The sequence below is a fragment of the Peromyscus maniculatus genome, chromosome 1 (assembly GCF_049852395.1).
Source record: "Peromyscus maniculatus bairdii isolate BWxNUB_F1_BW_parent chromosome 1, HU_Pman_BW_mat_3.1, whole genome shotgun sequence".
Lineage (NCBI taxonomy): Eukaryota > Metazoa > Chordata > Mammalia > Rodentia > Cricetidae > Peromyscus > Peromyscus maniculatus.
Window position 1 is genome coordinate 135385891 of NC_134852.1, and position 142718 is coordinate 135528608.

At 49.2% G+C, this 142718-nt stretch overlaps 2 protein-coding genes and 2 long non-coding RNA genes across 10 annotated transcripts; 1 reads left to right on the forward strand and 3 right to left on the reverse strand.

Annotated features, from left to right (window-relative positions):
- Nucleotides 1-31329: 31329 nt before the first annotated feature.
- On the reverse strand, nt 31330-52297 carry LOC143268678 (uncharacterized). Its single transcript, XR_013044757.1, has 3 exons — nt 51885-52297; nt 32741-32832; nt 31330-31677 (listed from the first exon to the last, which is right to left on the reverse strand). It is a non-coding gene; the product is annotated as an uncharacterized LOC143268678 (long non-coding RNA).
- On the reverse strand, nt 49468-50681 carry LOC143268679 (uncharacterized). The gene is made up of 2 exons (XR_013044758.1): nt 49989-50681; nt 49468-49747 (listed from the first exon to the last, which is right to left on the reverse strand). It is a non-coding gene; the product is annotated as an uncharacterized LOC143268679 (long non-coding RNA).
- An 11719-nt stretch (nt 52298-64016) lies between the features above and the next one.
- Kdm8 (lysine demethylase 8) lies at nt 64017-88637 on the forward strand. 5 transcript variants are annotated; one of them, XM_006980365.4, is made up of 9 exons: nt 64018-64173; nt 70453-70585; nt 74942-75451; nt 78147-78313; nt 80060-80192; nt 80531-80575; nt 83342-83491; nt 84362-84454; nt 84532-88637. In XM_006980365.4, the coding sequence occupies exons 3-9, from the start codon at nt 74951-74953 to the stop codon at nt 84694-84696; spliced, it is 1254 nt and encodes a 417-aa protein (XP_006980427.1). In that variant the 5' UTR covers nt 64018-64173; nt 70453-70585; nt 74942-74950; the 3' UTR covers nt 84697-88637. The 5 variants fall into 5 exon arrangements, with proteins under 5 accessions (XP_015854374.1, XP_006980427.1, XP_076408044.1 ...); XM_076551929.1 differs by having other exon boundaries at nt 88513-88637; XM_015998888.3 differs by lacking the exon at nt 84362-84454 and having other exon boundaries at nt 64017-64173.
- Nucleotides 88638-89184: 547 nt separating this feature from the next.
- Nsmce1 (NSE1 component of SMC5/6 complex) lies at nt 89185-119837 on the reverse strand. Of its 3 annotated transcripts, none has more exons than XM_006980366.4 (8): nt 119674-119837; nt 112910-113056; nt 95778-95899; nt 95538-95615; nt 94516-94662; nt 90667-90783; nt 89859-89979; nt 89185-89409 (listed from the first exon to the last, which is right to left on the reverse strand). In XM_006980366.4, exons 2-8 carry the CDS (start codon nt 113043-113045, stop codon nt 89330-89332), a joined length of 801 nt encoding a protein of 266 aa, XP_006980428.1. In that variant the 5' UTR covers nt 113046-113056; nt 119674-119837; the 3' UTR covers nt 89185-89329. The 3 variants fall into 3 exon arrangements, with proteins under 3 accessions (XP_006980428.1, XP_015854379.1, XP_076408061.1); XM_015998893.3 differs by having other exon boundaries at nt 119511-119683; XM_076551946.1 differs by lacking the exon at nt 119674-119837 and adding an exon at nt 119551-119654.
- Between the last annotated feature and the right edge of the window lie 22881 nt (nt 119838-142718).

Genomic DNA, 142718 nt, shown 5'->3' on the forward strand with positions numbered 1-142718 from the left:
GGTCCCCACATGGCTCCTCCAAACAAAACTTGAAAATGGCAAAGCAGTGTATAACATAAGGAAGAGAATTTAGAGCATTTAATATATTTCATCATACTGTAAAGCTGAACATAATTAAAGCAGAATTTCCTCCAGAAAAGCAAAACAAGGTCCCCACCTAAGGGAAGGGATTTGGGTAGCTATGCGTTGTTCATAGACTTGGCAGTACCTCTGTGGTGTCTACACGCTAACACATTCTAATTTCTTCCTAATAGCTAGACACACTCCCTTGTTATTCAACCTGAATCCTTTGAAAATGTTGCCAATGGCCCAATTAAACATTGAGTTAAGCATATGAATGGTAGTTTGTCCCTAATGAGAGTCACAGAAAGTGCCTCTCTGGGATCTGGGTGAACCTTGTTGGTGGCGTGCCCCCCTTGATCACATCCCTAAGAAACCAAGATGCCACTGCTAAAGCCAGGAGTCCAGGAGCTGCCCAAGTGGAACAATCAGTCTTAGTCTCCATTATGTTGACACACAAAATGCTATAGGTTGGTCAGTTGGCTTCAACAGTTTCTTTTCTTACACACTCCTGGGGCTGGGAGTTCAAGATCAAAGTGCCACAGACTCTGTGTCTTGTGAAGACTCTCCCTGGCTTGCAGATGGCCTCCTTCCTGTGGTGGCCTCAGGGGCCTTTCATCTGTATACCAGTAGGAAGAGTGCTCCCTAAGATCCTGAGTGCTCCCTGGGATTCCACACCTTTTCAGGATGATGCCCATCCTACCCAGCCTCGTGAACTGATTTAACTTGAGTTAGCTCCATCTCCAGGCATGTTGACAGTTAAGACTTCAACATATAAATGCAGAATGGATACAGAATATTTGAAGACTAAGGATTCAAAGATGCCCCAAGCTGGAGCAGGCAAAGAAGCAAAGAGGATCTTGGCTCCCTCTGCTTGTGTGGCATCAGGGCTGGCCCCCACTGGGCTTGGCTGTCACGGCCCCAGGCCCACACAGATAATGCTCATTTGGCCCTATGCCAGCAGGAGCAAGGTGCTATTGCTGGAGGCATGCTTCCTAACCTTGGAGTAAAGTTCACTGACCCAAAGTGCCTGACACCAGAACTCATCTGTGTCCCCAGCCTGAGAACGCTTCTCTATGAAAACAATGTGGAAACTAAGACCCAAAACTTGACTATGGTTTTTTCCAAGTGAGATAAAGTAGGAATGGAATAACGTGTCCAGAGCAGTGGGGACAGAATCTATGCAAAGCTGCTGAGCTAAAAGAACAAGGGAAAAGGGGAAGACAGCAAGCTCACCAGCTCTGAGCTCCAGCCTTCCTGTCCTTCTGCAGCCTCAGGGCACCACGGGCTCCTGCCCAGAGGTCAAGCCCTGGCAATTGCTGAAGTTTTCACTGACCAAAGCCTCAGACTTTGTCTTCTGACATTCTCTCTGGCCCTGAGGGGTGCTCAGTGTCTCTCACTTAAGGAGGCAAGTGGAGTCTCACCAGGCAAGAACCTCAAAGCCACTTCCAAACCATCTGCCTAGGGGGCCAGGCATGGTTACGTGGTTGGCTTTGGTGAAGCCAGTAAGAAGCGTCACTCCTGAGTTGCCCTCACCTTCAGCCAGAACTCTGGAGTGCAGAACTCATGGTGGCCCCCATGCCACGAGGTCAGTTCATAAGGAAACCAGCACCTGAGCCAAAAGGACCCACACCTGCATCCCGGCGCTGCCTTTCCTAGCCTGGACTCCAAGGGAAAATCAGTCACCTCTTTGAACCTCGATTTCCCTCTATGAAATGGAAACTCATCCTACAAGTATCTATTGGCACCTTCTGTGTGTCAGGTGCCATGATGGAGACAACAGAGAGCCCACTGCCCACACACATCCCTTCCAGCTGAACAAACAGATGATGAGAAAACATGACCAAGTCACATGCACAGCAGAGCAGGATAGCAAGAACTAGGCCCCCTTTACAAAGAGTATCAGAAAGGCGTCTCTGAGGTGACCTATGATAAGATCAAAGGATGGAAAACAACAGTAACTCCCAGAATGTTCGTGAGAACCAAACAAAGCAATGTCCACAAAGGCACAGGTCTGCTTGTAAGATTATGCCTGGATCATGAACAGAGCTTCAGAAATGAATTATCATGATGATGGAAGTAGTCACCTCAGTCTGTAACACACCACCATAGACCAGGTAAGAAACAGAGGTTTATCTGGGCTCAGGGTTCTGGTCCAAGGTCAAAGGGCTACATTTGCTGATGGCTAAGGATAAGGAATATGAGAAGACCCAGTCAAACTGGTTTTTGTAGCAGACCCACTCTCAAGACAATGCACTAATCCATTCCTCAGTGTGAACATGAGGGCAGAGGCCTAACCACCTCTTGAAGTTCCCTCCTCTCAATACCCAATAATTCCGATTAGATTTCAATGTGAGTATCATGGGAAGAAGTGGGTGGGGCGGGGACATAGTCAACACAATAATGGCATCAGTAAGAATAACATTTGAGTCTTAAATGTCCGCCACAGGTTTATGTGTTGAACCCTGGTTCCCAGTTGGTGGTGCTGTTTGGGGAGGCGTGGAAGCTTTAGGAGACGGGTTGTAGTCTTTGAAAGTCATCCCACATCTCCAGCTCCTCCTTCCTCACTATTCTTCCTGTCTACCCTCATGGGATCAGCCTCTCTCACAAGCTCCCTCTCCCAGGAAGCTCTCTTCCCACAGGCCCAGGATCACAAGTGACCACGGTCTAAAGCACGGTCTAAAGCAAATCCTCCCTCCCTCCGGGTGCTTTGCTCAGGTGACTTGCTCACGGTGACAGAGACATAAAGCTAGCTGACTCGACTTGTTGCCTGTACTGGGCACACAGAGGTGGTAAGATTGGCGGTAAGGGAGAGAGGATGAGCACATGGGCTCACAGCCTCTGGAAGGCATGTTCACAGCTGGCTGCCCCTCCCTGGGTGGTAGAGGCCTGTTTGCTCCTCACACAGACATCTCTAGTCCAGGAAATACTCCCAGGGGAAATGGCGGCATAGAACTAAACTAGGTAAAAGCCGTTGTGGTTGTTGTTTTAAGAGTTTTTATTTGTGTGTGTACACTTGTGTGCACTGGTTGGTGCACATGCCCGTCTGCATGTAAGTGCAGAGGCCAGAGGTCACCACCAATGTCTCCTACCTCTCCCCACCCTGTTTCTTGAGACCAGGTCTGCCACTAAGCTTACTGATTCTGCTATGCTGGCTGGCCAGCAGGCCCCAGGGACGCTGTCTCCCTCCCCCCAGCCCTGGGATTACATACACTCCCCGCTGGGCCCAGCTCTTTACATGGATGCCTATGATAGGAACGCATGCTTACCCCAAGAGTGCTTTACTGACCAAGCTGTCTCCCCAACTCCTGAGATAAAAGTTCTCATCAAAAATTCCAGTTGGCAGAGAAAATGCTTTTAACACATTTAACTGTCAAAAAATTAATGTCAATCAACAAGAAGAATCAAAACAACAAATAGTAATAGCAAAATAGAGCATGTCATCAACCAACCAGTTCTAAGGGCCAACTAATCCACGAAAGGATCGTGGAGCAGAAACAAAGCAGGGGGAAAGACTTTGGCCTATCAGGTGGGCAAACACCACGTGACTGGAACCATCCTGGTTAGTGGGCATACGTAGAAACTCCCACCCTTGCCTCTAGAAGTGGTCAGGGGGAAGAGCTTGAAATGAGGACACCTTTTTACCCACAGCTAAGGATATCCTGGAAAAAATGTTCATGGAGGCAGATTCTGGACACACACAGAAATCCTCCAGTCAAACACCCCAAAAGCCAGTGTCAACAGTGGGGAGAAAACATGCTCTGTGGCCCAGGCACTGGCTACTCAGCTGTCCATGGACTTGACCTCGGGATGAGAGTTTCCCCTGGATCTTAGTTCAAATCCCATGAGAAGCTGGTTAGCTGAGCCCATCATTGCAAGCCAGACCACACAAGCAATAGATAGATGGTAGGACAGCCTGTAAGGCAGCTGTCTTCACATCATGTGATCACTGCTGCTCCAATCAGTCATGGTTATGAAGAGAAGGGGTGGAGCCCCTGCCACAGATGATAGTGGTCTAAGGAGTCAAACGTGTTAGAGAAGGAAGGGTCCCACAGAAAGGTGCATGGCTGTTGGTAATTAGCATCTCCAGGCCCAATGTCAGGAATGCGGCAGTCAGAACGAGCGTCCCTTTGAACACCCGTGACCAGATGCAAGAACACGGTAACTAAGAATGCAGCCGCTGCACAAGATCAGGCTGTCAGCAGTCCATCACCGGTGGGGGAGGGGCTCGGGAAGCCCCACCCCTAACTAAGGAGTTATGGGTAGTTAATGGCTGCTGTGGGAAAATGGCTCCTTTCCTTCCGGGGCATAGTCACTGGTGAGCTGTGAACAACCCTCCATGGGCAGTCATTCAATCAGCCCTCATTAAACAACTCAGCGGATCACAAAAACAACAACCTAGGAAAATAGGAAGGCACTGTTGGGGAAAGGAGGCCGAGTGAGAGTGGACGTACGTAAGAGATGGTAGTGAGGGAGGAATAAGGTCAAAATGCATTATATCCGTGTATAAAACAAGATGCGGGCCACAAAGACGGGAAACAACAGGATCTGCTTCTGCCACTGAACAGCTCTGTGTCCTTGGACAAGTCATTCAGTCCCTCTGAGTATGTCCTCGGGTGCACCAGTTAATTAATGTTCCGCAGCTTCGGGTCTCTGTAACAAAATACCAGAGATGAGGAATTTCCTAAGAGGGAAGGCTTCTTTGGGCTCCTGGATTTAGATATGTCATTCGGTGATTAAGTAGTTGCTTGTTTGGGTTGGGTTGGGTTGGGTTGGGCTGGGCTGGGCTGGGCTGGGCTTGGCTTGGCTTGGTCTGGTTTGGTTTGGTTTGGTCTGGTCTGGTCTGGTTTGGTTTGGTTTGGTTTGGTTTGGTTCGTTTTTCTGTGCCTGTGATGAGCAGAATGGCAAAGCACATGGTAGAGAAAAACCACTCATTTCTGGAAATCCAAAGAGAGAACAGTAAGGAGCCAGGATCCCTTCAAAGTCACATCCTGAAATGACCTAACTTCCTTTTACCACATTCTACCTCTTGATGGTTCTACCACCTCCCAGTAGTGCCATGTGCCAGGGACCAAACCTCCGGCACAAGTCCCTTTGAGGACATTTCTGACCGCAGCTACAGCCCAGCCCAACAGGGAAGTCCCTGGGGAGACACACAGTATCACAACCCATGCTCCAGGCCAGAGGAAAACAGATGGCACCTACACCTTCCGAGCAAGCACCAGGACAAGGGATATGAATGGGGGCACACTGTGGGAGGAGCATGGCGTGGGAGTGATTACAAGCAATAGTGAGTCTAGAAATGGGGATGTGGGGAGGAGTGAGAAGCTGGTCGAGTCATGAGGGTCATTCAGAAATATTCTATTCTTCTCCATATGCAGTGAGATTCCTTCTCTTTTACATTATATGTGACCACATGATGTGCCTGAGCAGCAATGTGTCAAAAGAAATGGCATATGTCACTTCTGTTACGGGCAACATGCTGGCATCGGCTGTGTGCCCCAGGACCCCTGAGGGAGAAAGAGTTGAGCGGAAACCCATCAGACTTCTAAGGAACATGGATACGCCACTGGGAGTGAGATGGGGGCTTGTGTGTTACTGCAGCATAACACGGTGCCCTGACAGATACAGTCAGCGTTCAGGGGAGAGCTGAGATGGGGCTCACCGATAGCCTTGTTTCTGTTTCCAAAACGGCAGGGTAGGGGGCAGTGAGTGTACTTGGCCAGGATGGGGAAGGACTAAGATAATATTTCCTTCCTTTACCGTTTGGCCAAAGCTTGGCCCTGACGTCAAAGCCGCCACATCCATCCAGACTGCTGTCACCAAGGGAGAATGACAGTCAACTACAGCAGCCACTTTAGCCTTTATTCTAGAAATTTCACTTGATTTTCCTGGAAGGGGCCATGGGAACTTTCTCTTCACCACATTCCGAGGCTTCTTCTTTCCCTCTGTGCAGACTGCATTTATCCTCAGCTCTCTGGGCTCCACTGAGCAACCACAAACCAGGAGCAGTTGGAAAGAGAGTTTATAGAGAACATCAAAGCAGGTGCTGGGGTGGGTTGGGGGGATGACAGTGAGAATGGAGCCTCCAGGAAGAGATCTACTACCCTCTCCCCCAGCAGGCTCTAGGGGCTTCAGACCCCCCAGGGGGCAAAACATGTCAGCCCTACCTCCTAAGTCCCCAAGGACCATATCTCAGCAAATCTCCAATATGTCATCGATGGAAAGGTCATCTTTATGCTCAGCTAAGAAAGAAAAACTGTTGTCAATTAGACCACAGCACCATGCTTTGTTAACACTTAGGAATTTTATTTTGTATGTATCAAAAGAACTTTCTTAAACTTAGTTAGACATGGATTTTTGGTCATGTATTATACATATAGAAAGTGGAAAATACCCACGAAACTATTTAACCAGAATGTCCTCAGACATCTTTAGACTGACTCTGCGACTCGCCTTCAGCTTGGAGTCACTGATATTTTTGTGTGTTCACTGGTTACTCTCATCTAGGGAGTCGAGAGGTGATAGAGCATCCCGTAAGAGTTTTCCAGCACTGGCTCTCATCTAGTTCTGCCGCTGGCACAGCCTTAGCTGTTGCTCCCCAGGTGCTGGCCACCGTGGGGTTTTGTTTGGTTTTGTTTGCTTCTTTATGTTTATAAGGGTTTTGCCTGCATGCATGTCTGCACACCATATGCATGCAGTGCCTAGAGCATTGTCCAAGAAGGACAGAAGAGAGAGTGCTCCATCCCCTGGAACTGGAGTTATGGAAGGTTGTAAGTGAAGAGAGAGTGCTCCATCCCCTGGAACTGGAGTTACAGAAGGTTGTAAGTCACAGTGTGTGCTGAGAACCAACCCCATGTCCTCTGGAAGAGCAGCCGGTGCTCCGCACTGAGACAGCCCTGCAGCCCCTCCACCTTGGGACCTGGAGCTTGCTAATTAGGCTAAAACTATGTAGCCAATGAGCTTCCAGGGATCCACCTGTCTCCACTTCCCCAGTCCTGGGATTACAAGCACAAACCACCATGTCTAGTTTTTTGTGTGTTTTTTTAACATGCGTCAAGAGACTCAAACTAGTTGCTTCAGCTTGCAAGGCAAGCTCTTGACTAATTGAGCAATCTTCCCAGCCTCTGGTACTGACACTTTTAAAAATCAGATAAAGAGAATTGCGTCACACTTCCAACAAAGACTATGAGATGCCATTGATTGTAATGTGAAAACTAACTTCAAAGTGTGGCAATGTGCAGAGAAAAATTGAATCAATTGCCATTAAATCAACTGCCCTCCACACCTTCCCTGATTCTACATCTGGGGCAAAGGAAAATAGCCCAAGTTCAGAAAGGGTTAAACCCCAGTTCCAGCCACACCTCTCCCTAGCTGTGTATTATAGCAGTCAGAGTGGGCTGGGAGCTGCTACAATAACAAACAGTCCCCAGAGCTCAGTGGCTCAACAGGATAGAGATGTCTGTCTGTATGCACACGTCTCCTGCAGGTCAGGTCAAGCAACAGGACAGAGAGCTGTCCTCCAGGTTCAAATCACTGTTCCCACCAATAACGGGAGGAAAGAGAGCCTAGGTAACCACGGAGGACGTTTCCTGTTTCAAGCTGAAATGATGTACCACTCCCACCCACATTTCCTTTGGCCAAAATGAAACACATGGACTTCCCTAACTGAAAATAGCTGGAAAATGAGAAAATGTACTCGGGAAGGAGAAAAGAACAAAATATACCAATGGTGTCATCTAGCACAGTGACCTCATGGAATTCATTAAGCCTCCCCAAGCCTTGGTTGGTCCTGGTAGAAAAGATGGCTGCACTGGACCTGTTCCACTATGCTTGGGATGCTGGGGACCACTTTGAAATGTGTGTGTCACGGAGCCACAGCTTAAAAACACTGGCTGGGATGCACACTTGTTCCTTCCCACCTGGAATTGACCCTGTAACGCCCCCTTGGTCCACCTCCATCACCTCTTGGGTCAAATGGTCTCCATGTATTTTTCCTGGTGCTCACTAAATGACCCCGGACCCAAAAACCTCCTACTTCCCTCCCAAGAGAGTAGAAGTCTTCTCCGGAATCAGTCTTGACCGGAAAGGCCTCCAGACAGCTACAGGGCCTGGCCCTGGAATTCTCTGTAGACTGAAGGATCAGATCCACTAGCGACCATGTGGGAGGCTTTGAGCCAAAGAAGTCCTCACAGCAAAACTAGCAGGAAAAATAAAATAAAATAAAATAAAAATCTAGGCCAAGCCTCTAGAGGCTGACCCAGGCTCTACCCCCACTGTCCCAACACCAGAGAGGACCCCCAAATAGATAGGCTTCGAGCTTAGAAGGAGATGCTGTTCCCTCGGGGGTGTGGCCAGGACAGGGCATCCCAGAGCACAGGCAGGGTGGTTGCTGCTGGCCTGGAGGTGGAGACGCTGAGACCAGAGCTGAGCCGGAGGATCCTCGCTGAGGCTGGGACAGGACAGAGGGCAGCGCTAAGTCTGAATCCCATGCAAATGCCTGTTTTCCCTCGCACTCCTTGGCAACAATCAAAAACATTTCCAGCCTCTCGGGGGACGGAGGGAGGAATCCCAAAATTCAAAATTTTGTTTGTGGTGCTGGGCGTGGACGCCAGGATCTCCTGCTTGCTAGGCAAGTGCTCTACCACCTAACTACCCACCCTGGCGCTCCGCATTGTTTTAAAGCTTCCTGGATATTTTATACACAGCTGGAATGCGGATCCAGGGAGGGACGGAGCTTCCCCTATACACGGGAGGCCTCCATCTCACAGCCTCACGCAGCCGCGGAGACTGATCTGGGGTGCAGACAAGCTGACCTCTCTGGTCGAGTCAGCTGGCAGAAACTCTGAAGTTATTCAGGCCAAATCCAGAACCCAGAAGCGAGAGAGGAAAGGGAGAGAGCAAAAGGGGCGGGGGAAAGGGGGAAGGAAGAGTGCTTGGGAGGAGGGGAACATGGGTAGGTGGAAGACACTGTGAAAGAATGAGCGGCAGGAATGGAGGAAAGAACTGGGGAGAAAAGGAAGGAGGGAGGGAGGAAGGGAAGGAGAGAGGAAGAGGAGCTACGCATAGGTTTGAAGAAGAAATGGAACAGGTACGATGGGAGGGAGGAGGGAGGAGCGCGAGCCGCCGCGCTGGGCTTGCTAGGGTCAAAGGAAGCCACTGCCGAGCGCGGGGTCGGGTGGGAGGCTTCGCAGGCTTCAGCACCATTGCTGCTCTGGCCCTGGCAGCCACGGGACCCGGGTGCCCCCTAGCGACCACACGCGGCGGTGCGGCGGCACCTTGCGCTCTCCCCAGGGACCCACGCGCTACACCCGAGTTCTTTCCCATTCCTGCTTAAAAGCCACTTCCCTGCTTCGCTCGCTGCAAACTCGAGCATCTCCTGGCCTGGCATCCTCTGGAGAGCAGAAAAATAGGCTCTTCCTGAAGCTTTTTCCTGAAAAGGCTTTCTATTCCCTCCTCCGTGAAAAAGGATCAGTAAAGGGGGGAGCGGTTTGGAGAAAATAGTTTAAGTTAATTTAAACTGTGTCTGCCGCAGGCAGCAATCCAAAAAAGGTTTTCTACTTTTTTTTTTTTTTTAAGTCCTGTTGGAAGCGTCAAGGGAAGCTCTTTGCTGCAGCCCAGCGGCCAGATGGAGCCAGGCTAGTCCAATGTAGATGCTCCTGGAAAGAAGTCTCAGGCAGCCAGGAAACCCAGGCCTGGTAGTGCCAGAGTCCCTAGGTCCGGGTCAGACCTTCTGAAGGGCTGCTGAGAGTGATAGTACTCATTCTCGCTTGCAATCCCAGCATTCAGAAAGCAAAATCAGGAGGTCAACCACAAGTTTAAGGTCAGCCAGATCTCAGGACACAGCAGTACCCATTGAGCATGTCCTCTCCCAGCCTGTTTGAACAGGCCAGCTCATTTCATGGGAAGAAGCTCTGAAGTTGGTACTATGTATCTCAAGTCACAAAGAGGAACCGGAGACCTACAGGAGATAAGGGCACCCAAGCCAACCAGTGGCTGCACTGGATGCTCAGCTACCGGGTCCTTGTAGAACTGCAAATGTCAGTTCTACACCACAGCCAAAGCATGCAGGAAGTGTCTGGAGACCCTCTCTCCAAAGCGGCCCCAGCTTCAGTCCCTTCCAGTTAGTACCCAGGGGTGATGACGTCACAGCCCCTCCTATCTGCGTGGTCTACCTCTGTGCTCCACATCACGAGGCAGACATCATGTAATGGGCCTGGAGCCCCCGGCTCCTTCATCCCTTCAGCAGAGAATTCACAGACTGTCTCCTCGGTGCCAGGCACTGTGCTAGAGAGCCAGGGGACAGCGGCCAACACTGCTGAGCTGTAACTACCTGCACTAAACAGATCGGCCAGCAAATGCACAGCATGGCTGCATATTTGCAAGGGGCGAAGATGACGCACTCAAAGACGGCCTGGGCTCGGGGCACTGATGCCCATGCTCCTGTTGGAAGCCGCCTCTGCAGTTGTACCCACAGCCCTTGAGGGTTTGCAGCTCCACGGTGGGCCTCCCTTCCTAGGGCATACCGGCAACACGGATGAACCACTGGAAAGAAGTCTCAAGAAGTGCTGAGCCTCTGCCAGGTACTACTGGACCAGGTGGACAATCCCACAGGATGCTGGAAAGGAAAGGACAGAAGTGGCCAGAAGTGAAATGGGATCAGACAAATCACAGAGGAAGCTCCTGGGGCTGACTTGGTGATAGAGCACCTGCCTGACACACACAAAGTTCTAGGTTTAATCCCAGCATCCCTCCAAAAGAAAATAATAATAATAATAATAATAATAATAATAATAAAATCCCTTTCTATCTGGAGCCACCCAGTGAGGGAAGGGACCACCTTGGGAGTAAGTGAAGTCTCCGTTTCAACAGGAGGGTGTCAGGGTATGTAGAGGTGACTCCTACCCAGGGAGACAGTTCTGTTAGATAAAACAGTGGTCATTTTAGGCTTAATAGACTTTGAGCTGGCAATCAAGACCCCATGTGAGTGATTTAATCAGTCTGGGACTTACTTAGCTGAATATGCACATGAAGGAAGAAGAGAGGAAGTCAGGGGAGGGTGAAGAGAGAGGGAGGAAGAGGAAAGGGAGGAGGAAAACAGAAGAGAAGGGGAAGGGAGAGAAGATGGGGGAGGAAGAGACAGGAGGAGGAAGAGAGAAGGGGGGAGTTAGGGAGAAGACAATAAAGCCCCAGCTGGGAAGGGAATGTGATTCTGGAGGTCGATTCTTCAAAGATGGTCCCAGTGCTCCTTGGTTTATGGTGGACTCATGTCCCAATAAACCATCCTAGGTTGAAAATTTCTAAGTCAAAACTGCCCCGGTGTCCCTCACCTGCCAAACTCCAGCCTCAACTCCCCAAAATGTGCCCAAAGCCTAGGTTAACCTCCAGTAGGGCAAAACCATCAAACACAAAGTCTACTCTAGAAAAGGGTGCTGCTTCCTGTCATGCACACACGCAGGTGGGCATTTTGTAGACTTTAGAGTATCTAGTGAGAAGCCAAGGTTCAATGTCTGAAGAGTGCTGGAAACAGAGAATACCACAGAGTATCCTACGCTCAGCCAACAGCCTGTGTGGTTCACTGTAAATGCCTGGCATGTAAGACCGACCCACTACACCTCTCTAATCTGGGGAAAGATCACAATTCCAAACCAGATGTTATGATTTCTATTGATCAAATACCACTTTGGCTAGATGGAACTAGAAAAAAAATCATCCTGAGTGAGGTAACCCAGACCCAGAAAGACAAACATGATTGGTGCCTGGGCCAATTGTCATCGAAGAGGCTTCATCCAGCAACTGATGGAAACAGATGCAGAGACTCACAATCAAACATTAGGTGGAGCTGAGGGAATCCTGCCGAAGAGGGGGAGAGAGGATTGTAAGAGCCAGAGGGGTCAAGGACACTGAAAAAAAAAAAGAAAAAAAAAACACAGAATCAACTAACTTGGGCTCATTGGGTCTCACAGAGACTGGACCGGACAATCAGGGAGCCTGTGTGGGACTGACCTAGGCCCTCTGCTTATATGTTACAGTTGTGTAGCTTGGTCCTCTTGTGGGACTCCTAACAGTGGGAGCAGGGGCTGTTTCTGAGTCTTTTGCCAGCTTTTGGGACCCTAGTCCTCATACTGGGCTGCCCTGTCCAGCCTTAATACAAGGGGAGGAGCTTAGTCTTACTGCAACTTGATATGTCATGTTTTGTTGATATCCATGGAAGGCCTGCCCTTTTCTGAAAGAAACAGAGGAGGAGTTGATGGGGCAGGGATGGAGGTGGGGCTTCAGGGGGGAGTAGGGGAGGGGCTGGGAGGAAAGGAGGCAAGGGAAACTGTGGTCGGGATACAAAATAAATAAAAAGTATCACTTGGGCACCATAATGAAATCAAAGGACTGTAAGCCTGACCATCCCAAGCTAGAGACCCTCTGTTTCCCCTCAGTGGCCCACATGCCACAGTCAGAATCACGTAAGTTCTGCTGCTGCAACAAACAAACCTCAGCACCTCGACACAGTGAGCTTATTTCTCATTCACAGCAGAGTTAGGAGGATACCCCTGGGGCCTGCTATCTGGACTATGTGACCTTCACACAAGAGGGTCAGGTGCACCAGCAGCTGGAGAGCGCTGATGTTTCCCTACCTCACAGGTGGGCTCATAATGGAACACACGATGATTTTAGATGGTATTGCAGATATTTTGCATTGAAAGTGAATAAGTCAGTGAAAAACATTAATTGCAAAATGAGCAAATTACTCACAGACCACTTATCTCAAAGGCCTTGTAAGGATGAGGAAGTCTCTTCTTGGTGATCACATGCCTTAGCATCTCCCTCATGCTAATGTCACTAATCAGTATCCATGACATGATATGACATGAAAGCCGGCCTCAGACTCCAGCTTTCAAGAGAGGGCATCTTACTGGGTTTTTCTCTTATTTTTTAATGTGTGTCTTTGTGTTTACACATGTGTGTGGTCTGTGTGGATACACATGTGTGCAGAGGTGACAGCCTTGGATATCAACCTCAAGAATACCATCTACCTCGTTTTTTTTTAAATATATATGTTTATTTATTTTTATGTGTGTTGGTATTTTGCCTGCATGTATGTCAGTGTGAGGTTACCAGAGTCCCAGGAACTGGCATTATAGACAGTTGTGAGCTGCCATGTGGGTGCCAGGAATTGAATCAGAGTGCTCTGGAAGAGTACCAGTGCCCTTAACCACTGAGCCATCTCTCCAGCCCCATTCACCCTCTCAGGGACTCTCACTGGTCTAGCATTCCCCAGTGAGCCTGGCTGGGCGCCTCAGATACCTGCCTGTCTCTGCTTCCCCGAGCTAGGATTGCAAGGGTGTGCCTTCAGGTCTGGCTTTTTGTGTGGATTCTGGGGAACAAACTCAGGCCCTCATGCTTGCAAGGCAAGCCTTTTACAGCGCCATCTCCTCAGCCCACGTTGACTTTCTTGATTTCCTCCTACTTACAGCAAATGACAGTTTCCTCTGTAGGGTGAGAGTCAAATTTTCTTTTTGTTATCGTTGGGGGGTTTTGTTGTTGTTGTTGTTGTTATTGTTGAGGGTTTGTGTTGTTGATGATGATGACTTGTTTTTGGCACAGGTGAGACAGGATCTTAGCCTGGGCTGGGCCAGAACTCAATATGCAGACCAGGCTGGCTTCAAACCCACAGAAATCTGCCTGCCTCTGCCTCCGGAGTGCTGGGATTAAACGCATGTGCTATCACACCAGGCTTCCTTTTAAATGCATGCATGTGTTTATTTTCTCATTTGCTCATCATTCATTCATTCATTTACATTGCATCTCCTATTTTGAGAAGAATATTAACAATGGCAGAGATGGTGCATAAGTTTGACAAACTGTGCTGAAGACAGAGTGTGAATAATTAAAGCCTAGCAAAGATGCTCCAAGTCAGGCCCCACTGCTTGTCGTAAATATTCAACTGACAGAAAGACTGGGGGTCCAGGTACACACTGTGATGACTCAATACACACACCCAGTGTATAATGATAACCACAGTCAGCCAAATGCTCCCAACACAGCCATGCTGTCCCTCGGATCTTCATAGCCACTCTTCTTAGAAAGGGAGGTCCCCCTCTTGGACCAACACCCCCCCATGTCACCCAACCCCTCACTAGCTTCTTCTACCTAGTCTATATTTAGATCCCACACAAAAGTGAGGTCACAGGGCAGGCAAGATGGCTCAGTGAGTAAAGGCACTTGCCATCAAGCTGGATGGCCTGGGTTCAATCCCTGGGACCCACACAGTGGAAGGAGACAACTGACTCCTACATGCTGTTATCACACACACACACACATAAACACACACACACACACACACCACCACCACCACCACAACAACAACAACAAAAACAAAAACAAACAAACAAATAAATAAATAAAACACATCTTAAAAATTAATATCGTCTGAAGCTGGTCTTCCTGTCTCTGGCTTGTTTCTCTCAGCAAAGTGTCTTCCAGCTGTAACCATGTTATCACAGACAGCAAAACTTCCTTCTTTTTCCCAGACAGGGTTTCTCTGTGTAGCTTTGGTGCCTGTCCTGGATCTCACTCTGTAGACCAGGCTGGCCTCAAACTCACAGAGATCCATCTGGCTCTGCCTCCCGAGTGCTGGGATTAAAGGCGTGCACCACCACCGCCTGGCAGAACTTCCTTCTTTTGATGGCAGAATAATATTCACTGTGAACAAGGGTCGGTGAGTCTTTTATCATCCCAGCTTCAAGAGACTGACACAAGAGAATCATTTGTGCCTAGGAGTTCAAGGCCAACTTGAGCAATGTACTAAAACCCTAGCTCAGAAAAATGGAGAGCTCAGTATGGCTCAGTCAGTGGCAGCACACTTACCCAGCATGCAACAGGCCTTGGGTTCCCTAGAACCTGCAAGAACCGTTTGTCAGTGTGTGGGGGTCTATGTGTGTGTGGACTGTATGTACGTAAGTGTGGAGCATGGGTATCCCATTTTCTTTATCCATCAGTGTACTCAAAAAATGCTGTTTCTGTATCATGGCATTGGATAAGGGAGGCTGGGCTGGGAGGATCACAGGTTTAAGGCCAGCCTGAGGCTCCACTGAGAGTCTCTCTCAAAAGGAGAAAGCAAAAATAAACCCCACTTGGTGGCTGTGTTCTTAACTGACTGAGGCCCCTGTGCACTGTTTTGCATGGTGTCAGTACTGGCTCCCATGCAGCCAGGAGTGGGCAATCATGTTCTCTACACTCTTGCCCACTGCCTGTCACCTCTTGTTTGTTTGAGAAGAGCCAGGTGTGAGGTGACAGCTCCTGGCAGCTTTGATTGTCACTTCTCTGATGATCAATGACGTTGAGGACTTTTGCGTTTATATACCTTTAATGCTCACTGGGGTGCTTTGTCTCTTTCCTTAACTGTATTGCTTTTAGTTATTCACATGCCGGAGTGTGTGCACGCATGTGCCACCGCATGCATGTAGAGGTCAGAGGACAACTTGCAGAAGTTGGTTCTCTCCATCTGCCACGTGGGTGCCAGGGATCAAACTCTTGTGAGCAAACATCATTTCCCATTGAGCCTTCTCACCCACCCCCTTTACCTCTCCTTAATAAGGTTTGTTTGTGTTTGGCTTTTTGTTTGCTGTTTGCTTGCTTGTCTTTTGCTGCTGAGCTGTGAGTTTCTGACATGTTTGTTGTTTTTTTGTTTTGTTTTGTTTGTTTTTGTTTTTTTTGTTTGTTTGTTTTGTATTAACCCCTCCTTATCAGACATCTGGCTCTTCAATATTTTCTCCCTTTTCATGGCCTTGCCTTCTTTCTTGCTCTGCTGGCTGTACCCTGGGAAGAAGCTTGCTGGCGGAGCGTGCTTTCACATACTTGACTTTATCTTCTTCTCTGCATTTTAATGTCGAATCTGAGAGGTCTCTGTACCAAGGAGTTCTTCCCCTGAGTTTTTTTCCAGCTGTTTGTTTGTTTGTTTGTTTGTTTGTTTGTTTGTTTTAGGTATTCTCATCGGCTTCTGTCTTTTTTGCTTGGCTAGTGGGTCAGCTGTCTGATCTGCCTGTTTTGAGAGTCTCACTGTGTAGCCCAGGCTGGTCTCAAACTCCCAATCCAACAGGCGACCTTGTCAAGGTGTCAAATAAATGGTTTCGCTGTCACTACTTTTGAGTCTCGGGACTCTTATTATGAAGTGAGGATCATTGTTTCTCCTGTCACACAATCTCCTCGGCAGCCCAGGGCAGGAGGCGTGGCTGGGGTGGAAACTGCTACCTAGGGTCCCACTGAGGCTGTGCAGGCTCCTGTGCCCTTAATCTGAGCCTCTCCCGCCCTTCCTCTCTGTCCCCTCCCCCTCCCTCCTTTCTCTCCTCTCCCCTCCTGACCCCACCCCACCTAATTAGGACCAGAATTAGATCAACACCAGGTGAGATTTTTGAGACAAGATCTCTCTGTAACCCCAGAGCTTGATGGTTTGACTACACTGGCCAGCAAGCCCCAGAGATCACCTTTCTCCACTTCCCCAGCACCAAAGTCACAGGTTCACATCCCTGCATCTGGTTCTGTATACAAGCGCTGTGGATACAGGCTCAGGTCCTTAGGCCTGCATTGCAAACACTTCAATCAGCTGAGTCATCTCCTTAGCCCTGGTTCAACATTTGTGAGGTATTTGGTACAGTGGCTGGCATCAGGCTTAGCAAATGCATGCTAATAATGGAATCGGTCACCCTGCTTCATGTTAGGGCCATGTGCACATCTGCTCCTTTAAGAAGCACACTAGTTCTCCAATTGCTCTGGGGTAGGTGAGGGAACAGCCCTGCTATACTTGCCCATGCTCACACAGTCAGGCAGGGAGTGGCGGGGTGCTCTCCCATGCTCTTTGAAATGCCTGTGCCTTTGACCAGGGTCCCCTTCTAGCTCTGGCGATCTTGGCCAGTTTCCCAGCATGTTACCACTGTTCAGTCATCTGTGAGCTGTTAGTTCTATAATGTTATTCATTAATTTTCATGCTTATCTTTTCTGCTTGTGGCGAGTGAAACTGTTCCTCGAATTTATTAAATAAAAACAAAATGCTCTTTTTTCATTAAGAAAGATGGCAGTCACCATGATGACTGAAAACTGTTTGCTGCTCTCCCCTGGAATTGGGTGGGTACACACTCCTGCCTGATTGACATCGAGCTCGGCTCTATGGCCTGTCTCAGCCAAGTTTTAAGGGTAGGCACATTGTTCCCAGAGTCTGCCTCCTTCCCTCCAGAGATGCTCAGAGAGAGCCTGGGTTCTGGGGTGACATGACTAAATAGAGCCACAGTCAACACACAACGACCACAAAATACAGGGGGGAAACCAGACCTTTCTCTCGTGAGGCGCAGAGGTCTGAGTAACATTTGTCGTAACAGCATAGCCTAGCCTGTCCTGGCTAATGCAAACAGTTGGCAGGTGGCACTGGGAAACAGCAAAAGCACAAAGATAGGACTGGAGTGAATGTGGGGGTCTGAGAACCTAGACCCACAAACAAGAAGATGGGATGCTGCCATAATTCTGCTCTCATATACCCCCACTGCGCTCACGGTTCCCGGGCAGATATGGGCTCATCTGGTCCACCCTGGAGCAGAGAGAAGGAACAGGAACTCTCAGCACTTGTCATGCAGACGCCTGTGTTCAGTTGACACAGAGGATGCTCTGTCCTTGGGTCCCGGGAGTCTACAAAGCACCAAGGGGCAGAGTGGGCACTGCACCTTGAGCTGACTCCCATAGCTGCACACGAGTCACATAAAGCGGTGTCATAGGAACAGAAAGCAGCAGACCTAGGGGGCTGCCTAGGCAGGAGGAGTCTCGTCCATGCACTCACATTCACACAGCTGAAGGACCCTGGGTTTTGTACATCGGGTGTCTCAGGACTCTCTGGGCTAAAGCACTACAGAACACCCTGCTCTAGAGGTGCAGGAACAGAGCCCAGCTGTCCCAGACAATCCTTCATTCTCTCAGAAACTGTGCCCCACAGCCCATGGCAACAGTTAATCTTGAGAACTGTATAGAAATGGAGAGAGAGCAGGCTTACCCCAAGGCCTCCATCGGGCAGCCCAGCAAGTGGAAAAGGTAGTTCTTACCTCTACATCTCCAAAATAGCTGCCACCTTAGAGTCTGCCTCTCGGTCCTCTGCACCATCTTCTTGGGGCAGGGGCAGATGCTTGGGGTCGGAGCAGATGCTTGGGGTCTTCCAAAGCTTAAGGAATGGAGAGTGGACCCCAGTGAGAGTGCTAGAGCAGGCAGCTAGCTTATGCCAGGGAAGGAGCATCAGTACATTTGGAAGATGTCTTAGTCAGGTTTCTATTGCTGTGACGAGACACCATGACCACAGCAACTCTTCTAAAGGAAAGCGTTAAATTGGGGCTGGCTTACAGTTCAGAGGTTTAGTCCGTTATCATCATGGCAGCATGCAAGCAGACATGGTGCTGGAGAAGGAGCTGAGAGTTCTACATCTGGGTCCACAGGCAGCAGGGAGAGGCTGCTACATTGGGCCTAAGTTTGTGCATGAGACCTCAAAGCCTGCTCCCATGATACACTTCCTCCAACAAGGCCACACCTCCTATTAGTGCCACTCCCTAGGAGCCTATGGGGACCATTTTCTTTGAAACCACCACAGAAGCCCTGTCTCTGTGCTTGCCCACCTGTGGCCTTGGGGACTGGCTCTCACAGCTGTAAGCCAGGGAGGCTCAGGCTGGCAGGTGCAATCTCCGTGTGGAAGGAGATGGCTCAGATGTCAGAGGAGCTTCTCTGTGTCTTCTCTCGGGCTCCTGTGGCTAGGAATGTCACCTGTGTTGTTGGACAATACAGCCAGCATCTAGAAACTGGTGCTCAGTGAGTTTTGTGTCTCAGTCCAAAAAACAACATCTAGATTGGGGTATTCGTCAGACAGGGAACTCACTCACTTTAGCCCCAGACCTTGTAGTTTTCCCAAGCCAAGTCCATGTCCCTGTGGAAGCAAGCTAAGGGTGGGCGGTCACAACTGACTGGCCCCTTGTGATGGTTAATCTTATCAACTTGACAGGATTTAAAATCACCATGGAAACATGTCTTTGGACATGTCTGCCAGTGGTTATTTAGATTAAGTTAACAGAGACAAGGAGACGAACCCTGAGTATATCAGCATTCCTCTCCCTCTCTCTCCCTCTCCCTCTCCCTCTCCCTCTCCCTCTCCCTCTCCCTCTCCCTCCCCTTCCCCCTCCCCCTCCCCCCCTCTCTCTCTCCTGACATCAGATACAATGCAGCCAACTGCCTCATGCTCCTGCCATCAGGACTTCCCCACCGGGATAGACCCACAATACACCTGACCCTTAACTTGTTTTTACAGGATGCTTCGTCACCAAATCTCGACGGGTAACTAGTACCACTCTCTCCCTCCTCTCTGCCTGCTCAGTTGGGAAACAATACTCCCTGCCTCAGGAGCCTGCCCAGGAGGAGCCTGCCCCAGGAGGACACTGCCCCAGGAGGAGCCTGCCTCAGGAGGAGCCTGCCCCAGGAGGAGCCTGCCCAGGAGGAGCCTGCCCAGGAGGACCCTGACCCCAGGAGGAGCCTGACCCCAGGAGGAGCCTGCCCCAGGAGGACCCTGACCCCAGGAGGAGCCTGCCCAGGAGGACCCTGACCCCAGGAGGACCCTGACCCCAGGAGGAGCCTGCCCCAGGAGGAGCCTGCCCCAGGAGGAGCCTGCCCCAGGAGGAGCCTGCCCCAGGAGGAGCCTGCCCCAGGAGGAGCCTGCCCCAGGAGGAGCCTGCCTCAGGAGGAGCCTGCCCCAGGAGGAGCCTGCCCAGGAGGAGCCTGCCCCAGGAGGAGCCTGCCTCAGGAGGAGCCTGCCTCAGGAGGAGCCTGCCCCAGGAGCCTGCCTCAGGAGCCTGCCTCAGGAGGAGGCTGCCCCAGGAGGAGCCTGCCTCAGGAGGAGCCTGCCCCAGGAGCCTGCCTCAGGAGCCTGCCTCAGGAGGAGCCTGCCTCAGGAGGAGCCTGCCTCAGGAGGAGCCTGCCTCAGGAGGAGCCTGCCTCAGGAGGAGCCTGCCCCAGGAGGAGCCTGCCCCAGGAGGAGCCTGCCTCAGGAGGAGGCTGCCTCAGGAGCGGAAGTGCCCTGGCATCACCTGTCCACCTGCTGGAAGTGACAGCATCAACACCTGTATCTAGGTCCCTGTCACTAGAGCTGGTAACTGTACCACCTCCCTATCCTCCAGGAGCCCTGTTCCCAGAAGGGAAAGGACCCAGTCAGGACTCCTCACCCCCAAATGAACCTGGTAACTGACCTAGTGACTTTCTTCTGAAGGAGCCATGTCTCTGGACCCAACATGTCCACCCAAGGTCTCCCAGGACTTACCTTTCTCCCTTCCCACTTCATTTTCACCCCCTATGAAGTCCTCTACGTCCCCCCACTTCATTCCCCCTGGATGGATCTCACCTTCCCTCTCTGCCCAGCTACTTTGCAACACTGCCAACTTCCCTGGGCACTCACTCCAAAAGTACTGTGCTCAGCAAACTCATTTGTCCCTGACACGGACGTAAGATGAAATTCCCCACGAATTCAAATGTAATTGCAAGTTATTTTCTGCCAGGCGGTGGTGGCGCACTCCTTTGATCCCAGCACTTGGGAGGCAGAGGCAGGCGGATCTCTATGAGTTCGAGGTCAGCCTGATCTACAGAGTGAGCTACAGGACAGCCAGGATTACACAGGGAAACTCTGTTTTGAAAAACAAACAAACAAAAAAGTGACTTTCCAGTGTCTAATTTGCCTTTTGTTTATTTCAGAAAGGGAGCATCCCAACCAAATCACGACAGTTGTTTACAGTGCCAGACTCAGCCACGGTGGGAAACTACACACCCCAGACAGGGATGTTACCAATTCAGAAAGTAATTACGGCATTGAACACAGCCCTAAATAAAAGTAGAAATGCGGCAGACAGGAAGGAAAGCAAAAATAGAAACTGGGAACATGCTGTTTCCCCCAATGCTCTGAAAAATCCATGTCTGCCTGGCGCTGGCGCCCTGCCTGGCTGTGGAGACTCGAGCGGAGGAGCTCCCATCCTGGATGGAGCGGCAGCCCTGCCCTGAGATGAGCAGAAGGAAGACCAGTGATTAGAGATTAGTCTACCTTGGATAGGATGGGTCCCGAAAGCCAAGGCACTCTCCGGAGGGAGGTGGCGTTGTCAGAAGCAGTTGGTTTTAAGCTCATCAATGGTGACAACCCCTGATGGGCTCATGATGTGACGGCATTATGAGAGCTGGTAAATGACCCCGTTAGTTCTTTAAAGTGAAGCCACCTCACAGGTTTGGTCTCTCATGCACATGACTATTTCCCTTCCCGTTTCTCTGCCCTGCTGTGGTGTAGTCAGGACCCTCATCAGAATCCAAACAGACGTGGAGCCTGGTTGGAGGAAATAGGCGGGCTGGGGGCGTGTCCCAGACAGGTAGACCTCGTCTTCAGTCTTTTCCTCTCTCTGCTTCCTGCCAGCTATGAGGTGAGCATCTCTCTTCCATCACACCCTTCACCACAATGCTTCTTCTGCCTCGCCATCGACCTCAAAGCAGTGGAGCCTGCTGGCCAAGGACTCTGACCTCTGAAACCATGAACCAGAGCAAACCTTCCTTCTTGAAGTTCTCTTCCTCTGGTATGCTGTCTTCGTGCCAAAGGGCAACTAACAGACGACATCTGTTGGCCTGCCAGCCTTTCTAATTAACATCTTCCTCTACATAAGAACCCTCTTTTACTGGTCTGGGCATAAGAGTTATGATGACAAATGACCCCTGTTAGTTCTTCCGAGGGTGGGTCACAATAAAGTGAGGCCACCTCTCGGCCATGCTGTGAAGTAGTCAGGAGACCCTCACCAGAGTCCAGATAGATCAGGCCATTTGTTTGGACTTTCAGCCTCCAAAACCATGACCTAAATAAACCCCTTTTCTTTGTAAAGCATCCAGCCTGGGTTATTTTGTTGTAGGGATAGAAAATGGACAAACACTTGCCCAAAGTTCTGTCACAGTGAAACAAGGGCCAGAACTCAGACATCCTGTTCTCCGCCTAGTGCTTCCATGTTCAAAGCCTTTTCAGTCTTAAAGATAAGAGGAAATGGTGGGTAAACTCGTGTTTGTTGAGCATATATTATACCCCAGTACAATGTTTAGCACTTATACAAAGGTGACTCGTTAATCCTCCCCGCTGTCCTCCCTCCAGCCCTGTAAGACCTAATGTTCTTGCTCCGTTTTTTTTTTCTGACACAGGGTTTCTCTGTGTAACAGTCCTGGCTGTCCTGGAACTCGCTCTGTAGACCAGGCTGGCCTCAAACTCACAGAGATCTGCCTGTCTCAGCCTCCCAAGCACTGGGATTAAAGGCATACATCATCACCGCCCGGCCTCCATTTTAATGACATAAATGGAAACACACAAAAGGTGAAGTGTCTTTCCCTGGGTCACAGCTCCCGCTGGGTTCTCTGGAGGGAGTCGGCACACAGAGAAATATTTACACTCCACAGCAGAAGGGAGCTCCCTGCTCAGCAGGCTGCGAGAGTCTCTGCCTTGCCCCAACCCTCCTGAGATGTCCCTGGGCCCACCCTTACCTTCCCAGGAGACGGGCTCCAGGGATCTCACAGGGCTCTAGACACCTGGGTCCATCCAGGAGATGTCTAGTCTGAAAGTGTAATGGCAGTTCTAGGGAGAAGGATCAGTTGGCAAAGTTGTGCAAGCATAAGAACCAGGGTTCAGTCCCCAGAACCCCCATGACATGCTGGATGTGGTGGTGCATGCTTGGAATCTCAGGGCGGAGGAGGAAATAGGTGGATCCCTGGGGCTTGTTGAGCAACATTGCCTATTTAGTGAGTTCCAGGTCAATGAGACGTTCTGCATCAAAAACCAAAATGATAGATAATACCTCATACTGAGCAATTCAGCGGCTGAAAGGAAGGAGGAAGGGAGGGAAGGAGGAAAAGAACGAGACCAGGACTAAGAGAGAAAGGGAAGAGGATGAATTGGGGAGGAGAGAGGACGGGGAAAGGGCAGAGGAAGCCAGAAGGAAGAAGGGGAGTCAGACAGAAGGCGGCAATGTGAGCTACACAGGACAGGGGATTGAAGAGTCTTTATTAAACATGCCAGCTCCTCGCAAGATGACTGTGACACCGTAGGTGAGAGGCTGTGCCAGGGGGCACAAGCCTGCCCTGACCAGGCAAAGCCAGACTCCCTGAAACACCAGAAATGCTTACGGAGCTGTGGAGGGCCCAAGCCCCGGGAGCAGCTTCCTGTGTGGACCAGGGCTGGAAGGAACAGCCAGGTATTTCCAAGGTGCTCATTAAAGGAAGCGTCAGAGGTAAGGCAGCCTGTCTGACATGGGGATTCGATTTGATCTTGAGGACCATAAAGCTGTCATTAAAAACCCTGGCAATCTTCGACTTATGTGGAGAGATTTCTGAGCTGTCAGTAAGAATCTATTGAGTTCAGTTGTTTACCACACCTTACCCTATTCCAGGCCGTTGCTCTGGAAACCAGCATGGAGGTCTCAAAATGTTGGTGCCTGCAGTCACTCTGGATTGTCCTGAGGCAAGGGGAAGGCTAGAGGGATGTAGTTAGGACCGATGAAAGCTCCCTGGCTCATGGGTTGCCGGAAGAAAAAGACCGAATGGAGTCCCCAGCCCAGCCAAGGCGGGATGCACTGTTGAGCCAGGCCAGCTGTGCTGGGGCAATAATTCATCCTGGCTAAGTGGCAATGTGCCTCCAGCAAGACAACATCATCTATCACATTAAATAAATAATGCTAATTTGAATTTTAGCACTTTTATTTACTTCGTTTCTAATTTGTTTCAGTCTGATAGTTCTTTATGAACTTCTCTTGTCCTTGATTCTAAACCATAATTTTTCTCGTGCTCTGGCTCTGAAAGTGGCATGCATCTAACATCTGCAGCCTCTAGCCATCACCTGCAGCTCTTTTGCTCACTTAATGTCTCGCTCCAGCCTCTGTAGATCAGGCCATCATGTGCTGCATGAGCCATTCCTCGTTTTGTTGGTAAATATCTATCTACCGAACACTAAAATTAACCATGTTTCAGTCAGTGCGGAGAGTGTGTCCCGGGAAACATTCCTCAGCTATTATACACCTAAATTTTGGGTGCCATTGATGTTCCTGAGGCAAAGAAGTCTTCCTCACAGAGAAAACATAGTCAAGTGTCCCTATAAGAAGACACTCCAGCATTGACCGAAATACAGAGAGCCATTTTGCAGCAAATTGAGTGAAGATTGTAAGGATCGAACCCAAGGAAGATGGAGAAGATGAAGGCAAGGCCTGTTAGTGACATGAGATAGGGGAGGGGTGAGGAAGAGGGTGGTAACCAGAGCAGGGGATGTGATATAGTGGCAATGACAGGTGGTGATGTCATGATGGTGATAATGATGATAGTGATGATGCTGACGGTGATGGGCATGGTGGTGGTGACAGATATAACGGATATGGTCATGGCAGAGGCATGGTGATGCAGTAGTAGTAATAAACCCGCTTGATTAAAAAAATCGTGGCAATGGTAGTGGTGATGATTGTGGCCATCATGATGGTGGAGGTGGTAGTATTAATGGTGGTGGTGATAGTAAAGATGATAGTGGTGATGGTGGTGATGATGATGGTGGTGGTGGTGGTGGTGGTGGTGGTGGTGATGGTGGTCATCATAATGGTGGTGGTAATAGTAAAGATGACAGTGGTGATGATGATGATGGTGGTGGTGGTGATGGTAGTTATAGAGGTCATCATGATGGTGGTGGTAATAGTAAAGATGATAGTGGTGGTGATGATGGTAGTGATGATGGTGATGATGGTGGTTATAGTGGTCATCATGATGGCGGAGGAGGTAGTAGCAATGGTGGTGATAGTGATGGTAGTCATTGTGGTGGTGGTGGTGATGTGAGTGACAGCTGTGGTGGTGATGGTGTGGCAGATGTGTTGATGGTAGTGGATAGAGGTAGTCACACTGGCCGCGGTGGTAGTGTAGTACACACTGACTTGAGTACTGATAAATGTGGTGGCAGCGGCAGCAGCAGTGGTAGTGGTGAAAATGATATTAGAATTATCCTCACAATATTTTTACCTTGGAAGCCTCAAAATGGAAGTGACCACACAGGACTGGCCCTCCTGCTGCCCCACCTGATAGGAGGTGCCTACTGAGGAAAAGACTACTGTTGCAGGATCCCATCCAAGCAGAGAATATCACATCTTCCTTCCTTTCAAAACTGTAGGTATCCCCCTAATCACTCAATAGGAAATAAATTAAAAGAAAAATCTGAATCCAGCAATCCCCCCACAGCAGGGAGTATCCATTATTTACCCATAAAATATTTCAAGGGTTATTAGCATGTAAACTGTGATTAATTAAATTCACAAAAATTGATTCTGATGCATGCAAATGAGCTCGTTCCTGCTGGGCAAGACAAAGGTGTGACTTCCCTGCTGCTGGAGGAGGCGACTGGGGGCGTTCCTCAACTTGTCTCCTGCTCCAGAAACTTTAAAAAGCTAAAACAGTGCAACATGCCTGCACCCCCAAGAACTTGGGAGGCGAGGCAGGAGAAGGAGGAGTTTGGGACCAGCCTGGGCTACATAAGAACCTGTCAGAGTGGGGAAGGCAGGAAATAGAAAATGGTACTATCCTCTAGCTATGTGCTGCCCTGAACCTGACAACTCTGGTAATAAGAAGGCCAGCAACTGTGGGGCATGCTGGTGCACACCTTTAATCTCAGCACTTGGGAGGCAGAGGCAGGTGGATCTCTATGAGTCTAAGACCAGCCTGGTCTACAGAGTGAGTTCCGGGATAGCCAGAGGTATATACATAGTGAGGCCCTATCTCAAAAGGAGAAGGAGAAGGAGAAGAAGAAGGGGAAGGAGAAGAAGGAGCAGGAGGAGGAGGAGGAGGAGGAGGAGGAGGAGGAGGAGGAGGAGGAGGAGGAGGCCAGCAATACGTGCAGCCTTTGAGTCCCCCAAACTGTAAGCTAAGTGAACTCATCTTTGAAACTTGTCCAGCCTAAGGTATTGCTGTTAGCAACAGAAAATGGACTAAGAAACCTAAATCCAGTGTTTGAACCCTGAGAACACAATCCAGCCTTTGTTCCTCAATTCTAGCACCGCCTTACCACAGCCCAGGCCTGTGAGCCTCTAAGCCAGGCAGGCACCTGTAGAGGGACCTTCTTGTGCTAAGATACCATCAAAGAGCCTTTTATTACAGCTAAACCTTTTCGGTAGGAAACTGAGAATACCTAGAACCACTCTCTCCCTTGTATATAACAGGCCATGTGTGCCTTACAGCATTCCTGTGGCCATTTTAACCTTTCAAATTGTACTCGCTGAAGCCTTGACTCAATCGAACTATAACCTTATACTGAGCATGCTCAGAAATGTGTCTGCCCCCAAGGTGCTTTCCTATGAGAATGTGAACAAGCTCGCCAAATAAAATGCCCCGGTTCCTTGGTTCAGGGTACCAAGGGAAAACTCCCTTCCCTGTCTTCATTTGCACAAGGCACCATCTATCTCTCTGCCCTTTCTTTCTCGTTCATGCTCAGTTTTACTCTGCACTTGTCAAGCTGCAGACCCACAACACTACCTCTGGTGCAGACACATCTTCTCTTCCTGCCCCCTTCCAACCTACAGGAAACTGAATCCTCAGATGTGGGACCTGAGAGCACAGAGGGCCATGTGTACCAAGAGCCTCAGACAACAAGGCACCTGCCTGGGGACTCTTCCACACAGCTGCAGGAGTATGCAGATGCGAGTTTCAACAAGTCAGTGTTGCAGGGAGACCTCCTGGTTATGATCATTGGAAGAAACGAGGCTGGAGAACAGTGGGAAAGCATTGAGAACGTTTGTGTCTGCAGCACCACTCCCCAGCATCTCCACAGGCAATGAGCCTGAGGACCTGGGCATCGTGACCAAGCTCCTTCGATGCCGCTGATGCACAGCCAGTTCCCTATCCCCTGGGTTATTCCTGCACAGAAGGCTTAGGAGTCATGTCTTGGGAACTCGGTCCCTGTATCATAAATAGCACACTGGAGCTCTAACCACTCAGTTCTGAAGCTACTGCCCCAGCCAGCGGTGACTCCAACACCTGGAGTGCCCAGATGACTCAGCAGCAGGTTTTTCCACTATTAACAAACACATATAAACAAGAAATGTAGATGACGCTACATCGGAACAGCATCGTGGGTCATGTGGTTAAAAGCTTTCCACAGCTCTGACTAAAATCAGCTGGTAGGATCAGACTGCAGGAGAAAGTTCATTCCGTCTCCTGGTTTCCAGGATTTCTGCTGTGGTGACTCAGCCCTGTCACTTCGGTGAGGCAGAGCATCTTGGCAGAAATCCATGGCGGAGGGGGCCCGTTCAAGTTAGAACAGCTGGAGAAGGAAGAGAGAAAGAGAGAAGAGTCCCAATGTACCCTTCAGTGAAAAACCTCCAATTACCCACTTCCTCTAACTTGCCTCTGCCTCCTGAAGTTCTCACCACCTTGCAACAGAGGTATCCACTAGAAACCAATCCTCCAGCACAAGAGCCGAGTCACATCAGCTGACGCTTTGCCTAATTCATTTTGTTCCCATTTCTAACCCCCCACTCTAACAAGTACAAGGGAATCATCCCTGAAGAGGGTCTCTCTAGTCACTTTTCACTTTTATCTTGCTGTAACAAAAATGCCAGACCATAGCCATGTAAGGACAGTCCACTTCTGCTGCTGTTTTGAAGGGATGCAGTCCATCATGGCTGAGAAGGCACAGCAGTCGGAGTGAGAGGCACCTGGTGGCATTGCATTTGGAGCCAGGAAACAGAGTGAACAGAAAGTGGAGATGGGCTACAAACCCTCAAAGCCTGACCTGAGGGACCAGCATTTTCACGAGCCTTTGCTGGCTGGAGTCTTGCCCTCAGACACCTTTCCCGGTCCCAGGAGACTGGAAGCTTCCTCTTTAGCAATCACAGCCATTCTTGGCTTCTGGCTTGTTGGAATTTTAAACTTGCACAGGTTCTTCTCCTCAGCCAACTGCACATTTTTCTGTCTTTCTGTCCCTCATGTCATTCCTTCCTACTGTAGACTTGAACACAAGCGGAGAGGTGTGCAATCACCATGCCGCCACAGTCTGAATGCCAACCTGCCACCAAACCCATTTGTCCATTCCTGAATTTAGCCTCACTCAAGTTCTCAGGGCAGAAAGAGAAAGAAGCTAGCTTCTTTGCCAGAGCATAACCTGAGTGGCCTCTAGCCCAGAAACCTAGTTATCCCCTGAAACTTCGTGGGCCAGCCCACATTTCTCTTAGCCTTCTAATCTTCTAAGCTCTCACCAGTATGGCTCACTTACAGCATTCTAGGGCTTTTCTAGCTCAAAGTCCCAACTCTTCCACATTCCTCCCTCAAAACAGTGCCAAAGGCCTAAGGACCACATGTCCAGGCTCATCACAGAAGGAGGTCTATTTCTTGATATCAGTTTTCTATGTTGGTTACTTTTGCCCGACAAAAGCAACTTTAAAAAGGAAAGATCTATTCTGACACACAGTTTGATGGGATGCAGTCCATCAAGGCATAGAAGACAGAGCAGTAGAAGGTAGCTGATGGCGTTGGATCTAAGGAGCATAGAGAAGCAGAGAGCAAACAGGCCTTAAAACCTCAAGCCCCGCCCCCAGCAACTCATTCCTCCAGTGCGGCTCCACCTCCTAAGGGTTCCTTCCACAACCTTATCCAACAGACACCTTACCTAGTGTTTGAACATCTGTCATTCAATCCACAACACTGTGCAGACACATGCACAGAGAGAGAGAGAGAGAGAGAGAGAGAGAGAGAGAGAGAGAGAGAGAGAGACCTTGACTAACTAGTGGTTGGACTCATGATCTTTTTACTTTATGATGGTGTGAAGCACATATATACAGTCCTCCTGCCTCTCATTTTCGATACAGTATTCAACAGACTACATGACAAATTCCATTTCAGTATTACAAAATAGACTTTGTGCCTGGTGATTTTGCCCAATTGCGCCATGTAAACACTCTGACAAGTTTAAGGTATGCCACGGTCCTCAGTGAGTTTAGCGTATTAAATACACCTTTTGAGCTAGGACATTTCACTTTACCGTGAGTTTATGGGGACATGACCCACATAAGCCAAGGAGCACCTGTGTAAGAATAAGTGGCCATGTCTCCCCATCGTCCCCCTGAGAGGAGACAGACCACACACAGGCTTGCTTTTCCCCTCATTATTTATTGGAGACTGTACTACAGTGGTCTGTGTAAATCTGTCTCATAATTTTTACCAGTTATGGAAAAGCCATCATTTATTTAATGGGTACCCTTCATGAGTTATTAAACATCACGGCTGATCGTCACAGCCTCTGGGACTCACTCTACTCCTCTTTCGCTACGGCAGTGATGAGAGTGGAGAGGCCTCCATCCTGCCTGCTCTACAGAGTTGGGAGAGCCAGGCTGTTGCTTCGAGCCCAGGGGCCCAGCAGCAGGCTCTCTACCTCCTCTCCGGCCTCCACTGCTACCTAAGCTTCCCAGAGTCTATGAAAGGTCCACCCAGGGTTTACAGCAACCCATCTATCTGTTTTTATTTTGTATTAAAGTTGCTATGCCTGCCTGTGACACTACTTCCAGGCAATTTTGTGGGAAGTTAACCTGGCCGGCCCTCTTCGACCACTGTTCCTTGGAGCTGCATTTGAGTCCACCCCAGAGACAGCCGCTTCAGCAGAGGCAGCCAGGCAGCTGGCACTCCAAGGCTACACAAGGGCTTCCTTTCCGAGCTGGACTGTACCAGACGTGAGTGCAGAAAAAGATAGGTAGAGAGAATGAGACAGACACCGGCAGAGCAAAGAAAGGGAGGCAGGGCCAAGTACAGTGGCACATACCTATGATCCCAGCACCTGAGATGCTAAGGCAGAGACCTGCAAATCTGAGGTCACCTGGATTATATAATGAGTTCTAGGCTAGCCTAGGATATAGTGAGACCTTGCCTCAAAAATTGAGAGACAAAGAGAACACCGCGTCCTCTATACCTCATTCCTCTAACTGTCTTATTTGCTATATTGGAAGCTGAGTAACTTAAAAATAAAAAGGTTTATTTGACTCACAATTCTAATGGAGGAAGGGCCCACAACTCCAGATTCCCATCACTCCAAGAGCCCCTTGGCTGTCTCACACATGGCAAAAAAGCAAAAGGAAGCCACAAGGTAGGACTCTGACTTCACCTTTTAAAAACTAATCCAGTCGCAGGAAACACGATCCATTCCCATTTTGAGGGCATAGCCAATTACCTAATCACCTCCTTCAGGCCCTACATCCTAGAGGCGCCAGTACTTTGACACTGCCATACTGGGGACCAAGTATCCGGTGCACAAACCTTTGGGGGACATATTGCCTCCACACCACACCACCAACTATACAAAGAGGTCTTGTATTTATTAGGTCAAAAGAATTTTCCATCAAATAAATGGTGAATTGTAAGAATTTTCTATCAATAAGAGTAACCACTGCTGTTGAATGCCTGCTGGGTATTGGGAAAACATAGACCATCTCTGCTTCTCTATGGAACCTTGCAAGCAGTACCATGGTGAGGAAACTACAACCTAGAGAATTAAGTGCCTAAGTGTGTCAGTCAGTATAGGTGAGGTTATACTGCGGTAACAAACAGCCCTATCAGGTTCAGTGATATACAACGATAATGGCAATTAAGAGTGCTTGCTGCCTGGCGTGGTTCAAAAGAAAATGGTCCCCAAAGGGAGAGGCACTATTAGGAAGTGCAGCCTTGTTGGAGTAGGTGTGGTCTTGTTGGAGGAAGTGTGTCACTGTGGAGGTGGGCTTTGAGGTCTCATATATGCTCAAGCCACACCCAGTGCCTCACATTACTTCCTGTTGTCTGTACATCAAGATGTAGGACACTCGGCTGCTTCTCTAGCACCATGTCTGCCTGAATGCCACCATATTGCACCATGATCATAATGGACTAAACCTCTGAAAATGTAAGCCACCACAATCAAATGTTTTCCTTTATAAGAGTTGCCGTGGTCATGGTGTCTCTTCACAGCAATAGACACCCTAAGACACTGTCCTTATAGAGGACCAGAGTTCAGTCTCAGCACCACATTCAGCAGCTCACGACTGCCTGTGACTCCAACTCCAGGGAATCTGACACCTTCTGGCTGAAGGCAATTGCACTCACATGGCCATATACATGCACACATACACATAAATACAACGTAATTTTTTAAGTTAAAAAAAATAACCAAAGAACAATTTCCCCAGCTGCAAGTGCTTCGTGATGATCCTGGGGGAAAGCAGTGTGAGTGTGTGCTTTTATGGATATGTGCTTATTGTTTACTGACATAGAGGATACATGATACACAGTTGAAGGTGACAAAATATGGAGCTCTAATTACCACGTGGTCAGAGGAGGCTCCTAGAAAGCGCTTGCAATTCAAATACGGCTCAGCAGCATTTTTTCCTGTAACTTTCCCAAATCCAGACATCCAGACAACTAATAAAGTTGTGACTTGTAGCGTTCGTTGGCTTCCATGGACATTTTCTTCAGCTACAGAGGATCCTGCATTCGGGGCTGGGAAGCGCTGTGGGATGACACAGCACCATGAAGCGGAGCTTCTACTGCACAACTGTGAGTCACTCAGAGACTCTGGAAAGAGCAAAACGCACAACAGTTAGGAAGTTCAGACTTGAATGTCCCCTCTGGGCTCACACACTGAGCACTCGGTCTGCAGTTGGTGGCACCACTTTGAAAGACATGGACCATGGGGGAGGGAAGGCGTGGTTAGTGGAGTGGGTCACTAGAGGACAGCCTTCAAAGGTTATAGTCACTTCTGGCTCCAGTCTTGTGCTCCCTTGTGTTTTCTGTTGGCCACCATGTGAGGAAGCCTCTACCTCCTGCTCCTGTCACCACAGAGGGACCTTCTGTCCTGCCCTCCCCACCAGGGTAGGCTAAAACGTGGACCAAAAGAGACCTCCTTCCGTGAGGCATCTGTGTCAGAAAAAGTAGCTAAAAAGAAGCTTTATGTTTGGGGTGTTTGCTCCCTTTGTCTTTAAAGGGATGCGTTTAACTGTGAGTTTGAAATGGGTTTCTTGGTGGCTGTAGTCCATAGCTCACAGAATTCCTGAACTGTAATAACCAGCTCCTGTAGGCTGACAGCACCCAGGTCAAGCCCCCCTTCCCCGACTCTCTCCAGCTGCTGGTCACACTGCTATAGCCCTCAGCAGTCACCTCTGTCCTGGGACTGTCTCCAGGGGGACAATCCCACACCCCAACATTATTCCATCTTCCCAGGTTTGGTCACGGATGGAGCACGCTGCCATGGAGCTACAGAAGCCCAGCCTACTGGCCAAGCCTAGGGCATTGCTAAAGGACCATCCAGTTCCAGAGCTCTCTAGAAGGCCTGCCCCCCATCTGCCTGGCCCTGCAACCTCTGCTCCCTGAGCACAGGTTCTGGTGAAACTGCCTAGGACACTTCACCCAAGGCAGTCTTGATCTGGAGTCTGTGTTTCTGTGAGTTTTCATGCTGGACCAAGTTAACAGTGCAGCACTTGTCTGAAGCATTTTGATTGGTCATCAAATGAGAAGAAGAGTGATCTCTGGAGAGTCTCATTTCTGCTCACAACTCATTGGTCAGACAGAGTCACATGACCCTACCTACTTTCCCAACACAAGAGAGCCACACTGCCCAGCAAACAGCACTAGCCATTACCTCCTTTTATGCTTAGAATCTGAAATGGCTCCAAGGCTTGGTCACCAGCTTTTCTGCCTCTGGGAGGCGGTGGCATCTTTAGGAAGTAGAACCTAGTGGGAGGAATTGAGGTCACTGGAGGAGCAGATTTTGGGGATCTTGGTTCCTCCTCTCCCACATTCATTCTGTCTGTTGTGTTCCTTTCGAGACCTCTGACTAATAGACACAGGCAGGATGGGGACAGGCAACTTGACCACCCCAGGGTGCCCATTACCAGGGATTGGAAAGCCAACCTCGGCCCAGAGACTATCTGAGTAATTCACCTCGATTGGTCAGTGATAGTATAAACAGCAAACTAGCAATGGTGGTGGGTCAGGACCGGGGTTCAGTGCTAGAACCCTGACCTGGCACACATGGGGCCCAAGGTTCAATCCCTGTCCTGCCTGAAAAAGCAATGGTAGTTATCATCTCCAAGTGTGTTAGTCAACTTTCTGTTATTCAAATACAAGATAATCAACTTATAAAGAAAAAAGATTAGTCCAGGCATAGTGGCACGTGCCTTTAAACCGGCACTCGGGAGCCAGACACAGGAGGATATCTATGAGTTCCAGGCCAGTCTTGTCTACACAGAGTTACAGGGTTACAGGATATCGAGGACTAAATAGAGAGTCTCTCTCTCTCTCTCTCTCTCTCTCTCTCTCTCTCTCTCTCTCTCTCTCTCTCTCTGTCTGAGAGAGGGTGGAGAGAGAGAGAGAGAGAGAGAGAGAGAGAGAGAGAGAGAGAGAGAGAGAGAGAGAGAGAGAGAGAAGATTAGTTAGGGTTAAATTTAGAGCAGTGGTTCTCAATCTTCCTAATACTGCTACCCCTTAATACAATTCCTCATGTTGTGATGACCCCCAACCATAAAATTATTTTCACTGCTACTTCATAACTGTATTTTACTACTGTTGTAAATTGTCGTCGTGACCCACGGGTTGAGAACTACGTCTGTTCGTCATCAGTTGTTCCACTGCTTTAGTCCGGTGACAGCAGATCACAGTGGGACAATGTGACAGAATAAAAGTAAGGGTTTGAACCCCCTTGTTGGCCAAACACTGATCTTTCCTACTTCTTTTGGCAAGGCCCACTGCCCATCTATGGGAATGTTAAGTGACCTGGAGCTCAGGACCCAGAGCACATTCAGGTCTGCAGAGCAGAGTGAGAGAGCCAGGATGGTTCAACCACCCAGGACCAGGCCAGTCTACAAGCCGGTGTGATCACCGTGCTGTGGTGCACCAGTGGCCCAGGCCCAAACTCATGCCCACCCTGAGCTGCATATCCCCAAGGCCAAGTGCAATGTCTGGCATCAATGAGGCACAATTTAATACCTACCAACAGTTTCAATTCACTGTTAATATAAAGTGAGCTGCTGCAAAACACAGTGTCATAAAGCCACAGCCACTTTTTCTAACATCAAATCTAGATCCTTGTCAAACCATCCTTGCCCTCCCACTCTGCTCTGCAGACCTGAATGTGCTCTGGGTCCTGAGCTCCAGGTCACTTAACATTCCCACAGATGGGTAGTGGGCCTTGCCAAAAGAAGTAGGAAAGATTAGTGTTTGGCCAACAAGGGGGGTCAAACCCTTACTTTTATTCTGTCACATTGTCCCACTGTGATCTGCTGTCACCGGACTAAAGCTAGATTTGATAAGTTTACTGGGCTTGCTCATGGAGATGGCTTACCACACAGGTGAACAGGCCACTTCCAGGGGGCATCAGCCAGGCCAGTTCTGCTGTGTTCCATTGGTGGGCTCATCGGCCGGCAGGCTAGCCTAGGCCCTTCACTCTAGTCTGCAGGCCTCAAGAGAAAACCAATCTTTGTGCGCAGTGGGTGCTTTTCCAGCCTCTGCAGGCATCACATCTGCCCCACAGCCCAAGATCATCATGTAACCAGGATGAAACATAAAATGAGTGCCAGCCGGGCTTTATTCCCTCATGGGAGATGCACTGCAAAGACAGACACCTCAATAGAAAAAGGATTTGTGCCTGGGACCCAGAGACCACGAAGGTCTGCAGATCTGCAAGATGCGGCCTTCCACCATGACTGGGGATGCAGCCAATGGGTAGGTAGATGGGCACAAAGGCAGGAGGGAGCAGCTGATAGGCAGTGTCCAAGTTGAGGCCCTGAATTCCACCTTTCCTCGGAACTTCTCCTACTGTTCTATCAGGGACAAAGGGCAGAGAGAAGGGCAGAGCTGCAGGGGAGGGTCTAACCAGAAAGAGACTGGCAGAAGGCGGGAGTTAGCCAGGTCTGTGTGGACACCTTCCTTCCCCACAGCCTTGCCCCCAAAAGGACCACTGTGGTCAGCTGCCCCCTCCACCCCAGGGCCCATACCCCTGCCTCTTGCCCACTCAGATCCTGTTCCTAGTTCCCCACTGAGCCGTGTGTGCGGCATGATGCTACGGAGTATAATCGCTGTGGTGATTACTAACAGCCATTACATTAAGTTTTAAAATGTTCCCTTCAAATTGAACAATGTTTTTTCAAAGTCAACAGCTGGTTCACAGCTTGAATGCAACCGTTAGGATAAATTAAATAAAAAGGGTAATAAAATCACAGTCTAAATTTAATTTCTGAAGAGTGCAGAGACTCAAAAAAAACTGCATTTAAAAAAATGCCTTTAAAATACAGCTCGAAAAGCAGAAGTTAATTCACTCGCTGATTATGTCAGCTAATGGACACACTGGTGCAATTAACCACGTAACTGCCCTGGTCTAGACCAAACTTCAAGCTCACTCCCAAGTTCTGTAATAGAAGCCTCAGGGTCCTCATGGAAAGGGATTTTGTTTTGAGACTCGTGTATTCAGACATCTTTGTGCCTATAATCCCATGCCTGGGAGGCAGGAGGATTACAAATGAATTAAATGCAAGCCTGAGCTACATGGTGAAACCCTGTCTCGGGTGGGGGAAGGGGAGTTCCCATCCATTAAAACAAAATAAAGAAGATGATGGCCAGGCAGGCCTCTGTGCCATAAAACCTTCCAACATCTGTGGCTACCTGCAACTTCCCTGGCTCCTATAGACTGCAAATTCAACTACAGACACCCGAGACCTAAGAGCAATTCACTGAGTGACCCACCTTGAAAGACCCCAGCCCTTCAGCCAGGTAGCCCCACCCTCCTCACTTTGGAGTTAGTAGGAGCTTGAATTCCCCTGTCTGCTGGACAAATGATCAACTTGGTTATCTGGGCCTCAGTCTTCTCCTCTGTGAAAAGGGATGCCGCTCATTTTTTCCCACATTCGGCACAGGCTTACAGGGCCCTGGCTTGGAAGACACCCAAAGAAGGAAGCAGCGGGACCTCATGTCCCTGTGCGTGGGAAAACAATGGACACAATCAGAAAGTTCCGCACACAGAGTGGGAAAAGATAGTCGGTAATTTTAGGAAAACAAAGGAGGGGGGAGGGGGGAGAGATGCTGTGGCTCTAGATCCAGGAGAAAGTGCAGGAGAGAAGGAACTTGGAGGAAAGACCTGGAGGAACAGAGGATGTCAGTCGTGGAGATGTCTGGAGTGAGTCTAGCGAAGGGAGCATGCAAAGGTCCTGAGGCAGGAGTAGAGCTAAAGAGACCCAGATACACCAAGGAGGCCGATGTGCCTGGATCGGGGTCAACAGAAAAAGGTAGTGACAGCAGAGAGAAACAGGGGAAGGGGGGGGCATCATATCCGGGGTTTCACAGCCCATGATTTTAGTTACCTACAGTCAACTGTGCTCTGAAGAGATTACAGGGGAAATCACACAAAGAGCACATGAGATCTAAGACGTGAACTAGAGGCTGAAGAGGTGGCGTCCTGGCTAAGAGCGCTTACCGAGGACCTGGGTTCTAGTCTCAGCACCCACGGCAGTTTACAGCCGTTTGTAACTCCTTTCCCAGTGAATCTGGTGTCTTCCTCCAGCACCAGGCACACACATAGTGCACACACGTGAGTGCAGGCAAACAAGCACACATAAAATAAAACTGAATAAGTTCTTTTTAAAAATCTTATTAAACCATGCATTATTCTGAGCAGTGTGATAAAATCATCTTCGGTGGTTTGAATGAGACACTCCCAACACCCCCCACTAACACCCCACCACCCCCACCCTACACTCAGGCAGCTGTCTGGACAGGTTAGGAGGTGTGGCCCTGCTAGAGGAAGCAGCTTACTGAGGTGGGGCTTTGAGAATTTAAGTCCATGAGCTACTTCGGCTTGCAGTTGAGATGTGAGCTCTGACTCCCTGCTACCTGCTGCCATGCCTGCCACCTGCTGCCACACTTGTGCCACCAGAGTGGATTCGTGTCCCTCTGGAAGCTTTTTCTATCAGTTGCCTTGCTCGCGGCATTTTATGACAGCAGCAGAAGCGCAAGCAATGCAGCATCTTGCCCAGACCATGGCTCGCCGTTCTGCGCTGCACGTCTACATCGTATGTACCATTCATCTGTTACTCACTTAGCCATCTCCCTTACGAGGCTGACTGCTGGGGATCCCGGGGCTTGTGTTCAATAACCCTTAGTTTACTTACCAAGAGCTCCAGAGAGCAAGAGCAGTGTTCAAAGGAGGCACCTGGGCATGAAAGGCAGAAGAATGGATCCCATCTTGTGCGCTATGGCAACACCACATGGCACACAGAAAACAGTGTGTAAAGGCTTGAGACACCCACTGAGGACTTGGGACATAGTCTCTAAACATACGGAGGGACTACCGTAATAAAATCCAATTCAAAGGCTAAGTCAATTCTTCACGTAGAACTTTGGGAATGTTTAAAATGCACCAGAGAGTGCATGTGAGGAGTGAGAAAAGGGGTGAAGTAGGGTGGCCGGCAAGGGGCAGGCAGCAGGCAAGCACTGGACAATGTCAACTAGAGGGCTGGCAATATGGCTCAGCAGGTAAAAGCTTGCCACCAAGCCTGAAAACCTGAGTTCAATTCCCAAAATCCACCTGGTGGGAGGAAAGAACCAGTTCCCACAAGCTGTCTTCTGGCTGCCATGTGTGTATCACAGAATAAGCGGACACACACACACACACACACACACACACACACACACACACACACTAAATTAATTAATTAATGTAATTTTTAAAATTTTAAATTTCAACTTAAAAAATGAAAAGAAGGAAGGAAGGCAAGCAGGAAGAAAGGGAAAGAGACAGGGAGGAAGAGAGGGGGAGGGAGGAAGGGAAGAAGGAGGGAGGAAGGGAGATGCTAGCTGGCAGAGGTGAGCTCCTGGAATCCGAGAGGATCAGCTTGTAGACACTCTTAGAACTGTGCCCTGCCTCTGCTTCTCCCCTAAGTGAAGATGTGGCTCCAGTACTGGAAAATCCAGTTTTGAAACCAACGGAGCCCCAACTTCTAAAGTCCCCTTCACAGAAACTCCCAGGTGGTTGGGCTGAGTTCTTCATTGATGTCTTTCCAAACACCTAAAGTTGAGGTCACCTCAAGATTGTTCTCCCATCTCTGGAAGGGCTGTGGCTTCATGGGAAGGAATGTGGTCAGGGGATTCCCATGAAGGAGACCAGGGAGAAGCCACAGCTAATAGACAGAATTTATTCCTGTAATTTATTCCTCCACCTCTATGGAACCTTCATTAGACAACGGGTCACTTATAGTAGGCTGGAGCTGTGCCTTCATGCATGTACATGTGTGAACATGCATGTCTACGTGTGTATGTACAGTATGCATTTGTGTGGTCCCCTATATGCAAATCTTTAGCCTGACTGCAACTTATAATTATTCATTTCTCATTACTCTCCAACCAGGGCAACACTACCCAGGCTTGCCACCAGGGGGCTCCCATGGCTGTCCTTTGCCCCTTCCTCTCATTAAAATAGTGGGTCCCAATACCAGGAACACACAACTGGTCTCTTCTCCTCACATAAACATACCCATCTCCAACGCCCCATGCACCCACTCCCTCTTTCTCCTGAATGTCACTCGTGGAAGTCCTGGCTCCAAGATTGGTGGGCGGCAACAACTCGAGGTCTCCTGGCACCCACCAGGTCCGCTTCCATGCATGCCTTCTTTTTCCTCTGGTGTCCCTGGGGGCTATCTTTCTGCACCTGACATAGGAACTAAAGCAAAGTATGACAGGCGCATCCTTCTCCTCAATTCTGGCTGGAGGAAACTCCATGTTAAATGGGTCCCATCTCCAGCTGAAGAACAGGACAGATGGGAGGAAGATGCCACTCAGTGGCATCAGTGGGCACAGAGAGACTGAGGCCGAAGACCAGGGTCTAATCCACCAGGCCCGGGTCTGTAGGCACCTTGACCAGGAACTGGCCAACATCTGAAGCAGGGAGAACGATGCTGCCGTGGGGCCTGTGGCAGTGCCTCCAGCAGCCCAAACAAGCCAATGCCAGGGCCGGGGGGAGGGGGGGGCACACAGAAGCCTGCTTTCTCTAGACTGTAGATCAGGTCTTAACGTGACAGGCCCGTGATCTCAGAATGAGCGGAGAGACAGGAAGCAACCTGGCCGCCCTAACAAGCTAGGCCCAGCCACCTTTCCTTAACAGACCAACAAAACAGCAGGTAACAGTGAACAGGAGAGAAAGTGGCAGAACTGGGGGAGAGAGACAAGAATCAAAGAAGTCCAGTGACCTCCTAAGTTCATCTTCCGGGTCAAAGGGAGGGCAGGAGGTATGTGTGGCTAAGCAGTCCTTGTCAGGGTGGGGTCGCCCATCACTGATGGCCTCCAGTCTCTGCTGCAAGGTGGTCTGAGAAGTTGTCAGAACTCTGTGGGCTCTCTCTGATAGATAAGCTCCTCTGGCCACACTGGCTTCAACCTTTTCCTTTCCTGATTGTGAGATCCCCAGGGAAATGCCATCATGGATACATTGTCTCCACAGACAGTACAGGTGTCTCCTTAGAATGTGTCTCTCCCTGCTGATTTATTCACATTTCTAAATGAAGTCACACCCCCATCAGTGATGATGGCTCCCAGAGTCCCTCCTCTTGGTGGTCTCTTGCCCAAATTCAGCTCTCTTTCTGCCACTCACTGGCTGTGTGGCCTTGAGGAAGTTGCTATATTTATCTGTGTTCAATGTCCTTATCTGTAAAACAAGGGTAATAATGGGACCTATGAGTTGATATATTTAAACCAGGAAGAGCCAGGCCTGGTGCCCAGCAAGTTCCTGATCATCGTTACCAACAAGGTCGCTATGATGTACAATGCTCATTGACGCCTGCCTTGTGGGAGGTGACATGTAGTCCTAAGGATCCTCTGCATGGTTGCAGGCCTGTTTCAGGTTCCATGCACTACATCCCAAGCCTTGAGGACCATGAGTCTGTTCTTGCTGCCACCTAGGAGGGTCCTTTGCAAAAGAGCCACATCTGTGTCTTTGTCTTGTCCAGAAAAACCCCCCTCTGTGCTGCTCTGATATGAATATCCTTGAGCCTCAGGCTCATGTTTGGTCCCCGACTGGTGGCACTATCTTGGGAAATGCCACATATTTCAGGAGGTGAAATCCAGCTGGAGGAGGTAGGTCCCTGGGTGAGCATAGGCTGTTCTGCCCTTATGGTTCCTGGCTGTAGTGACGTGAAGAATGGCCTCCACCAAGGGCTCCACCACTGCGATGTTCTGGCCAAGCAGGGGCTGAGTGCCCACGGACCAGACCCTCTGAAACAGTGAGCCAAAGGAGGTCCTTCCTTTATCAAGTTGATTCTGTCACATATCTTGTTCCAGCAGCAAGCAACTACACCCTCCATGGAGCTCACACACCCAGCGTTCTTACTGCCCACATCAAGGTCCCATGAAGTCACTGTTAAGAATGCAGAGCACTGGGCCACCTGGGTTTTCGTGTCCGTGTATTTGTGTATGGAAAATGCACATGAATGTAGACACCAGAGGAACATTTTGTGTCTTCTTCAACTGCTCTCTGCCTTATTATTAGTTTTTAGTTATTTATTTTTATTTTATGTGTATGAGTACTCTATCTTCATGCATGCCTGCATGCCAGAAGAGGGCATAGATCCCACTATAGATGGCTGTGAGCCACCATGTGGTTGCTGGGAATTGAACTCAGGACCTCTGGAAAAGCAGCCAATGCTCTGCCTTATTATTTTAATAAGAATATTATTATTATTACTAAACCATAAGCTCACTGGGCCAGGTTGGCTGACTTTCCAGCTCCCAGGATCTTCCCATCGCTGCCCCATAATGCTGAGCCCGCAGACACATGAGCATGCACAGCCATGCCGTTTTTCACATGGGTGCTAGGGATTCAAACTCCGATCTTCTTGCTTACACAGAAAGTGTAAGGCGTAACTGATGAGCCTTTCTGAGGCTCCTCCCCTCCCCTCTGATAGCAGCCCCCATCACAAACATGGAGGACCAGTACTCAAGCAGAAACTTCTTACCCCTCAAAAGCCTTCCTACTCACCCAGTCTTGTCAGGGAACCCCCAAACCGACCATCCCACATTATGCAAATTTGCATCATGGGTCCTAGAAGTCAGGCATTTAAAAAATGTAAATAAAGACTTGACGTATGCTCAAAGTTTGAAATAATGCAGATTCTACTTTACATCCCACCACGCCCCTATCCCCACCACCACCACCACCAACAGAAATGGAATCTGGAATAATGCTGGCTCCAGAAATGAAAACCTTGCCTAAATGCCGAAAAGGCCATCTGCTTATGGGTTAGGACTCACAGTTAACCCTGTTTCCCCTGGTGTGTGTGTGTGTGTGTGTGTGTGTGTGTGTGTGTGTGTGTGTGTGTGTGTGTGTGTTGTTACAGTGCCTCATATCAGAAACACTTGAGCGTGGTGTGGCCCAGCATTGGGTAAAAAAGTTTTGTTTTGTTTTGTTTTTGACAGGGCTGCACAATGCCTGCCAGTCTGAGAAACTTTCAGTGCTCCAGCCCTTCCTCCCCAGGATCGGGGCTCACCGCTCTTCTCTTACAGCCCTTCCAACCTGCTCTAAGCTCCCACTGAGCAAGCTTCACAGAACTTGGTGAATTCCTTGGCTCCAACGGCAGGGTTTGTTTTGTTTTGTTGTTGTTGCTGTTGTTTTTACTACCATAGACCCTTGGGACCCTGGTTCACAGTGGATACTCACTCATTAGAAACTGCCCAAGGGAAGAGACCCAGCAGGGCCATTAGAAGACCCAACTCTGCTCCCTCACTGCACACACATCAGATCTGGCCATGGTGATGTCCTGTGTTAAGCTTTCCACACAGCTTTTTCTTGCTGCTGTTTCCAGACATGCACAGTCTGTTTCAAGAACTGAATGGTTAGCCGGGCGTGGTGGCGCACGCCTTTAATCCCAGCACTCGGGAGGCAGAGCCAGGCGGATCTCTGTGAGTTCGAGGCCAGCCTGGGCTACCAAGTGAGCTCCAGGAAAGGCGCAAAGCTACACAGAGAAACCCTGTCTCGAAAAAATCAAAAAAAAAAAAAAAAAAAAAAAAAAAAAAAAAAAAAAAAAAAAAAAAAAAAAGAACTGAATGGGTACATGTGCCTTGATGGATGGGTCCTGTGTAGAGCTTACCACGCAGCTCTTTCTTGCTGCTGTTCCCGGACATGCGCAGTCTGTTTCAAGAACTGAAAAAGTACATGTGCCTTGAAGGATGGCCAAAGCAGGGGGGCGGGGAAGCTGCTTGTTGAAGTTCCAGTGTACCACAGTGTACCAGCCTTAGCCATCTCTTAAGACTCAAGGAGGTGGATGTGATGACACAGACCTGTAATCCCAATACCCAGGAAGCTGAGGCAGGAGGATTGGGAATTTGAGGGGGGTCTGAACTACACAGCGAGACTGTCTCCAAACAAAAGGACTGAGGCTAATGACAGCTTCTAACCTCCAGGATGCACTGGCTTGTCACCTGTGTGAGCCAGGGTCCAAGGGACAGCTCTCAGGTTAGACTGAAAGAGTATCACAGCAAAGGCTGCAGCTGCCGCGCAGGCCAGACCCCAGGACACCTGCCAGAGACCTGTCAATCCACAGACTGGCAGCCCAGTCCTACCCTGCAAGGTCAGCTGCTCAGCGGACTGGGAGGGAAGGTCCACGGAAGGAGACTGTCCCTGGGTGTCAGAAGTCACAAGAGAGTTCTTTTAGCCATGAAAGAACAAAGTTATAGCGTTTGCAGGAAACTAGACACACTGGACCCACCATATGAAGCAAATTAAGCCAGTCTCAGGAAGACAAATGTCGTATTTTCTCCTCACTTGTGATTGCTAGATTTTCTATAGATACATATGACATGAGAGTAGCAGTGAAACTTCCCCAGGGGACAGAGAGGACTGGGGGCAGGAGGGTAGGTGGCCTGGAGGGAATGGGCTCAGCACACTCACACGCTGTACAAAAACTAAAACAGTGCCTGGCAGTGTTGCATTCTCTCTGCACACACTCCACTCCACACACTCTGCTGCTGGTGGTGGTGGCTGCCATGGGGTCTGCACTCAGGTCAAATCGCTGGGACATGGGCGTGGCTTCTTTGGGGAGGACCTAAGAAGCAATCAGTCTCCGCCCAGCACGTGAGTTTAAGGAGGCACTCACTCTCAGGTCCGTGCATATGCAGGGTCACTGATGAGCCGGAGGTCCTCCTTAAGGGCTGTTTCCCGGAAGTCTCCCTCCCCTCTTCCTATTCCCAGTCCTGCTTCAGGTTTCCTGTCAGATCCCAACCTGTCTAACTCCTCTTAGACTTTGCTGGACTGACCAGTGTGTTTGCCCAGCTGCCTGACGGAACAGGATGCTAGAACAGGAAACACGTCCTTCACCCTAACCTTGTGCTGAGTACATGGTCATGTGAATATTCCCACTTCACAACTTCTGAGGCATAGAGAGGTTAGGGGCTGACCCAAAGTCACACAGCAAGGAAGTAGAAGCGAAGTAAGGGAATGAATGAATCTGTCTCCTCACTACCTCTGTCAAGCCCTTCCAGGAAAGCCGCTGCCCAGCTGTGAGAGCCACAGGAAGTGGGAACCGCAATTATTAGATTAATAACTCACTGCATCCTCATCTTAGAACCTATTTGTCACGAGTAGCATTCATGTCTGTTTTGATAATGTCGCACTTACAAAGACAGACCTGGCCATCGAGCTGGCGCTCTGGGTCAGGTGATGTGGCAGAGCTCATGTCTCTGCCCTCAGGACACGAGAAGTCGATGGTATTATTGTCTCTATTTTACAGGTGGAGAAACCGAGGCACAAAAAGTCAAATACACTTCTCACATCACACAGGAAGGCGCAGAGTAGATGAGAACACAGTAAGGGGTAGAGATGTGGGAGGTGGTGAGCAGAGCCGACCACACATGTCCAGCCCACCCACCAGGCTCTTGAAATGGGTGAGATCCACCACCTGCTGACCTGCCATCTGTGGCCAGGCTCTGACTCTGGCTCCTCTCTTTCCTTTCTGAGGTCCAGTTGGGAACAGATGTTTTCATCAGAATCCCATCCAATCCCCAAGAGACAGCAGCCTTCTAAGGGACCCCCCACAATCTTGGCAACAGAAAGCAGATTTTCTTATCTTCAGCTTTAAGCCAAGAGACAGTTCATTAAGATCCAAAACCCACCTACCACTGCCATAATAACCATATGACATCACTCACACATAATGCCTGTGAAGTCCCAACCTCCCAAGATGGCAGGCAGTCTGTGTTCAGTTCAGGCTGGACTCTGACCCAGGAAACACTCAACATTCCTCTGAAAGCCTTGTAAAGGGCCACCCTGCATGTGGGCAGTACCATTTGATTGCCTGGGCCCCAAACTGTGAATGGAGAAAGCATGCTAATGGACTGTAACCTGGGACTGTAATCCGAAAAACCCTTTCTCCCCAAGCTGCTTTGCGTCACGGTGTCTTGCTACAGCCACTGAAACAAAACTGAGCCCTGTGCTTACTGCAGGCCAGGCACTGTGTCTTAGGACAAGTAATATGAGCGCTGTGACAAACCAACCCCAGGAAGACTGGGATTTTACCCAAAAAGGCACACATTTCTTGCTCACAGATACCCCAATGTCGGAATTTCTGGCATCAAGGCAGCCTGGCTCTACCCAGATGTGGCTCTGCCCAGATGTGGCTCTGCCATCTTCCAGAGCAGTTTTGTCATGAAAGGTCATTTCAGCTGGTGTCATGTGGTCTCTGTCACATTTGACTCTGACATTGTGGCACAAATGACTTGACAACATGAATGACACCTGTGCCCAAAGGAAACATCATGGTCACAGGCAGCAGCCAGGGGCTCACTCGGCCATGATACCTCCCCAGGAGCACTAGAGCCTCCTGCTCTCCAGGGGACAGGAAGGATGTCATGTCCTTAAAGTTAACACACACAGCCAGGCAGTGGTGGCTCATGCCTTTAATCCCAGCACTCGGAGGCAGAGGCAGGTGGATCTCTGTGAGTTCGAGGCTAGCCTGGGCTACAGAGTGAGCTCCAGGAAAGGCTCCAAAGCTACACAAGAAAAACCCTGTCTCAAAAAAAAAAGCACACACAGCACCTTGGGGGTAGGGGTGAAATAAATTGGTAAGGACCTCAGCCCCAAGCTTCACAAAAAACTTGAGTTCAGACTAAACCCAAAACCTAGCAGTCATTCTTATTTCTTCTTTTTCTTTGTCTAGTGTAAGTTAGTCCATCTAGAGATCACTGCCTGGCTCCCCCAGCCACCATGCTCCAGCATAGAACCCTAAGGAGTCCATAGCCTGGGGCAATCCTGGGCTTCTGGGTACCTAGGAAGAGGTAGCTCCTAGGGCAGGAAGCAGAAGGTGTCACTGAATGGTAGTGTTGGCTTGAGTTACACCTAGGAAACTTGGCATCACACATAGGATCTGTGAGCCTCGTACTCTTGCCTGGGGTGTGAGTAGAAACAGCAGACAGGTGATCACCCTTGATGCAGGGCAATAACCCAGAACCACCCCCCACTCAAATCCATGCTCTATCACTAATCAGTTACGAAATCTTGAGAGATTTCTATTTTTCTGTGCCTCAGTTTCCCTTTCCGTAAAATAACAATGAGAACAGTACCAAGATCAGTGGGTTGGGGTACAAAATTAATTGGATTAAAATCCATAGGCCACCTAGAACTGTGCCTGGCATGCATAAATGTCAAATACATGAACGGCTGGCTCCCCTGAACCCTGTAGCTGCGGGTACCAGCCTCTTGGGAAACAGGATGTGAACAACCAAGGTCACAAGCCTGTAGCTTTTCTTCCCTCCCTGGAAGAAACTGCCCCGAAGTGGCATGACTGACTCTTGACACTCCTGCAAAGAGAGCTGTCCAAATGTCAGCTGCTGCATGTCACTTTAACTGACTGAAAGTTGTTCCACCCGGTAACAGCCCAGAAATTAAGGCACTTGTGTGTTCTACATGAACCCACGTGTCAGGGCTGGTTTGTAAGCTTTGGCACCTGCCACTCTCAGTAGAGTGGGAGAGAGAAAAGTCCAGGGCCCGGCAGGCTGACACGGGGGTGGCCTTTCCTCTGTGGGCTTTGACTTGAGGTTTGCATGGAATGCACCAGGCTTTCCTGCCACAGCCTTCTGTCCACTGGCTCTGGGTGGAGCGGCTCTGTGCCTTATTGTGCTCTCTCCTATTCCATTCAGCTCCTGACCATTGAAACAGAACCTGCTGGAGGTGACTCCGGAAGGAGGCCGAGGTCAGCCTTAGCTCCATCCTCCTGCACACTAGAAAGGCTGGATCCCATCCCTGGTTAAGGAAGATGCCGCTAACAGTGCATTTCCATTGACTGCTACCCTCCGCCCTCAGGGAGCAGTCATAGCCTAGCTGCACATGACGATGGCCTGGGTCAGGGAATGCTAGTGTACTGAACACTTACTCCCTGACTGATAGCACTATTTGAGGAGGCTGTGGAACCTTTAGGAGGTGAGGGTCTAGGTGGTAGAAGTAGGTGGCAGCAGGGAGGGGGTAACTTGGAATATTACACCCCTGTCCCCAGTCCTGCATCCCTCCCTCTTCTGCTTCCTGGCCCACTATGATGTGACCGGCCTCTGCAACACACCCACTGCCACAGACAGAACTGCTCAGCCATACCACCCCTATTCTGAGCCAAAGTAAGTCTTTTTACCCTTAAGTTGTTTCCTTCAGGAATGTTGTCAAAGCAATTCAAAAGCAATTTACAAAACACCTATGTTGTGACCTCACCTTAGTCAAATGAGCTAGGATGGAGCCCTGACCCAGATCGTGTGCAAAGTCCTTGGAAGAATTCAGATGTACAGTTCCAAATGGGATCTCAGACATTGAATTATCTCCCCCATGGTGTTGAAGGCTCAGGGTAGGCTGTAGTGGTCACCTTACCCACACACAACCTGGCAAGATGAATCATCATCTTGGTGCTAGAATAACCAAGGCTCAGAGAGAAGCCACTTTGCCCAGGACCACACAATTCAAAATGATAGCTAAGGAAGACTCCATTTGTCCTATGCTCCGACTCGAAATTCCTAAATTATAAGCTCCCAGAAACTCTGACTCCTTGCCCTTCTCCCCAAAACTGTAAAACTGCTGTGAGATAACTAATCAATTGCTCTGGCTTTTGTGAACCCATGTATCTCTGTGTACCAGGGAGTGAGACAGTCCTTTATCACTGTATATATGGGGAGAGAGACAGCTCCTCACAGTTGAGGGGAGTCAAAGCAGATTCTTACTTAGCTACACACTCCATACAAATGAGATCATTGCAGTGCCCACCCTTACGAACCCTTCCTCTAGTCTCATCTTCATGATACACCTTTAAGCTGGCTTTAAGGCTGTTGGTCTGCCAACAGTAATTGATAAATTCATATAATTATATTTTGAATCCAGTCTATGGTCTTTCCCTGGTGGATTAGAACTCTGTAACAGCATCAATGGGTCTGAAAATGAGAGGGCCAAGCAAATATCATGACAGCCTGCCCTAATAACTCAGTTAAAAACTAGGCCTTAACTCCTGTCACTTGATATTGGACAGACAGTTTCTGAGGAAGCCACAAAAAAGGGCAATTAATCACTGATGTCCCTGACAACAGGGACACACCAAGCCTGGGCCACAGAGCCAGCCCCAACAGTCTATACATACTAGATCAGCCAGCCTCCACAGCAGCTCAAGGACAAAGCCTGGGACTTATCAAGGCCTGCCCCAAAATGGAAAACTATAGACTTGACCAGCCCCTGACTAGCCCTGGCCAATTAGAACACACTAATATGATTGCCACTTGCTTGACCCAATCATATCTAAAATGACCTAACTGCCCTAGGAACAAAAGGACCCTATGAGTTCCTCTCAGGGTTGTCGCCATTTTGCCTTTGTGTGGGATGGTGGGCCCCAGCATACTGGAAACCTTTTCAAGATAATAAATGCTCTTGATGATTGCATACATGGATGGTGGTCTTTTGTGGGACTTCTCTAAGACCCTAACAAAAAGCCCATCTTCTAGCCCCAGGGCCAGTCTCTGCTCACTGTCACCTCTACTATAGTTCTATGATGGGCCTGTGCAAGCCCCCTGAACAAGATCCACCTTCCAGGAAGCAGGGTCACCCTGGGAAACTGCTTAGCAACCAAGAGGTCTGGAGGAAATGAGTCTCCTCAGCACCAGTGCGATGGAACCCTGGACAAACATTTTCCTCCTCCTCCACCCATCCCTGCCATTCTTTCTTCTCCTCTTCATCCTTTTTCTTCCTCCTCCTCTTCTTTCTTCTTCTCTTTAGCCTTCTCCTCCTCCTTTTTCTTGCCATTCTCTACTTAAGTCATTGCAATGATCCTCCAAATAAGTCTTTCTCAAACTGTGATCCCTAGACCAGCAGCCTTGGTGCCTGCCCTCCAAACTGTAAGAAAACTTAGGGGCCAGTCCACACCAGCTGAGTCATACCCCTGGGGCTGGTGCACCAGTCTATATGAAGGCTGAAGGCTGACACTAACTACAGAAGGCATGCATAGGGCTCTCTGGGGGATAAGCCATGCCCCCTACAGCAAATGAATTCTTTTCAGAGACAAGCTGGACCCTGAAGAATGAGTGGTGTGTGTGGCAGTCTTCCAGCTCATCAACAAACCTGCTAAGGAAATGGACCTCTTCCTAAGCATCTCCTGTGCTCTGAGGGAGCAGCTCCATTAGGTAAAGCACTTAACTATCATGTACGAGGTCCTGGGTTCCAGCTGCCAACATACTTAATAACAGAGCAACTTACATGCCAGTGGCCCACAGGTTCTCAAACTCTCACCCTCCATTCTGTCCTGCCAGCCTAATGGCGTCTTCTCTGACCTTTCCACTTCTTTATGAGGCTGGGTCTTGGAGCTGGGGGGTCATGCACAATGCTTCGGTTTCAGTGGACTTAGCCAGAGTGCATGCGCTCTGTGAATATGGTGACCATTAGGATCCCCATCATTCCTCACCACGTGACCTCTGAAACCTCAAGCATCCCAATACACACACACACACACACACACACACACACACACACACACACTCCATCACACACCCTAGGGTCAGGCTGAGGAGGCATCATATGATCTGGCAGGCAGAGGTGGGAACTATAAACATTGAGTTCCTGCCAGGCTCCCAGTGGACCCTCAAGACAGCCCATTGCCAGACGCATGGTCTCTTTTTCTAGGCAAAGGACACATTTGGGGCTGAATTTCCAAGAGAAATTCAAAATATCCAATCTTGTAAATGTCAGCCACAAGTTTTTTAATTTACATTTATTTATTCAGAGGACAGCTTAGGAGAACTGGTTCTCCCTTTCCACCATGTGGTCCTGGATATAGAACTCAGATCATTACATTTGATGGCAATCACCTTTAACAGCTGAGTCATCTCCTCCGCTTCACAATTTTATTTTTTAAATTCAAATTCTACATGGGCCAAAGCAAGCATGACCCGGCACTCAGGCTTGCCCTCCCAAAGCTGCTTCTGCAGGTCCTTGCAACTGCCCCAGGGAGGCACAGGGAGGAGAACCCATCTGGCTCACTGCCCAGGTCCACTGCTCCCTCCCCTCCTTCCCCAAACAAGAGGGACTCTTAGCAGTCTGCAGAAGGAGTCCTGATCGCCAGAAGTTTCCCGAAGCCCCTGGTAGCACCTTCCTGGCCTGCCTCCTCTTCTGAAAAAGAAGAATCAGAAAATACAGGGGCTCTTCCTTCCCTTCCCTCTCCTTTAGCCTTTCCTCCAAGGTAATAGCTGCCTGCTGTCGGGGGAGGGGGGGAGGGGGGGGACCCAGACAAAAGAAAAGATACAAAGGAATATGTCAAAACACACAGCTTTGTACACAAAGGCAGATGGGAGGCAGTGGAGAAATATGGTCCCATCTGAATGGGTCCCATCCATTGCCTCCCAGCCCTTACCTCTTAGGTCGATGGTTTAGTGGTCAATGGAGTGCTCCAGGAAGGCCTCCCTCAATGGAGTGCTCCAGGAAGGCCTCCCTCAATGGAGTGCTCAGGGAAGGCCTCCCTCAATGGAGTGCTCAGGGAAGGCCTCCCTCAATGGAGTGCTCAGGGAAGGCCTCCCTCAATGGAGTGCTCAGGGAAGGCCTCCCTCAATGGAGTGCTCAGGGAAGGCCTCCCTCAATGGAGTGCTCAGGGAAGGCCTCCCTCAATGGAGTGCTCCAGGAAGGCCTCCCCGAGGAAGTCACATTGAAGCTGATACCTGAAGGGCAAAAGTCATTTATGAAACCAGCCAGGGAGAAGACTGTCCTAGAAGTGGGAGCAGCAAGTACCAAAGGCCTGGAATATGGTCAGAGGGAGCAAGAAGATCAGCGTGGCCAACCAAGCCCAGAGAGAGGAGAAAGAACCAGACCAGACTGTGAGGACTAGGGATTCAACGGAGAGCCACTGGCAGGCAGGATGGACTTGATCTGACTGACAGTTTTATGAGGTCAGTCTGTGTAGAGATCAAAGTGCCGGAGCCCAAGAGGGACACCCAAACCCTCATAGGAGCTAAAGGAAGGTGAGGGTGGCTTCCAAAGAGGAGCTGGGGGCAGAGCTTGCATGCCGGGAAGGCATGCCTGGGTGGCACTGTTGTATGCACCTGGTTGGGGCGGGGGGGCGTGTGGAAAAGAAGAGAGCAGGATGACCTCTGGTTTTTGCCTTAAACACTCTCTGAGTGTCAGCCTGGGTCCTTCGGCCATCTCCTTGTTAGAAAGTATTTACTAAACACCTACTGTGCTCCAGGACCTGGTGCACAAAGCTTTTAACAAGAATTGGCATCCCCAAAGAGCCATCCCCAGTGACCTAGGCTTTCTGTGGCCCCAAAATTTCAGGGGAGGGGTAGAAAAAAAGTGACAGCATGTTCACCAACATGAAAGGTCTGCGCACTGCTTTGGTACACGTGGAGCATCTGCTCCATGCCACGCGTGTGTCAGCGGTAAAAGAGACACACCAGGCCCGCGGGCCCATTAAATTCTATGTAACTGACAGAAAATCCATGAGCAAAAATGGGTGTGTGTTACATTGGAAAGACTACTAGTATCAGAGGGGAGGAGGAGAGGGGGCTGAGAGGTCTGGAATGAGAGAGCAGAGCTGTGGTCTCAAGGCTAAACAGGACATTCCAAGCAACAGCCTCTGAACACAGATTTGAGAGTGACAGCCCAGTGAAGGAGTTGGGAGGAAGAGAGTATACAGTAGGCACTCCATAAATGATTCCACCACACACTTCCCTGGATGCCAAGGAGGTCATACAAGCCTGGGTGGGCTCTCCCCACTTCCCAGCTTCCCAGGCTTTCCCTGGGGCTGGCAGCATGTGATTTATAGGTCCCTCTCGGGGGACTGTGTGTTTGGGGGCATCTGTTCCCTTTTTATTGCTTCTGGCCAGGGCTTTGAAACTCCACCAATCAAATCACCCCCTTCCGTCCCGCTAATGCAAACAGCTGCTCCCTGCTTGCCAACTCCCCCCGTTCTAATCACCAAGGGAAGAATTATAAATAAATGTGTACAAGCAAACAGATGCTGTCATTTAAAAAATTGATCCATCCAGCAGAAATGCCCCACTTAGGACTGAAGTGGCGATGGCGGAGCTGTGTCTCAGTGGCATTTTAATGAAATCAGGCAAACAATGGCAGAGCTTGAGAATGGATTCCAGAGGGCAAGTGAACAAGGAAGAGGAGAGGAAGGAGGGGGCGGCCATGCCCGGTGGCTGCGACATCCCAACCCAGAGTAGAAGAGAGGGGCCTATCCTAGGCGCTCTCCCCTCTCTCTTCTCTAACACCCCCAGTACCCCCGTTTATGGCATCTGGCCAGACTCACTCATCTTAGAAGCGGTTAAGATTTTGTTGGCACAATGGTTTCTAGGGACCAAGATTCCAGGAAACACGATGCAGCTCCTCCTTGCTGTCTTGGGCAGACAGCTAGACACATCTCTCAGCCCTCCTGTGCTTTGCAGTTCACTGAGAGACTGAGAGAATGGAGGCAGAGGTGACAGTCACCAGGTCTGGTCTATAACACCTCCCGGGAGGCCTGCAGGGCTCTGTCCCCATCTTCTAGTAGAAGAACACTTAGTTATCTACAAGAGGTGGGGCATCCTATGAGGAAGTGTGGGTCCCTGAGCCCTCCTGTCCACCAACAACAGAATGTGATGGGAAGGGAAAGTTAGTAGATGAACCACTGAAACCCAGAGAGAATTTGTAACTGAAGGGACTCTGGAATGTTGTGAGTTCCAGAATTCATCACTTACTCGCTGAGCACATAATAAGATAATGTCTAATGATCTTTAGATATCTCAGCAATCGGATGGTAGGAATAGTAATGGGCCTATTTTTCTTTCTTTTCAAAATGTATTTTATGTGTATGGGTGTATAGTGCCCATGGAGGCCAGGGGATGACAGCAGATCCCTGGGACTGGAGTCTACTTGTGAGCGGTCATGTAGGTGATGGGAATCAAACCAGAGTTCCCTGGAAGAGCAGCAGGTGCTCTTATCCACTGAGCCACACCTCCAGCCCCAGGCCTGCTTTCAGATGGGGAGATTGGGGTCAGGAAAGGCCAAGCACCCTGCTGTAAAGCAAAGGCTGATGACGACTAATCACTGAGCACTTGCTGTGTGCCCAGCATGCTGCTGTGTGCTTCCTGCTCATGAGACTCCTTGTCCACTGGGTACAGTACCCTTGGTTTGCAGATGAAGAAACTGGGGCTTAGAGGGGCAGATCAACTTGCTCAAGAGAAGGATAAGGAGGGGAGCAGCAGAGAGGAGAGGACTGAGAAAAGGCATAGAACTTCAAATACACACGCATGTGCACGCACACGTGCACACACAGGCACACACATCCACGAACACTATGTAAAGGTTAAACTCATTGCATCAAAGTAAAACATATGGCCACCCAAATCCTGGTTTATGACACCTAATTTGAAGGGATGTAATCAGGACAATGAATATTTTATCACTTTCCGATGGGCAGACCACTGTGCCAAGACCCAGTTATGCCTTGTTTGATGTCAACTTGACATAAGCTAAAGTCATTTGAGAGGAGGGAACATCAATTAAGAAAATGCCTCCGTAAGATCAGGCTGCAGCCAAGCCTGTAGGGCATTTTCTTATTTTGTGATTGATGGGGGAGGGCCCAGCCCATTGTGGGTGGTGCTGTCCCTGGGCTGGTGGCCCTGGGTTCTATGAGAAAGCAGGCTGAGCAAGCCATGAGGAGAAACCAGTCAGCAGCATCCTTTCATGGCCTCTGCATGAACTCCTGCTTCCAGGATCCTTCCCTGCTTGAGTTCCTGCCCTGACTTCCTTCCATGATGGACTATGATGTGGAAGTGTAAGCTGAATAAACCCTTCTCCATCCCAAGTTGCTTTTAGTCATAGTGTTTTATCCCAGCAACAGAAACCCTAAGACACTGGCTAATGGGCATGTGCCTGGCTTTGGTGCACTGGGCTGTCAATTGCCTGCCTCTTGATGGCTGTGTTCTAATGGCCTCTCATTCCATCACTTCTCACTTACTTCTCAGTAAGGAACACGCCATGCACAGGAAGACTGGAGAAGCCCTGAGTTGGATCCCCAGAACTGACTACTTGCAAGTTGTTCTCTGACCTCATCATATGTACTATGATATGTGTGCTCCCACTTCACAGACCACACACACACATATGAGAGAGAGAGAGAGAGAGAGAGAGAGAGAGAGGAGAGAGAGAGAGAGAGAGAGAGAGAGAGAGAGAGAGAGAGAGAGAGAACCAAGTGTGGCAGTATACACTTACAATCCCAGTGTGCTTTGACTGCTGGGTGCTGGGCAGCCAATATTCCCAGGGTGTAGTTCCTGTCCTGGAAGAGCGCAAAGGCCCCAGCCCTGAAGGAGCAGGGCAGCAAGGGCAAGATGCTGACAGCTCTGGCCAGGCGCTTCTCACCCAAGAAGCCTGAGGCCACTGGGGTTTCCTATTGGGTGTATTTTTGGATTTTGAAATATTTGCATATGCATAATGAGAAATGTTGGGGCTAGACCCAGACTAAACATGACACAAGCAAAAGTCAATGGACCTTACCTACCCGATCTGTAGGTAATTTTACACTTTTTTTCTTTTTACGATGCCTAGAGTTTCCAATTTTGGGAGACTTGGGGTTTAGGGATTAGGAATTTGAGCTAAGGATATACTGCCTGTGCTGGGTTAGAGCAAAAGGATTAGTCAATATTTGCAGAGGCCCTTATGTTAATCTGTTCTGCATTCGGTGATCTGGCCAATGAACTCTGACACACTCTCATTTTAGTGATGAGGAGAAATGATGAGACCACCCAGAGCTGGCCAAGTGGCAGAGATGGAACTTGGAAGGTTTGTTCAGTTTTCCTACCTGAAAAGGAAGGTATTGAAGAAGATACATGGTACATTCTTGTGTCCATGAGGCTAGTTTTATAGATGTGTATGGGTGCTCTAGTTTGAATGTGAAAACGCCCCCACAAAGGTCCAAGTGCTGGAGGCTTGGTCCTCATCCTGGTATGAGAAAGAGGGTTTGCTGGGCTGTGCCCTCTGCTAGGTGCTGGCAGTGAAAATGTAGAGATTGAAAGAAGCTGTGGGAACCCATCCCCTCCCTCCTGATCTTGTTCTTCCTAGCCCTGAGTTGAGTAGATTTTACTGCCCCACATTGCAGGCCCAAAGAGTAGACCAACCAGCCATTGACTGGAGCCCTCAAGAACATGAGGGCTTTCCTCTTAAAGAAATTATTACATTTATTTATTTATTTATTTATTTATTTATTTATTTATTTATTTATTTATTTATTTATTTATTTATTTATTTATGTGTGTGTATTCATGCTCATGTGCACGAGCACACACATGCACATAAGTGTGCTCACACCATAGCATTCATGTGGAGATTTGAGGACAACTTTCAGGGATGGACTCTCTCCTTCCATGTGAATCCTGAGGCTCAAACCGAGGACATCAGACTTGATAGCAAGCACCCTTACCCACCCAGCCATCTCATCAACCTGACCTTTCTTCTTTGAAGTTGATGTTCTCAGGGATTTTATTATCGTAATATAATTTAACAGTAGATTTACCCTTCTTAACACCTGCCCCCTTGCTCTCAGCAGGAGTTCCACAGTTCTTTCACGTGGAATCTATCCAGCCTTTGCTGTCAGGGAAGCATATCCACACGTGCGGCCTCAGCCAGTCACAGCATCAGAACCACTGTGGTGTGTGTGCCGCTTATGGCAAGGCGATGGCCGCCTTCTCAAGGGGTTTTGCTAGAACTCTTGGGAAAGAGATCTTCTATTTTCATTTGAAATCTCTGCCCCTAACCCATGAAAGTAACCAATCCCTGAGATGCTAAGCAAACACAGAGATGCCAGGACCTAGAAGAATCTACCTGGAAATCATTCAGTTCAAAGGCAAGTTGATGTTACAGTAACTGAGATATCAACACCATTTGAACACATAGCTCCAGACTTGCTAGAAGCCAAAACAACCCCTGGCTTTTCTGTCATGGTTCAAAAATAAATGTCCACTTCCTGACTTGCGGTGTTTGCTTTTGTTGTTGCTGTTGTTTGTAGTTCTGGGAATGGAAGGAAGGGCCTTGTGCACACAAGAGAGCATTCTCCCACGAGCTCTGTCCCCAGGCCTACTTAGCATGATCTGAAATCTGAGCTGGATTTCTGCATTTCATAACATAGTCTCATGACTATACACATAGTTGTAGAGAAAGGGGGCCAGCTAAAGAAACCCACCCTGACCCTGGAGCCCAGACCAGTGAAAGAAATACAGCCTAGATCTGGGACCTGAGCCAGAGAAAGAAACACTTTATCCTCGAACCCAGAACCAAAGAAACATACCCCAACTCTGAAACCAGTGCCAAAGAAACACTTTGCTGCTAGAATCAGAGCCAGTGAAAGATGTGGTGATAATCTAATTGTACTGAATTATTATTTTGATTGTATGTTAATAAATAAAGTTGTCTGGGAGTCAGAGCTATTAGAGCCATAGCAAGAGTGTGGCGGTGGTGGCACACGCCTTTAATCCCATAGATATCTGTGTGTTCAGGGTCAGAGCTATTAGAGCCATAGCAAGAGTGTGGCGGTGGCGGCACACTCCTTTAATCCCATAAGATCTCTGTGTGTTCAGGGATACAGCCAGCATTGGAGACATATGCCTTTAAGACCTAGGGGGCTGTACATTCAGACAGTGACGAGGCAGTCATGTGTTTGGGTTTACAACCAATGAGAAGGCAGAACAACATACTTTAAAAATACGAACCGACAGGAAGTAGGTCTCTTTTCGCGAAGCTGGGACAGCAGGAGGAAGGGTGAGATTTTAACTCTGAGCTCTGACTTCTCGGCTTTCTCTTTTACATTGTTTCTGTGTTTCTTATTTAATAAGACGGTTGGTTACATCTACAGAAAGAAATATGCCCTGGCCTTAGAATTAGAGCCAAAAAGCTAAGAAAGGCCAGTGAAAGAAACACAGTTTGGCTCTGAAATCAGGGCCATCTCTGCCCCTAACCCATGAAACTAACCAATCCCTGACTGGGGGGGTGGGGGGGGAACACTAACCAATGCCTGGACAGAATCTTCTCCCTGGAGAAACTCCTCCCCTAAGAAATCCTATATAAACCACCCTGCCTATTCAGTTGTGGGTTGTTCTTTTCCACCCTGGTGAGACACCCACTCTTCTGAACTCCTCCTTCCCAAATAAATCTCTTTCTCAAAAGAGTCTTGGGTGTGAAGATCTTCATTCACCGACACAAAGAAAAAGAACCTTGTCAAGACATCCTTTAGTGGACTGAGCAGAAAAAAACCTTGCTGAGACATCCCTTAGGGGACTGAGCAAGGCCAAGTAGAAAAGGTAAGGAGATTGCTACATTTCTGCTGGGGTTTCCTGTGGTGATATTGTGTTCCCCCAAAATATTGTGCATCCTAATAAACTTAACTGGAGTCAGAGAACAGAACAGCCACTAGATATAGAGGCCAGAAAATGGTGGCACTCACACCTTTAATCCTAGCACTCCAGAGGCAGAAATCCCTCTGGAATGAATCCGTGAGTTCAAAGCCACAATGGAAACCGCCAGGCATGGTAACAAGAGCCTTTAATCCCAGGAAATGATGGCAGGAAGCAGAAAGGTATTTAAGGCGTGAGGATGAGGAACTTGCCTGGTTAAGCTTTTCGGCTTTTAGCAGAAGTTCAGCTGAGATCCATTTGAATGAGAACTCAGAGACTTCCAGTCTGAGGAAACAGGATCAGCTGAAGAACTGGAGAGGTGAGGAAGCTGTGGCTTGTTCTGCTTCTCTCATCTTCCAGCTTTCACCCCAATACCTGGCTCCAGGTTTGTTTTTATTAATAAGACCTTTTTAAGATTCGTGCTACATCTTCCCCTTTAGCAGAGTGAAGTAAAAGAAGCAACATCTTGGGCCGGAGAAGAAGCAGAGCTCTGCTTGGAAGACCCCCTGGGGGGAGCATTGAGCAAAGCTCAGCTGTAGCGGCTCTCCAGAAGAGGAGCAGGATTGCTATATCCTGCAGGGAGACCATCGCCCACCACACCCCAACTGCAGATACAGCCTGACTCCTAACAGTCAGGACACCTTTCCCTCCAGAGCTGAGCTGTCCCGTTACAGCTCCAGCTGTCAGAGCTGTCCTAGCAGCTCAAGGTGTTACCTGACTCCCCAGTCAGGACACCTTTCCCCCAGAGTTGCAACACTCGCTTACAATGGTAGGGTTTCTGTCTTCATTTTTCTTCTCCCTGCCAATGGCCCCAATATGCAATGTGCTTCTCCATCTTCCTAACAGGACAGGGGCTATGACATCAACATTTACGTGTGTGTGTGTGTGTGTGTGTGTGTGTGTGTGTGTGTGTGTGTGTGTGTGTGTTCGTGTTCAGATATGCGTGCATGTGGAGATCAGAAGGCAAGCTTGGTTCGATGTTGTTCTCCAGGCATTTTCTTCTTTTGTTTCAGACATGGTCTTTCATTGGCTTGGAACTTTGCCAAGTAGACTAGGCTAGCTGGCCAGTGAGCTCCTCGGATCTGCGTGTCTCTGCCTTCCATCTCACCATCACTGGAGTTAAAAGTTCACACCATGCCAATAACTTTACTAGGGATCCAAGCTCAGGCCCTCCTGCTTGCAAAGCCATCCCTTTACTGACTGAGTATCTCCCCAAGCCATGGTAGTTAACTCTCAATGTCTACTTGACAGGATCTAGAATCACCTAGGAGACAAATCTCTGGGCACAACGATGAGGGAGTGTCTAGATTGGGTTAATGAGGTGGAGAGACCCACCCAACTGTGGACAACACTCTTCCCCTGACTGGGCTCTAAGACTGCACAAGAAGGAAAAATCTGAGTATCGGCACCCATCTCTCTCCGCTTCCTGATAATGCGGGCGATGTGACCAGCTGCTTCATGTTCGGGCCAGCGTATCTCACCCTTTCTGATGGACTGTACCGTCAAACTGGAAGTCAAAGGCAACCCTCCCTTCCTTAGGTTGCTTTCGTCAGATATCATGTCGCAGCTGTGAGGAGAGAAAACTAATGCACATGGGAAAGAAAGACCAGACAAGACGTCTTTACCTTCTGAAGGCTCGGAGGAGTGCCTTAGACAGCTATATCTCTCTGTGACAAAATGCCTGAGAAAAATCAACTTTAAAGGAGAAAGGGTATATGAGTATGAGGTATGCGTTTCCTGGTAGCCTTAGATGTTTCAGATTATGGTCATTTGGCCCCGTCACTCTGGGTCTGTGCTAAGGCAGAAAGTCATGGCAGAAGCCTATAGTGGAGCAAAGCTGTTCCCCTCCTGGCAGCTGGGAAGCAAAGACAAAGGATGAGCAACTAGGGTCCCAATATGACCTTCAAAGATACACCCCTAAAAATTTGCTTTCTCCAAAAAAAAAGTACCCACCACCTAAAATTTTCATTAGCTCCTCAGACAGTGGTTCTCAACCTGTGGATCATGACCCCTTTCACAGGGGCTGCATATTAGATATCCTGCATATAGTATATTTATATTACAAATCATAACAGTAGCAAAATTACAGTTATGAAGTAGCAATGAGAGTAATTTCATGGGGGGAGGTTACCACAACACAAGGAACTGTATTGAAGGTTGAGAACCACTGTCTGAAAAGCACCATCAGGTGGGGACCGAGCTGTCCACAAATGAACTGTTGGAGGACATGAAGGATCCAAACCTAATGGATAGTAATGATCCCTGGTGACATTGGGAAGATGGACCCCTGGAGCGCTGCTCTGCACCACCTGTAAACAGCTGGAGAGGTTGGCAAGGCTCCACCCCTCTGCAGTCCTTGTTGCTTATGTAATCTTAGGGAGGGAGGGACCATGTGCATCTGGTAAGTCTCAGGGACTTCCTGAGTCTTAAGGGGTCTCTCTTTAGAATTTCTTGATTTCTAAGAAGCTTCTTTCAGATGGAATATCTCAATTCAGGGGAAAACTGCTACCCTGCACCTCTGGGTCCTCGGGCATAGAACAGGGAAGATGACCCACCATTACTTGGGGGAGCTGGGACACACGGGGTTTGAGATGGGCTAAGTAAGAGTTATGGCTTGGGATGCCCAGCAGTCTTTTCTTGGAGACAGATTGTTATGCCCATTCCACGGAGGAGGAAGATGGCAGTAAGGCCTGACTCTGTCTGGGCTTTTGTTGTTGTTCCAAGTTCCAAGGCCATTTTCGTTTGGCAATCCTAAGGTTACTGTGAGCTCCCTAGATCCTTGCTGAGGTTACTGGAGGCCTGCTCACCAGCTCCTTGCTCAGGCAATGACAGAGCTGAAATAAGGGAATAACATAGGGAGGAGCCAGCCCTCCATCACACAAAAAAGGAAGAGCCAGGAATTGGGAGGACTGCACTCTTCTTCGAGGAACTGGAGGGCATTAAATGTCTCTCCCACAGCCATGCTAAATGTTGTTTTTGAGTTTAGAGTGTTGTTTGTATATTTTAAATAAATTTCATAATTAAGCCACAAATGTTCCCAGAGCACTTGGACATATTTAAATTACGGGCTTCTGATCTAATGGAGAAAAATCACAAATATGGGCATTAATGATTCCTTTTGTTTGTTTGGTGCCTTTCATGGCTCTCAAATGGGTCTGCCAGCTTAATGGCTAATTCCAAAGCTGCTGGGAATGGGGGCGCGGGGCGGGGGGCGGTGGCGCTGTGATAAAGAGATGACAGGAAGAAAAAATCCCTACAGAGATGAAATTTTTTCTTTTAAGAAAACATTTTCTTTATGCCTATAATTCATCACAAGCCGGTTTTGGATACACAAATGAGGCTGGCGGTGTAGTTCAGTGGGAACGTGTGTGAGCACATGTGAGACCCTGAGTTTTATCTCCAGCACTAAACAAAAACCGCAATCAAGCTGAGAAAGGAGTGTTTGTCTCTCGGGCTGGCTGCACTCCATGCCACATGCTGCTGTCAGAATCCTGGTCTGGAACACTGTACGAGTGGGCTTTGGGAACTGCAGGTTCTGGGTTCAAGTCTCCTTTGGAGATGGCTGTGGGATCTGTCTGGACAACTCAGAATCTAGTGTCCACCCAACCACAGTGTCTCTGTAGCAGCCTCTGACCCACTAACCACTGTCAAGTAAAGACCACATTCAGACCTAGTAAAGAGAGGCTTTGTGTTTTATTTTAAAGATATTCAAAAGGAAGAAAGAGACCACAGCTTACTGGTGTTAAGTTTCAAACCCGGGACAAACAGTTGAGGTATCTATTTAACATATCAAAGCAGTCCTGGCCTCCAGGTTCTCCCAGCACCCCTTAGTCCCTACCTGTTTCAGGGTGTGGCTGGCATACCCACCCTCTTACCCTGAACTCTCCGGCCCAGGGGACGGGCTGCCCTCCTTTCAGAGGCTCTTCTCTCTATTGTCCAGTCATTTTGGTTACCTGCTGTAGAAGAATCCTTCTGTACACTGTGTGAATATATGTCACTACGATTGGTTTAATAAACAAGCTGACTGGCCAATAGCTGGACAGGATAAAGTTAGGCAGGAAAGCCAAGCTGAGAACCATGGGATGAGGAAGGGCAGAGTCAGAGGAGTTGCCAGCCAGATGCAGAGGGAGCAAGAGATGAATGTGCCATGCTAATCAAGGTACCATCAGGTGGCAAAGCATAAATAGAAATATGGCCTAATTTAAATGTAAGAGCTAGCTAATAACAAGCCTGAGCTATTGGCCAAGCATTTTGTAATTAATATAAGCTTTTGTTTATTTGGGACCGGGCAGTCAGGACAGAAAAACTCTGCCTCTGTTTACATATGGTGCCCAACATGGGGTGCCAGATGATATGTAAATCTAATTAATCTTATCAATAAAAGCCAGGAGTCAGATACTGGGGTAAAAACCTGAAAGAACAGAGAAGCAAGGGAGCAGCCACCAATGACTTCCTACCTCTTCCGTTCCTCCCACCAAAGGAGCCGAGATTTTGTCACAGCCCCACCTTAGCACTTCCTGACCCTCTCTCTACAGTCCTCCAAACCTCTATGGTTAGCTACTGGCTGGCTCCACCCTCTGAGTCCAAGCAAGCGTTGTTTGTCAGAACACACAAAAAAATATCACACAACAGTTACCCACCCCTTTTGTAGCTTTGGCCTCCTAGCTGCTGCTCCTAGTTCCCCTCTCCCCCCCTCTTCCTTCTCTCCCTCCTCTCCTCACAGGGCTCAGGGACTCTCCCAGATGTCTCTGCCTCTGGCTATGTCTCCCTTTTACCTACATTAAACTTTCTCCTCCACCATACCTAGGAGCAGTCATCTCCTTTTCTTTCCTTTTTAATTTCTCTTTTTTTTCCCCATTCAACTTGCAGTAAGAGAGCCGTGGCCAGAAGGTCTGCAAGTGCCCTGAAGCTTAGACAAAAAGAGCTGGGAGAAAGGGGTGGGGGGAGAACATAGAATTCAGAGGTCAATGTTGGGTATCTTCCCAAATTGCTCTCCACCTTAATTTTGAGATAGTCTCTCCCACTGATCCTGGACCTCACTGGTTCTGCTGGCCTGACAGGACAGCAAGCCGGGGGCGGGGGGGGGGGGGGGGGGGGGGGGGATCCTCTTGTCTTTGCCTGCCCAATTCTGGAGTTATAAGGTACTTGCTCCTGCACTTGGGTACTGAGGATTTGAACTTAGGACCTCACACATGCAGAGTACTGACTGATCATCTTCCCAGTTTGAACTTTTCTTTCACAGAGAAGAAATCCAAAACTAGAAAATTCAGAGAGTGAAATAAAGAGGGTGGCATGCCGGCATAGCAGGTCAGAGTTACTGCACCCTGGGGTCACCCTGTGTGCCGCTATTTGGGAACCAACATCCAGGGACCTAATTTGTCTCTCCAGCATTTTGTGAATAAGTGGAGACAAGCGGTTTGGCTAATCTCTTAGTAAACCCAGCGTGGAACTTTGGAGGGGTTGCCTGGCCCTTTGCAGGGAATGAAGGAACATCCTGGAGTGCTAAGGGAAGGATGTTTTGCTGCAGTAAGCTGTTTGCTGCAATACATAGGGATGATAAGATTCGTTTCTTCACTGTTTTCCAAGGGTACTGTGCTTGGTAAAATTCAGCACTCACTACCTGGCGGAGGTAAGCAGGTTCAGGTACCAGCATGGGAGCCTGGTGGTTATGACGGCTTTTTGTTCTTTATTTCTTCCTTTCATAGCTGGGAGCGGTGATAACAGCAACAGCTAGCTATGCTTTTAAAGTTTTCAAAGGCCCTACAGAGAGGAGTTAGACTTCCTGGTAGAGACACAGATATAAAGGAGCCATGGCTACTTAATAAGGTGTGGCATTTCCAAGATGGCCGACTTCTTCCTCACTGTTCTGACTTGAGACAAAAGCCTGGCAGCTTAAAACTAAGGCCTTGTAGGCTTTGTCTCCCACAAAGGCAGGACCCTGTTGATCCACTGGCTCCACAAGTTTAAGGCCAGATCAGGACTTATCACACAACAGTTGCAGAACAATCAAACATCCTTCCTTTAAACTGACCAACCCTAAGTTAGGGAAGGAAAAGACTTAAAAAACGCAGGAGAGACCAAAAGTTTCAGCTTCCCATTCCATCTGCTTTGCAGAGGGTTTTTCTCTGTGTGTCTGCCGCTGCCTGTGATGTCTGAGATTTCTCTGCTGCTACCTGTTGAGCTCGAGATTTTTTTTTTCTGCCTTTTAACTCTTTAACTGGCACAGAAAACGAACCGGATTAAGACCCTTAGACTGTATCGCCAACCACAGCACCTAGAAAACGACGATCTGTTGCACTGGCCCTGAGCAAAACCTCCCACTCCCTTCCTCATCTCTACTTAGCAGGATTGTTCAGAGGATGAAAACCGAGGAGTGGGGCACCGACTCATCCCTGCTGAGCAGTAAATGGATTCCCTACCCTTTTCTTTTCTTTTTTTTTTTTTTTTTGATTTTTTTCGAGACAGGGTCTCTCTGTGTAGCTTTGCGCCTTTCCTGGGACTCACTTGGTAGTCCAAGCTGGCCTCGAACTCACAGAGACCCGCCTGGCTCTGCCTCCCGAGTGCTGGGATTAAAGGCGTGCGCCACTACCACCCGGCTCCCTACCCTTTTCTAGTCACACCCCAAACCCAAGGTTAGCAGATCTTTACAAGGCATCCAGCACCTCTGGAATCCACCGGGAGAGTATGCTCAAAACACAAAACTCGCGGCGACACCCACACCGCTCTGCACCTGCCTGTCTGCACAGACATCAAGGCCACCTCGACGAACCAGCTCTGGATGCCGTACTTGTGGGTTTTAATTATACATGTGATCTCCAAAACTTTGTGGTCAGTTCTCTTCCACCTCGGTTTCCTACTCTGTATAACAGGGAGAGCTAATCATCTGAGTTGGAAGGATTAGATAAAAATCGTGGGTGGGAAACTGTTTTGCAGGGTATGACCCGGGGGATAAAAAAGAGCTCAGGCCGCCACAGCCTTTGACCCGAAGAGGGCGGGGCTGGGCATCGATCGCTCGGCGCTCCTCTAGGGCTCTCGTCGCGATTAGCCGAGTCGGGAGCAATCGATGCTCCCCGGTGTAGTTCGTGAGGACGAGAAGGCCAGCCGTGGAATCTTCGCCCCGACGGAACCAGTCGACGCCAGCGATGAGAAACACAGCCCCGTCCAGGCGTCAGAGAGGTTAGTGGAGGATCCGCAGCGCGCGGGCACCTCGGGGCTGCTCACACACGCAGCGCGGGCCGTGAGGGACAAATTGCGCAGGCGCCACGCTAAAGCCCCAGCGCGGGCGAGCGATGGGACGGCTTCGCGCAGGCGCCTTGGGAGGCCTGGGAGCCGCTCAAGAAGCTGCTTGAGTGGGAGTGGGGAAAGTGCCCGCGCATGCGTGGAACCGCTTTGGCGGCCGGACTGCCGTGCGTCTGCGTCGGTTGTCGTGTTTCCCTGCACACACACCTTACTCTGCCCTGCATGGCTTTGGCTACTGCTTCAACTGTGGAGACAGGCCAGGTGGCCAGATGGACCCACCCGACATGGCTGTGCTGTCTGTCAGGAAAGTGTGCCTTTGGCCACTGCTGGAAAAGGGCCTGTCTCCAACCTCCACCCTGGACCCCGCCCAAACCCTCCTGTCCCCCGAAAGTGGACAGAAGCCCGTGCGGCCGACCAGGGACTTCCTGGGAGCCAGGGCGTCTTCTGCCTACACGCACTTAGCCAGTCCTTCAGACTAAGCAGAGAGGGGCGTGAGCAGCTGGGGTTTGCCGGTAGTTTGAGTGAAGGTTTGCACGTGCTTTCCTAGAACTTGGTTAACGCCAAGGCCTCCGGCAACCCGCTTGGCCTGTGTTCTCACAGCAACCAAGCGGGTTTCAGTAATGCGTCCTAAAGCGTCCTTTTGTGAGGGACAGTCAGTCACCCTACACAGATATAGACAATTACACACAAGATAGACAGACACACTCAGAACACACAGACACAGGGTCAAACAGATTCACAAGACAGCCTGCAGGCAGGCACAGATTCAGACTCATGCAACAGACAGACAGATGACAGAATACACAGGGAGCATGAAGTAGAGAATTCAAATCTGGACTCGATCTTGGCTAAATGGCACTAAGGGGAAGTGCTTTTCTATCCTTAACATGCCACTGATGCATTATTGGTAATTCTATAGTCGCTAATAGGTATAATCCATGCACCAGGTGAAGCCACATTTTGCCTTGGTTTTATGACCAATTTTCCAAAGTTTCTTTTTAAGAGTTCCAGGATTCAGCAATTATCCATAGTGTGGGCTCCTAAGCTCTATGAATGTTTTCAGAGGAGCTGGCCTGGTGTGGGCCGGAAGCAACAGCCTTCCGTGACCAGCAGCTTGAACAGGCCTTCCAGTGTATGTACCCTGGACTGTCTTTCTCTATGGCCTCAAGCCCAGGCTTCAAGTCAACACTCCAGCACTTGCCCAAACCCTGATCTAATATAGATGGGACCAGCCTGAGTAGCCCTGTGATCTGGCTGTAAGTATGGACTAGCTTCCTATAACCTCTCACTGAATTGCCTCTTGGAAAAGGCTGTATTAATCAAATGGCCCTCCACAGGGAGTCAACCATATGGTGTATAAATCAGTCTTTCAGCCGGGCGGTGGTGGCTCACACCTTTAATCCCAGCACTCGGGAGGCAGAGCCAGGCGGATCTCTGTGAGTTCAAGGCCAGCTTGATCTCCAAAGCGAGTTCCAGGAAAGGCGCAAAGCTACACAGAGAAACCCTGTCTCGAAAAACCAAAAAAAAAAATCAGTCTTTCACACTGTACCTAAATTTTAAGCCTTTAAATTGGCTCCCCAGAGTACCATATAAAAGAGTTTACTGTTAGTTGGGTAAATAGCCTTCCAATAGTTAGGTATAGATGGGCTAATGATGAAATTTGCCATCTAAACTAGGATACGATACATTTAGGTGCCTAGACAAAATAGGGAATTATTCCTGGTAAAATGACACCTTAATTATCGAAACACAGGCTACATGTACTAGTCTTATGGCCTCATACGCTCACATTACAAGTTTCTCTTCCCCAAAAGCAACAGGTATAGGCCTTTAAAGATGTCTTGCTGGCCAAAGAAGGCTTTTTGCTTTTGCTTTTGAAGGTAGTAGGGGCTCTCAATGTGATTTCTTTTATTGTAAAATAAAACTCAGGGGCAAATATTAAAGATAAAAGCTTGAGATAATCGCAAATGACCACAACACACAGCCACGGTTCACTTTGCAGCTTGAAAAGGCCACACCACCCCTAGGCTTCATCCTCTTCTGAGGGCCTTCCTCTCTCTTCTCCATGATCCATTCCAGCCAGCTGAATGTGAACCCCACCTCTCTAACCAAATGCTCTATTCCATTGGATGTCAGACCACAACATAGACAAAATTCCTGTAACATTGAACAGCACAGAAAACATCCCATGGGAAATGAATGGGATACTTTACAGACATCTTTAACAGGGTTTTACAAAGGGTTAAGTCACTTACTAGCTCAACTGACCCAAACAATGACCATCAATGTTTATCAACCAATATCCATAAATGCTGCTTTCACAACTTTTAAAGTAGATTTTAGAAAGTTGCTTTCAACGTCTGTAATTGCTGCCTTTAGCAAATAATTCAATTGCATTGTCTGGTTCAGCAGCATGAAAGAGTACATTACTTAAGATTATAGCTATGCATTAGCTTAGGTTGTAAAAGTTGATTTCATGGGAAACCCAACACAAGTAACACTGTGTTCTCTTAAAGGTAGGTTAACAAACTGCACAATAGCATGGCCATCTTGAGCCTTGACTTCAAGGTGTGTTATTAACTTTAGCTGTGAGGTCCAGAAAAGTTCCAGTTATTTAGACTATAAGAGATATTTTATAATATTGTATCATCAAAACCTGGACCTCAGAAATCTATAATGAATTGTTTTTAAAATGATTCACTGAGTCATTTTGGATGGATGTCTGTTGAGTAATATAAGGATAGTGACTATTTAAAGGGCCAAGCAGGTTCTGGAAAGGCTGGGGAGGCAGCCATGAGACTACTGAGGCCAGCATGCCACTCACTGTGAGGTTTCTTCACACTGCCAACAGAAGGCCCTGTGGGAAACTTGTATTTAACGTCAATCAGTAGACCTGTCAGAAGCCACTTCAAGTAGCCGCCAAGGCAGCCTGACAGCCATTATGGGGCTGAAACTCCCACCTCTGGAAGACTGTCTTTTAACGTCAGCTGTATCAGACATTCACTGATGAACTCTGCATTAGAACAAACAACAGTTCTAAGGTGGGGCTCAGTGAGGGGACACACTCCCTGCCAGGCATGACCGCTTGAGCTCAGTTCCCGGGACTCACATGGCGAAAGGAGAAAAACCAGTCCTGAAGTTATCCTCTCATCTCCACACATACACATGGTACAAGCTCACCATAGCATGTGTATGCACATACCCACAAATCAGTGCGTGGCATTTAAATTGCTTTTAATTACTAAGGCTAGCTCATGTGTCTGAGAGAGGATGATTTACTACAGCCAGTGTGAGGCCCTCTCCCAGAATGCTCTTTCATGTAGTCTGCAACTTGAAGCCCTTATCTTCAAGGCCATTGGAAGAAGCAGTATATAAATGTTAGGTTTTTGAGCCAGCATAAAGAGTACAAGGCAGAGAGAGCCCAGCATCTGACATCAACAGATGGGAGTATTTATTTCAAACAGTGAAGGACAGACATTCTTCCGTGGGAAAGAGAAAAAGCTGGTTGGAACCCTTTATAGGGGTGGGGTGCTGGGCTTAGGAATGAGGAAACTGTTGCAGCTATAAGGACTACATGTGGGTCTGCAGTCCCTGTTTCCTGGAATTCTCTTTTTCAAGCAAGATAGATTATCTTGGGAGACAGGCTACATTCCTGTCTGGGCTGTGATGACTGTTCTTGGTTATCAGCTAGACTACATCTGAAATTAATTCAACCCCAAGTGACTGGGTACACTTCTGAGGGATTTTTCTTAAATTAAAGCATTTGAAGTGGAAAGACCCGCCCTTAATCTGGGCCACACCTTCTGGTGTCGGTCCAAATAAAGGGCATGGAAGAAGGAAGCTTTTGCTCTTTGCCTGCTTGCCCTCACTTTAATGGGGAGTCCATTCCTTCACTGGCATTAGAGCTGGCTTCTTCAGGATTTCAATGTATACTGAAGACCAGCTGAGACATCCAGCCTCATGGACTGAACAATTACTGGATTCTCAGACCTTCCATGGGCAGACAGTCATTGTTGAACTAGTTGGATCACAGCATGTAAGCCACTCTAATAAATCAATAAATCACACACACACACACACACACACACACACACACACACACACACACACATGCATTTTATCAGTTCCGTTCCTTTAGAGCAGCAGTTCTCAACCTGTGGGTTACAACTGCTTTGGGGGTCAAACAACCCTTTCTCAGGGGTCTATCCTGCATATCAGATAGAAACATTACAGTTCGTAACAGTAGCAAAATTGCAGTTATGAAGTAGCACAAAATAATTTCATGGTTGGGGTCGCCCCAACATGAGGAACTGTATTAAGGGGTTTCAGCATTAGGAAGGTTGAGAACCACTGCCCTAGAGACCCTAACTAATGCATGGGCTGACATAACAGCTAAGCGGGGTTTAATCCTGTAGAAATCCTGTTTTACAGCCAAGGCATTCCATCGTTCTAAACCCTGAAGTGGGGTACAGGGACTCCTCTCTTAACTGCTTCGTGCTGAGGAGAGGGTCATTGTAAGGGGTAGGGAGAAAAAGCAGGGGTTTTCAGGGTCTTTTGACTTGAGATGTATCTCTGTTTCTCGAGCCCATATATTGGCTCTTTGGCTCATCTGGTCACAGGACTCTGAGATAGTCTGGGCAGGAAGAGTTGAGTGATGGTGAGGAGGTAAGGTCTTCTACTCTTTGCTGCAACAGATTAAAGAGGAATTTTACAACCAAAGGACAGAAGATTAGAGCCAGAACTGTCATGATGAGGGGCCCAGTACACAGGGTTTTCCATGTTTCCCAAATGCCCCAGAAGCCTTTCCAGCTTGATGTGGGCATCTGGCTCATGAGTCTATTCTTTCTTTTAGCTGTCTGGCATTCTGCCTTACACACCTGATAAATTCATGTAGAAGCAACATTCCTCACCTAACATAGCACCATAGCACTGATTCCCCCCTTTCTCTGCCATAATGAGATCAGACCCCAGTCTGTTTTGTGGTACCATGGCTGCTGGGTCCAGCTGAGTTTGGAGTTTTTCAATGCTGTCTTGTACCAGTGTCAGATCAGCCATGATTTGTTAGCAAGTTAGCTGTGTTGTACTTGTTGGAGTCCAATGGTCATTCCTCACAGGCCCACAGCCCTTGCCATAGTTACTCCTGATAGGAATGGAAGTAATATGCCATCCCTTTTGGTTTAGATAGGGGTGGGCTGGTAATTAATTTTATTCCCAGGGATGACTGTAAGATCAGAAGCTAAGTATACAATTTAGCACATGGGGTGATTGAGGGGTAGCTAGAGAAGAAGCCTTGGGGCCTGTAAGATGGGTGTCATCAGGGGCTTTTGAGTTGCAGATTGGCCTAGTGCAGTTGAGATGGGGACCCACACATCAGCTCTAGCCACAGTTTGTACCGGCGAGGCCCAAAGACAGGGCTTGGACATGAAGTCATTGGTTAACGGGATTTTGGTTAAGCCTATGTCCAACTATGTAGCTTGCCTTACCCTCAGGCAGGTCCAACAGTCTTTTCCAAGATGAATTTTAGAGAGCATTTTCATGGCTACAGTTTATGATGGCAAGCATTTTAAGGAAGGGAACCTTGGGATCAAGGCATTTGTTGAGGTTTGACTGGCTTGGTTTTTCTGAGGGGAGAGAGAGCAAGACTCCCCATGGATCCAAGGTGTGGATGGAGACAAAGATGTCCATAGCCTTCACCTCCGGGTGGAGGGTGGCCTTTGGAGAGGATTCTTTGCCATTAGCTAGCCATCTGTGATGGTTTGAATAAGATTGGCCCTCATAGGCTCATGTATTTGAATGCTTAGGGAGTGGCATTAGGAGGTGTGTCCTTGTTGGAGGAGGTGTGGCTTTGTTAGAGGAAGTGTGTCACTGGGGGTGGGCTTTGAGGTTTCAAATGCCCCAGCCAGGCCCAGTGCTTCCTGCTGCCTGCTGATCCCAACAAGGCCACACCTCCTAATGCTACTTCTAAAGCATTCAAATATATGAGTCTATGGGGGCCAATCTTGTTCAGACCACCACAGATGGTCAATATCTCTCCAGCACATATGTGCCTTCTCACCACCATGCTTCCCACCATGATGACAATGGACTAAACCTCTGAAACAGTAAGCCATCCCCAATTAAATGGTTTTTGTTTGTTTGTTTGTAAGAATTGCTGTGGTCACAGCTATAGAAACCCTAACTAAGACACCATCTGAGGCCAAAATTTTGTTTTTCCAGTGTGATGGTGCTTCTTGGTTGTCAGCTTGACTACATCTGGAATTAACTAAAACCTCAAAATGGAGCGCACACCTGTGAAGGATTTCTGCTTAATTTGAAGATGGAAGATCTACTTGTAATCTGAATCTTTGAGGTAGGAAGACTCACCTTTAATCCAGATCTAATCTTTGCCACACCTTCTGTTGGAAGCCTAATAAGACATGGAAGAAGCAAGCTTTTGCCCTTGTCTGCTTTGCCTTGCCTTACTAGCAAGTCCATTTTTTCACTGGCATTAGAGCCTACTTCTTTGGGATTCTTGAATATACAAAAGACCAGTTGAGTCATCTAGCCTTGTAGATTGAACAACTACTGGATTCTTGGATTTTCTGTTCATAGCCAGCCAGTGTTGAACTATCTGGACCACAGCCTGTAAGTCATTTTAATAAATCCCCTTTCTCTTCCCCCCACTTCTAAAAAAGACAGCCATTGTTGAACTAGCTGGACAGCCTGTAAGTCACTCTAATAAATCCCATATATATTCATTCTACCTGTTCTTTTCCTCCTGAAAAACCCAACTAGTACAGATTGGAAGAGAGTAAGTGTTAGGGTCAGTCCCAGCTGGCCATCCTGGGGCACAAGGGAGCCCAGCGAGTTTTAGTGTCCTGGGTCCAGTTGGGACCATTCTGTATGAGTAGGCAGGTCTTTTAAGACAGGAGGGGTGTGTCCAAGATGGGAAGTTTTCTAGTTCAGTGGCTGTCGGGGGTCAGGAGAATAATTTTGTGGGGTCCTGTCCATTTGGGGTCCAGGATGGGGTGGTATGCCTCTGCCAGGTAAAACAGGTAAGTCCTCCAGTATCTGGAGGGCTGTGTCTCTCCTCAGTGGGGACAGGGGCTGGGGAGAGTTCATTGCCATAGCCATTGACCAAGATGCTACCTGTGGGAGCAAAGAAGTGTCTGAAGAATAAATGCCCAGGGGCGGGGAGAATAGGTCTACCATACAGGACCTCGAAGGGATTGAGGTGTGTGAGAAATGGGGGGAGAGAGCAGGTTCTCAAAAGGTCTAGAGGAAGAAGCTTTTCCTAGCCTTGATTTTAGTTCTATGGAGAATTTGGTCACTTTCCCTAAGGGTGAAGTTAGACTAGGGGTTCCCAACCTGTGGGTCGTGACTCCTTTGGGGGTCACATCAGATATCCTGTATATCAGGTATTTATATACGATTCAGAACAGCAAAAAAACTCGGCATTGGGTGATAAATCAAGTGACTTCTGGACCATTGTCCAACTGAATGGAAGTTGAGAGGCCAAAGCAGGGAATGATTTCAGAGATGGAGCTAGGTGATGGTTGAGGCTGTTTTGTTGGAGGTAGGAAAAGCCTCCACCCATCCCTGAAGTGTCAGTTAGAACTGGAAGTATATGTGTGAAATCAGTTTCTCAGCCTCCAGAACCAAATTACCCAGTCTGTGGAACTCAGCTTGAGCAACAGAAATCCCCTTGTTGGGCATAATAGGACCCTGGGTGCCCCTGAAGTTAAGATGGAGTGTGGGTTAGATGCGACACTGCATGGTAAATTCAGTGGCTCAAACAATGCACACTTAGGACTGTTTTTCTGAGCTGGGTGTGTGTGCATGGCTTGGCCAGGTCCTCTGTGTCAGAATCTCTTACAAGGCTCTGTTCTGAGCTCTCATGCAATGACTCAGCTGGACAGGGACCAATGCCCCCCAGGTTCTGCTGTCAGAGCTGCACATGGGCTGGGCAGCTACTGGACATGGAGCCTTTTGCTCCGTGCTCTCTGTTAGCCATAGGCTCTCTTCATCTCTTTGCCTGTGGCCTTTCCAGCATGGTGGCATGGGCCAACACATACTAGCTGACTGCTCAGTAGAGAGTCACTAAGGATGCCAGCTCCAGGCTCGTGTGTCTGTCACTTTCCAGTACCACTGGTTTCTTTTTACCTTGCTGCTGAAGTATGCTACCATAAGCACCGGCTGTAAACAGCAGGCTTGTGGGCTGAAATCAACAGCTCAGCAGGGCGGCCTTTCTTTCCAAAGGCCCCAGGAAAGAATCAATTTCTTTGATTTTTCTCAGCTTCTGGAAGTTGCTCTGAATTCCTCTCAGCTTGTGGCCCATTAACTAGTCACCAAAGCCAGCCACTTCACCTTTCCTTGACCATTCTTCTGAAGTCACATGGCCTTCCAACTCTGACTCTAGCCCAAAGCAGTCCTTTTAATGTAATACATGAGCCCATCCAGATAATCCAGGATAATCTTCCATCTCAGGTCCCAGTCTCAGTCACACCTGCAGAGTCCTATTTGCCCTATTAGGTGACATAATCACCATTTAAAGGCAGGATATGAACGTCTGTAGGGGTTGTTATCTGTCCGTCAGTGCAGACTCACTTGCAAGAATTACCAGCAGTGGTCTGCTAACCAGCTAAGTGTGCTTATCTTTTGCTCAGGCCATTCCTATATGGATGGTCCAGGCTTATGGGCCTTCCCACAATCCCTTTTCCATGTGGCAGCTTCCTGCTACCTGAGACTTTTATTCCCTGGAGTCTGAGAGCACTCCACTTCCACCCTCTAGGGTACCTGTGGGAGGTGTCTGTGGCCAGACATCAGTCACTGCATGTATTCCTGTAACCCTTGCTTCTGTCACAGTAAGTTACATGGGAAGCTTGTCCGAGAGAGCCAAGAAGAAGTTAGAGGGTATCTTTTCTGTCTGTCGGTGGGGGCACAGGCCCTTAATCCCAGCACTCCTGAGGCAGGGGCAGGTAGATCTCTGAATTCAGTTCCACAACAGCCAGGACTACACAGACAGACCCTGTCTCAAAAGGGGGCGGGGGGGGGGGGGGAGTAATCTTTTCCTTTTTATTCTTTTCTTTTACCCCTTGCCCAGGGATGAAACCCAGGCATAAAACTCCAATACACAAAGAGCAGGAGTTGGCAGACTACATTTGGCACCCTCTATTTTTATAAATAAAGCTTTATTGGAACATAGCCACCCCTAATTGCTTATTCTGGTTCATGAATGGCAGAGTAGTGGCAACTCTGGCTGTGTGGACAAAAAGGCCTAATGTTTCATATTTGACCATCTGCATTCTCTGCCAAAATCATGATGGTCCCCATCACTCAACATCATCAGAGGCAGAGGATGTCCTGCTCTATCTAGGGTTGCTGTAACAGACTGACACATGTTGGGGGATGCATAGAGAAGAGGTTTCCTTGGCTCACAATTCTGATGGCTGCAGAGTCCCAAGAGCTTGGTACAGACATTTGATGCGGGCCACCGGCCACCAAGCTGTATCACCACGTCAGGCAGAGAAGTGGAAGGGGACACACACATGTGTAAGGAGGCCAAATGAAGGTGACGTCACTTTACAACAACCACCCTTGTAGGAACTAGCCCATTCGGGTATTGATCCCCTCCCTCAGTGGTGCCCTCAATGACCTAATTAGCTCCTTCTGGGCCCCATCTCTTAATGTCCCCCTTCTGAGGACCAAACTCCAAGCCCATGAAAGTTTAGGGATAAGTCACATAACCCATAGCAGATGACACAGCGGTTAGGATAGTTCTGAGGACATAGAGGGGACAGATAGAGAGCCGTGCTGTCCGTGAGCTGCAGGTCACGTTAGTGTTAGAATAGCAACTGTCGTGCACACACACACAACACCCAGGCTAAGCCACCAAACTGCCGGTGCTGAGCATTTTCTTTCTGCTTAGGTTTTCGTGTTGTTAGCTTCCTATCTCTGTAACACATACCTAGGATAAATTAAAAAGAAGGAAGGTTTGTGTTGGCTTGTGGTTTTAGAGGTTTCGGTCCAGGGCTGCGTGGCCCTGTTGCTTTGGACCTGTGGCAGCTCAATCCATCACTGTGGGAGAATGAGGATGCTTCTTCGCTTTATGGTGACCACAAACAAGGCTGGGGTCTTAATGCGTCCAACTTTACAGGCACATCTCCATGACCTTAGTTTCTCCCCTAGGTTCCAGCTCTTAAAAGGCTACACCCCTTCCAGTAGTGCGGCAGGCTGGGGACCAAGTCTTCCCCACACAGGCTTTGGGGACACTTAAACAGCACTTCCTTCTGCACCTATATTGAGACTTAGCTTTAGGCTCTGGGGAAACCCAAATGGGATGTGCCACAGCCCAGCTTTGAGAGGCAAACCACACGAACATGCCTGTAGATGTAGCCTGTGACAAGTGTTGTAAGAAGAGCCCTCCTGTGGAACCTCAGACTTCACATCGATCATTTAGGATGGGCCTGAAAGACTGGGCAGGAGTCCATCAGGCAGAGGAGGCATGGTGGAGTCATTCCAGATGAGGACAGCGCACATCCCTGAATGGACATCTGTCCAGTGTGCAGAGTGCCAGGCATTGCACAAGCTCCTGAAAATAGAGCAGAGAGCCCAGAAGATGGCCCTGCACCAGTGGGGCAGCCGGCAGCAAAGACCTTGTTCAAAAGTGCTGGTCTGAGCTGTAGGAGTTGTGTGTGGTCTCTGATTCCTGTCCTGTTCCTCTCAGGTGCGGAGCATGTCAGAGGACACTAAGGGTCCTACAGAGCCCCTGGTGGGGTCCAGCAGCCTCTGGAAGGACCTCAGGGTACTCCTGCCTGATACAGAGGGGGAGCTGAAGCTGGAGCTCAGTGAGAAGGTGGACAGGAGCATGACTATGCTGCTGCAGCAGGCTGTGGGCCTGTTCTATGCAGGACATTGGCAGGAGTGCCTGCAGGCCAGCGAGGCCATCCTGGACTACTCCTGGGAGAAGCTCAACACTGGGCCCTGGCGAGATGTAGACAAGGAATGGCGCCGCGTATACTCCTTCGGCTGCCTCCTGAAGACCCTATGCCTCTGTCAGGCACCACAGAAGGCCACTGCAGTGGCCGAAGCGCTGCGGGTGTGTGACATGGGCCTGTTGATGGGGGCAGCGATCCTTGACGACATCCTTCTCAAAGTCGTCTCAGTCCTCCAGGCATACCTTCTCCCAGGAAAGCAGCCTGCCTGTGGCCCCCACCAGGACCAGCCTGCCGCTAAGGTATGGGTCTCTGTCCATTCTGAACTGTCCAGCAGCCCAACCCATCTTCTAGAAAAATCCAGTCCTCTCCCTGGGTACAGTCTCACCCAGGCAGCCTCTCTGCTGAAAAGGGCATTGTGTTGATTTGGGGAATGGGCAGCTGGACCCATAAGTCTCTGCAAAGGCAGTGTCTTTTTAGAGCGGGTGGTGGCAGCTTCATTAATCTATGAGAGGCAGCTCACAGGGACTAGGCAGAGCCTGCCTGCTGCAGCCTCCTGCAAACTGCTTCCAGGCAGCTCTGAAGGAAACCCAGCATGCTTCTCACCACCTAGTGGGAAAGCTCCTTCAGCCAGCAGACCGAGGTTCAGGAGGCCAGTGTGTTCTGCCCCTCCAGGCCTCATGGAGTTGGCCTGGGGTGTCAGTGTCCCAGAGTTATTCTAAACCTGGAGCACAGCTTACACACAGACCTCAGCCGACTTCAGCTCAGTGTCCTCTTTTCTAGATTGTCAGATAGGTCCTGAGCCCCAAAGAGGAAAGCCGGGGCTGTGTTGGATACCAGCCATGGAATTCTGCACTGTTTCTCATGTATTTCTCAGTACTTTCCTGCAGGTCTAGAATGTCCTGTTGAGTGTGATTTCTGTATAAGCAAGATGTGATGGATGTCATTAGCGCATGAATGTGACCACAGCGGAAAGAGATCCACAAGCCAGGAAGAGAGGCAGGGTTGAACCTTTCACCTGAGGAGTTGAATGGGTTGGTAGGGAAAAGCTGAAGCCACTGGCCTCTGTTTACCAATGAAGAGAGGAGGCTAGGCATAATGGCACACATCTGTAATCTGAGCACCTGGGAGGCAGAGGCACAGGATGGAGAGCTTGAGGCCACGCAGGTCTACAATGAGATTTCACCTGGAAAAAAAAAAGTGAATAAATAATAACAACGTTAAGTTAGAGAGAAGCAGCCAGCCTCAGGGACTGCCAGCAGCCAGTGTCTATGTGGTGCCCGGTGCCTTCTGTGGGGCCCTAGGGTTGTGCGCTGTTTCACTCTTTAGAGAGCAGGACAGTCTACAGTTCAAGAGACAGATGTGTTCCCTTTGACCTAAGGGTACGCACCCCCATCTTCCCACCAAGTGTGTCCCAAGGGGATAGAATGGTGGAATCCTGCCCAAAGCGGTCCTCCGTTGGAGTGGGGTGCAGGATGCATAGCCAGAAAAGAGAGCACAGGCTCCTAAGTCAGCCCGCCTGGGAGCAGTTCCCATGCTACACCCCATCTGGTCAGACAGGGTCCCTTCCTCTCTGTGCCTCACAGTCCCTTACTGGAAGATGGCATCCACTTACCAACTTCACTGGGCACCCCCAGTGGCCTGGATGAACTGGCTGAGCAGGTACACAGAATATCACCACCTCCACCCCAGAGCTGATGTTCCCATGAGGCTGTAGAAGAATCTTCTGTTGCTAGAGGAGGCTTCTGTGGGGGGCCGTACAAGGGGCCTGTGCTGAGTGTGGCGATAGTGCAAAGGAAGCAGGGTCAGTGCCCGCCGGCCAGTGGTCCTGGGTGCCGCATGTGGGTGCTCTCGTCACCACCAGTTTACAGATGAGGAAACGGAGGCCCAGGATGTCACCACCAGTTTACAGATGAGGAAACGGAGGCCCAGGAATGGTCAGTGACCCGCTCAGCTTACCTGAGGGAAATGGATAAGGAAAGCATGGTGCAGCCACTGGGTGGCAGTGTGGAAACTCGTAGGACAGTGCCTGGATGCAAGGCCGAACTACTCACTCGTTGGGACCTCTGCCTTTCATGAGCCGGCTGAGAGCAAAGGGCCCTTGGGCTGGTGAAAGCAAACGGTATAGAAATGCCATCTACTGCTGGGTGCGGTGGGCACTCTGGAATCTGAGGCAAGGGGATTCTGGGTTCAAGGTCAAGTTGGGCTTCCTAGTGAGACCCTGTCTCAAAAACACAAAACAGCTCAGTGTAGTGGTGAACTTTACCCCTTGCACTTGGGAGGCAGAGGCAGGTGGTGTCTGTGGTTTTGAAGCCTGCCAGGGCTATATGTTGAACCCCTGTCTAAAACAAAACATGGGACTGGGGAGATAGCTCAGTGAGGAACTTACCACACATAGAGGAGCATCAGAGTTTGATCCCTAGAACCACATAAAAATCTCGGCATGGTGGCGTGTACTCGTCATCCCAGAACTGGGGAGGTGGAGACACGTGGATCCAGGGGCTTGCAAGCCAGCCAGCCTAACTGAATCAGTGAGCCCCAGGCCAGCGAGAAAACTCATCTCAATAAGGTAGACAGTGCATGAGAAAGAGTAACACCTGAGGTGGTCCTGTGCCACACACATGTGCACACACAGGCACACCCAGATCAACACAAAAAGGAAAAGCTGTCTGCTGTTCGTAATGACACCTAAGACATCCTGCCAGTGAGACAAACTCCAGAGACAGTGAGGCAGACTTGAGACAGACAGTGAGACAGACTCCAGAGACAGTGAGGCAGACTCCAGAGACAGACAGTGAGACAGACTCCAGAGACAGTGAGACAGACTCCAGAGACAGTGAGACAGACCCCAGAGACAGACAGTGAGACAGACTCCAGAGACAGTGAGAGACTCCAGAGACAGTGATGCAGACTCCCGAGACAGTGATACAGACTCCAGAGACAGTGAGACAGACTCCAGAGACAGCTGCCATCTTGCTTTGTTTGGATTCTAAACAGAAGCTAAGGTGTGACTCCAACTCAGCTCCGGATGTGGCGTTAGAGCGGGCAGTACCCAGGCTTCGATGCCCAACCCTGCAGCACTTCAGGAAGCACTTTCTCGTTCCTGGGAGACCTGTGATCTTGGAGGGTGTGGCTGACCACTGGCCGTGCATGAAGAAGTGGAGGTGAGTAGCCACTGTCCTTCCTCCTGAGTGTCCCCAGGACTCTCTGAAAACCTCTTTTGGCCACTCATAAGTCACCACCCCAGACCACCCTTCAAAAGCCCCTTGATTGATCGCCGAGGATCAATGAAGACGTTAAAGTGGGATACTCTGGGGCTGGCAAGATGTCTGCAAAAGCCTAGTGGCCTGAATTCAAGCCCAGGGACCCACATAGGTGGAAGAGAGAACCACAAAGTTGTCTTCTGACCTCCACACGTGACACAGTGGCATGCATGCCTCCCAGCACATGGAATAATGAATTTTTCAAAATTACCTAAAAATGTGAGTTATCCAGAGTTCTGCAGGGGTCTAAGCTGCTTGCTGACATGTGCTCACCCTGAGCAAATCCTTAAGTGTGCCGGAGTAGCTGGCTCAGAGATGTTAGGTGTCAGCTGGGCAGTGGTGGCTCACGCCTTTAATCCCAGCACTTGTGAGGCAGAGGCAGGCGGATCTTTGTGAGTTTGAGGCCAGCCTGGTCTACAGAGAGAGAGATCCAGGACAGGCACCAAAACTACACAGAGAAACCCTGTCTCGAAAAACCAAAAGAAAAAGAAAAAAGAAAGAAAGAAAAAGAACTGTTAGGTGTTAATGCCAGATCTCAGAAATCCACAGGTCTTCCTTCTCCAGGCCCTGAGGCCATGACTGGAATCACCCAGGAGATGGCTCCTCCTGGGATTCAGAGTATCTGGATGCCTGAGAGCTGCTGCCTGAGAGAAATGTGAGGCTGCAGTCGAGAACAGGTTTTGGAATGAGGGGGTACACTTGCCTCCTCCTTCCCTGTTCATGGGTCTTGTCCTCAGATGCAGCCCATTGTAAATCAGAAACACAGTGGGGGCTGTGAGTGAGCATGTGGGCTGCCTGGGCACAACCTTGTTTTCTCTTCCTATGGCATTGCCATTACAGTGGGGAGCCTAAGTAGTCATGAGATGACTTCAGACACGGGGAGTTCTTAGGTCCTTCACAAACACTGATGTTTCCTATAAGGACTGGAGAATCCTGAGATTCCAGCATCCACAGGGGTCGTGTAAGCAGTACTCTGGGCATTCTGCAAGACGACTGTAGCTCAAGGGAGTGGTTTGAGTTGAGTCGGCCTGTTGTGAGTGTGTGGAGGAAGTGGCCCAGAGACTCCAGTGAGGAATTCTGTAGGAGCACAGCATAGCAGTCATGCTCCAAATGAGGCAGGTACTGGTATCACCTCCTTTAACAGATGGGGAGCAGGGACTCAGGAAGGTTAAGTAACTCACTAAACGGTTCCTGCCCCACCCCAGGCTATAACACACACACACACACACACACACACACACACACACACACACACACACACACACACACACACACATACTGCTTTCCATCTGTCCCAAGGTTTCTCAGCTCGGTGACAGGGTGAGAAGAGTGAAGTTAGAATCCTGGACAGCAAAGGTAGTCAGCGTACAGTATATGTGACTGATGTGACTGAGGTTGAACCTGAGGGCTGGGCATGGTGTGGGCAACCATCTAGATCCATACGCAAAGCCACATCAGCTGTGTGGTCTTGGGCAGGTAGTGTCACTCTCTATGGTAAGACCACTGTCAAGAGAGTGAGGGCAACAGTGGTCTCCACCTCATGAGGTTTTGTGAGTATAGGAGAACCAAAGAAGTCCATTCCTAGATGTCAGTAGCAATGCTGCATGCTGATGACTGTGGTGACGGTGCCGATGCCTGCTCTTGCAGTCTGCAGTACATCCAGGAGATTGCTGGCTATCGCACTGTCCCGGTGGAAGTGGGTTCAAGGTACACAGATGAAGACTGGTCCCAGACCCTCATGACCATCAATGAGTTCATCCACAAATACATCCTGAGTGAGGTATATGGGAGTTACTATTTAACAGAGGGACAGTGTGACTGAACTTAAAGGCAAGATTTATGTCTTGGACATCTCACCACGATTTTTAAAACAACTTCTAATGAAAAGCAGTAGCCTATGCACTACACCTGCATTGTTTTCTTAGGGGAGAAGCTGCAGGAGATGTGTGCATGGTAGGTCACTGATCACATCAGGCTCCAGGTTGGGGAAAGAGCCACACAGAACAGTGGTGGGTGGGCCCAGGGCTGGGGCTCAGCAACAACTAGGCAATAGGGCCATCTAGAGGTACCTGACACAAACTAACCAATGGTCACCTCTACTTTCTTCCTCTGGTTCAGGCAAAGGACGTTGGGTATCTTGCTCAGCACCAGCTATTCGACCAGGTAAGTCTGAGACCATGTTCCTGCCCTGTACCCCCATCTGTGGACACCTGGACATGGCAGACCCGCAGGGCGAAGGGAAGGAGCAGAGGAGGGAGCCTATTCAGTCTGACTCAAACCCATAGCAGATGCACCAGGAAGTCCAGGAGTGACTGGCTGGGGTGGCCTCAGCTTGGCCCAGGGCTCAGCCACTGCATTAGCAAAAGCTACTTACAGGTTTACTTGGGCTCCTGACTTGAGGGGACACAAAGGCCTGGCAGCAGGCTGGTCACACTGTATCCAGTCATAAGGTGGAGATGAATTTTGGTGCCCAGCTGCCTTTATCCCTTTTATTCACTCTGGGACTTCGGCCTATACGATGGCACTACCCACATTCAAGGTGACTCTTTCCACCTTAATTAAAGCTCTCTGGAAACAACTTCAGTACACATACTCAGAGGTGTCTAACCCTAAACCCAGGGCTAGAAGGTAAAGCTGCTATTAACTTTAAGATGAGTTAGAACTGTGTAAGGCTACTTCAGCCGGATCATGCTTCTTAGCTCTGTCCCTCAGCTCCCCAGTTTTCCTCTGCTGCTCATATCACCCCAAAGAGGAGTCTGAACAGCCATGAATTCTGGGGACAGGGCAAAGGCTGTTTTCTAAGACCTTTGTGTCTATAGGAAGCTTAAGCTATTGCCAAGTCTTGGAAGTCTCTGGCCACTGCCTTGGACTTGTCAATAGTCCCATCTCCAGAGCATGTATTCTCTGAGAGTCTCTGAATCCTTGGCCAGTGATTTTGATGAGATTCAGCCAACCAATCACCCTTCAGAAGTCCTGATGGCATCATCAGGAACCAACCAGAGTTATGCTTAGCATCCGGTGGCAAGACCTGGTGCCATTCAATCAAATGTGGTATGCAAGGAGCCTGGGGGTCTAGCCATGTTGTGGATTGTGGAACTATCCAAGGACTCCCTACAACACTAAGCCCTCCAACGACCAGCCTATAAGGCAGCGATTTTTACACTGACCACTCGAGACAGAGTAGCTGATACAACCTCCCTGCTAGAACATTCTGGTTTCCCACCCAGAGGGGCAGAGAATGGTCTTTGGTTTTCTGACCTGCAAGAGGTTGTAGTAAGGTCACTTGCTCTCTGAAAGGCTCTTGAGTTTCATGTTTCCATTCACCTCGAGGTTGAAAAGTGCCCCCGGGACCTGAGGTGTCAGCTGCCTGGTGCTAGGGGCTGAGCCTGCACCCTTGGGCTCAGATCCAAGTTGTGAAGGGCCCACTGTGGGTAGGGGCTTTCCAATAAGTAGCTTCTTCATGCCAAGGCCACGGCTCTTCCCAGAAGTCAGGCCAGCACACTGAGCCCCACACTGAACCTGACAGTGGCATTATTCCCTGGCAGAAACCACCCCCAAAGCTTTATGTATCACCACATTGTGTACCTATCAAACATGTCTCATTAGGTAGCACAAGCCTGGGCTGTGAAAAGCCAGAGGCCAAGAAAAATCCATGCCACTGTTCCAGGGAGATCAGAATGTAAACTGTTCAGAAGGTGTAGGCAGCCAGGGGGGGAAGTAGGGGCAGAAGCAAAGGGGCATATTGGAGGCATTTTCCAATGCCACCTGGTGGTAAGCTACTCACTGCTACTCCTGAGAGCGGCTGAAACCACAGCCTCCTTGAAGAGTCACTCACCACAAAGGAACCCAGTTCCCACGAGGCTCTTGAAGTCTTGCACTGGCTATCAGGTTGCTGTGTGGATCAAGGTCCAGCAGCCTCTCATATCCCCCACTGCTCCAGGCCAAGGCTTCAGCCTCTGCTAATGTCATTAGTGGAGAGTGTTGACGGCTGGGTCAGTTCTGCTCACTCGCTAATAAGACCCAAACCCTTCCTTACCACTAATTCGCTTCTGAGTGCCTGCCTTGGTCCTCTGGTAACTGGGAAGTGTGTGTACTTGGCCCTAAAGCTCTTTTCTGACTTCTGAACACTGCTCAATAACTCCTCCCTTCCCAGAGTGAGTCTAGTAAGCAGCCTACTTTGCTGTCTTTGTAGTAATTTATTTAAAATACACCAATTGTGATTTCTTAACAGGTAGTAACTTTTTGAAACCCATCCCCTCCAGAGATCTGATAAATATCCAGTGCATTTGACTTCTGGGGACTGGTTTTTTTATTTCTGAAACAAGGTCTCACTATGTCACTCGGACTGACTTCCAACTTGTCATGCTCCTGCCTCAGCATTGCAAATGCTGGAATTACAGGTATGCACCAACAAGCACAATACCTGTGGTTGTTTTCTAACTGGTGTGGTGACTCACACCTTAATGCCAGCAGAGGCAAGTGGAGTTCTGTGAGTTTGAGGTCATTCTAATCTACATGGTGAGTGCAGGCCAACCAGGGCTACAAAGTGAGCCCGTCTCAAAAGCAAAACAAAACAAAAAGACATTACTCTTTAATAAATGACAGGATGCTTTTTTTTTTTCCCATTTTGGGGTATAGAGCAATACCAGGTTTCTAAAAAGAAAAATATCTATGTAATATAGAAATAAATATGAAGTAAGATTATAATTCTATTGTTTATATCTTAAGGTTTTATTCGTTAGAATATGAACCTAAGCTGGGTAGGATAACACATACCTATAACACCTGTACTTGAGAGGCTGAGGGAAGAGGATGAGCAAGAGAGAGACTGTCTCAAAATGTATCAAGGAGTGTATTTGGCTGTCAGGTATCAGCTGGGGCCTGGCTGGCATCCCTAGCCCTGGCTTCTGCTTTCTGTACTACCCTCAGATTCCAGAGTTGAAGCAGGACATCAGCATCCCTGATTACTGTTGCCTGGGTGACGGGGAGGAGGAAGAGATCACTATCAATGCCTGGTTTGGTCCCCAAGGAACCATCTCCCCACTGCATCATGACCCCCAGCAGAACTTCCTGGTCCAGGTAGGAGTTGCTGCCAGACAGGAACTAGTAAGGAGCTTGTTGTGCTAAATACCCATAATCCCAGCACTTGGGAGGTTCAAGTCTGAGTGAGCTATGTGAGACCCAGTCTCAAAGGGGATTGGGGGGTGGGGAAGGCAAGTGAAAGGGATGTAGACAGAAAAAAAAAAAAAAAGTCCTGAGGCCCTAGGGTAGAGCTTCTCCCAGATCAAGTCTGCACCCAAGTGGGATTTCTTGGGCCAGATAGGAAAGCTCTTGGGAAGAGGGCCTGGCACATTCTAGCAGCCCCATGCTCACTCTATCACCTGCCAGCCACCCTTTCTCCCACTGCTAGCTTGCACCTGTGGATAAGGGCTGATGGAACAGGTCTCTCAGCCACTGACAGATGTTTCCAGAGCCTCGGTCAAAGGTCTGTCACAAGGGAAGCAGCACACACCCACTGCTTTAAGAACTTGTCACAGGCTAAGTTGCTAAAAAGACTTAATAAATGAGAGCATTGGGCCAGCCCTGCAAGGCAGCTCAGGAACAGCTAAGAGCCAGGGCCCAGGAGCCCACTGCCTGGCATGGCCACCAGCTGTCATCTTAGTAAACTTGAGCAACTCACTTTGCCTCTGTTTCCTCACAAGTGAAGAGAAGAGGAAACTCCCCTGAGATTAAGCCAGGTTCACGCTCAGTGCTTGGCTGAGCTTAGCTGCATGCAGAACAATGATCTATAAGGCACCCGAAGGCGAGCGTTCTTGGAATGTCAGAGCATGTGTGGGACGAGGCAGCAGGACACAAAACACCAGAAAGGCCTGGAAGGGCAGGTCCACAGGCCTGTAGTCAGCAGGCCAGTCTTGCTGTCCTGAAGCTGACAGGCCTCTTCTCCCCCAGGTATTAGGAAGGAAGTACATCCGGCTGTATTCCCCGCAAGAGTCTGAGGCTGTGTACCCTCATGAGACACACCTTCTTCATAACACCAGCCAGGTGGGCACACGGGGAATCGGTGACATGGGGCCTGCTGTCCCTAGAGACCAGCAGGTGACTTTTCTTGCTTTCTGCAGGTTGATGTGGAGAATCCCAACCTAGAAAAGTTCCCCAAGTTCGCTGAGGCCCCATTCCTATCCTGCGTCCTGTCCCCAGGCGAGACCCTCTTTATACCTGCTAAGTATTGGCATTACGTGCGTTCCCTGGACCTGAGCTTCTCAGTCAGCTTCTGGTGGTCATAGCCAGGGCCAGCATGCAGAGGACCCCCAGAGCAGATGCCTCACCCAAAGGCAGTGAGCCCAGTGGGAAGGTGCAGGCCCTGGCTGCTGGGGGACTCCCAGTCCTGCTCCCCCAGCCACTCTCTGTAAGCCACATGTGTGGCAGGACTGCTATGTGTGCCTAGGCCATCCAGATTACGGATGCTTCATTCCTTTTCATTGTAACTTAAAATTTTTCAACAATATGAATAAAAAAAAAATTCTAAATTAAAAAAAAAAAAACATTTCTTCAACAAAATTCCCCGTTGGGCGGTGGTGGTGCACACCTTTAATCCCAGCACTTGGGAGGCAGAGCCAGGTGGATCTCTGTGAGTTCGAGGCCAGCCTAGGCTACCAAGTGAGTTCCAGGAAAGGCGCAAAGCTACATAGAGAAACTCTGTATCGGAAAAACAAACAAACAAACAAACAAACAAAACCAAAAAAAATTCCCCGGCTGCCTGTAGCAAGGCAGGCAACCAAAGAGGCACTGGGAAAGGAAGGGTAGGGAGAATTGGCCCTAGCAGGGAGACACCCCCGCCCATGGGCTCTCTTGGTGGGAAGTACTGAAGGAGGGGGAGCCACATGTGTCCCACAAAGGTGGCTGGCTCAGAGAAGCAGAGACCAGAGCAGTCAGGACAATGAAAGGGTGGCCAGGCAGGCGTGGTTAAGGCCAAGGGGTGCACAGTGGGTGGAGACTGGAGCCTTGGGAGGCTGGCAGTCCAGGCTGCAACTAAAGGTAGTTTAGATGGGCTGGATTGAGCTCTGAATGGACTGTCCTGGCTTGTTGTGATCAAACCCATCCTGAACTAGCTTATGAAAACCTGTGGGTTCCTACAGCACTCCTGGGTGGCTCAGAACAGGTCTGGACTGTTCCCGACTTCCCCTCCTCCACCTCTCTGGTCTCCACGTGGTGTCAGTTGTCCCTTTTCTGGAAGGCAGAAGAGGGCAGCTCTGACTTCATCTCCTCTCCACATCTTGACCCCTGGTATCAATGCTGGTCCCTTCAGTTCAAACCAAGGATCACCAGTAAGGATGCTGGTGGCTAGGCCTTGGGCAATCCCTCTGGCTTCATGGATGGCTGATGATTGACAGGACCAGCCTAGCTCCCAGCCCCACCCAATCCCACATGACAAGGTGACCAGGCCAAGGAATCTGAGCTTGGTCACACAGGGTTTGGGAGTCTAGACCACTACAGTATAGCTTTTTAGACAGCTAACTTTGGCAGGGAGGGATGTACAGCAGGCTGAGGCAGCCAGAAGGCCCGGGAGTAGGTAACGGGCCTTAGAGGTTGGCGTCCTGTCCGCACTGACAGTTGCTTCTGTAATCTTACCTGGACAGTTAGTACAACAGCAGTGCCGCTTGGAGCAGTAAGGCATGGAGTAGGAAGGCCAGCATTCCAGCCCACGGAACCTCACGAAGAGCCACACATCCCCAGCGGCTCAAGCACTGGCACACTTCGCTAGATGTGGGTTGGCTAAGTGGCTTCAGCTTCCTGCAGCGGCCTGGCCTTTACAGTACCACCTGTGACAACCAGCAGGCTCAGTACTGTCCTGGCTACTGATGAGCAGCAGATGGCCATCACCAGGTGGGAGGCAAGGAGGATAGAATGGCTCTATCTATGGGCAGGTCCCAAGGTTGCTGAAAGCCGCCTTAGGGCTGCCTTGTGCTCACTGGGGAGTGTGGACTCTCAAGCTGACTTTGACCACAGAGCCCACAGGCCCTTCAAAGCGAAGAAAAGAACAAGTGTGAAGACCCATCAGCCTGTCACTCACATGGCACATGGGATCTGCTCCACACGATGGTCCTGGGCCAGGACTGGAGACATGGCACTCAACTGTGTGGGCTTCTTGTCCTGGTGTTGAACACACCATGGAGTAGGGGTCAGCGAGGCCAAAATAGAATAAACCTGAACTAAGCTAAATGCAGCTGACAGGGTGAGAGGCTAGGACAGGGCAGCAAGGGGGGCCGGTGGGACATGGCTGTGTGGAGGACAGTGGAAGAGAAAATGATGAGGGACAGAACAGGACCTCAGATGGCTGGCATTTAGGACCCACTCCCAACAGCAGGGACAGCAGCCTTGTCCTGCTTGGGTTTTGTTTGAGATTTTTGTTAACAACTTGACACAAGCTAGTCATCTGGGAAGAGGAATCTCAATTGAGAAAAAGTCTTCGGAGTGCCCTGAGGCAAGTCTGTGGGCATGGTCTTGATTGATGATTGCTATGTGAGGGCCAGCTCACTAGGAGCAGTGTCACCCCGGGCAGGTGGTCCTGGGTTGTAAAGAGAGCTGGCTGAGCAAGCCACAGAGAACAAGCCAGCAAGCAGCACTCCACGGCCTCTGCTTCAGTTCCTGCCTCCAGTTTTCTCGTACCTTGAGCTCTTTCCCTTCATGATGGACTGCGAGCTGTAAAGAGAAATAGTCTCTCCCCCCCAAGTTCCTTTTGGTCATGGTATTTATCACATCAATAAAAGTAAACTAGGACAAGCCCCAAGAGGGACAACCAGGCCTGGGAAAGGAAAAGGAAGGAACAGCGGAGCTGGAACAGGGTCAGGGCTGGGAGTGGGGTGAGGCCAACTGGTTTGAGATGCCACAGTGTAGACAAGGACCTGCAAGTGGGAAGGCTGGGAGCTGGAAAAAGCAAGAGGAGCCTGGTCTAGTCAGTGATTCCCACCCAGTGGCACCAGTGGACCAGAGGGCAGTGGCAGAGGGGGCAGGACAGACTGCAAAGGCCTAGATGGACATCAGACTAGGATCTGGGATGGTGAGGGTCTTGGGTGGGGAGTGTTGGTCTGTGTGGGATGCTTACACTGACTGGTTGGTACCATGGTAAAATGCTGGAGACAGGGAGACAGGTGGCAGGGCAGGAGCTATCTCCAGAGCTCCTTGGTCACTGAACTGAAACACAGGATAGGCAGGCACTGGTCATCCCAAAGCGGGGACTGAAGAGGCACCTTGCCCAGTGCAGACCTGAGGGCAGGGCTACAGAGACTACTCCTGAGCTACACCTTGAAGGCTCTGAGGGTGCAGGGCATCCTGGGACTGGGGACTCACGCTCCCCACCCAGAGGCCCCAACTCCAAGCCCTGGCTTTTCTAGACGGGTTCTGCTTTTCTGACAGAGTTCAGCAGAGGCAAAAAATGGGGTGACCTGTGTGTGACATCACTGGAACCACCAGCCTAGCCCCTCTAGAAGGAACCTATGGCCAGATCCTTCCTCATCTGGGCCAGTATGGGTTCTGACATGTTGGAGCAGAATAGAAGCAGGCAGGGAACCACAGTGTGGCAAGAGCTGATCAAGGAAGGGTACTGGGTACTGCAGTGGTGAGCCCAGGGACCAAAGGGGAGGAGCTGAGGAAGGAAGGAAGGGAGGGAGGGAGGGAGGGAGGGAGGGAGGGAGGGAGGAAGGAAGGAAGGAAGGAAGGAAGGAAGGAAGGAAGGAAGGAAGGAAGGAAGGAAGGAAGGAAGGAAGGAAGGAAGGCTGGCTGAGGTGAGCGGATGAGAACCATCACTGTGAGTCCTAATTCAACCCAGTCAACTGAAATCAAAACAGGGTCTCAGCAGGTGTGGCATCTGACTGTCAAGGGGAATGGAGCCAAAGGCAGAGCAGCTGTGTAGTGGGTAGGTATTCCTGCTATGACCTTGAAGCACTGCCCCTAGAGATGTAGCAGGTAACTGCTCTATCTGTCTATGACCTTGAAGTACATGCCCCTGGGACACGGCTTTTGGGATGCTTAAGACCTGAGATGCTGTTCCTGAGATGCTTAAGACCTTAAGACACGCGCTGTTCTCTCACTCGTGGTTTTAGATGCTGAGACGGACTAGGCAGAAGAACAGCATGGACCATAGCTCGGCTTTCCAGGACCCTACAATAAATCTCCCGTGCTGTATTGAGTTCTTATCCCCTAATCAATTCCCCGTCCTTTAAACAGACTCCATGGATTTCTCACCATACCTGGCACCCAACATGGGTTGGGTGGGTCCTCCCTGGCCCTTATCCATGCAGATAAACTGCCAGGAGAGCTGGCCTCTTACTCCCGCTGGCTCAGACCCTGGCTGCCTCCCAAGCCGTGGATCTCTCGCCATACAGCTGCTAAGCTGAGGGGTGTGCTCTGGTTTGGACACCAAACAGCAAGGGCTGGACAGGATTTGAGGACCATGTAGATGCCAGGGACAAGGAGGCTGGACTGACTCTCAGGCTACTTGCTGAAATAACTGGTGGGCAGATGGGGGACAAAAGGCCTCATGGGAACAGCACAAGTCAAGTCCAGCCCAGCCTGCAAGGGGCTACTGCATTTGGGACCAGAGGAAGGTGCTATTGTGGCTGTGGACACCAAGGCCAAGATCATGGACCAAAACCACAGAAAAAGCAAAACCACCCAGAGCCAGACACAGAGACACCTGCCCAGGGCTGCCATTCTGTTCACTCTTTGCCATGGGGAACCCAGCCCCACACAAGCTCTAGATTGCTGAGCACAGCAACCATCAGGAAACATTTACTAAAAATGTGTTAAGAGCAAAGTTAACAATGGAGGCAGTTCATGTGCCATGTGGATGGCCAGGCCCCTGTGATAACTGGGCCATGAGGGTCAGCCCACCAACAGCCGGAGCCACGCAGGACGTAGCTAGTGCTGACGAGTCCGCAAGGACTTTCTGCTCGACTTGGAGACGCCAGCCTCCCTCTCCTTCTCAGGGTCGAAGACTTCTGTGTACAGAACAGGAGGGAGACACAGTGAGTAGCATGATGAATGGACTGACCACACAGAACACAGCTGACATCCATAGCTATTTCTCATGGAGAGGACCTGTCCTATCTGTAATATTCATTGCTAACCCTCCTCCCCCAGCACGTGAGCCAGGCAGCAAAGTTCACTGAGGGAGCTGAGAAGTAGCTTTCCCATCCCACTTCCTGGAGGGCTATGGGAAAAGCCTTGTTTGGGACTCACAAGCCTTGAGGTCTCTAGTGGATTCTAGAGCCCTTTAGAAGAAGGCAGGCAGTCAGCTTTCACCTGTGCTTCAGCAGGCCACCAACACTGACCTTCATGCTTGGAGTCTTCCTCAGCCCTCCTTCCAAAGCTGCTCTTGGTGCCCAGCCTCAGAACTGAGGCCATCACAAGGCCACCCTATCCCCTGGGCACTCTGGGGGCCATGTACCTGGTATGTCATGGGGCCAATAGTCATTACAGTGGGGGCAGCGTGGTTCAGAGGTGGACTGGAAGTACTTGGCCACACAAGGCAAATGCATCCTAATACCACATGTCTCGCAGCTTTGACCCTGAAACAAGAAAGGCCAATAACCATGGAGTCAAGACATCCCTCAACTTCACAAACCTTCAAAAAGCTGCAAGAAAATAGCTAGCAGGCTGGAGGATTTAAACTTCCTACTGTAGGGCCTGTACTACAGAATTTTGAACAAGTGGACACAGGTGGGAGAAGCTGAAAACCTCACTTCCACCAAGTCCCTGAAGCTCCAGACTCAGGCTGGCTGCTCAGAGATCCCCAGGTGGGAGACAGACATAGAGCTTTGCAGTAGGTTGAGTGGCAACATGTATCACATGCTTTAGATCAACACAAGCATGGGGTAAGCCACAGACTCCACCCCAAGAGTCTGACCATGGAAAGATCACAGGCACCTGTGGATACCATCACAGAAGCTCAGCATGAAGCCTGGTTGAATGGTGGGAAAGCCTGCAAAGCTGCAGTGAGAAGCAGAATGGTGGGTACAGAGAGACATCTGTCACAGAACTACCAAGACTTAAGGGACCCTTTCTCCTGAAAAGTTATCAGCCAACACCCACAAGCACCTTGGGCTAGAACGGAATGCCCAGGGAGAGAACTAGGGAGGCACCAGCAGGGGAGTGTGTCATGGCCTGTCCAGAAGGTGCCTGCTCCTGGGGGACACAACAGTGGAGGCCCAGTGGGCTGAGCATCAGGACCCCCGCTCCCACTGCACCATCAGTACCTGGATGAGGAGGCTGTGGCAGATGTTGCACATCTTCACAGCATCCGGGTAGGTCTCTCGGATGAACTGCTCCATCTCCAAGATGGCCCGGCCATGCAAGGTGAACTCCCCTTCCTTCTGCGGGGACACAACACACCCACACGCCGGCTCAGTGCTGACTCCCCCAACCCCACGGCCCAGAGTACAGGAGAACAAGGTCTGGATGCTCTAGTTAACTGCAGGCTGTCACCAATCCCAGCCAATGTCAGCAACGCCCCCTCAGCCAAACCTCACGAAAGGGAAACTAAGGTAGAGATCAAAAAGACAGTGGAGGTGAGGATCCTGTTACCCTCAGACCTCAGACCATCCCTTCACCTTTACAGATGTGACAACCCCATGATCAGACAGTGGAGGTGAGGATCCTGTTACCCTCAGACCTCAGACCATTCCTTCACCTTTACAGATGTGACAACCCCATGATCAGACAGTGGAGGTGAGGATCCTGTTACCCTCAGACCTCAGACCATCCCTTCACCTTTACAGATGTGACAACCCCATGATCAGACAGTGGAGGTGAGGATCCTGTTACCCTTAGACCTCAAATGGTCCCTTCACCTTTACAGATGTGATAACCCCATCTTCACAGCTGCCCCACAAGTGAGTCACAGTCAGTGTCTTCAGCAAGGGAAGACTGAGGCCAAGTAAGAGAGGCATTCTCCCAATGGGTGACCCAAGACAACCCCAGCCAGGTGCCCACTTCTCCTACCCCTTCCCACCAGTGCTCCCACGTCACTGCCAGCCCTGTCACTTTACAAATGAAGCTGGAAGGAACCCCCATATTGGTGTGAGTGGCAGAGCCTCCAAAGGAAGTCAGGCCTCCTGGCCTCCATGTCTGTGTACAATCCACTCCCCAGGAGCTGGACAGTTACATAACGGAGGTAGCAAACACCGCCACCTATCAGGCAGAGGCAAGCCTGCTGGAAGGGTTTCATCACAGTCAACAGTCAGCAATGTGGACGCAGCCACATTCACGGCTCTCCCTGCTTCTTTGATGAGGAGCTGGGAGAGCCGGCGTGGAGTCTTGGTGGCCCGAGGGGAGCTGGTGGCACCGGAGAGGAGGGAGGCTGAGGAGACAGCCCCAACGGTCCTCCCGCTGTCACTGATTTGAGTTTGGGACGGTTACACAACTCAGTTCCCTCCCACCCACCACATGGTGGGGAGGGTGCTTGTGGACGCTGGGCTCCTTTCCAAGCAGAAGCTTGGGGGTCCATCTATGAAGGGGCCTGGTAACCAAAGGAGTGAGTGGAGGTGGGCTAGGAGAAGGGGGGCAGGGGAAGGGAGTTCAAAACCAGGAAGGCCTTTGGACACAGAGACTGGCGTCCTGAGCAGCAGATTTTGCTAGGTAGACAGAGACTGGGAGCCTCCTCGGGTGTGGCAGGAGCACGGCTGACTCAGTCCAGTGCCTGTCACCTCCCAAAGATCTCAGATCCACCATGACCCACCTTCCCCTGCTCTTGAGGCCAGACCCCACTAGAGGGAGCCAACCTGGCATGTGGGAGATGTGGCTAGTCGGCTAGTCTGTGGTGGACCAGGCTCTGATGCCTGCACTTACCACCCTCCAGTCCAGAGCCTCCCAGTGGACCACCCAGCTGAGAGTACCTCAGAGCCAAGCCAGGGCCCAGGACGGAAAAGTGCCCTTGAGCGATACACATGGGAAGCCTTCTTAGCAGATGCAGGCTGCATTTCTGAGGCTAAAGGTGACTCTAAAACTCAGTGCCTCTGATCAAGGAACTGGCTGCCCAGGAAGGCTGGTCAGGGACCAGCCAGCAACCCCGTCATCAGTCCTTCAATAGGTCCCCCACAGAACTCACAGCCGCCCTGCCCAGGCTGTCTAGGCCAGAAAACACAGCCCGAGACAGTGGAGGAGCCAGGAGATGCTCTCCCAACCACACACTCTACTGCCTGAGCCTATGCCTTCCTTCACCGGGTACACGGTAAACAAGAACTCCAGAGGTGCCCAGCGGCAGGCCTGAGGAGATTGAGGGGCTGATGGGTGCCAAGGCAGAGGCAGCTGGCACACTGGGTTCTGCAGCACTCCCCTCCACAGTAGCTCACAGAATTCTTTAGAACTCGCATCAAGCCCAGGTAACAGCTCAGCTTTCCCTGCAGAAGGCAGAGCCAGCTTTCCATTCTGAAAGGAGGGTACCAGAAGGACCTGGATGCCATGGACACCATGGTAGGCCTCAAGACGCTGGAGGTGGGAACCTTCCTCTCAGCAGCAAAGAGCTGGGCAACACTCTGTCCAGAGTGAGCAAACGTTTGTACTACCATGTGTAAGTTTTAAGTACACTGTCTTGGAACTCCATCTGCTGGCCCAGCTACCCATTCAGCAGGCATTTACCAAGCATTACAGGTGTCAGGCACAGTCTGCCACGGGGCAATGAAGTCAGAAACCCTGCTCTCAAAGTCTGCCTCAAAGAGAGCACACCAAGAACATTCCACATGACAAACCTAGCCCAGAGGACAAGAGACTGAGTCACGGGTGTGTGCTACAGGCACCTAACCAGGCTGCTACCTGGGCTTCACGACTACAGGGTGTCAACATGAGCAAACCACCAAGCTGTGCTGAACACACACCATCACGGGACACACAGGATGTCCCCAAACTCGCCCTCACTCCCGATGGCCACTCATGCCTCTTCCCAACCGATACCCAGGATCAGAACTGTAGCAAGGTTCTCAGAGAGGAAGCTAAGGGCAACTGAGGCCACAGATGGTGGCCTCGGGCTATGGGTCTGACTTCCCTAAGAAGTAGAGGCCAACCAGCACTGCCAGCTGGGGCTCTTGTTGGGGTGGAGCTGTGATCAACAGGCCAACCTGAGTCTAGGCCTGGGCTTATGCAAACAGCAGTGCCTTTTATGGGGCAAAACTTGGGGCGTTTGCTTCGCTCCAGCCAGGAGGCTTCATCACAAAGCCTGCTTCTCTCCCAGACCCACCGTCTACATGTCCTCTTTGCACCTCTAGGGTCAGTGTCATAAGTGGAGGGGCCGAGCACCGGCCTGCAGCAACATCATGCCGACCGACAATGCCACCAGAGCAGGCACTCCGAAAGGCTCCTCTGGCAGGGGGCCCAGCAAAGGAACTTCACACCCTCACTCCCGTGCCAGGATTCCTTTCTGCCCAGGTACAGGAATGAAAGAGCAGTCACCTGCACCAGGAAGCAGACCCAGGCAGGTGGCAGGGCCATGCTCATCCCGGCAACTTGCCCTTTATCTTACTTACTTTTTCACTGCTGGGACTGAGGCAACTTATAGAAGAGAGCATTGAATTTGGAGCTCACAGTTCTGAGGGTTAGAGACCACGACCATCACGGCAGACAGGCATGGTACTAGAGCAACAGCTGACAGCTCACATTCTGATCACAAGCAGGAGGCAGAGAGCACACAGGTGATGATGGGAGTCTTTGAAACCTCAAAGCCCGCCCCCCAGTGACACACTTTCTCCAACAAGACCACACCTCCCAATCGTTTCCAAACGGTCCCACTAACTGGGGACCAAGCATTCAAACATATGAGCCGGTGGAGGCCATTCTCCTTCACACCACCACACAGTGCCTCTGCCTACAGCAGGGCTCAGATGACCCGTTAGTGATTTCAGCCTCTTCGACCTGTGGCTGCAGCACCCAAGACAGACTGTGTGAGTGCCAGGGAACACAGGCACTCCTCAGAGGTCACTGAAAGCTTAAAGCAGAGAAGGAACCGCCCACCACAGCTGGGCCTGGCTCAGCGACATTAGTTGGATATGAATGTGGATTTGGAAGAAAAACTGGTGTGCACTTTCAAGTGAACCAGGCCGAAGACCATCAGGTACCTCAATCAGCCACTTGCTCTGCACGAACTTCTGTAGCACCTGCTCCGCTTCCTTCTTCCTCATCTTTTTGCCTTTGAGTTGATCGACCAGGTTCAAAATGTTTGTAGAAGAAGCAAAGCCAGTTTCTGAGTCAACAATCAGTTCCAACTGCAAGAAAAAGAGGTGCCTCATTCATCTGCTAGGACCGCAAACTCAGCACCTAAGCCACCAGCCAGCCCTGGCAGGAACGGGCTAAAACGGCCCCCATGCAGACACAATGGCCCACAGACATCCCTTCAGGAGGGTAATTTATAACAGACATCAGTAGACATGTCCAGTCCAACTGCTGAGATGACTGCGTCTATCACACCAGCCCAGAGTAGGGCTCTTGCCCCGCCTCCATCTCCCTGAAGGAGAAGAAAGAATGACCGGGCACACGAAGCAGCACCTCTCCTCACTCAGAGGTGGAGGAGCAGAGCCAGTGCAGGTCAGGAGGAGAGGCAGCATGGACTCGGGTGGGTTAGTCACGTTCCCTACAACTTCTATCTATGGCAGGACAGGTGCCTCCCAGCCTCGTTCTCCATGCCTTTGCTGACAGCCCAGGATCATCATGAAACCATAAAACTAGAAAGTCCACCTGTCCTGAAGGGCTCAGTCAGGTGGGGCCAGAGAGGGGGACCTTTCTTACCTTTCCAATAACTGCTATATGCTTCCAGACTGAGAACCACTGTCTTAGCCAGTGTGTGACAGACGGACTGAGCAAACTGCTCCAAAGCTCCAGGACCAAAGAACGGGACCCTAGCACACCAACATTCAGCGAGCTCCTCATTAAAGTGCAGGTCTGGGTTCAGCATTCTTGGGTAGGGCTGAGACCCTGCATTCTAACAAGCTCGACGGGGATTTGTTTGGCAGGTGGTTTAAGGCCTGAAACTCCCTGTGAGACCCAGAAGCTGGGGAACATGACAGTGACCTCCCCACCTGCAGCTTCCATTTCCTCCCATTACAAGTCGAGCCCGGATAGCAATGAGAGCTACTGTACTCACAGCCTTTCTAAACAGGTCCAGCTCGTTCTCGGCAAAATCCGTGGCCATTTTGGAAACTGAAGTTGTAGCAAGATTCACCTAAAAATAAATCACGTAGGGATCAGGCTGTGTCTCCACCTCAAAGTTGATCACCAGTGGCCCTTTCTCCATCTCAGGAGAGGCAGTCAGGAATGAGCTACCTGTAGAGCCCTCTGCTCCAGTTCTCCAAAATGCCACTAGAGGGCACTTTCTCACACATACCAGGGCATAAATGGGTCTCCCGTCATCTTCCGTGACTCCTTTTTTTATCTCAATATACAAGGACTCCAAGACACTGTTGATATTGTTGATGAAGTCCTCCAGCTTATCTACAGTAGCATTTCCTGGAAATAAGCAGGGGGAGGGGAGATGGGTTCATCAGAAAAGCACACACAGCCTGTTTCAATCACTCTGGCACCTGACCTCACTGGCAGCCCAGCCAGAAATGTTTGGGCTCTCTTGGGCCAATGCCAGTACTGTGTGGTTTCTTTCTTCCCGGAGTGCTCAGAGATAAGCTGAGACAGAGAGGGTGTAAAGAGGCAAAAAGGCCCCAGAGATTGCTATCTCAGACCACTGAGACTATGGCCTTCCTTCCTCTGTCCCCAGTCTGCGTCCCCAGCCAGTGGCCCTCCACAGCTCCCTCCTTCAAGGAAGCCATCCTGACACACCTGCAAGCCCTGGGCCAGCCCAGGCCTAAGTTAAAAGCCACAGCAGGGTAAGAGAGACTCACAGACGCACCACCGTGCATAAGAGACCCTGTTCTGAGCATATTCCTTGCAGCCGTTGCCCAAACCTCCTCCCACTGACCCTGCTCAGGCCCTGGCACCCCTCTGAGCACAGACAGGGCTGGTGTGAGCTGTGGGAGCCTGGCTCTAGCTACCAGCAGGAAGCCACAGCCAGAGAAATCACTCTGAGAAGCCAGGCAGTGGTGGCACACACCTTTAATCCCAACTTGGGAGGCAGAGGCAGGTGGATCTGAGTTCAAGGCCAGCCTGGTCTACAGAGTAAGTTTCAGGACAGCCAGTGCTACAGAGAGAAATCCTGTCTCAAAAAAAAAAACAAACCAAAACAAAATTTTAAAATTTTTTTAAAAAAATCACTCTGTGGGAAAAAAGTCAAAACAGAACAAAACAGAAACAGAAAACATGCCACCATTTAAGTTTAAAGCCATAACAAAAACAACAAAATCATACACAGGGGAAAGGTTAGGTTGCTTCCCTGCTCTTCATAGATGACCAAGGCTAGCTCTAGAAAGGAGACTCATCTAAAGAGTCATCACAGGGACCTAAGCTGTGGCCAGTTGGCCTTCCTACAGAAAGTAGGCATTTCCAACTTTGTGTAACGAAATGAAGACAGTTTAGAAAGCAAAAGAGCATACTGATAGCAGAGGACATGCTACATGAAGGACATATGAGGACCCAGGCTTACGGGGGTCACCAAAGGAACAGGCTGTGGGACTAATGACCGATCACCACTGTCACAGTAACATGCACACGTTTGCTTGGCTTTCTTTTTCTTTCTTTTTAATTAATACAAGTTAAATGAAAAATCAGAAGTAGCTAATAGGTGGAAACAGTGATGCAGAAGGAAGCCAGGATTCAGAACTGACACTCTCACCTCCCACTGCTGCCTCTAGTCACAAGAGCCAATGCAAAGGGCCTTTCCCTTGAAGCACCTCCCTGGGCATGTGAGATGGCTGTCCACACAGTCCATGTCCAGTGCAGGCTGAGGACCTTTCTGACCCCGAGCACCAGCTTTGGAAGACTGACGCTGACTCTGGCAAGGGAGTCAGGTCTCAAGAGCCACTGGGATAGAAACAGCACACCTTCCCAGGGAGGGGCCAGTCCACGAGTAGAGGTGAAGGAAGACCGTGTCCAGCTCTGGCTGATGCCCAAGGAGGAGCCGGCCTTGAAGAGAAAGTTTCACTAGCTTATATACACAGTAGGCTTATGCACTTTACATACCCTGTCATCCTTAAGTCTCTTTCCGGTTCCAGCCCCAAGTCACACTTCGAACAATTTAAAGAGAGAGAGGAGACTGCAAGTCTGTCCACCTGAGCAGATGGGAGATTTACACAGAAAAGATATTGCCAGAAATATCTCTTAAATACACCAGTGTTGTCTTTTCCAATCATTGTTGCCCAGGGTCCATCTTGCCCACCTGGGGAATAGTGCTTTTCCTGCTAAGAGCACAGGGACTGAATGGCGACCAGGACTATTAATGGATGTGACCCTGCACTGCCCCTTGAGCTACTAATAGAAGACCATCTTTGGGGATGGGCCCAATGGTTGGTTTGTCAGTGATGTGCCCTTTGTTATGGGAATGCAGCCTAAAGGCTGGTCAATCCTGGTGAACAAACATTTATACCCTAGCATCCTAAATTGCTCTCATCTGCAACAGGCCTGGTTAGCAGACCACTCACCTTTGGGGTATTCTGGAGGCAGAGGTCCTTTAGCTAAATTCCACTTGTGTGACTTAATGTCTCCTAAGCAAATCTATTAGTAAGTCCTTTATAACATCAGCTCTATTACTTTGAGTTTCTTCTACATCACCACTTCTCACTGGGTAAGTACAATATCCCTTGTAAACAGGACCAGCCCTGTCCATCCAATGTGCCATAAGGGACAAATATCACCTCCCTCTGAAAGGGACAATTCACATTTTCCACCAAAGAAGTACCTCAAGGTGTCATTCAGAAAAAATGTACTCTGTGGGCAGATGAAAGGCACTCTAACAAACTGTACTTTCCAAGTACCCTGGGGGTGAGATGAGATCCAGCCCTCTTTTCACACAATCCTCCAGAAGGGCCACATCCATGTGGTTGCCTCCACTTGATCTTGTGTTCCACAGGTCCCCACACCCTCACTGTCTCCAAACTGGCTTTGCTATTTGGTGGCAACAGGGCCAACAGCAGAAACTTGCTTCTCTGAGCTTGTCTTCCCTTTCATCTCTGAAGGCCAATACACCTTTGACCTCTGACCCTCAACCACTCCAGCTGGCCTACACAGCTCTCAGCAGCACCCTCCACCACAACCTCCTGGCTAGGCTCATCCCTGACAAGACTAGCTGGGGTTCCCAGCTCTGCCCTCCATGATTCTCAAGCAGTACCTCAGCATGGTCACCACTTACCACATCTGGCCACCCATCCAGATGTCACCTGATAAAGTCTGGCTACCTCACAGCCAATCAAGACCACAGCCTCCTCTCTTCTTCAAGCTGTCTTCCCTCTCACAATGGCTTAGGTGGGAGCAATTCTAGGGACTTCAATTCAGAAAAGCAGATACAGGAAGCCCCTGAGAAGCCAAGAGCTCAAGTCAACTGGAAGGGGACCCAGAACCAAGGCTAGCCCATCCGAAAGCCATGGATGTACTAGGACAAAGGCCAGCTGGTAATGCTGCCAGCCCAGCAGCCACTAGGAAAGGGAAGAGCACTCTGGCATGTGTTTTGTGCCTGGTCCCAAGCCTGGCCCCAGATGTCAAGCAGCCTCATGTCTTCCCAGAAGCCTCACAGCACACTACATTCTAATCTGGCCAGCACTGAGGTATCTCCTGTGCTACCAAAGTTGAGGATGCTGCCACTCGGTGTCAAGGTTACACAGTGGTGCTTCCCTCCCTGTCGTCTTGAACAGTGAGTGGTCACTGGTCTGCCTCTATTGCTCCAAGAAGTCTTGGTCAAGAAGCTACAGTCTGCTAACCTGCAAAGTCACAGGATAAAGCATTCGGCCCCATATTCAAGCCACAGGAAGAAAACAGACGGTACCATGTGACTCTAAGGCACCCATTTCCAGTCATGAAATCCTACTGTGAAGGATTTAGGAGAGTTAATTACCATTACTCCCACCAAACCTCTCTTCAGAATCTCGAGCCTACTGAAAAAAAAAAAAAAAAAAATGGCACATACTTCAAACACACAAGTTAAATCAGAGGCTGCTTCCCAGGGGCAGCAACCTGCAGCTAGGGGTGTGGAGTGCCCAGCTCCAAGGAGAGCAGGCTCTGGCCTGACCAGGATCCATCTCCTCACTTGTCATGCAGGCAGCTGCTTTTCGTCTAGGCTGTGATCACGTGACTGTAATGCACCTTATGGCCTGCTGGGCAATGGGCATGGTGTGGTGCATTCATCATTACAACCACCCTGCCAGGTGCACTATTAATGTCCTCTTTATACACTGGTTGCCTAAAGAAAGTAAACAACTTGCTCAGAGTTTCCCTAACTTGGACATGGAGCTGGCCTTCCAGACTCCAGATCCTCAGCCCCGGGCACTAAGCCATACACCCTGAGTAGAGAAAATCTGAGCGCCTTCCCACACCAAAACCCAGCACCATCCCATCACTTCAGTCACAAAATTGGGCTCTGCCAGAAGAAAGGAGCACAAAAACCACAGTGTCCCAATGAAGTCACCAGAGGGTTACTAAGTCAGAGATGATGTGCTGGAAGCCAAGTGGCTGATCCCAGCATGCCGGGTCCAGCCCCACTCCTTTGGTACAGTCCTAGTCTGGTCCCACCCTAGGATGCGCTGCAGAAAGGCAAAGACCCACGAGGGGTCAGCTGCCTGACAGAGAAGCAATCAGAACCTGGGGCCCAGCTTTACACTGAACAAGCAGGCCTCTCTGACTGACAGTGGAGTCCACGGAGACCACTTTCCTCTGGCTTAGATGTACTTTCTCCCTTTTTTACAACTGAGTTTAGTCTGCCTTTCCTGATGAACAGCCTGCTAAATCAGAACCTGCTTCTACAGGCTGTGGGACAGTTCACTGCACACCGTACTCGAACAGCCGGCGGCCAGGAAGTCTGCTGCCCTAACCTCTAGCCAACAAGTATTTTTGTTTTAAATGAGGCACCAAAGATAGAAAACGCTATTTTTAGGCAGAGAAAATAAGAGTAAAAAGCCAGCCCCTGGGGACCAAACCATTGTGAGCCAACTTGTCCTCTGAGAGCAAGAAGGCAGCCCTGCTAGTTTACCAGCAAGCCAGGCCTGCCACAGATCCAAGTGCTGGGCAGAGCTGTGTCCCAGAGTTCAGACTCTTCAGCTGGAACAGCGGTTCTCAACCTTCCTAATGCTGCGACCCTTTAATACAGTTCCTCATGTTGCGGTGACTCCCCCAGCCATAAAATTATTTCATTGCTACTTCATAACTATAATTTTGCTACTGTAAATATCTCACGAGAAGGATATCTGATATGCAATTCTGTAAAAAGGACATTCGACCCCCAAGGGGGTCTCGACCCACAGACTGAGAACCACTGAGCTGGAACAAAGGAAAAGCTGGCAAGGACACAAGGGATGCATGCGGACTCTGGGTTTTCCCCCTTCATCGGGTATCACTCATCAGTCCTGGGAAAAGACCATCTTGACCTTTAGACATGTGGGTGCAAAAATGAGAACCATCAGAGGACGGCGTGTGCCGAGCTGGGAAGGGCAGGGTGAGAGGTGAAGCATCTTTCATGAAGCACAGACTACATCTGACAGTTCTCAGCACCAGCACATCAGCTCACCACAGCACTGCTCGTTCTTCTGAGCAGACCCTCAGGAACCACCACCCAGGATGGATATGCAGTGCTGTGTCAGTGACTCAAAATCACACGGGGCATCCTTTGGTTCAGCAGGAATGATGGGCCTCCTGCATTGATTGCCACCGCCTGTGGTTCTTCTTCCATGACACAACGTTTAAAAACAGTCCCTGGGCACACAACTGCCTAACTTGACTCCTCCGTTTCCAGGAGTCAAGTCAGGAAAGAGAAACGTAGCCTGCCTAGCACCTGGCAGGTTGACTCTGGGCTGGGATGAGGAGATGGACTTTCCTGTCTTAGTTGGCGTTCTATTATTATGATAAAACACCATGACCAAAGCAACCTGGGGAAGAAAGGGTTTGTTCAGCTTACAGCTTCACCTCAGTCCATCACCGAGGACAATCAGGCAGGAAGGCAAGGCAGGAACCTAAAGCAGGAGCTGAAGCAGAGGGTGTGGAGGAATGGTCACTGGCTTGTTCCTCCTGACTACCTCAGCCTGCTTCCCTATTGCACCCAAGGTGGCACCTCCCACAATGAGCTGAGTCTCCCCATATCAATCAGCGGGGGAAAAGCACCACAGACTTGTCCAGGGGGCAGTCTGGTCTGGGCCTTTTCTCAGTTGATGGGCCCTCTTCCCAAATGATTCCAGCTTGCGTCAAGTTGACATAAAACTAACCAGTGAAGTAGCAAATGGATGTGGGTATTTTTGTTTGGTTTTCAGACAAGGTCTCTTTGGCTGGCCTCAATAGACTCATGGTCCTCCTGCCTCAGTCTCTGCATGGGTCACCAGACCCAGCTTACCAGTTTGGATTTTAGATGCTTTGTTCAGAGGTCCATTTCCAAACATGCTGCAACCACTATTTAACAAACAAAGACATTCTAGCAAGCAAGTCTATTCAGCTGCACCAAAATAAGACAGGATGGCGTGATCACTACAGAGCACCTAACTGTCCTGCCTCTGGGCTGAATGCCACAAGCACTGGCACCCCATGTACTCAGCATATCCATGCAAGCACGGTTTTCCATCGTGGTTGAGCTCTGAATGTCAACCTGAGTCGTCAGACTATGCAAACTCCTCTCAGCAGAATTTTCCTGGGACTCTGCTAGTATAGATTCCACTGTAACTACTCTTGCTGGAGCGGGAGTCCACCCACCCTTTACAGAAGCAGCAACTGACAGCTCTGTGCCACAGGTCTCCCACCTGCTTCCCGGTGCCCAAGGGGAGTATCTGATAGGGGGCGCTTCAGGGGACGGGAGAGGGCCAGCTGAAACCAGAGCACCCCACCTTGCTGTATCCCTGATATCCAAGTGTCTTCTCACGTTTCTTGAGAGCAATGCTGGCTGACACTGGCAGCTGGCAGCAGGAAGTACCACTGCGAGAGCAGCATCCCACCAAGAGGGTAGGCTCCGACAGCTGTGCACTCAGCCATGTTTTTATCAAAACCAAGCACATGCACGCGCGTGCACACGCGCACACACACACACACACACACACACACACACACACACACACACACACCCCTGGTGTGTTCTTTTTTTGCATGGTAACTGACTTAGAGTGTTATAGGACACTGCACATCACAGGGCTCTACCAGTTTTCAAACTCCAGTGTGGGCCGGAACCCTCCTGTCAGGAGACTTACAGGATCTTCCCTGTTCCCTGGCCATCTGATAAAGCTATAGTTTCTGACTGAGGCAGGGAGGTGAGCTCTCTTCTCCAGAAACTGGAAGACAGGCAGTGACAACCATACATAAAGCCTAACTGTGAGCGGGCAGATACAGGGCTAGCTCAGACAGCTTCTAAAGTTCCAGCTAGACTTGCGTTAAGTCAGACCAGAGCCCTAATGACCAGCCCAGGAAACAAACCACCTGCTCAGAGCTAACAGGCTCATATGGCCAGGACATGTTAACAACTGAAAGCTTCCCTGCTTCAACTCGGGCCAAGTATCATCCCCTGGATCTGCCTGCTTCCAGCTTCCCCAGGTCAGGAGCCTGCAATGGCCCATCCCAGGCCTCCACACTCCTCCTCTCAGGGCAGGGCAAAGACAGCCACTCTGCAGCCCAGCTGAAGCCCTTCAATACTTTATCCTATAGTCTGAGGCAGAGCACATCCCTGGGGTCTAGATGTGCATGCAGGCACACCCTGCCACAATGACTCCGGGCTTGCACCCTGCCGTTCACCTGCATTTGAACCCCGCACCTTGCACCCTGCACAGGCTACTCATTCACCTGCATTTGAACCCTGCACCTTGCACCCTGCACAGGCCATTCCTTCACCTGCATTTTAACCCTGCACCTTGCACCCTGCACAGGCCATTCCTTCACCTGCATTTTAACCCTGCACCTTGCACCCTGCACCCTGCACCTTGCACCCTGCACAGGCCACTCATTGACCTGCATTTTAACCCTGCACCTTGCACCCTGCACAGGCCATTCCTTCACCTACATTTGAACCCTGCACCTTGCACCCTGACAGTGGACTGCCCTGCTCTATCTGTTGCCCGAGTGGAGCCAGATGCCATGTCCCACCTTCAGGGTGATCTCCTGACTCTTAACCACACCCCCTCTCCCTCCACAATCCCTCTCCAGATGAACTCCAGTGACAGTGACCCTTCCATGGCTCACCCAGGGAGATCCACCCCATCTTAGCACTCCTTCCAGTCTAGAAGCACACCTGGACCAGGTGCACTTATTAACTGTTCATCACAGCCAAGGAAGACAGATGTACAATGAATTCATTAAAAATACAAGATCATTTTATTAGGAGCCAGCTTCTAATTACTACTAAGTCTGCTCTGGGAAGAGGTGTTTATAGTATGACAGAATGGAGCACAGCTAAAAGGTCAGCATTAATGTGACTCACCAGCAGAACAAGGAAAGAGGTGTGGGCGTGTCAGTGGCCTGCTACAGTCACACCCGGGTGAGGCAGGGAAAGGTTTGCAAACACTGGAAAGACTCCCATGTTCAGTGCACACCGAACTCACCGGAAAGACTCCCATGTTCAGTGCACACCGAACTCACCGGAAAGACTCCCATGTTCAGTGCACACCGAACTCACCGGAAAGACTCCCATGTTCAGTGCATACCGAACTCACCGAGCTGTTTACACAGCAGATGTCAGGCGCTGTGGTTTGTAGGCTTACTGCAAAGTTTTCAAACCTTGATTTTTTTAGAGGTATTTATTTATTATCTATTTAGTGTCTATGGGTGTTTTGCCTGCATGTATGTCTATGCACTACATATACTAGAAGCCAGGAAAGGGCATTGGATTCCAGGGAACTGGAGTTACAGATGTTCGTGAGCCACAATGTGGGTGCTGGGAACTGAGCACCTGGGTCCGCTGCAAGAGTAGCCACCCCATATGCCTGGCAGTTTTGGAGGCAGAAGCAGATGGATCTGTTTGAGGCCAGGCTGGCTGACATAGTGAGTTCGAAGACAGCTTCGGCTACATAGAGACCCTGTCTCAAAAAATGAGAGAGAGAGAGAGAGAGAGAGAGAGAGAGAGAGAGAGAGAGAGAGAGAGAGAGAAGAAAAAGAAAGAAAAGCCACCCCTGAGTTTTTAACTCCTAAGCCATCTCTTTAGCCACCAATGTTTGTTTGTTTGTTTGTTTGTTTGTTTGAGACAGGATCTCTCTACATAGCCCTGGCTGTCTTGGAACTCACTCTGTAGACCAGGCTGGCCTAAAACTGAGAGATCCACCTGCCTCTGCCTTCCAAGTGCTGGGATTAAAGACATTTGTCACCAAGCCCAACCTTTAATTGTTTTATATCTAAAATTTTAGATATTTTATTTATCCTCAGAATGGTACTTTATAAACTTGACTAAAAATTAACATAAAACTTAACAGCAAATTAAATAGCAAAGTGTCAGTGGCACTGGCAGCCCTTAGAGGAAGAATTTAGGAAGAAATGCTAGTGGATGATGAACGGGTGGATCAAAGTGGACCTTGATTCAAAGTGCTTCAGAAATGTTTATTTGGTAAAGTGCTCACTACAGAGGCAGCAGAGCCTGAGTTCAAGCCCCAGACCCCAGGTAAAAGTGGAAGGACAGACTGCACAGAAGCTGATCTCTGACCTCCACAAGCTCACCTTGGTAGGCAACCCCTACACCCACATACATACGCTACAGTAAAAAGTACTTCTTAAAGCATCTCCTCACATAATGCATACTGGTCACGTTAGTAAGCAGAAGTCTAGCCCAGGATCTCCTCCACACTGCAGCTCATGTGCCGGGGCAGCGAGGACACAGCCCGAGTTCTACAGACTCAGCACACCCTGAAGGCAACCTGGATCTAAGCGGGGAGGCTTCAGACAGCAGAAGCTGAGGGACTTTCTACAGTTATCTCATGGAGCTACTGAGCACTTCAGCTGTGGCCACTCCAAATTAAGATATGCTCTACGTGTAAAATACACACTGAACTCCACAGCTACAGCATTTTTAAATATGTAAAATGTTTCTTAAGTAACTGTGTATGAGTGTGTGGTGCTAGGCCTGGAACCCAGTATGTTAATAGACTGACTGACATAATTACATGGGTTGACTTTCTTTTCTTCTATCATGTACCCCAGGCCAGTCTTGAACTATCTCTGTAGCCAAGGATGAACTTCTGTCTTCCAGCATCCACCTCCTAAGTGCTAGGATTACAAGCATACACCACCATGCCCAGTTTATGTGGGGGCAGGGCTAGAACCCACAACTCATGCATACTAGGTAAACGCTCTACCAACTGAGCCACATGATCACTGGTTGACTTCTCAAATACTCAACTAACCCAACACTCTTAGAATAAGCCCGTTTGCAGGCGGATCTCTGTGAGTTCGAGGCCAGCCTGGGCTACCAAGTGAGTTCCAGGAAAAGGCGCAAAGCTACACTGAGAAACCCTGTCTCGAAAAACCAAAACAAGAACAAAAAAAAAAAAAAAAGCCCGTTTGATCATGCTGTATCATCCTTCTTACACACTGTTGGGTTAGACTCAGCAATATTAGGTTAGAATGCTATGGTAAAACGGTCTGTGATTTCCTTCCTTTTAATGCCTTTTGGCATCACAGTGACACAGGCCTCATCACATAAGGGAATCGGTACTACCTTCCCTCCATCCCAATTCTCTGAGAGTCAGGGCCGACTTGGCATTATAGTAGAGCATTCTGGACCTTTATCAGACTTTAGAATACCTGACATACATAACAAGACATCTTGGGATGAAACCCCAGTCTAAACATGAAATTCACTCAGGATTCCTGTATACCTGACGACAAGCTAAAGATAATTCTATATAACAGCTTAAAGAAGGTTGTACATGAAAGATTCCGTGTAGAACCTTCTATTTGGGTCAAGCTGGTGCTCAAAAGATTCCAGATTGTGGAGCATTTGGTTTAGAAATGCTTAATCTGTATTTTTAATTTTATTTTCCCTTTACATTTGTTTATTTTTGCAAGAGTCAGAGAGTTGGTTTTCTCTTTCCACTAGGTAGGTCCTGGGGATTGAACTCAGGTAGTCAGGCTTGGTGGAAAGCACCTTTACCCACTAAGTCATCTCACTGGCCAGGCGTCAACCTATAAATTTTCTTAAATTTACAGCAGAGAGTTTTGGGGCTTAGAAGTGGTAACTCTTCCAGTCTTCACAGAAGCCGCCTGACTCTCTGGCCTTCAAGTGGTCGTTTCTCTGGTGGGAAGGGACTCTCCTGACACACTGGGAACCTCTGAGGTGCTCTAGATATACCTCCAGCTCAGCTTGGGCAGGCTGCCATGGCTGAAGCCACTGCATGCACAGCTGAGGGTCGGGGCAGCTACAGTGTTACCCCATTGCTGCCTATTATATAAGAAATGCCACCCAGCCTCTGCCCCAGTTTCTGGCACAGAACTCCTAAAAGCCCTGGAATTTCCAGGGTAGCAAAGGTTATGGGGGCACTTTTGTTCTAATGAGGAAACTCTAGGTAGCTTCAAGGTAGGGGCTGGTCACCAGAAAGATGATGTCAGCATCAAAATCCCCCAAACTACAGGGAGAAGAAGGACTAGAGATTGAGCTAGTCATAGATAGGTATGGTCTGATCAATCAGGCCTATGTAATAAGACCCTCATAAAACCTGTGAACAGTAGTGGGACCCCAGGAACTTCAGGTTTCAGGAAGGTGGTACATTTAAAAGACTCAAAAGCACCACACCATCTCACTTCCCAAACCCCACCCTACACATTTCCTCTACCTGCCCATATACAACTGATAGCAGGCATGTCCACTGCTAAGAGGAGAGAGATGGCTCAGCGGTTAACAGCACTGACTGATATCCCAGAGGACCCAGGTTCAATTCCCAGCACCTGCATGAATGCGCCAATCCGAGTCACAGCACCAATGTTATTCATTAAGCAGCACTGTTTACCATGTGAGAAAAGCCAGGGGGGCAACAAAGCCCACTTTAAGAGTTTATTAAGGGGAGGAAATAGAAGGGGGTACTTAGGCCTATGGAAAGATTGTGTAGGAAGAGGAGGAGGAATATGTGAAACCCACTTTTTTTCTGGTTTTTTGAGACAGGGTTTCTCTGTGTAGTTTTGGTGCCTGTCCTGGGTCTCTCTCTGTAGACCAGGCTGGCCTCGAACTCACAGAGATCCTCCTGGCTTTTGCCTCCCGCGTGCTGGGATTAAAGGTGTGCACCACCACCACCACCACCACCTGGCTGTGAAACCCACTTTTATAGATCCCCCCACCAACATGCGCATATGGGCTTACTTAACTACACCATGCATTCGCATAGATTACATTATGTAGAACATAAGGCCCTGGGATGACTAAGCATCTTGCCAGCACATGCGTGGTCATGGAGGAGTGGCTAGCAATTCTAACACTGCAACATGCCACATGCATCTCAGGACAGCTACAGATAACATCATAACACAACGTCAAAAGGCCAGAGACTCCACTCCTAATCACCCAGCAAATGTACACAGAGTACTTTCCTGAGTGCTGAGTCATTCTAGCAAATTATCTAACTGGAGGATGGGGTCATAAAAGCCCTTGATTTACATTCAGAAGTGCAAGTGACCTGAGACTTGCAACTAGCATGTGGAACTGGGACACTGTCTCCCTTTAACTTGTGGAATCTGATGCTAATTTCACAAAGACGGTGTCAAACTTAAGTGAACTTAAGTGAACCAGTCACTCTCTAGAGAATGGACAAAGCAGCATGTGTCTAGTGTGGGGCAGGGGACCCCACAGTATGTCTCTCAGCTCACTGGCCTCACTGCCATCTTGTCCATCTCTGGACTGTTTGGGGCAGGAAATGTCCCCAGTCCTCCACCTAGACCCAGTGTGGAAATCCTCCACTTAGATCCTAACCTCTGCTCTCTAAACTTCCCATGCCTGTGGTCACCAAAGGGTGTCTACAGACATGCTGTGACTTACAGGACTCGGGTCACCAGTTCCTAGCACAGGGCTGAGCTGACAGTCTCAGGTCATATTGCTGGAACAGCGTATATGCACATGGACAGAAACCCTGGATAGAATCCAAGGTCCTCTAACAACACAGACAAGTCTCCAGATTCTTCCTGAGGAGCCAGAAGGCTCTGCACCAGGACAGCAGGACAAAGTCACGGAGAATCAGGAATAAACATTCCCCTAAGGGCAGTAAAAGGGGAGGCCAGGACAAGCAGGACTTTTGGTGTCCATGAATGTGGCGGTGGCAGTGGCTGGGCCTACAGGTCAATCGCTACTTTGTACCACACTTCTTTTACAATGTTTTCCCCACTGTACTAGGGACTTTCCTGGGCACTGCTTGTAAGCACTTTTTGGTTTTTTTGGTTTTTGTTTTTTGAGACAGAGTTTCTCTGTGTAGTCCTGGCTGTCCTGGACTAATAGAGACCCACCTAACTCTGCCTCCCCAGTGCTGGAATTAAGGTGTGCACCACCACTGCCCAGCTTATAAGCATTTTTTATTTCACATAATTTATCTCCATCATCACTTGTTTTAAAATCTCTAGTAACAAGAATTCTTGGAAAGCAGCCCTTTTATTTCGTTAGTAGTGGACAGGAGATGACAGACTGGCTATACCGTTTAACTGGTGCACATGGCCAGGTGTGGTAGCACACACCTTTAATCCCAACACTAGCAGATGGAACTCTGAGTTCTAGGCCAGCTTGGCCTACAGAGTGCGTTCCAGGACCACAGAGAGACCCTGTCTCAAAAGAAAGAAAAAGAAAAGATAAAAGAGAGGGTGCGCACGGAGTGTGACAGTGGCAGAAGCCTCCCTAGCCAAGGTGCCACTCTGGTGCTTCTGTCACCAGACGTCAAGTAGAGTGAGTGAGGACAGAGCACACACTCCTGTGACTTCCATTCCTGTGGTAGTCTCCTGCTGCACTGACTTCATACACTGGTCTTTACTGCAGGCATGTACAGACAGGAAGAGCACAGTGCATTCAGGGTTTAGTACTTGCCCTCATTAAGGCATGCTCTCAGGGGTCTGGGAACATATCCCAGCAGATGACGGGTACTCTATAAATCAACCCCTAGACACATTCTACAGGACTTTCCTAAATTATGTCATAGCAACTTAGAAGTCAAATAAAGGCAAGAACACTTTCATATCGAGCACTAAAGAACCATACAGCTCCAGCACAGCACCACAAAACTGTCCTGTCAACAAGAAACCAAAAGGAAGAAGCTCAAGACTGCCCTGCAGCTAAGAGATGGTCTTGTGCTCAGAAGACCTGTCTCAGCTGGGAAAACGTTAGCTGTAAGCATGAGGGCTGGGCTGAAATCCCCCGCAGCTGTGTAAAGCCAGGTGTGGTAGTGCACATCTGTAACCCCAGTGCTCATATGGGGAGATGAGGCAGAGACAGAAGAACCCCCGGAAGCTTGGGCAGGAGACCCTGTCTCAAACAAGGTGGAAGGTGAAGACTAAAACCAGGAGTTGTCTTCTGGCTTCCACAAGCACAGCTGCATTCATATTCTCATTCTCTCTCTCTCTCTCTCTCCCCCTCTCTCTCTCTCCCCTCTCCCCCCCCCCCCGCGTGTGTGTGTGTGTGTGTGTGTGTGTGTGTGTGTGTGTGTGTGTGTGTGTGTGAGAGAGAGAGAGAGAGAGAGAGAGAGAGAGGCATAAGAGACGATCTCATGGCCAGGCCATCTCTGGAGGATGCTGAGGGGTAGATGTGAAGTCCTGTGGGGCTTGAAGCAGGGAGGACAGGTAGAGACTCCCTCTCAGTAAGAGAGTCTCTCAACCAAGTTCCCCTCCCACGGCTGTTCAGGCAACTACAGCTCACAGAGTTCGTAGACGACATCGACCAAGCAGGCACTAATCACACTTCCCTGCTTCAAATGCTCCCGAGGTCTACACTGTGCACAGGGCTCTTCATCATCTGGAAGTACCTCAGTCCCTTCTAGGCCAGCCAGTGAGGCTAAGCTCCAGAGCAGAGGTCTCCTCAGCAGGCGGCCTGCTCAAGGCCTCCTCCAGCCTCTGCTTGCCCTGTGCAGGCCGCATCAGCCAGTTCCGGAACACTTCCCAGAGCCTTTCAAGACCCACTGCTTACGACAGCAGGCTCCATGCTGCCTTCTTCCATTCTTTCCACGGCACATCTTGAAGGAACCCCATTTCTGGGTCCTGCCTCCCTCCCTCTCAGTCCACTTACCCTCCTCTCTGCGGGCTCTACCTCCCCTCTCTAGAGCTCCAACTGCACATGCTTTCCTCCATCCTCCTCTCCGGCAAACCCTCGGCCGCACTCATTCCTCACTCCCCTGCCTTCCATCACTCTTTTAAAGCCGTTTTCCCTTGACGATTAGAAATACAGGGAGGGCAACAAAAATGCAGAACAAAACCAAACACCTTTACTGCCACGAGTTAGAAGAGGCCATCAAGAGTGCACTTCCACTTTTCTTTTTTCATAGAGGAACACAGCATAAGATGAAGCGTCTCTGATCCCCACTGACCGTCCTCTTCTGCACCCTCCCATGCAAATGCTAGCACCTCTGGAGCACACAGCACAGCCTTCCAGTCTAGTCTGGTACTTTCCTGAGCAAGGAGAATAAGTTTGCACTCTCCCAGCACCTAACACAGTAATATCGTAGCATAGTGTCAACCTTCCTTTTCAAAAGGTCACCAACTCTGCCCATACAGACGCTCAACAGTGGGCTTTCTGATTCCAGGGGTCTTTCACTACTGACCTCATTGTACTGACCTCATTGCTTCTACTGTCCCCAATGACTGGAGGCCTCAGTGTCCAACCCTCATCCCCAAGTACCATCTTACACCTCCCAGTGACCTGCAGAGAAGATGTTCCAAATGTATAAGGCTAGCACAGGGCACAGCTGGCACATGTTCCAGGGATGGCTGGCTCTGAGGCTGTGCCCTGCCATTGTGCTGCCCTCTTCCTAACAATATCCACTGTGGTGGTTTAAAAGAAAATGGCCCCCAAAGGGAGTGAGTGGTACCATAAGGAGGTATGATCTGTTGGAGTAAGTGCAGATCTGAGGTCAGCCTGGTTTACTGAGCAAGTTCCAGGACAGCCAAGCTTAGCCAGTGAAGGAAACCATGGGAAACAGAAAGCTGGTGAACAGGGGGCCATGTTCCAGCCCTAATAAACAGCAGAACTTGGCAATTTTGGCCACATGGTTCTAGAGTTAAGGATAGAAGAAAAGGGCTATGGAATTTGCCTCTGAGACTAAGGAAAGCCACCAAGGCCAAGCTCATGTCAGGGGTGCCCTGAATGGAGGCCAAGAGAGGCCACTGCATGAAGCTGTGAAATTGAAGCCTGGATTGCCTTGGAGACCCCAAGATGTTAGAGATGTTAGAGATGTTAGAGATGCCAGGGTCGTGGAATGCCTGCCGAGGAAAGCTGCTAACAAGGAGTAGAACCAGCCCAAGAGAAAGAAGTGTGTTACAGTCAACAAAGCTGAAAAGAGTTGGAGATCTGAAGAGTGTTTTGACATCAGAAATGCAGATGCAGAGTTTGGAGTTTGCCCAGCTGGTTTTCAGTCTTGCTTTGGTCCAGTATTTCCTCACTATGCTCCCTTCCCTATGTTTTGGAATGGTAATGGTCCTGTGCCATTATATGTTGGAAGTAAATGGTCTGGTTTTTTTATTTTGATTTTATAGGGAATTACAGTTAAGAGATTGCATGAATCTCAGAAGAGACTTTGATTTTTGAACTTTTACATAAGTTTGAGATTATTATAGACTATGGGGACTTTGAAGTTGGACTGGATGCATTTTTGCATTATGACATGGCTACAAGTATTTGGGGGCCAGGAAGTGGAATGTGGTGGTTTCAAAGAAAATGGCCCCCAAAGGAGTGGCACTATTAGGAGGTGTGGCCTTTTTAGAGTAGGTATAGTCTTGTTGAAGGAAGTGTGTCACTGTGGAGGTGGACTTTGAGGTCTCATATATGCTCAAGCCAAACTCAGTAAGACAGACCACTTCCTGTTGCCTGCAAGTCAAGATGTGGGACACTTAGATACTCTTCCAGCACCATGTCTGCCTGCACACCACCATGTCACAGCACGGTGATCATGAACTAAACCTCTGAAAATTAAACTAAGCCACCTCAATTAAACATTCTCCTTTATAAGAGTTGCTATGGTCATGGTGTCTCTCACAGCAACTGGAACCCTAACTAAGTCAGACACCAAAGCTGGAGCACACACTGGAGCCTTGCTGTGAACTATAACTTCACACCTTCAGAGTCCAGCATCTGCCTATCAGACTAAATGTCAGAACCACTTCAGGGAGGTGGAGAAAGATGAGATCAGGGTCTTGAATGGTCAGGTCAGGACTGCCAGATGACTTTTCTCATATTGTTATCCCAGCATCTCTAGTCTCTGATGAGCACAGTACCGGAGCTGCTGGGCACAGGGGCGCGACACTTACGGTCATGGACCTTGTAGCAATGCTTCTGCAGGCGCTTGACCTCCCACTCCTCCAGCACACCATGAGTCATCAGCAGCTGCAGGAAGCGCCGATGGACATCCGTCATGGTACCCACTCTTCTCGCGCTGCCCTGCATGTCGGAGGGAGCTGAAAAAGAAGTGTCACAGTCACCTCCATGCACACAAGAGCAATGGTGGTGGGTTTGCACTAGTTTATGTTGACAAGCAGACACTGCTTGTGGTTCTCAAAGTTCAGCTCCTTGTGCTGATGGCTCCAGAGTGGAAAGAACAGGGATCAGGGCTCAAGCTCGTTCCACTGGCTTTGAGCAGTGTGAACTGAGAGCTTCTGGAGCCACAAGTGGTTCACAGCCCTGCTGGACTAACTACTTAGGAAGTGGTAAGCGGGCAACTAAAGTCTCCATAGTGGGAACAAGGACAGAAATGTCCTCCCAAGAACTCCTACAACTCAGGTGAGTTAACCCAGCTAACAGCCTGGTGCCAACCTGTGCCAATTACCACTGGACAGTTCTGAGTCTGGACCCTTGTGGGATCACTCACCAGCTCAACAGCCTTGGAGAAACTAAGCCGAGGCTTTGAGTTCTCCCTATAAAAGTACGATACCCACTGCTGAGAACACACCTGAGAAGCACTTAATAGACTCTACTTCCTTCCCCTCTCCCCAGCTGCCAATAAAACATCTGTCACAGGAGGACTGTGGGCTATTTCTACAGTCCTTTGCATTCTCTCAAAAAGGTATCTTTTGGGTCCAGCAAGATGGTTAGCAGGTAAAGACATTTGCCGCTAAGGATCACATCCTGGGTTCAATCCCTGGGATTCGCGTGGTGGAAGGAGAGAACCAGCTCCTGCAAGCTGTCCTCTGATCTCCACATGAATGCGATGTTTGTCTATAAAGCAATAATGGCATGTGTCAGTCCACACCCACAGAGACACACATACATACAAAAATAAATGTAATAAAAACGTATCTTTCTACAAACCACACAGATCAGAGCTGACAAACACACAACACAAGGCAGATCAAAACACCTGCTCCTACCAGGAGGCGGGGCCCGGTAAGCACTAAACACATGGGTTTGAAGCTGGATGGAGGCACTGAGAGCATGCTGACCAGGCCTGCCTGGTCCTCACACACATCTGAACTGGACTACAACTGAGCCCCTTTGCCTGACTGTTGCTTGTGGCACATTCTGAAGCAGTTACCAGTCACCTGAGGCAATCCTGTGTTCCAACAAGCATATTGCCAAGATGTTAGGCCAACAGAATGTAGAAACACATTTAGCTATTATGTTCAGTCTGTTTGTCTATAAAGCAATAAGAAAACGTATCTTTAAGGCAAAAAAAAAAATGTATTAAAAGTGAGATAAGACTACCAAAGGCTTACCAAGAACTCAGGGGAAAAAAAAAGACTATGCCACTGTAGTCACAGTCTCATGGCTGGCCCTCTGAGTTGGAAAGGCACACTGCCCAATGGCCACTTTCTCTGCCTGCCTGCCAGCCAGCCATCTTGAAGAACACCTCAACAGCATAGACATTTCAACAAGCCCTAGGCCTGCCCCTCTCCTTCATCCACTCTTGTCCACGCAGGCCAGGCAGTCACACACCCGAGCACCCCACTCTGGTCCTCTCCCTAAACACAAGGAGAGACTAGAAAAAGGAAAACTCTGCAGAGGATATCCCGGAAAATGCCATGAGTCTTGGAGGCTATGCTGACCCCCTGAGCAGAGGGTCACTACTGCACTCTGGAGTGACTGACAACCTGTTTCCTGCCCCGTCAACTAGCTTTCTGAAGAGGAAAGGAAGAAGGCAGACTTGTGTTTGCTTGTTTTTGAGAAAGAGTCTCACTATGTAGCCCTGGTTGGCTTAAAATGCACTCTGTAGACTATGCTAGCCTCAAGCTCATAGAAATCCTCCTGCCTCTACCTGCCTGTCTCCTGAGCATGCTGAGATAAAAAGCATGCACTATCATGCCTGGCTCAGATTTTTCTTTCTTAAATTTAATTCTGTCTTCCCAGATTGCCAGCTCAATGAATAAGCATGGCTTAAGGATTCAATTTCTGCCTTTGCGTGACAGGCAACATGAATTCTGGTTCCACAATTAGATTAATAATAACAATGAAAAAAAACAGCTCAATAATAGAGAGCTCACCTAAAATGCACCAGGCCCTAGGTTCAACTCCTGGGATACAGGAGGGGGAAAAAGGAGAGGAGAAGGAAAGGGAAGGAAGGAAACCAATTTAAAGATTAAAAACTCTTAGACCAGATTTTAAAAGTATGTACCATTGCTTCTAAATGCTAGAAACCAATCTATCCTGCAAACTGAGAGCTAATGTGGTTTTACTGAATCAAAATAGACTTTATGGTAAAATAAATAAATAAAGGATTAGCAGAAATAAAGATCATCACAAAGTGGCAAAAGGTCACACAGAATACACAACTACTTAAAATGTTCAGGCCTTCATCATGAGGCCTCACGAACCTCAAGGTCAGTTCAGTGGGATCACGGCAGCACACACTAGTCCACACTAGGGTGGGAGAGTTCAGTCCTCTGATTCACAAGGTGGACAAAGCAGAGCACAGGGAGAGGTGACAGGCATGACAGGAAAAGCTGAAGGAGGTGACTGTGCCCACCATGCTGGCTGCAGAGCAGGACGAGCCGAGGCAGCCAGAGAGCCAGGCTACAGGCTACTGACTAAAAGGCAATGAAGTCTGAAGCCAATACCAAAGAAATGACTAAAAAAAAGTCCATTTGTTCAGAATGTAATGCATACAGTTACAAATAATCCCCTCTAGCCAGGTCTGGTGATGTAGGGACCCCAGGATCCCAGTCCTTGGTAGGGTGAAGGCAAGAGAGAAGGAAAGAAAGGAAAAGACATAAATAATCCATTCCAGTAATGATATCAGTCAGTCAACGCAGTGGGAGACAGAATAAATGGGAAAAGCAGATACGGAATCAGTACACACAGAAAACAAGTTGATAAAATGTTCTCACACTAAAAAACCAACAAACACGGAATGGAGGAGAACTGTGTGCATGCACGAGCATGTGTGATGCCGGGGGTCCAACCCATGGCTACACCCACACTAGACAGGCTCTCCACCACTGAGCTACACTCTTGTGCTGAAGGAATTGCCTCTTATCTACGAATTGGCACATAAAAATAACTGCAGCAAACACAGATGAAAGAAAGCAGCCACTTCAAAATGCAATTGGAATCAATGCTATCGGACCAATACAAAGCCAATCCAAATTTAAGCAGGCTTTGTGAATTACCCGAATGTGACTGAAGAGCTGATTCTAAAACTCACTACAGACAAAGCATCAAATATTTTTGAACAAAAGGTGGGAAGACTTGTCTTACCAGATATCAAAAACAGGATTAGTGAACCAACTGTGGCAACGGTACAGAAATTGACAAGTGGACCAATGGAACAGAATGGAGAACTCAGAAAAAGGTACGAGTGTGTGTGGAGACGCGGCACGCTGGAGAACAGGACTCAGGCCAAGCAAAGCCTCTGTGAAAGAGGCCATGGTCTGCCCACAAAATGACTGTCAGTGGTAGTGATGCTCGCTGCCAAGCTCAAGCCTGACAATCTGAGTCTGATCCCCAGGCCCACATGGTAAAAGGAGAACCTATCCTGAAAGAAAGGCATGCAGTGGGATACACCCCCAACCGCGCCCCCCCCCCCCCCCCACACACACACGAGAGAACCAATGCTGAAAGAAGGCCTCTGACTTCACCTGCATGCAGTGGTATATACCCAACACACACGCACACACACACACACACACACACACACACACACACACACACACACACACAGTGCTGGGGCAACTGATTAGCTGTATGTGAAAAATAAAATTTAACCCTTACCTCACACCAAATGCAAACTCAAACCTACAGGGTCATGGTTTTAAGAAAGGAAAGACTTTACAACTTTAAATGACACCATAGGAGAATATAAAATCCAAGAGTAGAAAAAGATGTCCTTAGCAGAACAAAAGCCACAAAGGACAAAGCATAAAATACACTACTGAATTCATTAAAGAACCTCACCAAAAATACCAAAGCAGAGGAAGGAAGGGGAGGAGGCCACAAGCTGGAAGGTGTTTAAAATACACATAACCACAAGAGTCTTCAGAAGGCATGAAGAACCCCTACAGACCCAGAAGGAAAAATAAAGAGAATGAACACAGAACAGTAAGAGGCTGATGTATAAGCAAGAGTACATTCAAAAGCTGATCAACCTAAGTGTGATCAGGCAGGTGAATAAAAAGCCACACTGACACTGTCAGTGACACACACCAGAATCCCAGAACTCAGAAGGCTTTGGTAGGAGGAAGAACCACTTCGAAATCAGTCTCGACCCCATACCCGGTGATCATACTCGACCACAGGCCAGTGTGGGCTATAGGGAGAGATTCTGTCTTACAAAAAGAAAAGAGAGAGACAGCTCAGGGGTCAAAGCATGCTGCTCCTGCTGGGGACCGGCGTTCTGTTCCCAGCACTCGCAACAGGCCACTCACATCCACCTGTAAGTCCAACTCAGGGGATCCAAGGCCTCTGGCCTCTGAGGGCATCATGCACATACCCACACTCAGACACACATATACATACATATAATAAAATAAATCTAAAAAGAGAGAAGACAACAGGAGGGGAAGGGAGAGGAGTAGAGAGAAAGGGAGAGGGCAGGAGAGAAAAGCGATCTTCAGTGGGTAAGAGTGGTGGAATGCCTGGGCTGTGACTTCCCTCCACTTCTGGTGGAGTACAGATTTCAGCAAGCTTTCATGGCCCCAGAAACACCATTATAATATACATTCCTTACATAAGTGTCCATACTGGCCCCGGGAAATGTGTCCATAGAGGCCTCCTGTAATGGAACTCTGCCAACACTATGAATGCCCATCAGCCAAGGAATAGCCATGAAAGGGATTCTAATCACATCTGGAATCCAGGACAGTGAAGAAGGAAGCAGGGTTACTCACATCAACATGGATGCTGCTCAAAACATACCACATGCAAGCTGGGTATAGTGGCGCACGCCTTTCATCCCAGCACTCTGAGGCAGACAGGTAGATCTCTGAGTTCAAGGCCAGCCTAGTCTACATTGCCAGTTCCAGGTCAGCCATGGATACAGAGAGACCCTGTCTCAAAAGATAAATAAGTAAATAAATAAATAAATAGATAGATAGATAAATACATACATACATACATACATACATAAATGAACACAAAATCATACCATATGCAAAGAGCAAGTCACACATTCACACGGGAGGTCAAACACTGAAAGAACTGTACATGGTATTCATCACAGGACCCCACAAAGTCAGTGAGACCTACCAACAGCAAGGAAACACAGACTTCAGAGCAGTGAGGACTCTGAGGAGGGGAGAGGATTCAGTGGTAGTGTGGGGGATGGGACAATATACTTAATTTGGTGGTGGTACCCATGTAGGTGTTCACTTTTCGTTCTCCATATACTTTTATAGGCATGTAAGGTAATAAAAATACACAAATAAAGCCAGCTTAAGTATCAAAGAGAGAGCCGGGCGGTAGTGGCGCACGCCTTTAATCCCAGCACTCAGGAGGCAGAGCCAGGTGGATCTCTGTGAGTTCGAGGCCAGCCTGGGCTACCAAGTGAGTTCCAGGAAAGGCGCAAAGCTACAGAGAAACCCTGTCTCGAAAAACCAAAAAGAAAAAAAGAAAAATAAAGATGCACAGGAGCTATGCTTGCGTATGGCTATGACAACCATCTAAGAGACTGGAGAGCGGATGAACCATAGATACTTGCTGCTCACCCAAAAGACTTTAAAACGCCAAGTGTTTGCACAAGAAGCAAAGCCTGGGCACTGAATGGGCAGCCTGTGCTAGGCAGTGTTGGTTCTCTGACCACACAAACAGCCTGGTTTGGAACTCCCCAGAACCTCATGAGGGACACTTTCACAGAGGAAGGAACTGAAGCTAAAAGGCACCCCGGTGACAGTGATGGTGAAGGGGGTGGTACTACAAAAGCAGTGTCGGTTCTTTAACCCGGCCACTCAGGAGGCAGAGGCAGGCGGGTCTCGAGTTCGAGGCTATCCTGGTCTACAATGAATTTCAGGAAAGAAACTGTGTATCGAAAAACATGATCACACACATAATCATAAATAAATAAAACCACGGTCTAGGTTCCTTATCTACACTTCTCCACTCTTCCCTTTGAGAACTTGGCCTGGGTTAGCGGTGTTATCTGGGGTTGTCAGTACCAAATGCAACATAAAACGGGGCACAGGAACCCTAGACCTTTCCAAAATCGGACGAACGGATGATTCTGAACACATTTAGCCTCGGGCTTTCAAATACGGGCTCCATAAACAAAACAAAGGAGGCCCTGGAAGGGAGAGGCACGAGGCGGGGGTGGTCGTTTGGACACAGTGGTACAAGCGGCTATCACCTAACGGTGACAGTGTCGAGGCGCACTTTCTCCGCCTGGCCTATTATAAGATAGAGAGGCAGGAGGTACACGAGTTCCGGGTCAGCCTGGGCTACATGGTGAGGCTATGTCTCAAAAAGACAAAAATGTAAATTAGAAATAACTTGTTACGGAGCTAGGTCACAATCCGTGTCCTCTGCGGGCCTCAATATCCCCGTCAGCGCCGGACAACGCTCTCGTACGCTGCGCAGACCCCACCGCTGTCCTCCCGTCGCCCCACGGACACCCGCTTTGGTCCCCGCAGCGCCCCGCGGCCTTCATACGCACCGCACGCCCGGAAGCCGACCAGCTGCGGTCACGCCGGAAGCGGCTCTCGGGGCCCGCCTCCGAGGCGGGGAGAGCTCCAATATGGAGCGTCTATTGGTGGAGTACGCATGTTCATCAGGAGAGTACCTCCGGTCCCCCGCCCGTGCCGTTGCTATGGCGCCTCAGCAGCGGTGGGCTGAGTCCTGCGCTGCGCAGTTTCCCGCGCGGCTTTCGCACTTCCCGGAAAGATATCCGCCGCCCCCGCTGCCCGCTCGGCGGAGGAGAGCCCACGTTGTGTCTAGTGTGTTAAAAATACGAGCTTTAGACCGGAAGAGGAAGAATGTGGGTTTTGTTTTCCTGTAGCCTGAGCTAGAATCCTGGCTCTGCCGTTACTAGTTGAGCGTTGGCCATTCCTGGAGTTACTAAATGGGGTTAATAAAGTCGGTTCTGGGGTGGTTACATAGTTCAGTCTGTAAAAAGCTTGATGGTCAAGGCAATGTGTCTCAGAAAGCAAGGTGGAGGGCATCTGAGGAACCACATCTGAAGTTGACCTCTGGCCTCCACATCACGCACACAAACACACTCACAAAAAGTCCTGAATACTGAAGTGTTCACAGGATTTAAAGAGCTAATGTGCAGCAAGGGCGAGGATAGCAGCTGAGACGTGTGGCATGGTAGTGCTAGTTAAGCCTTAGCCCCGCTCCCCTAAGAACTGAGATGTGATAAATTACCGAAGGGAGTGACTTCTGAAGGCATTTCCTTTGTATACATTCCAGGCTCGAATCTCAGAGCTGGAAATGCACCCTTGCCCAGGAAAAGTGACTAATAATACAACTGCACAAAGTGCATAGTGTAATCTCTGAAAACACTTTCTTACTCTGCTTCTCGTCAACCCAGGAGTCTTGGACAGCTCCTTACTTCTGGAGAGGTCTTCATCTGAGTAGGGAGACTAGCAGTAAGTAGCTAAAAGCTTGATCTCTGGAGTTGGAAGACCAGGGTCAAATCCTGGTTCTTGAACCCCAAATCTCTGAGCTCTAGGACAACACAATCAACCCCTGGCCTCAGCCTGCCCATCTGTAAAGGAAGAATAATAGTATCGGGCTGTGGACATGGTTGTGAAAATGAACTGTGAACCACTGGGGATGGGGTAAAACCCTGGTAACTGAACTCTCATTACTGCCAAAGAACTGTGGGCATCACAGTGAGAGGAGAAAACAGCCCCCAATGGAAAGCTTGCACATTGGTTTGCCCTGCAGTCTTGAAAATCAAGACATTCTCAGTATTCAAAGTCAAGGTTCGGGCCAGGGGGGATGGCTGGGTGGGTAAAGGCACTTGCCACCAAGTCTGAAGTGAGAGAAGCAGTCATTTCTTCCAAACAGGTTTAAAAGCTGGGTGCCCACTTCCCCCTAATGCTCCTGGCTCCTGAAAAGCCCCTTTTGTTAGTCATTTGTCAGATAGGCTTGTTGGACCAGGTGTAATTGGCTATCTAGAATCCCTGAGATGCTTAAAAGCATAAGATACCCCACATTCTCCCTCAGTTCTCTCTTTTCAGGCTGTTTTCTAGCTTAGCCAATCAGGAATAGATGGCAAGGTTGAACATCAACCAATGAGGAAAGGCCAAGATCCCCATGAACTGAGGATGGGACAAAGGGCATTTTGGCCATGTATGACCTTCTAATCAAGCCTGGCACACCCCTTTGACAAAAAGACTGCCTTGCTGGGTAACTTTTGATTTGGTCGTTTCTTTGTGTGACACCAAAATATTAATTTATCAACTAGACCCACACGGTAGAAAGACTTGACTTCCAAAAGTTGTCCTCTGACCTACACATGCAGCACACACACACACACACACACACACACACACACACACACACACACAAATGTAATCCAAGTCAAAGCATCTCACAGAAGGCTGTGGCATATCCAGCCAATCTGGAAAGTGAGACACCTGGCCACCGCAGGACAGCATTTTGCCTTGGCAGTGTCTATTTGGAGCTGGGGAGAGAGCCTCCCCTCTTTCATTGTGAAGCTCCATTCTCCTCTTGTGCAAGACAGAAAAGCCAGGGAGCAAAGCTAAGACTCTGGAACCGCAGCATTCTTCCAGTCCAAGGACCAAGGAAGGAGGGTGCAAGAACAAAAGTTTCAAAAGGGAGCGATTATGCAGGGCGGCCAAGACTGGGGAGACTCTTGAGAAAGGAGTAGGCTGTGGTCAGGATGGTCAGGGTAGTCTGAGGAGTTCCAGAAAGATGGGCCATAGGTTTACAATGTAGACAATGGAAGTCTCCATAGAGTGGCCAGGAATCCAGAACAGACTCCAAAAGAAGTGAAGTAGAGAAGTACAAGCAGCTGAGCATTCTCTTAGGAAGTATAATGTAGAAAGGGAAGCCTTGAAAACTCAGAAGCCTGCTGGAATAAAGGAGAAAGAGAGAAAACAGATAAGAGATATGTCATGGGAAATGAACGGCTAAATACAGCCTGGTACCACAATGCTGGCCTTTCTATCTTCTCTAGTCTGCCTAGTAGTAGCTGAGGAAGTGCTGGGGAGGGGAGGGTGAGAGGATGGAGCCAAAAGATTTGGACCACATGTCAAGATGAGTGCAGAACAGAGACTAAGGCTGGCACCCAGACTGCAGATGTGATGGTTATCTGAGCCCCGCTCCACCTCCGAGGAGACACTAATACCGATTCATCTTAAAGTGGCCTTTGTTGGGCGTGTGCAGCTGACTCCAGGATGCAAAGCCTCTGTAGGGGCTGCTTTGCTCCACAGTGATGTCAGAAACCAGAAGGATGCTGGGTATTCACATTCAACCCATGATGTGGGAAGGTTCCAGCAAATGAGAATGTGAAGGATAAGTCAGTCTGAGGGCTCAGCGAGGTGAACTGGTACCATGAAGAATGTGGTATTGAAATCCAGTCACAATGTCGTTGTTTGTTGTTTACTCTTTTGGGGGGCCCACCACCCAGGTCCCAAATAAATCACGCACAGAGACTTATTCTTAATTATGAATGCCTGGCCTTAGCTTGGCTTGTTTCTTACTATCTTTCCTTAACTTTAAATTAGCCTGTCTACCTTTTGCCTGGGGCTTTTCCTGGTCTCTTCTGTAAATCGTTTGTTTGTTTGTTTGTTTGTTTGTTTGTTTGTTTGTTTTTTCCGAGACAGGGTTTCTCTGTGTAGTTTTGTGCCTTTCCTGGAACTCACTTTGTAGACCAGGCTGGCCTCAAACTCACAGAGATCCGCCTGCCTCTGCCTCCCGAGTGCTGGGATTAAAGGCGTGCACCACCACTGCCTGGCTTGTAAATCTTACTCTTACTCCATGGCTTGCTGTGTAGCTGAGTGGCTGGCCCCTGGAGTCCTCCTCCTCTGGCTCTCCTTCTCCTCTTCCTCTTCCTCCTCCTTCTCTTTTCTTTTTTCCCCAGATTTCTTCTTCTATATATTCTCTCTGCCTGCCAGCCCCACCTATCCTTTCTCCTGCCCTGCCAGTGGCCTTTCAGTTCTTTATTAGACCATCAGGTGTTTTAGACAGGCACAGTAACACAGCTTCACAGAGTTAAACAAATGCAACATAAACAAAAGTAACATACCTTAAAATAATTGCTACAAACAATGTCTGCAGCAGTCCTCCACTCTCAAAGAGATGGGCACCTTCTGAGACATGGTCAGTGAATCTCTAACAGCCTTTCCGGTGCCGGGATTTCTCAGCTAGGGAAATGAGTTTACATCAAAGAGAGTGTTGGTCTTGGAATCAGAAACTACAGGCTTGTGCTGTGAGACTGCCCCCATCCTCAGAAAAGCATTACTCCTGCTTCTGCTATGTGGGCTCTTCAGATCCCCCTCCATGCTGTTGTCTGTCTGTCTGTCTATGGCATCAGTAACTCTTCTAGTAAACTTCATACTCCTGACATGTTGTTTCAGTGTCCCTCTTGAACCCACATCCAAGACCTTTCAGTAGGAACAAATATTGAGAAATGACTGAGGGTCACCAAGGAGAACAGGTTACCCCAATAACAAAGGCTCAAAGTTTCTTTTTGGCTCTGTGTTTACCGTTTTGATATACCAAGCACTGGACTAGCCACTCCATGACAATGTTGCTGCTCAGACACTCCCAGGAAAGTTGAGTCTAAAATGTCAGAGAGTTTTGTGCTCACGCAAAGTGTTGTGCAAGACAGAGGACATTGAGGGAGGTGGTTAAGGCCTGAGCTGGAGAGGAAGCTTCAGGTCAGGGGTCACACTGAGCAGGTGGGTCATTTGCCTGAATGCCATGGAAGGGATCAGAGAAAGAGCTTAACTTTGTAGTGTACAGAAAGAGCTTTGATGCGTTCTTTTCAGTTATTCCTGGAACAGGTACAGAAGCTGTGTGTTGGGCCTCAAAGCTTTGGCAGCTTCCAGAGAATCTTCAGATCACACTCAATGAACCACAGAGCCATGAGACTAGAAGTCAACAACATGCCAGGCCAGAAACCCATGCGCAAACTGTGCCCGAAATCAGTTACTGCAGCTGCTTCTGAGGAAGGGGCCAGGAAGTCAGGCAACTTTTTTCTTTTTTCTTTTTTACTGTAAGCACCTATTTGCAAAACAATAAAATTGAAAATTGTAAGTATGCATCTGAGTTTTCTTTCTGAAGCTAGGTGATGCTCATGGCAAATGTACCCACAGGTGTTTGTTATATTTGTCTTTATGACCCTTCTGAATGATAAAATATTTTTGTTATACATTTTTTAAAAGAAAAATAACCTATTCGGAAACTGAAAATTACATGCAGGTTAACAAGAAAAGCAGTCTGGAAATTGCAAAGCACTCAGAAGTGAGTGTCCACAGCTAGCATGGCAGAACAGCCTGCAGACGCTAGGAACAAAAGTCTTCAGGGAAGGAGTATGAAAGCTTGCACAGCAGGGCAGGATCCAACGGACATTAGGAGGGAACTCTCGTTAATGGCAGGATAACAGGGGTAAGTGATTCAGTTAAGTAGCAGGAAAATGTCAGCTGAATCAACACAGAGGAAGCAGAAGGAAGGGTATAATAATATTTTTTTTTCCAGAGCTGAGGACCGAACCCAGGGCCTTGCGCTTGCTAGGCAAACACTCTACCACTGAGTAAATCTCCAACTCCAATAATTTTTTTTAAAGCAGAAATGAGTACAAAATGAAGTTATAAAAAGCAAAAGCTGGTACTCTGATTCAGACCCGTGAAACAAACTTCTTCTAAGGTTGATAAAAAAAAAAAAAAAAAAAAAATAGGACAAAAAATATTCTAAGTGGCAAAGGGGACACAGCAGATGCAGTGACACCCCGAGAGAGGTAGGAGGCAGATGGAGGGCTTGGCTAAGGAAGGGCAGACTTTCCCTGGGCCGGGACTTGCTGTAACCACATCATGCTGCTTGGGATCCTTCTGCCTTCCACCTCCTGGGGCTGGGATACAGGCTTGCACCACCGAACCTGGCTCCGTATGAACTTTGTGGTGAACAACTTTGTGGCAAAGATTTTTAAAAAGTTAAAAGAGATACCTTCTTGATAAGAACACAAATTCTAAAACTCAGCTAAAGAAGAAAAGTAGAGCAGTAATTATCAATGATATTGAAACAATAAGAATGGATTTGCTCCAGCTCCCAGAACACCTAGGCCAAGGTCTGAAGACTCAGCCACCAAGAAAGAAATGAGGAGAACTGAGGGGGTAGGGAGAAGAGAGAGCGGATGGAAGAGGAGAGGAGAAGGTGGGGAAGGGGAGAGGACAGGGGAGGGAGAGGAGAAGAGATGGGGACTGTATTATGCAAGTTGCGCAAGAGTATTAAGATAGAGACAATTATACAATACATTCTACAAGGGTTCTCTGCAAGAGCTGAATGTGTTCCTGACCACTGAGCATCTCTCCAACTCCAGGACGGCCATATCACAACACAGGTTGCCAACTTGACTGTATCTGGAATTAACTAAAACCCAAGTAGCTAGATACGCCTGTGAGGGGTTTTTCTTAAATTATTTGAAGTGGGGAAGACCCACACCTTTCATCCAGATTTTTCAAGGTGGGAAGACCCACCTCTAATCTGGACTATACCTTCTGGTGGCAGAAGGACATGGAAGGACGTGGAAGAAGGAAGCGTTTGCTATTTGTCGCTTGCTCTTGCTCTCAACTTACCGTCATTAGAGGCTGCTTCCTCAGGATTCTAACGTATACTGAAGACCAGCTGAGTCACCCAGCCTTCTGGATTAACAACTATTGCATTCTTGGGCTTTTTGCTGGACCACAGCCCGTAAGGCACTCTAATAAATCCCATATATATGAATACATGTGTGTGTGTGGTGTGTGTGTGTGTGTGTGTGAATATATATTCTATCAGTTCTGTTCCTCTAGAGAACCCTGACTAATAGACTGGTGTAACAAAAGATGTGGAGGGCCTGGAGAGCTGGTTCCATGGTTGAGAGCACTGCCTGCTTTTCCAAAGGTCCTGAATTCAATCCCCAGCACTCACATGGTGGCTCACAACCATCCACTGTAGTCCCATAGGATCCAATGCCCTATTCTGTTATGCAAATGTACACACCGACAAAATACCCATAAACATAAAATACATAAATAAATCTTTTAAAAAATATGTTGAGAAATATTCAACCTTACTACTCATTGAAAATAAAAACAAGAAAAGAGATAAATTTTCACCCTTAAAAGTGGTGAACTGTTGCCAAGAGTAAGAAGAAACCATCACTGGGTGGTGGTGGTGGCGGCGGCGGCGGCGGCGGCGGCGGCGGCGGCGGCGGCGGCGGCGGCGGCGGCGGCGGCGGCGGCGGCGGCGGCGGCGGCGGCGGCGGCGGCGGCGGCGGCGGCGGCGGCGGCGGCGGCGGCGGCGGCGGCGGCGGCGGCGGCGGCGGCGGCGGCGGCGGCGCACGCCTTTAATCCCAGTACTCGGGAGGCAGAGGCAGGCGGATCTCTGTGAGTTCAAGGCCAGCCTGGGCTACAGAGTGAGTTCCAGGAAAGGCACAAAGCTACACAGAGGAACCTTGTCTCAGAGAGAGAGACAGAGACAGAGACAGAGACAGAGAATCATTTTATGGTCATGTGCTGAGGTGGAAGCATCCCAGCTACTGTGGAGGATAGCTTGGTGTCTCTGATGTTGTAAGAGCTCATCTAGCAATTCAACTTGTTGGAACTCAGCTGGAGAATCCCACTTGCGTGCCAAGAAGATTGCTGCAACAGAGGAAAGATGGGAACAGTCTACACATCCACTGACAAGGAAATGTAAACACAAAGTACACCCGTGCCAAGATCCTGTGACCTTAAAAAAAAATGGGCTAACTCAGACTCATGAGCACCTACATGTGTGAGTCCTGAAAGCACAGAATGAAGGAGAGAGAGAGAGAGAGAGAGAGAGAGAGAGAGAGAGAGAGAGAGAGAGAGAGAGAGAGAGAGAGAGAGAAGAGAGAGAGAGAGAGAGATGAGACCTGATTTTGATCCCGGGGCCCCACGTGGTAGAAGGAGAGACGTGACTGCTACAAACTATCCTCTGACCTTTGCACACACATGTGGGCACTTACAAGGGGACATGGAGACACACACACACACACACGCACGCACGCACGCACGCACGCACGCACGCACGCACGCAAATACATGCAAACGTAAAACCACAAGGCAAAAGGATGCATGCATTAGGGTTACTATCTATGCAAGACTGATGAGATGCGAGAAAAAAATGAGGGGTGTGTGACATCACTCCAGTCCAGGGCTCTAGTTTCTAAAGATTTTAATTGATTATTTGTTCTTGTTTGTTTTTGTTTTGTTTTGAGACAGGGTCCCTCTATCGTCCTGGCTTTCCTGCTTGTACATATGTGGACTTGCTATGTAGACTAGGCTGGCCTCAAACTCCCAAAGAACTACTTGCCTGCCTCTCAAGTATTAGTATTAAAGGTGTGTATCCCCAGATCTAACTAGACCTTGAACTTTTGCTTTAAACCTCTGAGTAGCTGAGATTACAGACATGTGCCCTCAGTTGTAACTCTAATCTTTGTCCTCTCTTTAAATATGCTGCTGCATTATGGTAGGCGTTCTTTTTTTTTTTTCCTGACACCAAATACTCTCTGAAAACGTGATCTTTAGGCTACCTAATATTCGCAGAAATATCATTTGCTACCATCACTCTTTTTAAGGCCCTGCTGATAAGTGGATGTTCCCCAACACAGTCTAAGATGCATCCTCTGCACATTAACTGCTGAGGACATCTCTGCTTACTCAGATTCCCAGAAGCAGAATTATGGGGTTGAAGAATGCACACACATCTGGGCTCTTGGTGAGCACAGCCGGCTGTCCTGAAGAAAGATGAACCATTTGCCCTGCCTCAAATGTCTGTCACACCAGGTCTGACTACAGGCTGGCTCTAGACCAGAATCTGAGGAAAAGTTGGTCTTGGGGCCTTCACCACTCTTCAAAGATGTTAACCTGCCGGATCCTGAGGCTGCCCCTGTGCTGTGGCATTGGGTGTAACCAAAGCCTGGTTGGTCCCTCATTTAGGAGGTCCTGGGTGGCCAGGGGTGGAGTCTTACCTGATCACAGAGCTGAGATCCCTCGAGCAGGTCTGACGTAGTGCCCCCCCCCCCCACTTCTATCTGCTGGTGTTGGCTTATAGCCTTGGATTCCTCTGGATTTGTTTTGTTACTAAGTTAAACAAACAAACAAAAAAACCTAGCCAGGCATATAAAAACTGTCTAAAAAAGAAAACCAGGACCACAGAGTGAATTCTAGGCCAGCCCAAGCAATTTAAGGAGACCCTACCTCAAAATAAAAAAATAAAATAAAATTACCTGGCAAGAAGGCTCCGTGGGTAAAGGTGCCTGCCAAGAAGCCTGCTATCTGAATTCAACTCTTGGGACCCACGGTGTAAGGAGAGAACCAGCTCCTGCAAACGTCCTCTGACCTCCACATCTGGGCCACTGGCACACGCCCATACACATACGTGCACACACATAAAATTAATGTAATAGAAACCTCCGGAGCAGCTGGGACCACAGATGCCTAGCTAATTACATTCTTTTAATGCCATATAGCCTGTGTGGTCAAACAGAAAAGCTAAAGTCAGTAGAGTGCCCAGGGTGTAAGAACCTGTTGGCCCTCCTCGGCCCTCTGCTTGGCCTGCTTCCGCATTCTTAATGATTTCTGGCTGCTTTCTGAAAAGGTAGAGAAATTATTTCCAGATAAGATGCCAGGTGATAACGATTTCCCAGCGTCTCAGCCAACACTGATGAAAAGCTGAATTCGGAGCAAGCTAATCAAAGCCCCAGATCACCCTCCCGGGAGGCTCGACCTCACCAAAGCCCCAGATCACCCTCCCGGGAGGCTCAGCTGCACCAAAGCCCCAGATCACCCTCCAGGGAGGCTCAGCTGCACCAAAGCCCCAGATCACCCTCCAGGGAGGCTCAGCTGCACCAAAGGCCCAGATCACCCTCCAGGGAGGAGGCTCAGCTGCACCAAAGCCCCAGATCACCCTCCAGGGAGGCTCGGCTGCTCCACTCCTCCTATCTACAGTTGGCCTCTATGTATAGTCAGAGAACTACCTGGGAGCTGGGAGACTACACAGCCAGGCAGCTGGAGTCTTCACCCTACATCTGCAAAGAGAAGAGGCCCAGTGAGACACACCAGTGTGATCAACCCCCCACCCCACGTTAACTCCATTACACCCTAACCCCACGCTCTTCTTGTGTTCATTTTCTCCTTGGGAACAACCAGAAGTGAGGGGTGGGATCCTTGCCATGCTCTTCGGGCCACAGCAGCCTCCAGGGGCCCTTTTATCTGATTTGAAGGTGATTCATTCCTCTGGGAACAGCAGACAATTCACTCCAGATTTCCATAGCATTCCTGTTCCTTTTGTCTCCAGTAAGATGTTGGAAACGGGGCGGGGGGGGGGGGGGGGGGGGGGGAGGGGGGGGAGGGGGGGGGGGAGAGCGGGGATGATGAGGGGTGAAAAGACAGTGTTTGTCAAAGGTTAGGAGCTGTCAAAGGTGAGCAACACTGTTTCAGTGTTTCAAACCTCGTTACTCTTTGGGACCTAGTGAAGTTTTTTGAAGTGTGACAGGACCAGACAGTACAGAGGGTCCTCCATCTTGTATTCCTGCGGAGGCCATTTTAGGTTTAACTAGAATTTGATCTCCTTGATGGAGAATTCCAGGAAAAATTACCCAACTGTATTCTAGGAACCCAAGGTCAAGATGCCCAGCTAACTTATCTCAGCTTCTGTTCCACCGCTTGCCTGTGCAGAACCCCCTCCTGCTAACCTCTTATCTCAGCTTCTGTCAGATTGCTTGCCTATGAGAAGCCCCCACTACAGCTGCCGAGTGAGGTGTCAGGACGTGGTTTCTGCCTTCAAAAACCCCGTGTTCTGGACACTCTGCTCTAGACTTAGGACCCAAATACTTGAGTGTGGTCCCAGCCAGATGGAATAAACACTTTCAATTGTCTATAAACTGTGTCTGAGTCGTCATGTCTGGTGGACTTCCTGTAGCAGAGGGATGAACTGTAATATGACTGACAGCATAGACACATGCCACTCTCATCATAAAATAGGGGTTCACTGGAGTGTGACTAAAATTACAATGACAATATGATTCTATCACGTATTACACACGTGGCGTTCATCTTCCCAAAGATGGAAGTCAAACCGTGTTTTTAACTCTCCTTTACTTAGAACTCACTTGAAAATAGATGAGGAAACCACAGTTGAAAAGAAAGTATCGAGTTGACTCACTGAAGTTTTCATTTTCATTCACTTTTGGCACTCATCCTAGCATTCAGCAAGAGCTTTAGAAGTAGAGAGCAATATATATATATACAAAATGCTGGGGATCAAACTCTGGACTTTGTTCCTACTAGAAAGCACCCTACAGCAAGGCATGTGCTCAGCCCTGCAGAGATAAACTTGAACAGTCTAAGACAGCCAACAGAAAAAGATGCTTGTTGCCAAGCCTGATGACCCGAGTTCAAGCCCCAGTACCCACATGGCAGGAGAGAACCAGCTCCTGCTGATGCCTCAGGCTGTCCTCTGACCTCCATGCCTGGGCCATGGCCTGGGCCCACCAATCCCCTCCCACATACACAAAATGAATTAATGTAATAAAAACTTTAAAAAATAGTCTTTAGAATCAAGTTGCTTGAAACTGTTGAGAGAAGATTAGTAAGTAAAATCTAGAAGGTAATGACTGAGTGCTGATAGAGTATTATTTATGCCATTAAGTGCAAAAATATTGACTATATTTAGGCAAAAGGATTTATTGCAAGGATGTTGGCACGCCATTAGTCAGGATAGGCTAAGTTATCCAACTTTTGTTCTAGGTCATTCTACATATGCCCTAAGGTCTGTGGCTCATGTTTACTTTCTGTCACTATTACAAATGTTTGTGTTAATCAAATTAGACAATGTGTGTTTGGGGTCACATTTCAGAGGTCTCTGTCCATGATTCCTTGGCTCTGTTATCGTGAGGCCTTGGGCAAGGGCCCCTGGAAGGAGGCCATGAGGGAGGAAATGTGTTCACCTCGTGACCAGAAAGTAAGAATGAGAAGGACTGAGAGGCTAATGGTTCACTGTCTCCCTTGAAGAGTATGCTCCAACAGCTTAGAGACCCCAGGCCTGTCTCTGAGAGGCTCCTCCACTCCTCAAAGCAGAATGCTGGAGAGTAAGCTTTAACCCACGAGCCTTTGGAGTGTTCCAGACCCGTTCAGTGGTAGATGACTCTGCCCCAACACTCACTCAGGGACTCAGAGAAGTGGAGGATCCACCATCTATAGCCATGCCATCTCAAACACATCTTATGTGACAGGGAGTAGGCAGACCAAAGCTCGACACAGGTTTTAAATATGTAGTGTGTACACACACACACACACACACACCACTCTAGTTTGTTCTTTTTGTTAGTTTTTGTGTGTTTAGTTTTGTGGGTTGCCTGTCTGTCTGTCTGTATACCGTGTGCCTAGTGACCTTGGAGGCCAGGAAAGGGCTTCAGATCCTTTGGGACTGAACTGCCTTGTGAATGCTGGGAACCGAACCCACGTCCTCTCAGAGAACAGCCAGCACTCTTAAGTGCTAAGCCATCTCTCCAGTCCTGTCCCCACCCTCCACCCAGTCCCACAACCCCCCCCCCAAAAAAAGATAGTGTGACAATTAATCTTCATTGTCAACTTGATTGGATTGAGAATGACCCAAGGGCCAGCAAGATATTTAGGAGGTAAAGGCGCCTGCGGCCAAGTCCGATGATGTGTTCTATCCCCGTGCCCCGCCTGGTGAGGAAGAGAACCCCCTCCTACAGCTTGTCTTCTGACCTCCACTTGCCTGCCTGTTGCATGCTGTATGTCGATAAATAATAAATATAAAAGGAATTTAGAATGACGCGGGAGACAGGCCTCTGAGAGTCGGGAAGTGTTTGCAGAGAGGGAAAAGCTACCCTGAGTGTAGGTGCACCATCCCACAGGAAATGAGAAAATGCGCGGATGTGGGCATTCCCGTGCCTCCCCTTCTGACCCCACCTTGACAGTCATTGTGTTGCTCTCTACAGCCCACAGTGACAATGTCAGGAACCATCTGAAACCTGAGCCAAAATAAATCCTTCCTTCCCGGAGGGCAGTTTGTCACAGCAAGAAGTGAAATTCCACAGTGGTTTTACCAGAAGAGACAGCATTCAAGATGAGGCTTGAAGAGTGGGGTGGAGTCATTGAGAAGGGAGGCCAGCCCAGGCTAAGAGGGCACAGTAGTCCTTGGCCAGGAAGAGAGGCTACGCAGATGACTAGCAGAAGGGATCTCTGGTTACTTTCCCACTCCAACTCGTGGTGGTATTGTGTCCCCCAAAATATTGTGCACCCTAATAAACTTATCTGGGGTCAAAGAACAGAACAGCCACTAGATACAGAGGCCAGAAAGTGGTGGCACTCACACCTTTAATCCTAGCATTCCAGAGGCTTCCCTCTGGATCTCTGTGAGTTCAAGGCCACATTGGAAACAACCAGGCATAGTGACTCATGCCTTTAATCCCAAGAAGTGAGCCTTTAATCCCAGGGAGTGATGGCAGAAAGCAGAAAGGTATATAAGGCGTGAGGACCAGAAACTAGAAGCATTTGGCTGGTTAAGCTTTTAGGCTTTTGAGCAGCAGTTCAGCTGAGATCCATTTGGATGAAGACTCAGAAGCTTCCAGTCTGAGGACATAGGATCAGCTGAGGAACTGGTGAGGTGAGGAAGCTGTGGCTTGTTCTGCTTCCAGCATTCACCCCAATACCCAGCTCCAGGTTTGATTTTATTAATAAGAACTTTTAAGATTCGTGCTACACCAACCCACCTGGTTCACTCATGTTCTGTGTGATGATGACTTGGGAAGCTTGGGGAGGAGGGTGGCATGTGGCTGAATTTGGAGCCATACCCCTGCTGGGCCTTTCCTGGCAGCATCTCACACTTTCTCACAGGCTGGCTCAGGAAATCTGGATGTCTTGTATCAGTGCCTCAAGGCTGCTGGCAGAGCAGAAGCAGCATGAGCTAGGTCTTCTTAGGGCTGTTTGCTGTTGGATCTGTTGTCCCCTGTGAACGCTGTGTCTGTTACTTTCCTCATTTCTGTGACAACAGACTTAAGGAAGAGGGGTTTATTTGGCTCACAATTTGAAGGTTTAATGTAGCCTGACTGCAGGAGTGTGAGGCAGCTGGTCATGTGGCATCTACAATCAGGAAGCAGAGGGAGAGATAAACGCTGGTGCTAAGCTTGCTTCTCTCTCTCTCTCTCCAATGTAATATATTTAATAATTATTTGGGAATTTCACACAATGCACCCTGATCCACCCTTTGCCCCTCCGCAACAACAACAAAAAATACACCAAGTCCAATTTGTGTTGCCCATCTACTCACTGGAGCATGGTCAAACTCCCAGTGTCCCGTCCCTTAGAGAAAACTGAGTCCTCCCCACCCACCCTGCCAGAAGCCATCAACTGTGAGGAGCATCCTTATCACAGTTTTTAAGGGTTCTCTTCAATGATTTCCTGTATAGACTGTTTCTTTGGGAGGGGGTAGGGGTTGTTACAGAAACCTTCAATTGTCTCTCATTCTCAACTGTGAGTCTTCAGTCATGGATACCACTGCAAAAGAAGCTTCCTTGTCTATAACCAACAGTTGCAGCACAGATCATGGATGGCACCATGGTTTCTGGTGACAGCATGGACCATGGACACCAATATAGCCTCCAGTGGGAGCACAGACCAGGGGCAACCACACAGCCTCCAATGGCAGCACAGACCACAGATCTCAACTAGGCCACCAGCAGCGACACAGACAACAAACATCAATACAGTCCTGGACCAAAGCACAGACTACAGATATCCTCATGGCCTCCAACAGCAGCAGGGAACATGGATATCAACATGGTCCTTGGTGGCAGCACAGACCATAGACACCAACATGATCTCAAGCGGGAGCACAGACCACGGACATCCACATGGCCTCTGGTAGTAACACGGACCACAGACAATTGACATGGCCTTGGGCGGCAGCATGGACCACAGATACCAATAGAGCAACAGGCAGCAGCCCAGGCCACATATATCCATCTTTCCTCCAGCGGTAAGATAGACCAAGGACATCACCATGGTCTCTGGTGGCAGTACAGACCATAAAGGTCTTTCAAGGAGGCCCAAAACAGAAAATGAAACGTTCTCCATCCCAGACATCCTGTAGTTGTTCAGAGCCAGGGCCATCATGCAGCTAAGCAGCAAATTCGGGGGCAGAGCCTGTACAAGCTCAAGGCTCCTGCACATCACCCTGCTAGCCCTACTGGGCAAACGCCATGTTCCCTCACTCGCCGAAGCCACGCTCACACACCTGTTGCTGCCATTGCGTCTCTATATCTGCCTCTATCTGTGCACAGGCTGCTCTGTTCCAACATTCTTCCTCCCTCTCCATTGCACATTTGTTCATCAAAGTAGCATGGCAAACTGCAGTGTGTCACCAGTATATATATATATATATAGTCCAACAGCTTTACATGCAAATACTTATTGCAATGAGTCATTGATCTGGTTCAGGGTTTCTCATTTCTGAAGAGTCATAAATACTGGATTATTGCTGAGACTCATCTCAGGTATCCTGTTGTTGCCCAGAGTCAGAGAGGTCTTGCAACTCCGAGGGGCATCCCAGGGCAGGATCGGAGCAAGCTCCAGGCCACCGCACACTTCCCTGTCCTCAGTGCTGGTTACCCCTGGGCCTCCCTGGGTTTCTCGGGACCCTCGGAGCTTCTCTGAGGTCCCACATGGAACGGTGCTGTCCATATTCCAAGTAGTTTTCTGGCTTCAATTAACCTAATCTAGAAACTTCCTCACAGACATGCTCAGAGGTTTATATCCAGGGGTGATTCTAGATCTCATCAAATTGACAGTACTAACCATTGCACATGCTGGGGGTTAATCTGTTCAGAGGACCTGTGCAGGCTCTGGGTGGTAGTGGGGGAGAAGGGTGGTGCCCAGGAACAGGTGGGTGGGAAGCAACTTTATCTAGGGACTTTGGAGGACGTAAACATACTGTGTTCCTACCACGGCTCAATGGAAGAAGCTGGTGGGAGGCAGGGAATGCTGGAGGGCAGAGCAGTGTAAGACGGATGCTACCCGAAAGAGCCAGAACTTCTAGAACCTAAAGAAAATGATTATGCAGTGGGCAGACAAGACAGACAGTCTTTCTCTTCATAGACTCATTTCCAATTCATTCATTTTTTGTTTGTTTGCTGGGCCCCCCACCCCACACACAATCTTCTCCTTTAGTCTTTCGAGACAGGATCTAGCTTTGTAGCCCAGGTTGGCCTCAAACTCGCCATGTAGTCTACACTGGTCTCAAATACCAGTGCCCCTGTCTAAGTCCACAGAATGCTTGGATTACAGGCACACACCACCACAGTAACTCCATCAGCTTTTATTAATGAAGGAATCCCAGTTAAGTGGTTAATAAGCTGGTAAATAATCAATTATCTAGCTTGACGTTTAGGATGAAGCCTTGTAAAATGAGTTTGATCCACAAAAATGTGATACAGGATGCTCTTTTTGTCTGTGTGAGCTACCAATCATGAAAAAGGAACACTTTTTTTTTTTCCCCGTAATGGGTGATACAAGAAACTACATTTTAGAATGTATTTTTCAAGAGGAAGAAGGAAAAGGATTTCAAGAAAATTAAAGATGAACACAGATCCCGAGAAAGGCATCATAAAACACACAGGCCAGGCGCTTGCACTGTACTCCCCACAAGGGACAGAAGGCAAGGCCTGTAGTGGGCATGTGTGCAGGCCACAGTCTTCACTCCCCCTGTGGATCACTAGTCTATAAGAAGCATCTCACAGTCCCTATCTTCCTACATTCCGTTGACCTAGACATAACCCAAAATATCATATTTGCTCTTGAAAATCTCCAGGAGAACAACACCTAAAAATAACACTGACCATTTCCTCAGCTATTCCAAAACTGGGCTTTGTAAAGGATGCAAATATCAACAAAACCCTGCAATATATTCTCACCCCATTTACCCATGTTAGAAGTCATTGATCTCTCTCTTCCCTTCTTCCTCCTTTTTTTTTTTTTTTTAAATGTTAAGACAGAGATTCTATGTAACAGCCTTGACTGTCCTGGAACTAGCTTTGGAGACTAGGCTGGCCTGGAACTCACAGAGATCCTCCTGCCTCTGCCTCCCAAGTGCTGGGATTAAATGCATGTACCACTGCCACCTGGCAGAAGTCATTGATCTCAATGGGAGAGTTGACCTTGAGTTTAGGGCCGACCATGCACTGGCATGAGGAGTCCTTCCCATTCCTTTTTTTCTTTCTCCAGAGACAAGGCAGAGGGTATCTTCCATGTGCCTCCCATTCTTACAAGCTTAGTGAGCTGTGTATTCTTTTTATTGTTTGATAATTTCATATATGTATGCCGTGTGCTTTGATGAAATCTATCTGCCATTCTCTCCCTTCAAACTCCTACCCTATTCCCCTCCAATTTCACATGTTTTAGAAAACTCACCAAGCCCACTTAGTGCTGCCGGGGTGTGTGTGTGTGTGTGTGTGTGTGTGTGTGTGTGTGTGTGTGTGTGTGTGTGTGTGTGTGTGTTGGACAATCTACCGAAGCATAAGCAGTCTCTCAGAGGCAGAATCCTTGAAGAAAACAGGTTCTCCCTCCCCCAGAAGCTCACAGTTGCCAGTATCTCCTCAACTAGGGGTGGGACTTCCTGATCCCTTCCCCATGCACACTGGAATTTTGGCTGGCTTGATCATTTGTAGATCGTGTGCATGCTGTCACAGGGCTGTGAGGTCACATGTGGTCCCATTTGTCAAATGTCTGTGCTGTTTAGAAAGTCATTTCCTGTGTCTATAAACTGAATTGTGCTTAAACTTCAGGGTATCAGGTCTCATGCTGAGGTCCTTGATCTACCTGGCGTTGAGTTTTTGCCAAGCAAGTGGTAAGCATCCGATTTCATTCTTCTATATGTGGCTATCCAGTTTGAGCAGCACCATTTGTTGAAGATGCTGTCTTTTCTCCAGTGTGCATTTTGGGTCTCTTTGTCAAATGTCAGGTGGCTGTAGGAGCAGGAGCTTGTATTTGGGTCCTCAGTTCTATTCTGTTGATCATTTTCCCTGTTTTATGCCAGTACCAAGCTGTTTTTAATCACTTCTTAATATAACTAGACATCAAGGGATGGTGATACCTACAGTAGTTTTGCTGTTGTTTTAGATTATTTTTTAATTCATGTGTATTACGTATGTCTACATATATGAGTTTATGTGTACCACATAAGTACAGGTGCCCTGAGGGGCCAGAGGGTTTCAGGCCTCTTGAAACTGGAGTTACAGGCAGTTGTCAATAGCCTGATGTAGGTGCTGGAAACTGAACCTAGGTCCTCTGCAAGAGCAGTACATACTTTTAACTGCTGAACCAACACTTCAGTCTTTCTAGAAGTATTTTTATTGTTTACAATCATTTTGGCTCCTGGGCCTTTTGTGTTTCCATATGAATCTGTATTTTTTTTTCAATTTTTGTGAAGAGTTGCATTGGAGTTTTGATGGGGATTTCATTGAACCCGTAGATTGCTTTTGGCAAAATGTCCATTTTCAGAATCTTAATCCTACTAATCCATGAACACAGAGTATCTTTCCATCTTCTGGTATCTTCTTCAGTGTCTTTCTTCAGTGTATTAAAGCTTTTGTTGTGCAAGGCTTTGTGGTTTTTTTTTTTTATTATTATTTCCTTGATATCTCTTGTCTTAGGGTTTCTATTGCTGCAATGAAATACCATGACCAAAAGCAACTTGGGGAAGAAAGGGCTTATTTGGCTTTCTTTCTACATCATAGTTCCTCATTGAAGGAAGTCAGGGCAGAAACTCTAACGGGGCTGGAACCTGGATGTAGCTGGAGTTTTCTTGGTCCTGCCTGGCCCACAGCCACTCAGACCCAACCAAGTAAACACACAGAGACTTATATTATTTAAACCGTTTGGCCTAATGGTTCAGGCTTCTAGCTGTCTAGTTCTTACATCTTAAATCAACCCATTTCTATTCATCTATAAGTTGCCATGTGGCTCGTGGCTTACCGGTATCTTAACATCTTCTCATGGCGGCAGCTGGCAGTGTCTCTCTGACTCAGCCTTCCACTTCCCAGAATTCTCCTCTCTCCTTGTCCCGCCTATACTTCCTGCCTGGCTACTGGCCAATCAGTGTTTTATTTATTGACCAATCAGAACAACACATTTAACATACAGACCATCCCACAGCACCTGGAGACAGGAGCTGAAGCAGAGGCCATGGAGAGGTGCTGCTTACTGGCTTGCTTTCATGGCTTGCTGAGCCTGCTTTCTGGACCCATCAATCACTAAGTGTGAAAATGCCTCACAGCTGGAACTTATGGAGGCATTTTCTTAACTGCCCTTCCCTCCTCTCAGATGACTTTAGTGTGGTGTCAAGTTGACACAAAACTAGCAAGGACACCTCCCATTTCTTATTGGCCAGAACTGAATCACATCCACATGCTGTAGAGGAGCCAGGAACGTGACAGCTGACTTTAGGAATTCAGTCGATTAAATTAAGGAATACAGAACCCTGGGCGGGCAGATTCATTCTCTCTCTCTCTCTCTCTCTCTCTCTCTCTCTCTCTCTCTCTCTCTCTCTCTCTCTCTCTGTGTGTGTGTGTGTGTGTGTGTGTGTGTGTGTGTGTGTGTGTGTGTGAATTTTTGGGTCCTCAAATCTTCAGAATGTGACAAAATACACTCAGAATGAGACTTCCAGATATGGGCTAAGCCAATAAATATATCAGATACCCTTACATCTCTGTGATCAAATACTTAGACAAATTGAGGAGTAGAAAGGTTTGTCTGGGCTCACAGATTCAGACATTTCAGTCCAAGTCCCTTAGCACTGCCCTCTTTACGGAAGTGACAGAGTCAGAAAGAAGGGTCCAGGAATGAGACAGACCTTTCAAAGGGGTGCCCCAGGAACTTTTCTTCGGCCAGACCCTGCCTAATGCTCAAGTAGGAACTCATCAATGGGTCAACCCATTGATTGTGTCCAAGTTCTCAGGACCCACTTACTTCTTTTTTTAAATTACTACAAATTTTTAAACTAAGATATAATCACATCATTTCCCCCCTTCTCTTTCTTCTAACACCTATGTCTGCTACCTCTAACCCCTACTCCCTCTCAAATTGGTGGTGCCTCTTTTTCTTTTATTATTACTGGTGTGTGTGTGTGTGTGTGTGTGTGTGTGTGTGTGCGTGTGTGTGTGTGCGCGCATAAATATATGCATACAACCTGCTTGGCCCATTCAGTGTGTCTTGTGTGTACATGATTTCAGGGCTGACCACTTGGTATTGGATAATCAGTTATGGGGCTCATCCCTAGGATCACTCTTTTATACTCAGTTCTTTGCCTCTAGTTTTTTTTTGTTTGTTTGTTGTTTGTTTTGAGACAGGGTTTCTCTGCGTAAGGAAAGCTTTGGAGCCTTTCCTTGAACTCACAGAGCTCCACCTGGCTCTGCCTCCCAAGTGCTGGGATTAAAGGTGTGCGCCACCACCGCCTGGCTGCCTCTAGTTCTTTTTCTAGGGGGTGGGACCCCGTGAGATTGCCCCTTTCTGTGTTAGCAAGTCTATAAGGGATCCACTTTCAGAAGCCCATCAGCTGACAGGCAGACCCTTAATGTAAGCCTCAGGCGAAACCTGAGATTCCAAACACAGAGCCAGTCAGTCGGCATCCTGAGGTCTCCAGCCTGCGGAGGGTTGCTGTATGAATCATCATCCTGTGAGCCATGCTCATCTTTTCTAGACAGGCATAGATACATTATTAGTGCTGTGTCTCTGGAGAACCCTGACAAACAAAGCAGGAACCCACTAAGGAAAGGCGGACTGCCAGGCCTGATTCATTCCCATGGCCGTTCATGGGAGGGAGAGAGAACAGCTCAAGTCCTGTGGACAGAGGCATATCTGAAGAGACAAGAGAGGAAGGGAGCAGGCTGAGAGGGTGATGGAGCTGAACCCTTGACCAGCAGCAGCACATGGGAAAGCTTGCCCTGCACTTTGTCTGGGCGGCACAGCAGAGCTGACCCTGTTGATAAGAGCATAGGTGAGCCCACCCTGAGAAAGTGAGCATGGGAGACCTGGTCCCAACCCTCACCTCCCACATGCTGGCGTGGGCTGGGGAGAGGAGCCCTCCCTTCACCCCTGCATCAAATAGCAAAGGAGATGTGGGGAGGGGAGGGGGAGTTATTGTTAGGATCCATAAAAAGTATTGTGGAGCCCACAAAGGTTTCCTAGTGAGAGCTGAGCTTGCTTTACCCAGAAGAGCTGCATTAGAGGATTGCTTGACCATGTGCATGGCTTCTAGGTGATTGGAAGGGTCTACACTTGTTTGAGCTAGGGGGAGGTCTTTGCTCCACCCCTTGGCATTTCTATAAAAAGCCCTTTGGAAGAGACAGAAGGGGCTAGTGAATTGGGATCCAGGCCCTCCCGAGGCTATCCTGTGTTTCTATCTCTTTCTCTCCCCTCTATCCTTCTATCTAAATCTCTTATCCCTCTCTCCTCATGAGTACCCTGGGGTAAAATGTGGGAGCCGGCCTCCCAGCTGGCCTCCCAGCTGGAGTAGGTCACAGCAATGGAAAGTGGCTGGGAGATGTCACTTCTGACCTGGTGAGGGAGGTGTGAGGGCCTGGCTGGGAAAGAGCACTGGGAAGGGAAGCAGGCCTTGGAAGTGAAAATGAAAGCAAGGTGGGGGAGACAGGCCCCATGTCAGGTCAGGATGGTCACCAGAGCACAGGAAGTGAGAAAAGGAAGGTGACATGACAAGTCACATCAGCTTGCTACATCAGATACTTACTGACACCACTCCTGAGGCTGAGCACACAGAAGGAGAAGTGAACCTGGGCCCAGACAATGACTTTGGCCGAGAGACAGCTAGGTGGAAATGACCACAAGGGAAACTCTGGACTGTGTGAACAAGGGCAGAGCTCAAGCTAGAGTCAGACGGCCCCAGAAAGCCGTAGGCAAAGCACTCTGAGATCCTTCAAATGAATGTTGGCGCTGCTTGGTCTGCTGTTGTTGTCACAAGCATCGGAGGCTGGCTACTTCATGAAGAAAAGTGGCTTGTTTATGCTGTGGAGGCTGAGAGCCCAGCAGCTCTGTCAGCTCAGTATCTGGCGAGAATCCTCCATAACACACCACAGTATGGTGGGTGGCCACACTTGGAAGCATATGCAAGAGAGGGGAAGTCATGTGGCAAGATAGGAATCTAGAGGGACTCACAAGCCAGGCTCCCCTCCCACCCCACTTCTCTCTCTCCCTCCCCCTTCCTCCTCTTTCTTTCTCTCTCTTTCTTTCTTCCTTTCTTTCTCTTTCTCCCTCCCTCCCTCCCTTCCTTTCTTTTTTGAAAACTATTTATTTTAAAGATTTAAAAAAAATTCTTATTTACTTATTATATGTGTCATTTACATCATGTGTCTTGGTCCCATTCATTTCCCTGTCTCTTTTCATCTGCCCTCTGCCCCATATCCCCCCCCCAAATATAACAAAATTTAAGAGAGAAAAAGGAGAATAAAATAAAAACGAGGGAAAACTTGAAAGTCTTGCCATGTAAGCTGCAGAGTGACGCAGTGATTCACTCTGGGGCCCCTGTGGCCATACAGCTTTACTTACAAGTGTTCATTGGCAAGAGTCATTGTCTGGTTCAAAGCCTCTGGCTTCTACTACCCTATCAATGCTGTGCCCTCACGGGGACTCCTCCTGGATATCGATATCCTCTTGTGGTCCTGTGTTGTGGATATCCTGCATCTTTGGGTCTGCAGGTTGGGTCCCTTCACGTGCTCCAGCAGATCACAGATGGGGTGGATGATGGGCGGGCCAAGTCATAACCTTGGGTCTTGGCCTGGGCAGCTGTAGGGTTGGTCTGCCAGGTGTGAAATAGGGACAGTTCTCCCATGCTTACAACTTTGGGGCTGGCTCACCTACACCTGCAGGAACAGGGTTGGCTCTCTCATTCTTATGACCACAGGGCCAGCTCTCCCACCTGCCTCAGGCATTGACAGGCAGGCAGGAGGGCATCATTCCCCTGCCCATGCCACCCCAAGACAGATGTGAAGTGGGAAGAGCTCTCCCATGTTCACAGCTTCAGGGCTGGCTCACCCGCACTTGCACTAACAGGGTTGGGTGTATTGTGCTGCCCTGGCACAATACTTTCCCTAGTGTTTCAGGTTGTGGGGAGCAGGGGTGGCTCTCCCACTCTCGTTACCTCAGGGTCAACTCTCCCATTTGTCTTAGACATTGATGGACAGGGGTGAAGGGAGGGCTTCTCTCCCCAGCCCACGCCAGCATGCGGGAGGTGAGGGCTGGGGCCAGGTCTCCCATGCTCACTTTCTCAGGGTTGCCTCACCTGTGCTCTTATCAACAGGGTCAGCTCTGCTGTGCCGCCCAGACAAAGTGCAGGGCAAGCTTTCCCATGTGCTGCTGCTGCTGGTCAAGGGTTCAGCTCCATCACCCTCTCAGCCTGCTCCCTTCCTCTCTTGTCTCTTCAGATATGCCTCTGTCCACAGGACCGGAAACATCCTCTCTCTCTCTCTCT

Excerpts from the sequence above, each read along its gene's own strand:
- Nsmce1 (XM_006980366.4), bottom strand. The coding sequence starts at position 113,045 with ATGCAGGGCAGCGCGAGAAGAGTGGGTACCATGACGGATGTCCATCGG. Across the intron at positions 95,900-112,909 it reads TTGCTACAAGGTCCATGACC|GAAATGCTACTGTAGATAAG; the intron begins GTAAGTGTCGCG and ends GCTTATTTCCAG. Across the intron at positions 89,410-89,858 it reads TTGGCCCCATGACATACCAG|AAGTCTTCGACCCTGAGAAG; the intron begins GTACATGGCCCC and ends TTCTGTACACAG.
- Kdm8 (XM_006980365.4), top strand. The coding sequence starts at position 74,951 with ATGTCAGAGGACACTAAGGGTCCTACAGAGCCCCTGGTGGGGTCCAGC. Across the intron at positions 78,314-80,059 it reads CCGTGCATGAAGAAGTGGAG|TCTGCAGTACATCCAGGAGA; the intron begins GTGAGTAGCCAC and ends CTGCTCTTGCAG. Across the intron at positions 80,193-80,530 it reads ACAAATACATCCTGAGTGAG|GCAAAGGACGTTGGGTATCT; the intron begins GTATATGGGAGT and ends CCTCTGGTTCAG.